General features: G+C 33.0%; 4 protein-coding genes across 4 annotated transcripts in view; 2 read left to right on the plus strand and 2 right to left on the minus strand.

The window, feature by feature from the left end:
* Positions 1-1,291: 1,291 nt before the first annotated feature.
* On the minus strand, positions 1,292-60,860 carry LOC145286252 (uncharacterized). Its single transcript, XM_080135074.1, has 14 exons — positions 60,539-60,860; positions 49,353-49,453; positions 44,891-45,101; positions 34,539-34,697; positions 34,291-34,422; positions 32,126-32,197; positions 25,140-25,266; positions 19,195-19,366; positions 17,549-17,653; positions 17,082-17,184; positions 11,507-11,680; positions 9,874-10,061; positions 6,018-6,125; positions 1,292-2,892 (listed from the first exon to the last, which is right to left on the minus strand). The coding sequence occupies exons 1-14, from the start codon at positions 60,783-60,785 to the stop codon at positions 1,456-1,458; spliced, it is 3,336 nt and encodes a 1,111-aa protein (XP_079991200.1). The 5' UTR covers positions 60,786-60,860; the 3' UTR covers positions 1,292-1,455.
* On the plus strand, positions 60,762-106,183 carry LOC145286253 (ZZ-type zinc finger-containing protein 3-like). Its single transcript, XM_080135075.1, has 9 exons — positions 60,762-60,897; positions 70,886-71,408; positions 91,680-91,812; positions 92,087-92,183; positions 95,713-95,808; positions 96,420-96,596; positions 98,392-98,523; positions 104,187-104,293; positions 105,787-106,183. Exons 2-9 carry the CDS (start codon positions 70,928-70,930, stop codon positions 105,923-105,925), a joined length of 1,362 nt encoding a protein of 453 aa, XP_079991201.1. The 5' UTR covers positions 60,762-60,897; positions 70,886-70,927; the 3' UTR covers positions 105,926-106,183.
* Positions 106,184-108,199: 2,016 nt separating this feature from the next.
* LOC145286256 (protein C10-like) lies at positions 108,200-121,028 on the minus strand. The gene is made up of 3 exons (XM_080135078.1): positions 120,899-121,028; positions 114,499-114,675; positions 108,200-109,700 (listed from the first exon to the last, which is right to left on the minus strand). The coding sequence occupies exons 1-3, from the start codon at positions 120,939-120,941 to the stop codon at positions 109,543-109,545; spliced, it is 378 nt and encodes a 125-aa protein (XP_079991204.1). The 5' UTR covers positions 120,942-121,028; the 3' UTR covers positions 108,200-109,542.
* Positions 121,029-135,045: 14,017 nt separating this feature from the next.
* Positions 135,046-144,179, plus strand: part of LOC145286249 (ATP synthase F(1) complex subunit epsilon, mitochondrial-like) — a 9,379-nt gene continuing 245 nt past the window's right edge. Inside the window, exons 1-2 of the mRNA XM_080135069.1 lie at positions 135,046-135,203; positions 141,100-141,230. Coding sequence (XP_079991195.1) covers positions 135,172-135,203; positions 141,100-141,230 — 163 coding nt within the window. The 5' untranslated portion in view covers positions 135,046-135,171. The remainder of the gene's footprint in view (positions 135,204-141,099; positions 141,231-144,179) is intronic.

Here is a 144,179-nt window from a genome sequence, read left to right on the forward strand (position 1 = left end):
TAAGAATACTTGTAAGATTTTCCCAAGATTAACAACAAATCACTTTGACCATACAAAATAAATAATTTGAAGCTAAATTTTTTTTGTTTTTTTTGCTCAGAATTAATTTTTTTTTTAATTATTCAGGGAAGTAGGCATCCTATATAAGTCTTCTAATATGTCATTGATGATTTTTAAGTATATTTTTAAAACTCATTTGAATACTGGTCAGGAAAATTCCAACATTTAAAAAAAAAATTGCATTTTCCATGAAGAATTAACAAAATTCTCTTGTTTATAATAATTCTGTAGATTATTCATAATTTACCATCTTTTTTACTTATAACTTGTTTTTACTTATAATTTGCTGTTGAAACAGCGATTCATATAAAAAGAATGTATGACATTTACAATTAAACAAACAAAACAAAAAATAAGAATAGAAAGTGGACCTCATAACTCTTGCTTCCATTATTTTGTTTTTTAGTCCTCACATTCCAGGAGCAATGTTTCTGAAAAGATGAGGAGAATTGGTATTTTCTGGATTGGAAGCTAACCATCTAACACTTATTATTATTATTATTATTATTGATAATTCTTTTTAGATTTTCAAGTAGTATTTTATTAGCCCCTTACATCAAGTGGTTTTATGTCTTGTCTGGAGCAATTTCTATTAAAAAAAGGGTGCTTCTTCATTATTAGAACAAAAATCGAAATATTGAATTTCAACTAAACCAAATGGTTCCTACATAATTGTCATGTCGTAGTAGTAAACATATCCAAAAATTATGTACAACCGTAAGGTAGAAAATTAATTATTAATGAAAATAGTTTTTAAAGACAATTAGTGAAAATTGAATTTGGCTTAAAAAAAAAAAAAAAATTTCTAATTGTAATAAGGGAAGTAATTTTTTTTCTGACAACTTTGAAAATCTTAGTAAAACTCAATTTTTGCTAATTGTCTTCAAAAACGGTTTTCATAATTAATTAATTAAGACTTCCGATTCCACAAGGAAATGAAATCTCTTCAGTTTCGGTTCAAACTCCACAACCAGAAGTAGTTATCTTTTTTCATAATTTTGGGATATGTTTATTACTGTGACATGACAATTAAGTAGATAGCATTCTTTTTAGTTGAAATTCAATATTTTCATTTTCGAATTTTGCTTTAGTAATGAAGAAGCACCCCAAATAATAAATCATCTTATACTTAATTTGGATAATCATTTTGAAACATCGGATAGTGAGATGAACGTATCACTTTGATAAGTCAAGAACAGTTTTAGTTTCCAGTTACATTTTGCTGTTTTTATTTTTTCTTTATTTGAAAATTACCACTTATCAATCCTATATGCATCTTAAGAATAAAGGTTAATGAAATGGATAGATTAATAGTTGAATGATGATGAATATTATGAAAGGATTGAAAATAACAAATGGAATTAATAAAATTTTATGATTTAGGACTTATGTATATCATGAGAGATCCGCTGTAATACTTGGCGTGGTGATGGTGGTAGTTGATGTTGTTGTACTGGATTGATCAGCATTCATAAGGAGGCTCTTGTGAGATGTCGTCAGTGTAGTGATCGTTCCTGTCTGTCCAGATTTGTCATCTGACCTTGCCTGTGTTATGGGTAGTGGTACCAACTGCAGCAGTTCTATGTCCCCATTGGTTTGAAACATCACTGTGTTGCAGTCAATGTAGCGTGAAAGAGCATCACCAATCATGACATCAGTCACTTTTGCAGCCTCTTTTGAGGGGGTAGTCTCAACAGGAAGAAGGAATGATCCGTTTGAAGAAATCCCAGTGACGGATATTGTGTTTGGGTGAGATGAGTCAGCATCAGATGAAGATACAGCTAGCTTAATGTGAGGCGTGGAGAGGATATTATAATTTTCTGGAGTAAGGGAGGGCACTTGGATTGTCTGATCTTGGTTGACCTGAGTTTGTAAAATAGGGTTGCAGATGAAAGCACTGCTGACATTTGTGTGCTTTTTGTGCACATATTTGCCATTACTGGTTGGTACTGAAACTGTTATGGTCGTGTTGTTGGAGGTGTCGTTCGTAGCGATCATCCCATTAACATTCAGAACACGTTGGAACAAGTTAACGGGTAAGATATTCGGGGTGGTGTTTGTTCGTTTCTGAGTAGGGGGCAAGTGGGTCTGATTTTGTGGCACCTGGATAGAAAGATTGGCCCAATTCTCAATCAAGCCTGTAGAATTGGTTGTGATTACGGGCAAGTTAACACTGACTGTTTCAGGAGTCTTAGTGGCAGGAGTTTTGTGGAGGAGGGTGGTCATAACCTTTGTAGTTGCATTCACCTTTTCTGTTGTAGTTTGTGCCTTGGTTGTTGGAGGCACAGCTACTGAGATCAATCCTACTGATGTTTCTGTCTGTGTTAAGGGCATTACACTGGCACCAACTGGGAGGTTGGTAACTACTTCTGGTTGTGGAGTTTGAACCGAAACTGAAGAGATTTCATTTCCTTGTGGAATCGGAAGTCTTAATTGTGACGGGCTACTAACATTGTGCTGTACAGACGATGGACCTGAAGAAAGGAAAGATGACACAGTAACTATAGGTTGGTCGCTTGTTGTGTTTTGAACAAGATGACCTTGCTGACCTATTTGACCTTTATTTGGCTGTTGACTGATAATGTTTGCTTGTGTGGAGACAGATGGTTGCTTGGTGACCGCTGATTGATCTAATGACACCATCATTGCAGGAGCATCGGTATTAGTTGCAGATGTTAGAGTTTGGGAAACTGGCGGTGACACCAGGGATTGTGTCCGAAGAAAACGATTTGTGTACACCGGCATCGACTCTGAAGAGGGAAGAATCGTATTCTGCTGATTTACAGGACTATTTTCAAGCAACTTCAACAACAGCTGCTGAACTGCAGGATTCTAAAATTTAAAAAAAAATAGTTTTAATTTTAATTTAGAAAATTCAAAAGAAACATGAAATAAGCAATCAAATAGTTCATGTATCCGGGCCAACGATATCTGTCTAACTTAAAAAAAAAGACTTAGAGGCAAAATCTCACAGTGAACGCAAAATTTGTTATGGACTCTTGCGCCAACAAGTGGATAAGAATTAAAGTAATATTTCACCCACATTGGCTCTGTTGCAATATTTTTTTATATAATGAGAGGATGTGATTTAAGAAAATTGGAAAGGTTCTACTTATAGACACTGGCGATAGGAACTGACCAATCAAATGGAGCCACATTCTGCTAGGAATCAATTAGAAACCAGAATCGCTCCATAAAAATATTGGATCTTTTAGAATTCTCACACATAATTTTTTATGTTCACACAAGAAAGATTTTTGGTGTCTGTCTGCAAATTTTTAAGTTTAAGACTTATACAGATCAGCTACCCACCAAAAACTCTTTTTCATCTCCAGGACCTATACAGTTTATCTACCCACCACACATACAGATTAGCTACCCATTGGAAACTCTTCTGAAATTAAACATGACTTCCAATTCAAAAAGCTCTTTGGATGTTCAACTAAGAAGACATAGTTTAGACATGTCCCCACTATTAAAAACACATTATGATAAAGTCACCAGAGTCTAGACCATTATTGAGATGGCTTATTCCTTGTTAGCTGAGGCATGAGATATGTGTAGTTCTAGGAGGTCCACCCTCCCAGGCTTTACCTTCTCACCTTTTGAGTAGGGCGTTGTTTATTGCTAATTGTCTGAGGTACTCAAAGCAGGAAATGCAAATAGAGCTATGCAAGCATTTTTGCAGACCAAAGTGCTCTTCCTCCAGGGTGCTGGCTTTCTAAATCCAACTTTTCTGACCTTGTGTGCGATCTTTCCACCATGAGAAGTGAGATAAACATGGTAAAGTATGTCTTTGTTTTGCATGTATTTTCTTTTTACCCTTTAAGGCAAGCATTGGAAACCTATGGTCTGTAGACTAGATCCAGCCTGTGAGGGCATTTTGACCAACCATCAAGCCTGATTACCAATGACTTTATTTTTAACATGAGAGACAAGGCTTTCAAATTCAACAAAATTGCCTGTTGTTATCTTCCTCTGATTGACCCAGCAGAATCTGAATATCTACGACCATAAAAACACAATTAAAACTCAATCACCTCCATTTCTGTATAAGATATAAAACTAAAAAAACAAAACACAAATTAAGAGCCGATTTGATTGACCGACCGATGAGAGACATTAGGCAGAGATAGTTTCAAAGGAACAATGCTGTCTCAGTCAGCTTTCTATTTCATACTTCATAAATGTGTGAATGTTACTGCCTATGTATGTTTCGAACTTACACATCATGATTTCCTCTATTTCACTTTGATGTTTTTTCACTTTGAAATATTTTAACGTTCCTTGAAAAAAACAAATTTTTGTTGGGCGATTTTTAATTTTAGACTTTCTTTTCTTGCTTTTCTGATTTTTCAATATTTATTTTAATTATGGTTTTAAATATTTAGATTGACAGGGGTCTGCATATGTAACTGTTTTTTTTTTTTTGTCATTAATGACCCGTAATTATAATATAATCCAGCCTATGGAGTTGAATGAGTTGCTAATCCCTGCATTAAGGGAATAATTTATACATTCTTCTACTGTTATACAGCATAACCACATCAACACATTAGTCACTGGTTGGATCACTAAAGTTAAGTGACAATAAACCTGGTTGGTACTAGATGACCATTTGAAAATATCAGGTACCGTATATGGTGGGGGACGTTGATATCTCCCTGTAAAAACTTCAAAAACTAACATTATCATCTCCCCTGATCAGGAAATACATGCGGCTGGGAGCCATTTGTTAATGTAATATTTTATAGAAACTTCCTTCTTTGGAGGAAGCTGGTTTTACCCATTTAGGCGGAATGATGTTTCATTTTGTTTCTTATATTATTATGGGAACAAACATAATCTGTATGTCCAACATGTCTCATTTTTTTTTTAATAGTTTGTCATAGACAAACTATTAATAAATGAAATGTTAGTCACCTCATGATTTCTTGTCTTTTATTTTCCAAACATGCATGTGATATTTGTTTCTCAAATTGTAATAACAAATGCTTACAGAAATATAAATATAAATATATATATACACACACATTTATATTATATATCAAGTTAAAATACCATACTTTGGGGATAATTGCGCCAACTAGCTAAAAGTGCTCTTTTGGCAACCATGCATATTTTTTTTTAGTTAGTAAAATTACCCCCCGGATTTGGCGCAATTACCCCAAAGTATGGTATATATATATTTATATATATATACTGCTAGTTTTAATATCACACCAGATGACCAGTTAACAAACAAATGCCTTTATTTAATGCAGTTGGCAGTTTCAGTGACAAGAAAAGGATTGGTGAGTATGTGGGTTCGGTGGTGTGATGTTGTGTCAGGGGACTGTAGAAATGTCACATTTGATTTTCTAGATATTGGGATTTGGTGGTAAGCAGATTTCAAATGGAAAAATGAAAAATATCACCATTAATCTTTTCAAATTTTTGCTGATAATTTTTAAAAATTTGGCATATATACTTATGTATCATGCAACTTTCTGAGACCTCCATTTTAAACTTTTGAAATTTATTTTTGCAAGTATATCTGAGCCTTAACCTAACCTATTATAAATGGAACTTGCATGATGAACATAAAAAATTAGAATCTGTTTTTATTTTTTGTTTGTTTTTTTTATACAAAAGAGTCACCATTTATCAAAGCCAGGAGGCCATTTGAGGATAAGAGTTAATGAATCTATGGTAGTCAATGGGATAATATCGTAGTCATCATTAGTAGTGGAATTTAGTAAATTGGATTACTTAAGGGGACGGTTCAACAAAACTTGTTTACAACCATATTGTAGTCAGCTGGAAAGCAGGGAAACTGAAGAGAGTTCCACATGTGTACAGTTCTAAGAAAGATGGCACTGTTGGGATGCTTTTTCTTTGCTATAGAATTGATGCAAGTGAAGAGAGTGGAAAGATCTATTGAAGTTAATGGAAAGTTCTGGAAAAGTTTCACCTACTTGGCTTGTTTCTGGTTGGTAAAGTTGTTGTAGGAGAGTTTGTTGCAGTAGTTGTTGTTGAAGTAGTTGTCGTTCCAGCAAAAGTTGATTCAATGTTTCCACAGGAACCTGGAAACAAACAAATTTTCAAATATTGAATAGACGGGGTTGGTCTGAATAGCAAATCTTATGTAAATCAGAATCTGATTTTTCTGATTTTATAAATGGACAGCTGATTATTGAATGAGTAAATTATCGTGCCAGATAGAGTTAGATGGTGGAGACTGAATTTCGATTGTCCTGAATTTAACTTCTCAAGCTAGCATTAAAAGGGAACATGAATTGGAACAAATACATTGAGGACATTGTTAATTCTGCGGCAAAGAAGGTGGGTTCCTACCATGTTAGAAAATAACTCACAAGAGAGAGTATCCTATATTTCTACAAAGCCACCATTCACCAGTGCATGGAGTATTGTCACCACATCATGTCTGATGCATCTACCACTAGCCTCTTCCTCTTAGATAGGGTCCAAAAAAAAGAGTCTCAAATGTAATAGGCCTTGCACTATCAACCAATTTTCAACTTCTGTCCCATCACTGCAATGTTGCATCCGTATGTCTGTTTTACAAGTATTCTAATGGAATGTGCTCTGATGAACTCATAGCACTCAACGTACATACTCTCGACTAACTCGACAAGCAGCAAAATCCCACTCCTTCACTGTTAAAGTCTTTAGATGCCAGAAAGTCTTCTACTTCGTTAGCTTCTTTCCTTGAACTGATAAACTTTGGAATTTCCCATTTCCTGCTTCCTTCATGTAGAAATTTAAATGTAATGCAAACAGTTATCTTGCTGCTCAACAGCTCCCTGTAGATATGATTTCAAATAGTAGCCTCTTACATTCAGGTGGGAATATTTGTGAAAAAAAAAAAAAAAACAATAAAAAGAAAAGAATTAGAAATCTGATCTGTATTTATGTTCTTGTCAGTTGCAAAGTTTTTTCTCGTGAAGCAATTAAAGAAAGGCAACAATTTTTACAAAAATAATAACGTCATTTTTTTTCATTTCATACGCAAAAGAACTGAACAGTAATCCAAATTTTGCGTAACCTCTGACCCCATATGTCATTGCTTCGTCTATGAGACTTTTCCTGGAGCTACACCTCCTGTTATTGTTTATACACAAATTTATATAAAATTTATTTTACATTATTCCATGCCAGCTCCTCTGGCCCACTTTTCCCCAGATTCTAATTGTTACATTTTTCATACAAATAACCTATTTTTGTCAGAATTCTAAATCATATTCCTTTTAAAACATTTTTATTTATTTATTTATTTTTTTTTTTTACAAAGGGGTCGGATTTTGATGAATCCATATTTCTCAATGTTCAACTAATTGGCATTAAGGCCAAAGGAATGTTGCAGTTTTGAATCTTTCTTCAATAATTTTTTTAATTTTTATAAATATTTTTCTTATTATTATTTTTCATCACATGACTTCAAGTTGAGACAACTTCATTGTGTTTCTAATCAATGCTAAGAAATGGATAGAGTGTTAGAAGATGTTGTAACATTATTTACAGAGTTTTTACCTTTTCTTTATAATATTAAAAAAAAGTTTCAATTTTCATTTTAACCTTAAAAGATAAATTATTATTTTTTTTTTTTTAGAATTTTTAATTTTTAATTTAAATAAATATTATTATAACAAAAGTAAAGTTTGTAAATTGTACAAACAATCTAAACTAGGAAATTTCATAATATTTAACTGGTTACAATGTCTGTGTCCATTTTATAATAAATTATTCGATAGCAAGCTTAATCCTACTTTCAGAATTAAAAATTAATTAATAAACAGACTGGGACAATTGCAAGATTTTGTTCATTTTAGAAGCATCAATTAATTTGAAAAATATGAACGAATAGAATCTGTTACAATACCTGTAAATTTTCTTTTTCATTTTAAGATAAATTTTCATGAACCTATTTTCAGACATATTTTTTTTCAGTCTTTTTCTTATGATACAATCACTGCAGGCTGCAAAATGTTATATGGTTGTTGGTTTGAGTAAATCCATAAGTTTATGAACAGAGTGAAAAAAATGCATTGTAATAATTTCTCTGCTTCCATTATTTCATATTTTTCAAATTAACCAATGTTTTCAAAATGGACAAAATCTTATTGTCTTTGTGTGTTGAATGAACACTCTGCTCACAAACTTATGAATTTATTTAAACCAGCAACCACATAACATCTCGTGGCCTTCAGTGATAACCTCATTAAAAAAGACTGCAGAGAAAAAAATATCTTTGAAGATGGGATTCTACTCCTAAAAATTTAGATTAAAATAAAATAAAAATTGCATTGTAACAAATTTTATTCTACCATATTTTTTAAAAACAAATTATTAATCAATGAATTTTAATAAAAATATCTTTGAAGATGGGATTCTACTCCCATTAAAAAAGACCAGCAACCACATTACATCTTGTGGCCTTCAGTGATAACCTTATTAAAAAAGACTGCAGAGAAAAAAATATCTTTGAAGATGGTATTCTACTCCCATTAAAAAAAACCAGCAGCCACATAATATCTCGTGGCCTTCAGTGATAACCTCATTAAAAAAGACTGCAGAGAAAAAAATATCTTTGAAGATGGGATTCTACTCCTAAAAATTTAGATTAAAATAAAATAAAAATTGCATTGTAACAAATTTTATTCTTCCATATTTTTTTTAAAACAAATTATTAATCAATGAATTTTAATAAAAAAAAAATTAACCTAAATATTTGTAAGTAGAATCTCATCTTCAAAGGATTTTTTTCAGTCTTTTTCAGATTTAAGCACTGCAGGTTACAAGATGTTATATGGTTGTAGTTTGAGAAAATCCATAAATTTGTGAACAGAGTGAAAAAAAAGTGCATTGTATCAGCTTCTATGCTTCCATATTTTTCAAATTAATCAATGTTTTTAAAATCTTTATTATTGTCCCATTATGTTGAATGCTCTGCTCGCAAACTTATGGATTTAGTCAAACCAGCAAATGTATAATATCCCATAACCTTCAGCAATAACATCATAAAAAAGATTGTAGGGGAAAAAATATCTTTGAGGATGAGATTCTACTTTAAAAAAAATTTCGATTAAAATGGAAAAAAATGATTGCATTGTAGTAAATTCTATGCTTTCATATGTTTTTAAGTAAATCCAATTTATAAAATCTATTACACCTGCGTGTTTGTCTGTCTGCTTCCATTTATTTTTTTTTCAAAGTATTTCCTCTGAGATGCAAGATCGCAGAGCAGTGTAAGACAGGTTAAATGATTGCATTTTTGTGGACTGGTCTTTTCGTGGTTTTGGGCAGTAAAAATAGCTGCTAAGGGATCAAAATTGAAAAACATTGCAACTTGGAAGGTGTAAGCTGACTAAACATGTTTATACACATGTACAAGTACACATTTATACATTTAACTATTTCTTACCCCCCCCTGACAATAGCTCAAATGGTAACAACTAAGGGAGGAGCAATATTGTCTTGATTTCGATTCTAGCTGATAGCATGCAAGTCATTCTTTTACTTTTGAAATCATTACTATATATTGGGTACAATATAATATAATAATCGATAAAAAATTGTCTCTATAATAATACGAAATATGAAATCTGCATAAATAAAAATATCATATTTAAGCATATTTATGATCAGGCAATGCTGGGCGGCTAGCTAGTTATTAATATTTCTTTCTTATTTGAGATAATCAGATTTTAGAACACCTCATAGATAATAATTCCAACTTACATAAAAATAAATAAAAGACTTCTAATCTAAAATTCAACCAAATGAACAAATGATGTTAAATGTTTTTCTTACATTTGTGACTGTGGTTACTGTGGAGTTAGGAGGTGTATTGATCACTTTTATTTCAGTCCTCAGGGTGTGAGGTTGCTGTTGTTGTTGTGTTGTTGGAGGATGTTGTTGTTGATGCTGCTGCTGTTGTGGCTGGGGAGATTCAAGAGTTTCTTCAATTTCCTCCATTAATGAAGTATTGGGTGTGCTTCCTGGACACAAAAAAACAAAAACAAAACAAAAGAATATGATAAGTAAAATGTATACATATGTATAAAATTTTCTGGGGATGACAATGGAAGTGGTTCTGAATCTCTCAATTACAATATGTGCCAAATATTCATGTCCTTCTACCTCTAAGTGACTCATGAGAACAGAATCTCCTTAAAACATTCAATATGTAAACCTGATTTTAATTAACTTTAAACGATATGTATAGGACAATGATCCAGAGTTTTCAACCATTTCAAAGTCTTTCAATTATACTAGATGCAAAATGGGCAGAAGAGCGCAATAAAAATAAAGAAAGAAATATGGAGTTATGCGCACAGTGAAAAGGTATATAATAGTGATTCTGATTCAATCCCAAGCAATATCAGATCTTACTGCTAATTTTGGTACATGTGCAGTTTAATCAAGACATTAACAAATGAAAATATCGAAAAAAAGGTTATATTGTACGTATCCGTTTTGAACTGAAGATCTTCAAAAAAAAAATTTCACCTAATTTGATTGAGTATTTTTTTTACAGCAGAAAAACATGATTTTATGACAGCACGTTGAAGGTAGACATCTTTGAATTTAAAAAAATTTTTGTTTGGATTTTTAGAACATGCCACCGGAAGATAACTCAATTTAAAGCGCCGACACTCCCTCCCCATCTTTAATATTAGCTTTTCTTCCTAAAAATCAAACCTTTTGCTCGATATCATGATAAATTGTTTTTTTGTTGTAAAAAACAAACAAAAGAAAACTACTTGATGAAATTAAGTGAAATTTTTTTCGGAGAACTTCATTCCATAACGGATACGTACAATATAAACTTTTTTCGATATTTTAATTTTTTAAAGTCTTGATTAAACTGTACAAGTACCCTAATTTTAAATAAAATTTCTTAGTGTAAGTCCATAACTCCCTTCCTCATAAAAAAAACAAAAATAAAGAAAAATCTTTATGGTGTACATACACATGACATAAATAAAATATTGGACACCAAAAATCATGCACATTAATCAAATAGTTTTATTTAACAATTTAAAAAAAAAATCAAATTTTACGGCTAAACGATGATCAATTTCTCAAAAGCCATTTTTCAGGACAAGGGAGATAATTCCAACTAATTCATGTTTTTGCGAGATTTTAGAAAGATAATCTTAACATGGAGAGAGGGGAGGGTATTTGTAAAACTCAAATTCGCTTAAAAATGATTTTCTTTATAAAAATAAAATTACTTAATTAATTTACATGATTTTTGGTGTACAATATTTTTTTTCTGTCACGGATATGTACATGATTTTTCTTTGTTTTTTTTTGTTTTTTCTTGGTGGCAGTGTAGGGGCTATGAACTAACACTAGTTTATTTTCAACTCTCCAAAGTTTCCACAACAACAATTTAATTTTTTTTTGTACACATTTAAAAAAAATTTTTCTTACTCACCAGCCGGCTTTGTTTTCAACCGTGGATTTTCCTTCCAGTATTTTGTCAACCCATGAACTGGAGGTTCTCTGTCACCTCCAGTTTTTTGCATCTGTTCATTAACACGTCCAATCGTACTATGACTACAACCAGTCACCCATGAAATAAATTTGTAGCAGTTTCTATGGACGCCGCCTACAATAATCACAGGAAATCAAAGTCGGTGTTTATACAGTATGAGGCACAAAGGAAAATTGCATTCAAAGTAAAAATTCTTTGATATACTTGTGGTAAAAATCTTGGGAAAAATTATGGAGTGAAATTTTAATTAAAAATAAAAATCAGTTTCTGTATTTGGCTGATTCATCATACATTATTTCTAGGTTAAATGACAGATTCACTTATATATTTGTTTACAAATGTATGTATATATATATATATATATATATATATATATATATATATATATATATATATAGTAAATTTTGACAATATATATAAAGCAATAAGCTGTAACATAGCCGATATATGTCAACACTCATGACCCATGTATGCAGACACTTGCAAGGAAATAAAGACAAGGAAAGAATTCAACTTTTTTCCATTTATTTACATGTATTTCCAGAATAACACCTTGTCTCTTCAAAAGCCTTCTCAAACACATGGTACTGTCTTTGTCCGGCCATGTTTAGGACACATTATTCCCTGTCACTCTCGGCCATGTGTATAACATGTCTATCTGTCTTCTCTAATATCAAAGGTCCATGGTTTTCTTTTGTTTTTATAATATTTTTCTTTCCTTCTTCCTTGTTGTGACATCACCTTGCACATGGTTCAGTAATTTGCATACAGTTACCATATGCGCATCCACACTTTGTTACAAAGCTACAAAGAATTTTTCACATTTATAGGTAGATACTTCTCAGACTGATATGCAGATAGGTATCTCGCACACACACACAAATGTTACTCAATATGCACTGGTAATTGCCTTGTGGTTTCCAATTTATCCGAAAGGTGGCATATACTTCCTGTTGCACATTCTCTCTATCTACGTCCGTTCTCAGCCTGTCTCTGCCCCCTATTTCATCTGAACCATGCATGTAGACAAACGCACTTTTCCATACGTCCCGACAGACAAACTTTCATTTAACGTAAGACAACACAATGTATACACTAACAAACTCTTGTAAACACTAGACACACATACACAACGAACATACCAGAAACATTATAAATTAAAAGGCATGCTTACGTGTGTATACCCACACACATGCATGTGCACCTTATTGTTCTTACATATTTCAAGTTAAATAAAACATCTTATTTGTATATGTTGTAATTTGGTTTTAACGTTTTCCTTTTTGATGTTTCTCCTTTAAATGTACCTCGGTATTTTGGTTGCATTAATTCTGAGGTTGGAGTAGTCTTATTCGCTACACATTTCATTCTCATGAAGATTCGTTAGGCTATATGTATTTTAGATAATTGATAAGGAAAACATATCAAGGCATGATACATCAACATGTACATTAATCTTTAAATACATTTTTCTCAAATTTTATTGGAACCTAATTAGTGGTGGGACGATTAATCGGAATCGGAATCGTTAATCGTAAGAATCGTGTATTTTGGGAGGTATCGGAATCGGAATCGCATCGTTAAAAAATACCTTAATTTTCCGATTCCTTCATTACGATTCTTTTAGTCTGATGCTGAAAAAAAGAAAAAAAATTCCTGATATTTCTAACCGCAAGAGAGAAATAAAAAGAAACCAAAGAAATTCATTATTAACAGGGCAATGCTTAGTGCCCCTCCCTTACAAGGTTCATTCATTCAGATCTATTGTAATCAAAACTACAAAAGAGTTAACTTGAAAAGAAGTATGCAGGGCTCTATATTGCGAGTAAAAATAAACAAAACGCTTATCTTTTTGGCGATTGTTTTTTTTTACTGACAAATCTAATACTGAATGAAAATGCTTTTTCAACTTATATTAATAAAACGAGCAAAGTCAAATTATTTAAACAGTAAAAGGTTTAATAGAACAATATACTTTTTTTTTTCTTTTTTTAAAAGAAGGCTTTTGAAAGAAATATCTCTAAAATGAAATTGATCACGTTGTATTATTTCGCAAAGTTTTGACAGTAGTTGGTTTCTTTTGAAGTTTCAAAAAAATCGACCCCATACCTATCTCTACCAAACCTAAAGTTATTAAATAACCCCTTCGTTAATTTAAGGGTAATTAATCCAATTCAGTCAAGTTTTTTTTTTAATTTCATTGAAATAAAATCCATTATTTTTTTTTTCTCCAGAAAGATAAAACCCTGAATTTGATTATATTAAAAGCAGAATAATATAATCTTTTTTCTAGAATTTTAAATTGAAAATTAAAAGTGTTTTGCGCAGTTCTTTGCCGAACGAAAAAGAAATTAATATATATATATTTTTAAAAGGTTTTGTAATCAGTTAATTTTTATGTCTAAATAATATTTACGATTAATTAAATAATTTCATTTTAAAAAGTATTTATAAATAGAATTTTACTAAGGACTTATAGTTGGCTTTGTATTACTGTACACATAGATTCGAAAAAGTTGTCAAAAAACAAATATATAACAAATAAATGTTATCAAAGGCAAGATAAGTTATTTTTCTACCTAACTTGATATATTTTTCGAGTTTTTATTCAATGTAACATGTTTATTCAGCTCGAAAAGCATACAGTGTTTACCGATGTATTGGAAAATTCAAAATGGCGCCCGACACTCTCTTTAACACGGTAAGTTTGGGAAAAGATGTTATAAATAATAAACTATACAAAATACTGCTAGAAACTCGCTACCGTGACATATTTTGATATATATTCGGTGTTTTTTTTAATAGTATTTTGTCTAGTTTATTATTTGTAACACCTTTTCCCGAACTTACCATGTTAAAGAGAGTGTCGGGCGCCATTTTGAATTTTCCATTACATCGGTAAACACTGCATGTTTTTGAGCTGAATAAACATGTTACATTGAATAAAAACAAAAAAAATGTATCCAGTTTGGTAGAAAAGTAACTTATCTTGCCTTTGATAATATTTGTTTGTTATATATTTGTTTTTTGACAACTTTTTCGAATCTATGTGTACAGTAATACAAACCCGGTTATTTTGTATCTATGGCGCCATGTCACGTGGTATATTGTTTTTTTTTTTTCATTACGCACGTTCATTTATAAATTATTAAATTAAATATTTATCTTTTTTATATTTAATTAGTATATATTTTCTTTCTCTTCCGCTATATTTTTTTTATTTAATTCATTAAATCTGTTAATTATGAGGACCAAAATAATGAATCATATGTATTTATTCTCTAATTTTCTTGTTTTTGTTCTGTTATATAAATTCTATTTTATTTGTTTTTTCTCTGAAGGATAAATTCTATTTTCTTTGAGTTTTTTTTTTCTGTATTCCAATTAAGTAAAATAAATTTTCTCTAGAATAAATTTTGCTAATTTTTCCGTTTAGTATTCTATATAATAATTTTATTTAATCCAAAACACGACGGTGTAGACATAAAATATCTCTTCCAAAGTTAGGGAACATATTTGGGAACTACCGACCATAAGTATAAAACTACCTGGTATATTTCAAAACAATAAATTCCCTAGGAATCGGTATCGGAATCGTTAATCAATATTTTCCTGGAATCGGAATCGTATAAAAATTAGGAATCGTCCCAACACTAAACCTAATATCCTTTGGTATACATACACCACTCCAATTGGATTTTTTCAGCAACTCATGATATATTCGTATATTTACCAATACAAAAATTTTTTGCACATCAACAAATTAAATTTTTATTACAGTTAAAATTATATACACTAAAAAGTAAATAACAAAGGGAGGAAATACTAATCAAAATGAGAAAATGTCCAACGTGCACGAGCCTTTTCTAGTCTCACACAAAAACACGCGTTCACATTTCAAGCTATATTACTTGTCATATACATACGCGCACACAAACATACGCACCCACGTCCACACGCGTACATATATTCACGTTCGCGTACATACACTCACATTCACGTGTATATACACACACGCTAACGTACACATATGTACTCACATACACGCACGCATGGAAACGTCACTTCCCCTTTCAAAGGAAATCCACAAATGCACAAAAGACCACTATAAAAGAAAGAGCAATAAGCGGCTTCTTCCTTTTCCAACCTGCCTTCCGAGGTGGTTGGTCAGCGCACCAGCCACCGCCGGTTCAGCAGGCACACGCATACCTCACACCACTTGCTACTATGTGGGACAAAAAGCCAACAGACAGTACGTACACTTTATACGCTTTCTATTTCCATAACCTGGACTGACTTTCTCACTCTATCTCCCCTTTCGTTTTGGTCCATCAAAACAGTCATGTGCGCGACTCTCTACTGAGCTTAACCCTCTCTTTCTACAGGCCGGCTTGCCACTTCGCATTGCCACTATTGCATTCCACTTTCCTTCCACGCGTGTAGTCGTCAACGGCTGAATGAACACGTGTACACCCAAGACTTTCATTTCTCAACAGAAAATAAACGACAGGTTTATTTTATTCCAGCATTTCATTTTTTGTTCCTTTACTCCATTTCCTTTTCTTGCCACGCGCTACAGGAAAATGGTGACCTCGTTATTTAAAAATGGAATGGATGCGTTTGAACGAAACACTCATACACACAGAGACTCTCTCTCTTTACAACAATAAACTTTCCCTCTCACCAGCTAACAGCGAGAGACGCACACCAAACTAAACACGTGTTGTATCTTTTTCTTTTACTTGTTTCTTCACGAAATAAATCCTAGTTCGTTTAATTCAAAACGTACTTCGTCTCTTTCTCAATTCAATTCATTAGTCCTAATTTGCACCACCACCACAAACGTCAATAGCATTTCAGGAATGAAACAATAAACATTAAATAATAGTTAATTAAAAAAATAATGAGAAGAAAGTGGGGGAAGCAAATAATAATTAATAAAATGACCCTTCCCAAAACCAACATGCAAGTATCGGGAAGTTTCATTGGAATGTTCTGGTGGCTTGGCGTCTGAAAGAAGGCTCAAGGCATTTCCACAAATAAAGGCGATGGAATCATTAATTATTTTGGTATTAGTTATATTTGATTGTCCAGTGATGAAAAGTAAAAAGATGGTGGGAAAAGAGATAGAAAGAGAGAAAGAAACTTTAATTACTTACTTACAAGCTCTTACTGACAACCACTACTCTCTAACATATAAAGTATATAAAACTTTTCAATTTTTTTTTTTTTGCTGGGGGACAAGGGGGATGATGGTGATGTTAGCAGAAAAAAGAAAGAAGAGAATAATAGTTGGAAAGGAATGATTAAAAAAACTAGGACATATTATTGAGAGCATACGTACATGTCATTATAACTACTGGCGTAATATTATTAGACTAGTTTAATGTTCAGGACAGAGGGAGAAACGTACAAGATGTTCAGTCATTAGGACTAACCACAACTAAAAATAAGAGTTGTGAAATTTTCATAAATGCTACGAGGCGATTTTGTTGTTACTCTACTTCTGACTCACCTGATGGGGTCAACATTTCTGCCAAGACTCTGCGTGCTTCCTTTTGACCAGAAATAGCTTGTTCTCTCCATTTAGTCAACAATTTGAAATGAGTCAGCACCATCTGCAATGGATAAATGGAACAAAATGTTTTTAAAATTTTCTCATTTTTTTAAGGGAAATTTTCATTTTTCAGTGGAAATTTCATTTTTCAGTGGAAATTTTGGGGGGAGGGAAGGTGAATGTATTACAAGCTTGACTATTAATGTAAAATCCCATCTAATAATTAATTTTCTACCTTGTTTTCTGGAAGTTTTGGATGTTTTCATTACCACAACATGACAAATAAGTGGATACCATTGGTTTTGCTTAAATTTAATATTTCGATATTAGATGAATCGCCAAAATATGTTACACTTTTCCTCTAGGCAACGCCGGGTATCCCTTTACACCCTTTAAGAAGCAAAGCAAAAAAAAAACTTGCTTACCATGACACACATAGCGCCACAACATTTCATATTGCTGAGATTGTTCAGGTCTGGAAGTAATCCTAAAGCAGCTTTACCTTTCACATGGGTCACACGACACTCTCGCTAAAGGAATAGAAAAACGATTAAATATATATGAACAACAGGAAATGGAGAAAAGGCAAGATCGAAGATAAAGTGATTCCACTCTGTATTGGGGAAGTGACGGTATGTTTGTGCATTAAGCTTTGTATTTTTCTTTTTTTAGTTATTTCTTATCCAACTGACAATGGCTGATTCGATAATGTCTCAGGCTAAAACGCTTTTTGATTTTTTTTTGATTTTGGTTTCAATTCTAGCTGATGGCACCCAAATCATCATTTCTTTTTAAAAATTTTGAAAGCATGACTATGTATTAAGAACAATATAATATGAAATAACTGATAGAGAATTGACTCTATAATAATAAATATGAAATCTGCATGAATTAAAATATCACATTTAAGCATATTTTATGATCATGCAATGCCGGGCGCCTCCTCCTAGTCTATACCTAAAAAAATTCTGAAACAACTGTTACAATCACTCTGAACTTTTTAGACAACACAAGAAGTAAATAAATAAATATACACATAAGTAATTAAATAGATGAATGAATAAATAAATAGTATATACATACGTGTGTGTGTGTGTGTGTGTGTGTGTGTGTGTGTGTGTGTGTGTGTGTGTGTGTGTGTGTGTGTGAAGGAATGTTAGAGAATAGCCAGGCAGAAGCAGTAAATTATCTGTTATCTATCTATTTGTTTATCTAATTATCTGTGTATCTATCTGTTTATCTAGTTATCTGTCCATCTATCTATTGATCTATATAATTATCTATCTATCTAGTGATGAATGAACAATAGAGATCTGAATTGTCATGTTTTGACAAGTTGTCAAACTCTGTGACTCAGTCAGTTTGCACTGGAAAGTATGGGAACGAAGTCAGAAGTGACATGTCACATGTCACCTGTTATGGTTTGCACAAGCAGTTGGATTTAGGACACCAAGAGAGACAGATGGGCTAAAAATGTGTTTCTCCATGAGGGAGTAGAAGTTTCAGAATGAAGGCATAGAAGAAACCTCCCTCCAAGCCAAAGATTGTCGATCACTCCCTTCTGCTATGACGAATACCCGGGAGTGAATAAAATACATAAAATCTCACATCTTCTTGGGTCCTGTTTTAAAGTGTTCCTTTAAACAGATTCCAGCTTCCCCAACTCCCCAGAAGAAACAATAGCAGAAACAGGTATGTTGTCATGTATTTGTTACGTGTATTGTATGTTCTGACATGCACGCACCAACACCACTAGATGAGACGAATCACAGGCCATAAAATAGACATAAAGGATCTGAGAACAAGAGTCTGTTACACAACAAACGCAATGTATCTAAATACATATGGTGCATCTATGATAAGAAAACATCGGACATTTATTAAACCACATACACATTCAATAGTTATATAACATATGTTTAATTTGGTACCGTATATACATGGTCATATAGATATTCCCCCTGCAACACAAGAGGAAAACTCAGATGAAAATATCGGTCAAGAGAGAGAAGATTGCATAGTGTTGTGAAATGCAAAGTCGATGGATGTGGTTGTAAAATAATTTTCATACCTCTTCTGTTTTGAGTTTTTTGTGGAGAAAGTTATTTGAATAAATAAGAATTTTTTGAGTCGCTCGTTCGCAAAGTTGTAATTCTTTTCTTAATCGAGATCGGTTAACCATCACAAAGTCTTCAAATGCTTTGGAGCGCTTTTGGCCATTTCCCAATCCAATGTTACGAAATCTAAAGCACAAAAAAAAAGAATTAGAAAAAAAAAAAGAAAAAATAGAATTATACACAAGAAAAAATATGGATTTATCAAGCTTAGTTTGGCTTTTGCACAAAATCAATAATAAAGAGCGTCTAGCGAGTATTTTCTGTAGAATTAAAGATTGAACAGCGTTTAGAATTTCTGGTCCACCAGCAAAGGTTTACCTTGGTATTGGTTTAGCAGTTTAGACACTTTTTAGAATAAGGTATGCTTCTGGTCTGTCCTAGACATCACCTTCTCCTTTGGAAAGGGATTGGTCTATTGCTGATTGCTTAATGTGCCACTATTGGGTAATGCCTAAGTCAAATTCTAATTAAGAATCAATTATGTCTTTATTTACTGTTAGAATATTTATTATGTTTAGTAATTTTATGTAATCAGGGTTCTGTCATATTTTTTTTTCTTTTAATGATATAAGTACTGATAAAGAGTCTGTAAGAATTAGGTATTTCTGGATATTTTGGTACCTAATTGGAATGCTCTCTAAAGGGAACCGGTTTTACCCATCTTCTGATCTAACCACCAAACCTGTCAATTTCATTCCAATGGGAAAAAATGTGAAGATGCTTACAAAGAAAAATCTGGAGAATTAATTGAATTGAGGCTAGAAAACCAGATATTAATGATAATAATAGAATGTATGATTGAATTTTAAACAATTTTAACTGATATTATGGTCCTGAATTTTTTTTTTTTTTTTTTTACATGGTCGGTACCACTTATCAAGGCCCGGAAGTCACTCTGATAAAGAGTGGGGGAAATTTTTCACTGTGGACTCAGCTAGACGGGTGTTTTTCGTGAAAGATTGGCGAGGGGGGACCAGAGATTGGAGCTCAGACGAGCACCTGCCATGGAAATAACGATAAAACAAGGATAGGCTCACAACGTCTCTTCTGTGGGAGAGAGGTTGAAAGTTAGAGAAAAAGGCATCCTCCACTATGCCACAAAATCTATTTTGTACTCTGTCAAGGCAGGATAGGCTGTTTTTAGCTGTTTCTGCCCAGATGTGGCAGCAGTATTCCATCCTTGGACATACTTGGCTTTTATATAGATAGAGAATTGCATCAGTAGTGAGATATCTTCTGGAGCAGTAGAAGGATCCCACCATTTTCCCAGCAATCTGGGCAACAGACTTGATGTACGTGTTCCATTTCAGATCAGGATTAAAGGTCAAACCCAGAAGCTTGTTAAAACATGGAACCTCCCGAAAACGAGAACCATTCATTTCAATTGATGCCAGATGGGGATCAGAGCGTTCATGATGCAAAGATAGGAGCTTGGTTTTAGATGCCTTAAAAGTAACCAGACACCTCTACCCCCACTGTACCATGTGCTGAAGATCAGAGGAGAGAGAACTTGGTCATTTACAGCCTTTGATGTGTTGCCATAGATGGTCGTGTCATCAGCATAGATGTCAACGAACGTTTTAAGTATGTGTTTTGTGAGATCATTGATGTAGATCAGGAAGAGAGTTGGGTCCAGGTTGAACCTCTGAGGGACTCCAGCATTAATACTGTGGGCCTCTGATTTCTGCCCATCAACCACTATTTTTATGAGCTTATGAGAGAGAAATTATTTAATAATTGAGAAGACATTTCCAGTTATACCGTAGATGGAAATCTTGTGAAGTAGGCCCTTATCGAAAGCCTTTGATATGTCAAGAGCAATTGCCTTAGAAAGGAAGCCTTTCTTGAGAGATTCACTAATCCTATGAGATATAACCGTTAGCACATCTGCTGTAGATCTAGCAAAACAGAAACCATACTGCATGTCACTAAGAAGGTTATTTCTGCTGAGGTCATTGACTACTTCTCTATTTAATACGGATTCCAGCAGCTTACTCATGATACTCAGGTTCTTACTGGTCTGTACTGTGAGGGAGATTACTTATCACCTTAATTCTTAAATACAGGGCATACTGATGAGGTTTTCCAGGGTGTTGGGAAGCACTTCTCCTTAAGGCAATGTTTAAACAGTTTTGTAAGTATGAGGGCAAGTTCTGGTTGAAGCTTTTTCAACACTATAATTGGAATGCCGTCAGGGCCAGTTGCTTTACTGGAATCAAGGTTCTTGATTAGCTTGGCAACCTCACGCACAGATATTTGTGTGTTGCATAGCATGTTGTCTGTTATAGGAGGAAATACCGGGAGTTGATGGCCTTTGTCGCATAGGATAAAATTAGCTGCAAAGTTTTTGACAAATAGTTTGGCTTTGTCTGCTGCTGACGAGATGATGATTGATGATGGTTGGGATAGAACGCACGCCTCTGTTAGGATCCTGTTTGCTATTTGCCAAAACTGGTGGGAATCAAGCTGCTGCTCGGCTACTTTGGATTTAACAGAGTGAGCATATAGCTCTCTTGCATTTTTATTACTCTTTTACAGTGGTTGCTGGCAGTCCTGAAAGCAGCTTTAGTCTCAGTACATCTATTATGTTGGTAGCTATGGAAAAAGTTATTTCTATGTGAAATGGCAGCAGCACATTCTGGGGAGAACCATGGCTGGCTGTTAGGTTTTTGTTGGAATTTTTTGGGTGGTATTAATTGGTCTATGCCTACAATTAACCATTCGGTCAGGTCTGATACTATAGAGGACACATCCTTTTTAAACATATTCATAAACATATTTGCTATTATTATTCAAACTATTACTGATATATCTACTACAAAAGCTCAACCTGTTTTAACATATTAAGTTAAATATTAAAATTTTCTATTGACTTTTCAATTTTTAAAAAAATATTAGAAAAGCACTAAAATTTTAACTGCAAATGACTGTTCTCATCTAGAGTGTTATTTTCACAATGTTTTGGCCACAAGGACCATTACGCAGTAGAAAAAATAACTTCAGTTTAAAAAGTTACATTCTTATGGAGGTTGAAGGTTCAATCCTCAATGCAGGCAAAACTCACAATAAAACTATAAAAATTATATAGAACTTCTACCTAGTCATGGCTGGTAGAATAAATAGATAAATAAAGAGTTTTGTTCAAAATTCCGTGTAGATTTCAAAGTTCAACAGAAAGATTCTCTGAATTCAATTAGATGACAATTTTTGGAATATGATTTTTCATTCCCTAGAGGTACGTACATCATAAAGCTTTTTCTTTCTTTTTTTTTTTTAATATAGAACAAATTCTGGACAACCATCTTGTCATCTTCTCAATTGGTTTACCAGCCTTCCTGAGAACAAGAATTTTCAATATCATCACCTATCACCTACAAGAGGCAGATAATATCCATATAAAATTAGAATATTGAATATTCCATTTTATATATCTTCATGACAAAACACACAGTGAACACTGTTTCCATCTTAGGTGCTACCATCTTGAATAAATATTTTATTGAGTAAACACAAGAGGGTATAATTTAAAAGACCTAATTACCAAGACAAAAATCTACGTCAAAAGTCTCTAACACAATTAAGAATAGACATTAATTTCAGAGTAAACGTGAGCTCAAATTATCTCTTTCCTACAGCGGGATCATGTGATACAAGAGTCAGAAAGTGGGATTTGGAGGAAGAACACTTTGACTTGCAAAATGCCTAGGCAGCCGTATTGACATTCTTCAGTAGGGGTGTTTCAGGCAATTAGTAATAAACTAACTCTTTCTCAAAAAAAGAAGATAAAGACTTGAGAGGGTGGACAGAATAAAACATACCCCAGTCAACAGGAAACAAGCCAACTCAACAATGTTGACTTTGATGTGAGAGCTTGAGCATGTAACATAATATACAACTTACTTGTACAGAGAGGGTGCCATATTGCTTGGGTGTTCCATCTGAATACCACAGAAGCCAAGCGATATGTGTGACCATGTACAAAATGGAGCTCAAGTAATGGAGAGAGAGAGAGGTTGTTAACTTCCATTCTTGCACTATATATATATGAATCATTTTTGTACTTTAAAAACTGAAGATTCAATTTTCATTGTGGCCAGTATAAATCAAGGATGATAAATTGAATTTTATTCAAGGGATGTAACTCAGAAACTAACATACTTCCAGTATAGCACTATTGGAAGTGGTGACAAGGCAAATCAGTTCTTAGTGTTCTCCAGTATTTCTATTGTGAAGCGATTTATTCAAATAAAAATATAAGAAAAGGACGTTATTGAAAAGTATACAATAAAAATTAACAAAATTATACAGATAAAAATAATACAATTAGTTTTTATCTGCACTTTTAATAATAAAATTTTTTTTAAAATTAAAGTTTGTAATTTATTTAAAATTTTATAAGAAATATATTAATGAAATTTAAAAATAAAAGTTTTTTATTTTAAAAATGTGTTTTTTTTTTAATTTTAAGTTTATGAAAGTATAATAATAAAATGATTGAAATCAAAATAACAAAATTTCAAACATTATAAAAAAACATATCCAATACATAATATTCCCAAAATAGTTTTTAAATATTTTAAAGCATGTTCTCAATAATTCTTTTTAAAAAAGAGCGCAAAAATTGTCTTCAATAATTTTTCAAAAAAAAATAAAATAAAATAAATAATTTCAATAATTCTTAATTAAGATAAGACCGAAAAAACTTTTCAATGATTATTAAATAAGAAAGTTCAGAAAAACAATGATAAAAAAAAGTACTTGCACAGTTTAATCAAGACATTAAAAATTGAAAATATCGAAAAAAGGTTATATTCTAAGTATCCGTTTTGGACTGAAGGTCTCTGAAAAAAAAAATGTCACTTAATTTGATCGAGTAGTTTCTTTTTTGTTTTGTTTTTTTTATAGAGGAAAAACACGTTTTTATTAGAGTGCAATGAAGTTAGTCATCTTTGAATTTTTTGAACATGCCACGGGGAGATAATTAGGTTTAAAACGCCGACACTCCATCCCCATCTTTAATACTAGCTTTTCTTCCTAAGAATCGAAACATAACTAGCTTTTGCTCGGTATCATAACAAATTGTTTTTTCGCTGTAAAAAAAAAAAAAAATACTTGATCAAATTAAGTTAAATTTTTTTTCGAAGAATTTCATTCCATAACGGATACGTACAATATTACCTTAGTTGTGATATTTTTTAATGTCTTGATTAAACTGTACAGATACTATAAAAAAAGAGTACATGCACAGGAGAGATATAGGCATGAGAAAAAAAAGTGAAGAAACTGATTTTCTGTATCATTGCTTCTGGTAGCACTACGCCAGAAATTAGGAAGTATGTTAGCTGACTATAACCACTCTGAATATACTGAGCTAACATCTATAACATCTCTAATAAAGGCGATAACTCCAATCGTCCGTGGGCAATCATCCATTAAAATAACCATTATAAAAACATTTTAAAAAATTGGTTCTTGTCCAGAATTCTCCCTACATTAAAAGCAAAAATAAACAAAAATGTGTATGATGAAACGAAAATATCACTTTCCAAAAATCACATAAATTCATCAAGTAGTTTTATTTTTATAAAGAAAATCATTTTCAAGTGATTAATGGGAATTTGTAGACATTACAACATAAATCTCGCAAGTTTTGAATTATTGTTGAGTTATCACTCTTGTTTTTTGAAAATTTTCTCAAAATGACAGATAAGACAGACACTCCTTTGATACTTATAAAATTTGATTTTCTTTTTTTTATAAATATATCTGCTTGATTAATTTATGTGATTTTTGGAATATGATATTTTCATTTCGCTATGGATATGTACATCATACAGATTTTTCTTTATTTTTTAATATAAGGGTAATTCTGGACAAGAACTAAAAATAAAAATCCTACCGCTTAATCTTTTTCCCAGACTCAGGAAGTTCATTCACATTATAACATTTCTGGCTGCTGAGTTCTTTGGCCTTCTTCAGGATTTCTAAAAGATGCTGTGCTCTTTGTTTCATTTCTTCTTGGTCATCTGAAACCAAAATAGAAAGACATTACTTTTTGTTTTAAATCATTTACATTTAAGCAAATCTTATTCTAAAAAAAACATGCACACAAATAAGAAGCGTTTTATTATTCTAAACAGATTTGAATTCTTTAAAATGTTCAATGTTGGATTACTTATTCAATGCTGATGTCATCTAATTTGAATGGCAGCAATTGGCTCATAATGAAAAGTAGCTGTTTGATTGGCTAATATATTAAACCATGTTATAGTAGATTTTAAGATATAACATTTGATAGTCAGTCGCAGTTAGAATATAAAAGTGAAGGAATATAACTCAATCAGGTAAAACGATGGAAAATCTAGCAGTTATATTGGACATGGGTGTGTTCGAAATGCAATTTTTCATGTAGCAGAAAATTTCACTAAAAATCTATGAGTGGGAATTTGAGCTAATGTGTTCAGGAAATGACATTATGACAGGAAGTCTATATGGCAAACTCTAAAAATCTTACTCGGGTATTGAATGTTGAATTACACAGATGTCTTTTCAGGCTCTTCTACACATTCCTATAGGGATGGCAGGGAAAATATACAATTGTTTAGATAAACTTGCTATGTGATACAGATTAAATTTATTTGACCCCAAAAATATATAAATAAATTCACAAATGTAGCTGAAAAGCCAATTGATGTGTTCTCACTGGTTTTGTGCTCCATCACCCATAGTGGAGTTTGTTGGGAATATACCAAGGAAGGATTCCAACTAACTTGGTTGAGGTGTACAGTTTTGAGTCACTGCTAGTTTCAGATTTAGTACCTAAAAACTAATATTTAATAAAATGAAACCGTGATCAAGCTTTTTGTTTCCTTGGTATAACTGACCCTTAGTCATTATCCATTAGCATTTAAAAGTTAGGGTGTCTGATAGAAGGCAAATCAGGTTTAATAGTACAATCAAGATTATTTTTTTTTTTTGTTAGGGCATATTGTGACAACCTGCTTGGTGAGATCAGGCCTCCCTGACACCCCCATTTGCTTAATCCCAGAATAGGCCAAAGTAGAGTGTTACAAATCACATGACCATTTAAACAATAAGAATACAGACTGTTCAGCCACCAGGATCCCATCCTTAGTCATCACAAGTCACCATCTACAGTAAAAACATTTGTTTTTAATTGCTATGATGATGATTGTTAGCAATAATGTAAAAGAAAAGGAGAGAAAACAATTATTACGAAAAATAGATCAACTCCACTGTGATGACCATGACTACTACTAGTATGATGAAAATGAAATCAATTGTTTACATGGTGAGCCATCATTACAGATCATACATAATAGAAGCTGTGGTTTAAAGGTAAAAAGATCAGAGAGTGGTAACCCCCATCCCTGCTCATAAGCAAAACAAGGGAAGTACAGATGTAGTAGAATCAAAATAAAAAATGGTAAGATTATAAAATAAAAAATTACCGAAATGGTTGGATTATAAAATAAAAAATTACAGAAATGGTATGATTATAAAATAAAAAAATAGTACAATTATAAAATAAAAAATACAAAAATAGTAAAATTATAAAATAAAAGCATACAGAAATGGTAGAATTATTAAAAAAAATACAACAATGGTAGAATTATAGAATAAAAAAATACATCAATGGTAGAATTATAGAATAAAAAAATACATCAATGGTAGAATTATAGAATAAAAAAATACATCAATGATAGAATTATAGAATAAAAAAATACATCAATGGTAGAATTATAGAATAAAAAAATACATCAATGGTAGAATTATAGAATAAAAAATACATCAATGGTAGAATTATAGAATAAAAAAATACATCAATGGTAGAATTATAGAATAAAAAAATACATCAATGGTAGAATTATAGAATAAAAAAATACATCAATGGTAGAATTATAGAATAAAAAAATACATCAATGGTAGAATTATAGAATAAAAAATACATCAATGGTAGAATTATAGAATAAAAAAATACATCAATGGTAGAATTATAGAATAAAAAAATACATCAATGGTAGAATTATAGAATAAAAAATACATCAATGGTAGAATTATAGAATAAAAAATACATCAATGGTAGAATTATAGAATAAAAAATACATCAATGGTAGAATTATAGAATAAAAAAATACATCAATGGTAGAATTATAGAATAAAAAAATACATCAATGGTAGAATTATAGAATAAAAAAATACATCAATGGTAGAATTATAGAATAAAAAATACATCAATGGTAGAATTATAGAATAAAAAAATACATCAATGGTAGAATTATAGAATAAAAAAATACATCAATGGTAGAATTATAGAATAAAAAAATACATCAATGGTAGAATTATAGAATAAAAAATACATCAATGGTAGAATTATAGAATAAAAAAATACATCAATGGTAGAATTATAGAATAAAAAAATACATCAATGGTAGAATTATAGAATAAAAAAATACATCAATGGTAGAATTATAGAATAAAAAATACATCAATGGTAGAATTATAGAATAAAAAATACATCAATGGTAGAATTATAGAATAAAATACATCAATGGTAGAATTATAGAATAAAAAAATACATCAATGGTAGAATTATAGAATAAAAAATACATCAATGGTAGAATTATAGAATAAAAAAATACATCAATGGTAGAATTATAGAATAAAAAATACATCAATGGTAGAATTATAGAATAAAAAAATACATCAATGGTAGAATTATAGAATAAAAAATACATCAATGGTAGAATTATAGAATAAAAAATACATCAATGGTAGAATTATAGAATAAAAAAATACATCAATGGTAGAATTATAGAATAAAAAAATACATCAATGGTAGAATTATAGAATAAAAAAATACATCAATGGTAGAATTATAGAATAAAATACATCAATGGTAGAATTATAGAATAAAAAATACATCAATGGTAGAATTATAGAATAAAAAAATACATCAATGGTAGAATTATAGAATAAAAAAATACATCAATGGTAGAATTATAGAATAAAAAATACATCAATGGTAGAATTCTAGAATAAAAAAATACATCAATGGTAGAATTATAGAATAAAAAAATACATCAATGGTAGAATTATAGAATAAAAAATACATCAATGGTAGAATTATAGAATAAAAAAATACATCAATGGTAGAATTATAGAATAAAAAATACATCAATGGTAGAATTATAGAATAAAAAATACAACAATGATAGAATTATAGAATAAAAAATATCGAAATAGTAGAATTATAAAATAAAAAATACAGAAATGGTAGAATTATAAAAAAAAATACAGAAATGGTAGAATTATAAAAAAAAAATACATGAATGGTAGAATTATAAAATAAAAAATACAGAAATGGTAGAATTATAAAAAAAATACATGAATGGTAGAATTATAGAATAAAAAAATACAACAATGGTAGAATTATAGAATAAAAAATATCGAAATAGTAGAATTATAAAATACAGAAATGGTAGAATTATACATATAGAATGGTAAGATTATAAGTACAGCTATGGTCAAAGCAAAATATAAGTACAGAAACGTTAGAACGAAGGGTTTACACACACACACCCTTCTTGTTCTTGAATTCCATTACAACAACGATGACAAGAATGAGACGGGATATAAGGGATTTATACACTCACTAGCGAGGGTACCCGGCGTTGCCCGGGTGTTTGGAGGTGTGCGTGGTTTTGGGTAAATCAAAACTCCGGGGAGGGGTTAAAATAAAAAAAAATGTTTTGATAGGTAAGTATGAGGATCGAACTCGAACTCGAACCCTTGAGGCAAAGTTGTAAATTAAAGTGTGAAAAAAAAAAACGTGCGACGTTAACCATTGGGCCACCACGAGATGCTAACGGAAACACGTTTGAATTTATTTAATTACTTAAATTAGCAGGTGCATGTTTTAATGACTTAATGAGGTCAACTTTTGACTGCGGGGTAGCATTTCATTTAGTGCGGGAATGCTTTTTTTTTTCCCCCAAGACGTTGAGGGTAGGGGGAAACATTATAGGAAAAGGCCTAACCTACATGCGGCAAGCGAAAACTGTTGAATATTTATCTTCCCGAAGTCGAGCGAATTGAATAGACAGGTGAGCTCCGTTGTTAACTCTGAGATATTACGATTTACATGTGATATAAAAGGTTTTAAAAAGTTGTTAGGCAACCGACCGCTTCTTCTGAAAAAAGCCTTTTGTAGACATAGAGAAAAAGCGAACACACATACACACATACATTTTCGCTTTTATATTTATAGATTAGTAAACTATAATATAACACTTTCAGGTATTACCTACTAATGGCAGTGACATCATAGTAGATAATGCAAAACATGGAAAATTTTGCACTAATCCAGAGTGCCCTCATAGGGGAGGTGGAGGGGAAGATGAGTCACTATAAACTAACACTGTTTCTAATACTGTTGCAGTTGGTGACATACATACTTGTTATTTTCCAACCTTTCCACGAGATTGTCTTTTTAAATAAACCTTTATAAAATCACTGGCGTCCAAGTGATTGTATTCAACAGACACCCCAACAATGACGACAGAATTGACAAGAATGGCAACACAGGATATAAAGGATTTATACATTGATCTGTAAGGAGAATATATAAAACAGAAGCCTGTTGAGAATCGAGGAATTCCCCACATATAACGATAATGCAACTTTATTATAGTGTGTCTTTGAAAAAATGCATTTCAGAGAAAAATAACTATAAGTAAGAACAGAATTTTTTTAAGTTGCGATTTTTCACGGTAAATTAACACTTTAGAAGATCAGAAAACAGGGGGAAATAACTGCATTCTATCATTAAAGTTGCTCTGCGCAGAATCTAATGACACTACCTTTCAGGTCGGCCATTTTGCTTCTTCATATACTGCATGCCTTTTTTCTGCAAATCAGCTCTAGCACATCTACAGGACCACTTTTTGTAATTTTTGGCATTTATACTAATTTCAACATGACACTTAAGGATGTAATTATGTTTTTCCCTGAAATGTCTTTGTTCGAAAATATGTGATTTGGTCAGATGATACACTATGGTAAAGTAGCATTAATAAATTTCTGATGATAAGAAAATGGAAGCATAATTATTCAATCAATTATATTGTTAAAGATTAAATTCCCATTTCTTTTGTGCATAATTTGGTTCTGGCCATAGCCTGGCTGAGAAAACATCATTGCCAGGCAATAAGCTACTGAGAGAACCAAAATAAGTTGGGTGCATAAGACACAGTAGCTATTTGATTGGTTGATAGATTAGACCACTTGACCAATGAACAGAACAATTAGAGAAATTTCAGCTTTCTTTAACCGTTCAGGTTTTCAGTCAAGTAGGCAAAGACAATATCTCCATTTAGTGATCCTTTTTTTCGAAGGCACAGGTTCAAATCCTTTACATGTTTCATTTTCCACTTTAAGGTTTTCTTTGTTTATTTCTAGCCTTGTGGACTAAATTGTTTATTTAATGGTATAACCCATGTGAACATGAGTGGCAGAAAAAAACAACAGCTTAATGCATAATACATTTGCTGGCCAGTCCTAGATGGGTGATTATTTGGGAAATACTAGGTGCTGTATGTATGCAGGTATGTATATGTATAATACTTCAGGGAGCTGACGCTCCAGCATGGCATGATTCCAGGTCACTCTTGGGCAAGGTGTAGCACCTATTAACCTCCTTCTGATTACTCAGATGGGTAGATTAAGTTCTTCAGCTGTGGTGAATGTAATTCATTTAGAAGGAATCTCGAATGAAAAACCAAAAACCAGATAAAAAGAATCTATCATCCCTGTAAGTGATGGTGTCACAAGCAAAAGACTCACTTTCAATTTGTCATAAGTCAGCATAGAAGTAATAAGGCATAGAAAACTGTCATAAAAATACTCCTATTGTGCAATCTAACTAGAAATAGCAAAACAAACACATGCTTATATAGATGAAAATAAAATTTAATAAATTTTGATGATAGTAAAGTTTGCTAATTTTCAAGAGGTTAATATAGTTTGCTTGAAGCATTGTTTAGTGTGTATATAAATAAAAAGTTATAGAAAGTAATACAATGCGGAAGTGTAATGGATCAACACAACTAAGGCAAATTAAGATTTAAAACGGTTGAATAAACTATGCAAATTCACCTTTATTAATCTAATTTATAAAACTCACTATGTCTGTCTGTATGTCTGCCTTCATATTTTCAAACTTTATTTCTTCTGAAACTAAAAGATGCAGGGCGGCGCTAGGGGCCTAAAATGATTGGATTGGATCGTTCTTTTATGGGTCTTAACTGGTTAAAATGTTTTTTTAGGAATCAAAAAGGGGTCAAAATTGAAAAATATTGTTATACACTTTGTACATTCATCTTAGTTTATTTTTAATTAGTTCATTTGCATGTCATGTGGGTACAGTGGTAACATAACCAGCTTTGAATATTACAGTTTTGCTTAAGGTTTTGATTCTAGCTGATAGCAACCAAATACTTTTTATTTTACTTTGGAAATCACAACTATAATAATATATACGAAATCTGGACAAATTAAAATATCATATTTAAGGGTATTTTACTACTGCGCAAAGTTAGGCTAGTATATATATATATATATATATATATATATATATATACTAGCAGGGGAGTGCCTAACTATATATATATATATATATATATATATATATATATATATATATATATATATATATTTATTTGTTTAGTTTTATTATATTTTATACTTGGATTGTTATTTTGGGAAAATTCCTTTCTAAAGATAATGGTAATTAATTAAAAAATGAACTTAAGTCTTTGGTGCAAAAAAATTAGAAGAAATCCGTGATTCCATGGAAACACTTACCATTTGCAGACAAATATTCTTGTAGGCAACCACACGGTCGAGATTTAAACTTTGGACACCAAAGTCTTTCGGCTTCAAGAAAACAAAGAGAAAACATAAGATTAAAGTAGAAGTTGTTCATGTTTGACATTAAACATTTAATTCAAAACTGAAATAAATATTTCAAAATTTTGGAGATGAGGACTGACTTTTTCTTTTTTATAGAAATGGTTCCAGACAATGAAATCCGACCATCTTAAGATCTTAATATAGAGTATGTAACCCATTTTGCAATAGTTATACAGTATATTTTAATATCAGCATAGATAATTTTCCCTTATTTCGTCTGAGATTGGTGTAATATCATAATGGTAGCAAATATAGACATTTTGGACATGCTTGAGTAAGTTTAACACAATTATATTCATTCTGCTTTCCTCGTTGATAACCAGCACTTGGAGTGGTACTAAGCAGTAGGTCCTGCCACAGTTTGGTAGATCTTGAACTTGATTAGATCACTGATCTATTCTTGAACTCCTTCAACAAATTAATAGAAATTAATAGAAATAGAAAAGTTGGTCATCAGTCAACATTTAGAAAAAAAATGAGTCAAATCCACTCTAAGAATTATGCATAACAGGAGAAAATGATTTGGTTCCATTGTTTTATGGCATATCAACCCTTTTGGGGATTATTTCATGCCAAATCCAGTAATTTGTGAAAAAAGGTTTTATGCTTCAAGTGTTTTTTATATCGCCAAATATTTATTCATGATGTTTGGTTTACACAAGTAAGAGAAAATAAAAAATGGTTATACAGGAAGAAGTAGAGAAATAATGATTGAACTGGGAAGTGGGTTACAGTAATCCTAACTGGTTGATAGCATTAATTATTTTTAGTTATTATCACCTGGAGTAAGAATTGAACCAGAAACATCCAGAAGATTATTACTTAGAACTGATTGTAATCAACACCCTTATCCATTGCACCAAATGTATACATAATAACTAAGACTAATATAATAATTACTTAACACATCTAATAATATATTTACTTAACACATCTTTTTATGAAAATCATTCCTGACAAGGCATGGAGCCACTTGATGTAAGGAGCTAAAAAAAAAAAAATCAAAACCTAACGATAAGTATTAAATGAATCTATTCTGACCCAGAAAACAGCAATTCTTCCTCCTTTATCAGAAACATAGTTCATGAAATGTGGAGACTAAAGGACAAAATAAGGGAAACAAGAGTTACAAGGCTGCTGAAGGAAACCCGGTCATGGCTGATAGAACAAGAAAAATCTACTTCTGTGGATCAAACAAATGGTTCAGTTTCTCATGAAGATTTTTAATTTATATTTGAATTATTCGAACTGCTGTTCTCATTTTATGTGTTATTTTCACGTTTCAGACTCAGAAATCTTTCTGTCAAACTTGGAAATCTGCATGGAGCCCTTTATTTAATCTATAAGGGTGGCATGTTCTCGTTCCATCAGCCATGACTGGGTAGAAATAAATCCTAAGTAATTCACAAGTGTATTTTGAGCATCGCCCTTACTGAGGATTGAACCTTCAACCTCCAGAAAAGTGTAGCTTACAACTGAATTTTATCAAGTATTTTATCCACTACGCCACAGATCTTCATAACACTCAAAAGACAATTGCAAATTCCTTAGGACTTTTATCCATGGTTGATGGAATGAGAGCAGGTTATCCCCTTGGATTAAATAAAGTGTTCTGTTTGAAATTCCATACAGATTCCCGAGTTCGACAGAAAGATTCCCAAATTTGGCAACTTACACCTAAAAAAGGTCAGAAATTACATCGACCGAAACGTGAAAATAGCACTCAAGATGATAACAGTAGTCCAAATAATTCAAATAATATGAATTATCAATCCTCATCTCAAAAATTCAGAAACAAAGATTTCTATGTTTGAAAAGATGCACCTAAAGAAAAGCCAGAGATTACATCAGCCCAAATGTTATGAAAATCTCCTCACTAACGTGATGTACTTGCAATAACCCTTATCCCTGAGTGGCTTCCGGGCCTTGATAAGTGGTGATCACTGTGTAAAAAAAAAAAAAAAAAAAAAAAAAAAAAAATAGCAACCAAAATAAAACCAGTATCAATTCTAATATCAAACTTTCCAAAATCAGTGAAGTTGTTATGAAGGGCTTACCATTTGGATCTTCCATTTGAACAGCTAAATTGGAAGCAAATGTCTGCGATTCCTGAAAGTATTTACTCTTTTCTTCGGCACTTGGCACCACGGTTACCTTTTTCGTCTTACGTGGTCGATCAAACGACAAACCTGGAAGAAATTGTAAGAAGAATATTTTCACCCTTTTTTTCCAAGAACATTTGGCATTTGAATACAATTAGTTACATTGAAAAATATTTTTTGGTTTCAAATCATGGTTCACTTACCACAAGCATTGCATAATGTGAGTTTTTTCTCTGTGACTGGGTCGATCTTGTGCCGAGGACTTGCTCCAACAGATTTTGATTTCTTCAATTTGGAAACTTTTTTAAGGAGAGGGTTGCAAATATAAGAGCATTTGCAAAGATCACACTGAAATTGTTTACCTGAAGAAGAAAAATAAGTTAAAATTAGGTAATTTGAATTATTAAAAATAATAAGCCATTAAAATGCCATACAATGCAATCAAGTTTAATTTAATTTTTGAAGATATATTTCATTGCAAGCCTGTCGCTGCTCTATGGTCATTTTCATGGCAAGTGCTCAACTGAACTTCAATCTATGGTACCCCCTTGCCAAACTTTCACAAAAAAATACTCGTCTACCTATAACCACTATATACAATTTCCCCCACTCTCTTACTGCGCCTAAATCTAAACGCAGATTCCATAATCAAGGCTTCTTTCTCAGAACTGCCCACCTGGGGAACACTGTTCTACTGGCCTGCTTACTGATTGAATACAACATAGCAGCTTTCAAATCCAATGTAAATTGTTGAACCGTCCCCATAAATAAACAAATTCTACCCAATTAACACAATTAACGATTACTACACTACCACCTTACATTCATTAACACTTATCCTCGAGTGGCCTTTGGGCCTTGACAAATGATGACTCCCAAGCAAATATAAAAACAAATCTCTTTTTTTGGGTGGGGATTCAATTTGCCTTATATTGAAGCAAATACTGAATGAAAGTTTCGATAGTCAAGAACGTAGCATATGGCAGTGTGAATCGAATAAGAAATAGTATTCTTGACTTAGAAAGTGTTGGGTTATATTTATCAATATAAGTTGAGGTCAGTAATTCTTAAATTAAAATAATTAAAAAATAAAATAAATAAAATAATAAATAAAATCCATTTTATCAATGCTTAACAATTCAATCAATACTGTATGATTTTATTCTTGGAGTTCATATGTAAGATCCATTGCTCTTTTTGTTTCTCATAAAGTCGATTCTCTCTATCTCTATAAACATTTTTAAATAACGAGCGAGTCTGTCTTGAAATGTATATATAAAATGTTTTGTGTGTGTTTTTATGCATGCGAGTGTATATTCATTTTTTTATCAATCTGTTTTCTCTGTACTTTGATGACACCAACGTTCGTCAGATATATGTTATGTTTATCAATAAATAACAAGTCAGTTTTATGAAAACAATGTCGTTTATTTGACACTTGGAGCGTGTGGTTGTGGTAGAGAGAGAGAGAGAAATACAGAGAGAGAGAGAGAGAGAGAAAGACAGAGAGAGATATGGGTGGCAGGTGACAGGCCAACTGGCGATCATCTCTTGTCTAGTAACTCCTGCTCTGACCCCAAACCATTCATTTTTATTATCATTGCATAATCTACTATCAGACTACGTATAGAGTACTGCTGTCATATTAGGGGTAGGCTATAGAAACAAAATTTTTCAAATAAATGCCAAAAGTGGCTTATTACCTTCATTTATATGTAAATAGATGGGAACAAGTGATTTTTTTTCAAAACGGGTCAAAATTGGAGGGTCGCTGGCCCCAAACGTGATTTGACCGCGTCAACGCGTGAAAATGGCCCAAATTTCGCCCCCGAACACACTTAATCATTTATTGAAAGCCACAGGGTGCATTTTTTGACTATAAATGCATTTGTATCATTAAATCTAACATTCCCATTGGCTATCCCACAAGTATAGGGCTTTTTAGGGTATCTCAGAGTCCAAAATGGGTCAAAATTACCCCAAAATTAGCCCAAAATGGTCGGAAATCACGGATTTTCCAAAATGCACCTCCCAAGCCACACAGGGTGCAATTTTTGACCATAAATGGCTCTATATCATTAAATCTAACATTCTCACTGGCTATCCCACCTATATAGGGCTTTTCAAGGTATCTTAAGGGTCCAAAATGGGTCAAATTTACCCAAAAATTAGCCAAAAATGAACGAAAATCATGGATAATCCCCAAAATGCAGGTATTATATCTCCTATATATATCCCAGGTATAATATACTCCTGTATATAAGTGACATGTGTTTGGGTGCCGATCTCGGTACATGGGACAGTGCTACGGATTGTACCCGATCTGTTTAATGAGTAGTTCAAATTGTTTGAGGTATCATGCTCTGGCAATTGGTCACTTATATCCTCCACTTCAAATTGATCATCGTCCAAATCCAAACGATTGTGCAGTTCTTGCTCTGCCAGAAACCGTTCATGTTCCATATCGACGTGGAAAGTGTCAATGAGCCATTTGCGAGAGAGAGACTTTTGATCGACAAAGAATCTTCGTTCATGTACATCAAATTCATCAGGATTCACATCTTTTGAAAGTATATTGAGAAGGACATGGTGCTCTCGTTTCCATTTAATCATATTCACACGTCTGGAACCCTTTGCTTTGTAGACATCTTTGTCGTAAATTTTTAGCGATCGATCAAGTTTGTTTTATCCCAGATATTGTAACATAATGAACATCACTTCCAAAGGCTTTCTGCCACAATTGTAGTAATCGCAAGGAGAACTGGTGAATATGATTTTTCTGTGTCATGGTACCATATTTGGCAGCATGATGTTGCACAGCTTGAACACATTCAGCCTCAGTTGGAAGAGAATCAAGCAGAAGATAAGTCCAATCGTCATAATTATAATCTTTGTCAATCTGCCCTGCTATACCAGCCATGTTCATTGCATTTTACTAACTGAAAAAGAAAGCAATCAAATTCACAATTAATGCAATGCAATGTTATCGTGTCTATTTAAAGATGCCATTGCATTGTTACAGAAAGAAAACATTTCCTTATTTGGTAATTTTCCATCTATAACTCAAATTAAGCCCCTTTTTGACAACCTATTTTGATTCTTAGAGACTTTTTGACTCTCTTTGGCTAAATCGGCCATATTTAGCCCCTTTTAAAGGTACTTATACCCCTCATTAACAGTGCAAAAGTTAGGAGAGTGCCTGCTTCAAACATTTCCCAACAGTTTCTGCCATGTAGAGGTGTCTTTGGGCCCATGGGAGGTGCATTTTGGAAAATCCGTGATTTCCGACCATTTTTGGCTAATTTTGGGGTAATTTTGACCCATTTTGGACTCTGAGATACCCTAAAAAACCCTATACTTGTGGGATAGCTAATGGGAATGTTAGATTTAATGATACAAATGCATTTATAGTCAAAAAATGCACCCTGTGGCTTTCAATAAGTGATTAAGTGTGTTCGGGGGCGAAATTTGGGCCATTTTCACGCGTCGACGCGGTCAAATCACGTTTGGGGCCAGCGACCCACCAATTTTGACCCGTTTTGAACAAAATCACTTGTTCCCATCTATTTACATATAAATGAAGGTAATAAGCCACTTTTGGCATTTATTTGAAAAATTTTGTTTCTATAGCCTACCCCTAGTCATATTTAGGCTGGCAAATTTCTGTCTCATTTGGGGGTTCTTAATAAGGTGCAGGCACGTTTCTATGATTTGATTTGCCCCAACTTTTCTTTTGTCAGAGTGACAATATTTATAAACTAGCGAAATCCCTTAACATCTCACCCCCTGGTAGACCCATAATATCAGGTGTTGGCACCCTAACAGAATATATCTCTGGATATATAGATAAAATTCTAACCCCCTTATTACCCAACATCCCTTGCTATATTAAGGACATCACACATTTCCTCAACACTATTGGACAAATCGACAATCTTTCACAAGAAATTATTTTAGTCACATTAGACGTATCAGCTCTATACACTAACATCCCTCATGACGAGGGAATAGAAGCCTGTAGAACATTTCTCCTTCACAATAATTTCCCCAACGACAAAATAAAAGACATTTGTAAGCTTATATACTTCATCCTCACACATAACAATTTTAAATTTAACAATCAAAATTATCTTCAAATAAAAAGAACCGCCATGGGCACTAAAATGGCCCATAGCTATGCCAACATTTTTATGCATATGCTAGAAACCAAACTCCTTGAAAACTTCCCCCTCAAACCGTCCCATTATTGCCGATACATTGATGATATTTTTTTCATATGGCCACATGGACTAACCAACCTAAAGAATTTCCATGAATACATCAATAATTCACATAACAATATAACATTTACCATGGAATACTCATACAGCTCCATCCCATTCTTAGACGTAACTATCATATCCCATAACGTCCTTCTATATTAAACTCACTGACAATCAGACATTCCTCAATTTCTATAGCAACCATCCATTAAACCTAAAAAAATCTATCATTTACAGTTCATGCATACGAATAAAACGCATTTGCTCCAACCCCCTAAACTGCATACACCATATCACAAAGCTTACGAAAAAATTCATCAATAATAAGTATCCCATTAAGTATATTAAACAAGCCATAAAAAAAACTAATAAAATTGACAGATCACATCTTCTCCAGTACAAACAAAAAACATTAACAAACGCATTCCAATGGTTTTCAACCATGGCCAACACATGCATAAAATTACAACGCACCTAAAAAAATTTACAACAACCTAAAAAATAACTTCACTATTAAGACTATATTTCACCTTCCACCAATTAATGCGATCAAACAACCACCCAATCTCTCAGCCATATTCACCTGCAAACGCACACAGGACACACAATAAAATGGCAATTATAGATGCAATAAACCACGATGTCTTATATGCATACACCTAAATACCACACCACTATTCAATATACCTGAATGTAACACTCACATAAAACTGACGCGTCTAACATGTGACAGTTCTCATGTGATATATTACATATACTGCTCCATTTGCAACAATGGAAGATATATTGGCGAAACTCTGACACGTTTTCGAATCCGCCTTAACAATCATAAGGCGACAATCATACAAAAATCCCCCACCCCACTAGCAAATCACTTCAATTTACCTGGACACACTATAGACAATATTAGATGCCTCCTAATAGACTCAAATTTCCCATCAACAAAAATACGAAAACAAAAAGAAATACAATGGATCATCCGACTAAACACTCATAAGACAGGTCTTAACACAGACCTTGGCCAGCTTAAATTCTACAAATACTTCAAAAAATAATTAAGTAACACAATTACCTACTCATACATATATATTTTTACGTATGTATTAACCTGTTCTTGTTCTATATTGATTTCAATATGTATATTACATCTTTTCGTTTTATAGCTAACACATGCATTATTCTCTTGTTATTATTATCTTGTTATTATTAATTTATCATTATTATCTTGTTATTATTACTTTATTTATCTCCATTATTATTTTTATTATTATTATTATTATTATTTTTATTATTATTACTGATATTATTATTATCATCATTAATACTACTATTATTTTCGTTATACCTAACCTTCTATCTGCACCATTTTCCTATATATACATATATATATGTATATATGTTTACATCTATGTTTACATCGTTAACTTCATATCCCTACTTATTCACTCACTTTATACATGTCTTTAAATAGTAATTGATATTTGTGTTTGATTATATAAGTATGTGCATATGCGCCTATATATGTATGTATGTGTTTATATGAGGATGTACAAATAATTGAAAAATTTAAAAGTAATGGATATAATAGTCTAGGTAATGTAGATAACGATATCCTAAGGATGCGTCAGGATAAGGAAGACGATATAATTAAAAAAATGCGAGTAATTTACCCATATGGGTTGAATAGTAAAGTTAAAAAAAATAACCTACAAGATTCTGAAATTATAGGTAGATTTTATCCAGCTTTGCCTCGCTACGGTATTAGAGATAGAACTCATGTTAATAGAAATAATAGAAAATCAGTTATTTCATGCGAGGATTTTTTTAGTAAAATTAAAGATATCATTATTAATAAAATTTATGAGTCGTTCAATTATATAGGAAAATTGCTTAATCAAACAAAAAAGAAAGTTTTGAAGGAAATAGCATCTAAAATATTATTACAACCGGATATGATATATAAGAAGGACTATTTCATTCAATGGTATGAATATATTCTAGATATAATTGACACTAAATTATATAAGCCACCAGTGAACGATATAAAAAAGAAACCTAAAAATGTTTGTGTAGTTTTGTATGAAAATAAAGGTTTTGATGATGTAAATTTACCTAAAATATTTAATAAACAAAAAAATATACAATTACTACCAAATGAGTTCCAGAAAAAAGATCAAAAACCAATAGTTACATATAAACTAGGGCCAACAATACGCAATAAGATTTTTAATTATAAGAAAACGGTAGAACATATAAATATAAAAGATAATAATATAAAGATTCCAGAATGTGAATGTAATTCCTCTCCCTTCTGTAATAATGAGATAAAACATGTAATTACAGGAGATTTAAGTATAGTAAATAATCCTAAATTAAGAAAACTACTTAGTAAGGGTCCAAATTATAGAGAACCTAAATGCCTAAATTACACTAAATGCGTTAAAGAAGTAACTAAAGCACTAGAAGGTTTTATTATGTCTATGGTAAAGAAATATAAATTAGCACAGTCTACGTTTGATGCATGGGAAAATAGTATACTTGAATGCGTAAATAAAAAGGTTAAACATATAAAACAATTTAAACACCCTAGAAAAACCAATCCTCTTTTAAAAAATTCAAAAATACGGGAGGAACTTAAAATACTTCAAGAAAAGTTTGTAATAGTTCCGATTGATAAAGCGGCAAACAATATAGCTTTTATATGTAAAAAATATTATATACAACGTTTATTGATAGAAGTAGGACTTATAGTAAACGATTCGGATACTTATAAAGTAAGTAATAGTAATTTAGATAGCATTATTTTGAATAATAGTATTATTAATGAAAAAGTAGGATTAAAGTTAGAAGATAAACACAAAAATCTTCCATGTATGTATTGGATACCTAAAATGTATAAAAATCCAGTTGGTGCTAGATTTATTGTAGGTTCAAAGACGTGCATCACTAAACCTCTAAGTAAAGCGATATCTAAAATATTTAAATTAATTATAAATCAAATAAATAATTTTCATCTGAAAAGTAAATTCTATAGTAATATAAATCTATTTTGGGTAGTAAATAATTCCAAACCAGTGAAAGAAAAATTAGATAAAATAAATTCCAGAATAAAAGCAAAATCTATAGCTACTTATGATTTTAGTACACTATATACTAAAATTCCGCACGAAAAACTTATAAAAGAATTAAATGATACTGTAGATTTGGCTTTTGAAGGTGGAAAAGGTAAATATATAGACTTTTCAAACTCTAAAGCTTTCTGGTGTAAAAATAAAAATAGCAAAACTAGTGTTTCTAAAGGTATTTTAAAAATGCTTGTAAGTCATCTTATTAAAGAATGCTATTTTCAAATAGGAAATAAAATATTACTCCAAACGATAGGTATCCCAATGGGATTGGATCCTGCACCATTTTGGGCAAATTTGTATTTACATAGACTCGAGTATATATATATGTCATCATTATTAAAAACAGATATATCTAAAACATTTAACTTTCATGGGTGTAGGAGATTTATAGATGACCTTATATGCATAAACGATAATGATGAATTCGAAAAAAATAAACATCTTATATATCCAAACGAACTAAAATTGAATTGTGAACATAGAGGACAACAGGCTACATTTCTGGATTTAGATATAAAAATTGAGGATGGGATTTTTCTTTATAAAATATTTGATAAAAGAAACGCATTCCCCTTTAAAATAGTACGTATGCCCCATAAGGATAGCACCTGCCCTGTTTTTGTGTTTTATGGAACCATTATGCCAGAGTTTTTGAGAATAGCTCGCGTTACTCTAAAATTAACAGATTTTATACCACCATTTTCTAGCTTAGTAATAAGGATGATAAAACAAGGTGGAGATAAAAATAAAATATTTAAACAGTTAAATAAAGCATTTGTTCGTTATCCTGATGCTTTTGAATCGTTTAAGATAAACCAGACTATATTAATAAAGGAAATCCAAAACTATATTAGCAATGTATAAAATGTATTTATAATTACATATAATAAATTTTATAGATAAAAAAAAAAAAAAAAAAAAAAAAAAATGTATATATGTAAAAATAAAATATTTTTAACCTTTATATATCTAATTTTAAATAAATAAGAATGTAAATATACAAACTACTAATTATAGTGGGGGTGATAAGTAGTTAAATGGATTAATCCAAATCATATAAATACAAGACTGATAAATTAAAAAATGTATCCATTTTAAATGTGGAAATTGATGAATCGCACAGGTAAGAAATTCATTTTTATACTATGATAAGGTTAGTAATTGCAATTAAGAATAGGAAATTGGATTACAAAATTTTTGTAACATGTCTTCTTCCTAAGATTTAAGGGTGGTGGTGTTTGATCAACACTGCTGGGGAGCCATGATGTAATATACTGTTTTGTTTTTAAATCCCCGAAACAGTGTTTCATGGTAAACAACTGATGATCCCTTAAAAAATAAAAAAATGGTATAATAGTAAATTCGAGAGAGTTGATGCAGTGATTGCAGGTGATTAAATGACTTACTGACTAGATGTTTTTTTTTTTTTTTTTTAACGAATGATAAAAAGTAAATTTTTGTATGGTTTCAAATGTTAAAAACTTCAAAGACTATATATATATATATATATATATATATATATATATATATATATATGTGTGCGTGTGTGTGTGTGTGTGTACATTCCTGTCCATGTAATGCATAATTATGTTGATGTGCACATCATTGTGCTGCCTTACATGCTCTTGTATTTTGTTTTATGCTTATATATTTGTATATGCATGTATATGTATATATGTGTATTCATGTGTATTTGTATATTTTATATATATGTATATGTATATATATATATATATATTTATGTCTATGTGCTTATGTGTATATATGGTATGTGTGTACATGTACGTATATCGGTATGTATGCGTATGGGTGCACATGTGCATGCCTGGACCTTTACTTTTCATTGTATGCATATACATGTGTATGGATATATATGCATGTATGTGTGTGCATGCATGCATATCTGTTTATGCATATGATTATTTATATATGCATTATATGTATAGGGGGGTGCATATATTATATACATATGGTCATTGAATATGACTGTGTATTGGTATGTATGCGTATATATGGGTGTTAATTGTGCATGCATATATATATATATATATATATATATATATATATATATCTGTACCCTTATGCACATGTTTTTTATGTAAAAACCACTATTAGTCTATGGTTTAAATATAAATATTATTATTTATATTATTATTATTATTATTATTTTATAAATATTGTCATTATTATCAATACACACAGAGTGACTTTCGAGCCAAAAGCACATACATTCAAGTACCTGCTCTGATATTATCCTCGGCCTATGTATGAGAATTCCTTCGGGACTGAGACAATTTTCCTTTAGGACCGAGACTATTTGTATTCTCATTTAATTATTAACTAATATTAATTTTATTGATTTTATTATTATTATTATTATTATTATTTGAGGGAGAGACAGAATTTACTCACCATTAAAAAAGCCGACATTGTCTCTAACTCTGCCCTCTTCAGTAGTTTTATTATTATTATTATTATTATTATTATTATTATTATTCATAACTAATAATTACATTATTTTTACCGTTTAACAATTTCATTTCAATTCCATTATACATATTGAAATCAATTGCGTCTCATTTTTGCCGTTTGAATTAAACGCTTTTACATTGCAACATTAAAAACACATTAAAAAGCACAATCTTCTTCCACTAACGGCTAAAATAATTCACGTGAACTTTTTCGTACATGATTGCTAGGAATGAACGCTGTCCACACTACAAATTTCCAGTTCTTTCAATGGTTTTCTTTTTCTTTTTCATTTCGATACTTTTTTGTGACCAAGAGCGGAGGTCCGCTTGAAATATAAAAAATAATAATAAAAATATTAAATACAAAAAGTAACATCGTTTTTCATGCTTCAAAAAACCCTCATAACCTTTAAATCACTATATATATATATATATATATATATATATATATATATATATATATATATATATAAGAACTTGAAGCATAAAACATTTTTCATAATTTATTGGATTTGGCATTTAATGATCCCCAAATTTATAAACTTTTCCTTGAAGTTGAATTTTTTAAGTGCCAAACAACCTTTTTATTGATGCAAATTATGAGAAGAGAAAAAAGCAAAGTGCATTCATTTTGAACCCTGACAATAAATATTAGAAAAAGGAAAGAAATAAAGGAAAAGAAGAATTTGCCAACCATTTGATAGATTGTTGTGCGGACGGTTTGGAGTAACAGCAGGTGCAGTTGTCTTTGGGCATTTCTTTTTCCGACGGATTTTCTTATATGTTGATGTCTGTTTACTTGGCTTACTGGCACCAGATTCAGGGGAATAAGATCTTTTCTTGAAACGCTTACGTAGACTTTTCCTTTCATGAACGTCTTCATTTTGGCTAGTTTCAGGAGTGACCTGAAAGCATAAAAATAAAACAAGTTTTGAATAATGAATTTACAAGAAATACTTATGGCGAGTACAGACATGAAGATTATGGAGTTAGTAATCCAAGTGCTAAACTAAGTATTCAAAAATTACATATCGCCCAATTCCATCTCTTTAAATTTTAAACGGTTCACCTAAGACAGCTGAATTTTTAATAGGTCTAATTCCAACCTAACAAATAAAAATGGAACAAAAGAATGAATGCCTTTCATAAGAATGCAGATACCAATGATTTTTGTGTGATTTTAATAACAGATGTTAGCCATATTATTTAGATTCTTCAGACTACTGTTCTTATCCCGAGTGTTATTTTCACAATGTTTCAGCCGATGTAATGTCTGACCTTCTTCAGGTGTATCTCATTCAACTTTGGAATCATTCTGTTGAACTGGGTAATTTGCATGGAATTTCAAACAGAACCTTTTATTTAATCCATGGGAGTAGCACGCTCTGATTCCATCAACCATGACTGGATAGAAGTCCTAAGTAATTTGCAATTGTATTTTTAAGTGTTGCCTACATTGAGGATTGAACCTTCAACCTCCAGAAGAGTAACTTTACAACTGAATTTTACCAAATACTTTATCCACTATGCCGCAGGTCTGCAAGGATTTTCCAGATTCCCAAGTTTGACGGAAAAATTCTTGAGTTTGATAAGATACATCTGAAGAAGGTTGGAGGTTATATTGATCGAAACATTGTAAAAATAGCTCTCAAGGGGAGAACAGTAGTCTGAAGAATCCAAATGACATGAATAATCCATCCTCATCTCAAAATTTAAGAAAACTAATAAGTATTAGATATCAATTAATAAATATTTCTCAAATTTCAGGGTTTTTTTTAAAATGTTTTAAAGGATTTTTAGTGGGGGGTGGTGGGCAAGAGATGGACAGAGCCCACCATTTTAAAATTCAAATTTTTCAGATTTACACTAAATTTAATCCATAATCATTAAATACCAATTCAGTAAGATTCCTTGAATTTCAATTTTTTCTTAAGATCCCAGCTCGTTTGACTTGTTGGTCTTGGAGTCTCAGCAGGAGAAGATATACTTACAGTTTAAGATTTTGAATTAGTTTGCTTTATAATATCATTGTTGATTGGTTGTAGCAGTCAACTTCCTTTCTAACTTGTCCAATCAAATATTATCACTCAGTGAAGTTGACCACATGACTGAGTTTATAAATGGTTAAACAACAATTCTCTCTTTTTTCTTGACTCTCAGATGAAGACATCTCTATATGGAACGAACCAATCCCCAACTACTTTCTTGGGAGTCCACACAACCCACTTGGGCCTTCAGATCCAGGGTTTGACTAAAATGAGAAAACAAAAAACCCATCGGCTACTCAAAATTCTCTCAACTTTCCTATACAAAAAACTTAATCCTTCTATTAGGTTGGTGCAAAAATAATGTTTTTTTGACATTCAACTTCAAAAGATCATAACTCCTTTCATAATAAACTTTATTAATCAAAATAAGAACCATTAGAATCGACATATTTTTGCCAATGAGGAACAAGTAAATTTATCCCATTAGCATAGAAATCCAGAGTTCTGGAAGCGATGAAGTTATTGAAGGCTGATTCGGCATCATCTCGGCTTTTGAAGCATTTTTGGTGCAGGAAGTTGTTGAGATACTTGAAAAAGTGATAATCAGTGGGCGAGAGGTCCGGTGAATATGGCGGATGAGGTAGAGTCTCGCAGCCCAATTCGTTCAGCTTCTGCAGGATCAGTTGAGCAATATGCGGGAAAGCATTGTGATGGAGGAGAATTGGTCTCTTTATATGGACCAATTTCAGGCACATATGTTGGAGTTTCTGGTGCATTTCGTCAATTTGTCAGCAGTACTTTTCTGCCATAATTGTTTTGCCTGGATTCAAGAAGCTGTGATGGATGAAACTGGCTGCAGGCCACCAAACAGTCACTATAATTTTATTTTGGTGCAATTTCGGCTTCGAGAAGTGTTATGGAGCTTTTTCGGCATCCAATCACTGTGCCGAACGTCGCCGGTTGTTATAGAAGATTCACTTCTCATGATACATCACAATCCGCTTAAAAAACAAGTTGTTTTTGTTGCACAGAAGGAGCATAGAAGACACCTCAAAACGATGATTTTTTTGATTACCGTTCAATTCATGCGGAACCCATTTATCCAACTTGTTGGACTTCCTTATTTGCTTTAAATGGCAAACAACTGTTGAGTGATCGACCTCGAGTTCAACAATAACTTCTCGTGTGGTTTTGCAAAGATCGGCTTCAATTAAGGCTTTCAAATGTTCATTATCAACCTCAGTCAGCCGACCGCGACCATCATCTTCGAGGATCTCGTCACCATTGTGAAATTTCTTGAACCATCATTGTGCCACACATTCGTTAGTGGTTCCTGAGTCAAATGCATCATTAATATCACAAGCTGTCTCGACCTAGTTTGAACTGGAACAAGAAAACCGTGCGGATTTGAATTTTTTCCATGCTGTTGAAAAGCCTGCAAAAAAAATAAATGAAAAGATTGAGAACAATAGCAAAAAATGCGCTTCAAAATGATATATAACATGGCTATATATATCAATGAATAAGTTCAGAAATCATATACAAAAGTAACATATGAGAAAACGATATTATTTCTGCATCAACCTAATAATTGAATACATGCAAAGGTTGGCCCCATTTCTTGCCCTCATGGTAAAGTTAAAATATCCTATTATACTTTTATATACTGCTTATATATATATGCAATATGAGTTGCAAGGTTAACTAATTTGCATATTGATTTTGCAAAATAAATTTTATTAATTAACTATTATTCTTGTTTTTTAATTTAATAATGATTTTATTTTAATATCACAAATAGTTGTTTCATAATGATGTTTTATTTTCTCAAAAAAAAAAAAATGAAGCATATGTGTTTAAATGTTCCTTTATTTAGAGGGACAGACTTTATTTTCAACAAGTAGCAAACTATTTCAAATTCACAAGTGAAAATGCAAATTGATTTGATTTTTTTTGCTTGATTGCCTCCCCTGTGGCCTTGCAAGGCCATTAATATATATATATATATATATATATATATATATATATACACACAGATACTTGAAGATATAAGAAACTTGAAGCATAAAACCTTTTTCCAAAATTAATAGTCTACTGTATTCTAAATGTTCTATGTTATTCTTATTCTTATTAGTAGCAATGTACTGATGAATGGAGGAGGTGTGGAGGCAGAAATTAGCCACCACTTACCCCCACTCTACACACAAATATTGCCACAGTCTCTCCTGTAGGTAAAAAAGTACTCAGTTTCTGATAACAGGAAATACCCATGCAGTTATCTCCTCTGAGACAGGAAGTAACCAGGGAGTAATCTCCCCTGATACCTATATATAGAAGGTAACTGGGGACGGCCATTTGCTTTCTGTGTAAACTTTAGCAATAAGCTGGATGGATGCATGTTCCCACTTTACATATCCAAGCTTCATTTTCCCCTGAGCCATAGATTCCAAAGTTCGAAGCATCACTTAGTAACATATTATTTGTTTGTATAGCAAGTCACTTTCATGGTGGAGCATGTTTCTTATCAATGCAAATCAGGGTTACTGATAGAGTTAGTATAATGTTGAAAATCCCTAAACAAATGATAAAGAATGCACCTTACTGATGACTCACCTTGAATCAATTGCTTAATGTATTTCTCAATAAAAGGATTGTATAGATTGTAATGATGGGACAATTCCAATATTTTCCTGATTCTGATACAATTACTGTTTCTGTTTTAAATGCCTCATTCCGGTAAAATTACCAATTTTGATTGTTTTAAAATCTCTAAATATTTAAGTGAAGAGTTATTTTCTTTAACTATTTTTCTTATTACCGTGAAAAAAACATGTAATATATTTTTGAAAATCTAAAAGAAAACACTGAAGAAGTAATATATAGATTTAATTTTTATTGGCAGTTTAAAATCGATAAATATTTATTAATTTTTTCATTAGTACCAATAATGGAAGATTAAATTTTAAGCAAAAAATAAGCAAACAAACAAGAAAAAACATTTAAAAGAATCATTTTTAGCATTGGAAAATAAGCGTAAAATTTTCTGATTCCGATACTGATTCCAATACCCTAGAAAATTCTGATTTTTACAATTCCTGATTCCACTTAATCATCCCAACATTAGTAGATTATAAAATAAAATTGAAATGTTAATGAATATCTACATACCTTTTCTTTGGGTTTGGTCTGTTGCCGAATCGATTGGATTTGTTTCATGTCAGAAGAGAAGCCAATCTGCTGAGATGCATCCACAGAGGATTGGAGAACATCTGGGCAAAGAAAAAAAAAGAAATGTTTTAATCAAAAATATAACTATTTTTTTTATTCTAACAAGTAAACTCTTAAGTGGAGCAGAAAAATAAACCAACAAAATGGCTGACAAAAGAAATAACTATCATAGAGAAAAAAAATTATCCAATTGTAAATATTAAAACTAGTTGTCCCAAGTAAAAATTGGAAACATCAATTCAGCCAGAGAAGTTTTTCTAGGTAAAGAATGGTAGTATTAATCTAGTCAGGGCCAACACAGTGTAGTTTTTTTCTTGTCCCAAAAAATTTAAAGAGATTCAATATATTTTATACAGCAATTCTGGTAAGTAATTGATTTGTTTTTATCACCCCTGGCTATAAATAGATATAATTGTCCAAATCTTTGTTATCATACTTTGGTATTATACCAAAAATATTCTTGTAGGGGATGTTATCTCTCTTTCATTGGATCCAAGTTATCATACTCTGGTATTATACCAAAAATATTCTTGTAGGGGATGTTATCTCTCTTTCATTAGATCCAAGTTACTGCCTCTGAATAATTACTTGCCAATGAGAAAATGCACTCTTCTATAGGATGTTCAGCACAAATTTTACACCTTTTAGAAAGAAAAGAAAAAAATGGTACATCTTGGTCAATAATTGAGGAATTTTCAAAATTCAAAGCAGGTCTGTTAGATAATCTTTTGCTAAATACAATTTGAAGATTTTTTTACAAGGTGGTCACCACTTATCAAGGTCTGGAAGCCACTCTGGGATAAAGGCTATTGTGTGTACAGTAAGTTAGTGTTGAGATTTGATAAAGTGTCTTCCTTAAGGGGGCGGTTCATCAGGAATTTGTTTATGTTGAACTTGAAGACATCCAGGTTGTAGTCAGGTGGGAAACAGGCAAACGGAACAGAGTTCAACAGGCGTGCACTTCTAAGAAAGAAGCTTTGTTCATAGAATCTACATTTTGGTTTTGGCACAGATAAGGAGTGGGGAAAATTTTTGACAGTGGTTTCAGCTAGACGGGTGTTTTTCATGAAAGATTGGCGAGGGGGGGACTAGAGATTGGAGCTCATATGAGCACTTGTCATGGAAGTAACAATAGAACAAAGACAGAGAGAGAGAGAGAGAGAGAGGTTGCAGGGAAGAGAAAAGGGCATCCCACACGTAGCCATGAAGCCTATTTTGTACTCCATCAAGGCAGGATAGGCTGTTTTTAGCAGCTCCTGCCCAGATGTGGCAGCAGTACTCCATCCTTGGACGTACTTAGCTTTTATATAGATAGAGAATTGCATCAGTAGTGAGATATCTTCTGGAGTGGTAGAAGGATCCTACCATTTTTCCAGCGACTTAGGCAACAGACTTGATGTATGTGTTCCATTTCAGGTCAGGAGTAAAGATCAAGCCCAGAAGTTTATCAAAACATGGGGCTTCCCCTAGACGAGAGCCATCCATTTCAATTGATGCCAGATGGAGATCAGAGTGTTGATGATGTAAAGATAGAAGCTTGGTTTTAGATGCATTAAAAGTAACCAGCTACTTCTTCCCACACTGTATCACGCACTCGAGATCAGAGGAGAGAGAATCAGAGAGAACTTTGTCATTTACAGCCTTTGATGTGTTGCCGTAGATGGTCGTGTCATCAGCATAGATGTCAACGAATGATTTAAGTATGTGTTTAGGGAGATCATTGATGTAGCTCAGGAAGAGAGTTGGGCCCAGGATGGACCCCTGAGGGACTCTAGCATTAATACTGAGGGCCTCTGATTTCTGCCCATCAACCACTACTCTTATGAGCCTATCGGAGAGAAATGATTTAATGATTGAGAAAACATTTCCAGTTATATCGTAGCTGGAAATCTTGTGAAGTAGGCCTTTATGCCATACCTTATCGAAGGCTTTTGATATGTCAAGAGAAATTGCCCTAGAGAGGAAGCCTTTGTCAAGAGATTCACTAATCCTATGAGATAACTGTTAGCACATCTGCTGTAGATCTAACAGAACAGAAACCATATTGCATGTCACTAAGAAGGTTATTTCTGCTAAGGTGGTTGACTACTTCTCTATTTAATATGGATTCCAGCAGTTTACTCATGACACACAGAAGACTTATTAGAGGGAGACGACTTATCACCTGAATTCTTAAATACAGGGCATACTGATGAGGTTTAAACAGTTTTGTAAGTATTGGGGCAAGTTCTGGTTGAAGCTTTTTCAGCACTATAATTGGAATGCCGTCAGGGCCAGTTGCTTTACTGGAATCAAGGTTCTTGATTAGCTTGGCGACCTCATGCACAGATATTTACATGTTATACGAGGAGTTGATGGCCTACGTCGCATACGGTAGAATTAGCTGCAAAGTTCTTGGCAAATAGTTTGGCCTTGTCTGATGCTGACGAGATGACCTCAGGTCCATTGATGATGGCAGGGATAGAACGCACGCTTCTATTCAGGATCCTGTTTGCTATTTGCCAGAACTGGTGGGAACCAAGCTGCTGCTCAACTACTTTGGATTCAACAGACTGAGCATATAGCTCTCTTGCATTTTTTATTACTCTTTTACAGTGGTTGCTGGCAGTCCTGAAAGCAGCTTTAGTCTCAGTACATCTATTATGTTGGTAGCTATAGAAAAAGTGATTCCTATGCGTGATGGCAGCAGCACATTCTGAGCAGAACCATGGCTGACTGTTAGGATTTAGTTGGAATGTTTGATTGCGGAAATCAGTTTGTTCATGGTGTTGCATGGTGTTGCAGTTGATGTCAACTGCATGTTACACATAATAGCTCATAGGGCAGTTGAAGGAGAGGGGGGGTCAGATATTGGGACTGATGAAGTCATAAATGTTTTCAAACAGCCACTTTTGGATTTTCCCAAATATGTGTATAGTTTTCTTGGCGCTTGTTAACATATAGTCAAGGGATCAATATTTTTAAATCCATCATTATAAGTAAAAACAATATTACATACTTAATTGTCATGTCAAAAATAGTAATATATCCAAAGATTAGGAAAATTCATTGAGTAGAAAGTTATTTATAGTTAAAAGTAATATTTATGGAAAATTGGGTAAAATTGCATTTCTTTTAGACATTATAAAGTAGACAGTGCAGAGTTCACACACAGGGGACATAACTCGGAACACATTTTAAATTAATTGTTCATGGCATGCAATATTTGTTGTCTATAGTGATAGACTTTTTTTTACTAAAAACACAATAGCGGTTGTTATACTTGAATTTTCATAATTTTTAATATATTACTATTTTTTACATGCCAATTAAGTATGTAATATTGTTTTTGCTTAAAATGACATTTAAAAAATCGATTTGTCAACTGTATCTTAACAGGTACTTTTTTTTAACCATGAGCAACTGCAGTTTTCTTGTTTGTCTCTTTTGGCTTTTTGTGTTGACTCCAGTAAATAATCCACCACACCTCAATGCGGTACAACAATGCACAGCTTGTCCTTTCCAAATTAACTCCCCTGTTCTTCAAACAGCTTCCTTTTATACAGTCGAAGATCATCTAATTTATGAACTGCGAGAATTCATGTTAATTTTGTGTGACTGTTGAGAATAAAATCAACTATGCATCACCATTTTGGTTTTTCTCTTGTAAAGCAACTAGACTTTACAAAACACAAAGACATGTGGGTGTTTCTGAAGTTACTACAATTTCCCCCTACCTGTAGCAGAGTCCTTCTGCCACATGTATGGTCTTCTTGGAGGTACCTTCTCTACCCAGCATTTGACAACAGTTGATAGCAACTTAATATTAGGCATCTGAATTGGGTATGAGTCTCTTTTCGAAGATGTAGGGGCAGCATTGGCTTCACTCAAAACACACCTAAAGATCATGAAAATTTTAGGAAACCTTTTTCTTCATGATACGTGGAACTTTGTAGACTGCATACTAGCCACCTGTTTTGCGCAGTTGACCTGAGTAGAACCAGAGCATCTTGGTTTCACTGTGATGTCATACCTTGCTTCTGATCAGAGTTGGTCAAGACTCTTGGACAACTAGCCATCTTAACATAGCCTATATTTACTGATCACAATTATCATTTTGAGTTGTATTTACTTCTACAAGTATGCACATATCTTTCTCTGTGTTTGTCTTGGCTATACATGTCATTTTTAATTGTGTTTGGGACTATAAACAAACATTGTTTTACAAGTAAATACATGTGTGATTTTCACCCACATTTCATGTATAACTAGCGGGGGTGCCTGGCGTTGACCGAGTGTTTAGCTGATGTAGTAAGAACCCCCGGGGGAGGAGGGCAGTAAAAAAAAAACAGTAGTGGAGGTGCTTGAATGTGTGCAGGTGTTGTAGTAAGGAACCGGAAAAAAAAAAAGTGGTAGTAGCGGTGGTGGCAGTGGCAGTGGCAGTGGGGAATCAAAACAACAGTAGGCAGACGTGTTAAAAAAATTTTTTTTTAAAAGTGGTAGTAGGCAGGCAGGCTCAAACCTGTAACATGAATGAGAAAAAAAATGTTTAAAAAGATGTGAAGTCTTAGCCGATGTCTCCATGGTCCAACCGGAAGTCAAAAGCAATTAAATTAAGTGAAGTCAATCCAACGGAGACGATGACTTGGTAAAATGTTGGTGAAAAAAAAACGACCCCCTACTTGTACAAAATCGGCAAGTTTAAGGTGAAGAAATTAATGTTTTTGGTCAATTTTTTGATATTTGTGGTCCGAGACGTTAAGCTTCGAAACAATACCAATCTCATGAAAATCCATTGCCTCTATGAAAAGTTTTAGCGAGACATACAAACATACATACATTTAAACAGACAGGTGAGATTTATATTATAGATAAGCGAAACTGGAATAGGGCCAACCACTTCCCTAGATGACTTCATAATTAACGGATACTCTAACTTAACATCTAAATCTGACCCCCAAGACTGCCATAGGCATGGAATATGTGCCTACATTAAAGATGGCTTCCCATGTGGCAAGGATATCTCTAGAGAAGATCCTAATTTAATGTGCTTCCGGGTTGCAATTACTTACACCACTGCACTTATATTTGCCCTCTATCAACCCCATAACAGCGGAGTTACTATCTTTAAGAGTATATCTGAGAAAATAGACCACATCCTGTCTGCACATCCCTCAGCTAACATTCACATCTGTGGTGACTTCAACGTCCATAATGTGGAATGGCTGATCCACTCAAATAAGACAGACAATGAGGGGAGGTTCTGTCATGATTTTGCCATTGCTTATGACCTCACTAAGATTGTTCGCGAGCCCACCTGTGTGCTCGATACTACAGGTCAGTATGCAAGCCTTCTAGACCTTTTTCTCTCAACTTCCCCTGAGCTATGTTCATGTTCTGTTCTTTCTCCTCTAGGATCCTCCAACCACTCCATCGTATCAGTTAAGATAAAAATGAAATGTAATAAGCCCCCAGACATACCCCTCCACCGTACTGTATACCGATACTCCATGGCTGACTGAGATAGCTTCCGTACATTCATATCTGATTTACCTCTGCATTCCATGTTTAAAAAAGATGTGTGCTCTATAGTATCAGACCTGACCGAATGGCTAATTGTAGGCATAGACCGATTCATACCATCTAAAAAATTCCAACAAAAACCCAACAGCCAGCCATGGTTCTCCCCAGAATGTGCTGCTGTCATCGCGCACAGAAATCACTTTTTCCATAGCTACCAACATAATAGATGCACTGAGACTAAAGCCGCTTTCAGGAACGCCAGCAACCACTGTAAAAGAGTAATAAAAATGCAAGAGAGCTATATGCTCAGTCCGTTAAATCCAAAGTAGCTGATCAGCGGCTTGGCTCCCACCAGTTTTGGCAAATAACAAATAGGATCCTGAATAAAAGTGTGCATTCTATCCCAACCATTATCAATGGACCTGAGGTCATCTCGTCAGCATCAGATAAGGCCAAACTATTTGCCAAGAACTTTGCAGCTAATTCTACCCTGTGCGACTAAGGCCATCAACTCCCCATATTTCCTTCTATAAGACAGAACACGCTAGGTAACATACAAATATCTGTGCATGAGGTCGCCAAGCTAATCAAGAACCTTGATTCCAGTAAAGCAACTGGCCCTGACGGCATTCCAATTATAGTGCTAAAAAAGCTTCAACCTGAACTTGCTCCCATACTTACGAAACTGTTTAAGCATTGCCTTAAGGAGAAGTGCTTTCCAACACCCTGGAAAACCTCATCAGTATGCCCTGTATTTAAGAATTCAGGTGATAAGTCATCTCCCTCTCAGTACAGACCAATAAGTATCCTGTGTGTCATGTGTAAGCTGCTAGAATCCATATTAAATAGAGAGTTTCTGTTCTGCAAGATCTACCGCAGATGTGCTAACGGTTATATCCCATAGGATTAGTGAATCTCTTGACAAAGGCTTCCTCTCTAGGGCAAGTGCTCTTGACATATCAAAGGCCTTCGACAAGGTATGGCATAAAGGCTTACTTCACAAGATTTCCAGCTACGGTATCACTGGAAATGTTTTCTCAATTATTAAATCATTTCTCTCCGATAGGCTCATAAGAGTAGTGGTTGATGGGCAGAAATCAGAGGCCCACAGTATTAATGCTAGAGTCCCTCAGGGGTCAGTCCTGGGCCCAACTCTTTTCCTAATCTACATCAATGATCTCCCTAAACACATACTTAAATCATTCGTTGACATCTATGCTGATGACACGACCATCTATGGCAACACATCAAAGGCTGTAAATGACAAAGTTCTCTCTGATTCTCTCTCCTCTGATCTCGAGCACGTGGTTCAGTGGGGGAAGAAGTGGCTGGTTACTTTTAATGCATCTAAAACCAAGCTTCTATCTTTACATCATCAACGCTCTGATCCCCATCTGGCATCAATTGAAATGGATGGCTCTCATCTAGGAGAAACCCCATGTTTTGACAAGCTTCTGTGTTTGACCTTTACTCCTGACCTGAAATGGAACACATACATCAAGTCTGTTGCCAAGGTCACTGGAAAAATGGTGGGATCCTTCTACCACTCAAGAAGATATCTCACTACTGATGCAATTCTCTATCTATATAAAAGCCAAGTACGCCCAAGAATGGAATACTGCTGCCATATTTGGACAGGAGCTGCTAAAATCAGCCTATCATGCCTTGACAGAGTACAAAATAGACTTCGTGGCTAAGTGGGGATGCCCTTTTCTCTTCCCTGCAACCTCTCTCCCATAGAAGAGATGTTGCGAGCCTATCTTTGTTTTATCGTTATTTCCATGACAGGTGCTCGTCTGAGCTCCAATCTCTAGTCCCCCCCCCCGCAAATCTTTTACCAAAAGCACCCGTCTAGCTTAAACCACTGTCAAAAATTTTCCCCACTCTTTATCTGTGCCTAAATCAAAACATAGATTCCATGAACAAAGCTTCTTTCTTAGAACTGCATGCCTGTGGAACTCTGTTCCGTCTGCTTGCTTCCCAGCTGACTACAACCTGGATGCCTTCAAGTCCAACGTAAACAAATTCCTGATGAACCGCCCCCTTAAGTAGACATTTTTATTAACCCGCACACTAACGTACTGTACATGCAATAACCCTTATCCCTGAGTGGCTTCCTGGCCTTTATAAGTGGTGATCACCTTGAAAAAAAAAAAAAAGATATTTTATGTTTCTGTTACTCTTGTCTTTGACAAACCTTTGTGAGAATAAATATATGTAGTTCAGTAGATTACAAAATTGATGACATCTATAATATAACTCTGTCTGTTTTAATGTGTGTATGTTTGTATGCCTGCCTAAAACTTTCGACAGAGGCAAAGGATGTTCACGAGATTGGTATCATTTTGAAGCTCGACGTTTTGAATGACAAATATCGAAAAATTAGTTTGTCAATATTTTCAAAAGTCATCCCCCTCTTTTCGATTGACTAGCCTTAATTTAAATCTTCGCCACCTCCTGTTTGGCGATGGATGCAACAGCAAAGATGTCACGATTTTTTTCACATCCATTTCCTCCTTCGCAGTACAGGTTCAAGCCTGCCTGCCTACTACCCCCCCTTTTTTTTTTGCTCAACACCCACCTCCAAACACTCGGGCTAGTCTAATTTATAAAACTCACTATGTCTGTCTCCATATTTTCAAACTATCTCTCCGAAACCAAAGTCGCAGAGCAGTGCTAGGGGCCTCAAATGATTGAATTTTTCATGGACCGTTCTTTTATGGGTCTTTAGCTGATTAAAATAGTTTTTAAGGGATGAAAAAGGGGTCCAAATTGTAAAATTCCTTACGTATACTGTACCTCTATAAGGGCACCATTCGCCCATGTATGGAGTATTGTTGTCATATTTGGGCTGGTGCATCTGCTACTAGTCTCTCAGCCTCTGTCCCATCGACGAAATGTAGCATTCCTCTGCCTGTTCTACAAGTACTTTAACGGTGAATGCTCTGACGAACTCTACCCCCTCGACATAAATACCCCCACCGACAAACCCGACAAGCAGCTAAATCCCACCCCTTCACAGTAGAGATCCCTAGATGTAAGAGAGCCTTCTACTCCAGTAGTTTCTTCCCCAGAACCACTAGACTTTGGAATTCCCTTCCGGATTCCTGCTTCCCCAACTGTATTGACATGCAGAAATTCAAGGTTAACGTGAACCGACATCTTGCTGCCCAACTCTCCACATAGTACCCCTGTAGGTTATGTCCCTGATAGTAGCCCCCTACATCAAAGTGGCAATGTGCCTTGTTTGGGGTGAAAATGTAATAAAAAAATAAAATAAAAAATATGCGTGCCAGTTGGTACAGTGGTAACATCATCAGCTTTGAATGCTAGTTTTGCTTTCGATTCTAGGTGATGGCACCCAAATACTTTTTTTTTTTTGGTACTTGTACAGTTTAGTCAAGACATTAAAAAATGAAAATATCTAAAAAAGTTTAAATTGTATGTATCCGTTATGGAACGAAGTTCTCCGAAAAAAAAAAAAAATCGCTTAATTTCATCAAGTAGTTTTTTGTTTTTGTTTTTTTTACAGCGGAAAAACACGTTTTTATGAGATCACGTTGAAGGCAGCCATCTTGGATTTCAAAAAAATTTTGTTTGAATTTTAGAAATGCCAAAGGGAGATAACTCCAGTTAAAGCGCTAACACCTCTCCCCATCTTTAATACTAGCTTTTCTTCCTAAAAATCGAACATTTTGCTCGGTATCATAACAAATTGTTTTTCGCTGTAAAAAAAAACAAACAACAAAAAAAACTACTTGATGAAATTAAGTGAATTTTTTTTTTTTCGGAGACCTTCGTTTCATGACGGATACATACAATTTAAACTTTTTTCGATATTTTCATTTTTTTAATGTCTTGACTAAACTGTACAAGTACCTTTTTTTTTAGTTTTGAAATCATGACTATAATATAAAATACGAAATCTGGACAAATTAAAATATCATATGAAAGCATATTTTACAACTAGGCGCACCCCACCCCGCACCTGCACCCGTTAGTAATTAATATTTACCATATTATTATGATAATGATCTGAAATATAATGTTTAAATGTTATTATAATTTAAAAACATGTCTCCATATCTTGGAAACTACTCGTTTGCCAGAATTTTAAACGTTTTGATTCAGATTTCATTTTTCAGCGCCCCGAAAATCTATAAAACTCGTAATTTTAAAGGATTTTCCTCGGGGTTTGAAAATTGATTGATTGATTGAGTCAATCAATCAATGATTGTGACTGCCCTTATTGATCTTATATTCCCGAAGGGTGTCGCCAGCAGCCTATCATTTGAAATTTAGATTGCGCACACTAATCCTTCGGTAAAATGTGTCATAAAATTTGATTTTCTTAAAAAAAAAAAACTATTGATAGATTTACGTGATTTTTGGAATATGACATGTTCGCACGGTAACAGGTATATGTACAGCATAATGATTTTTAAATATTTTTCTTGAAAATTTTTTTTATAGGTCCAAACTCCAAAGACAAGGAAAAAGATGATTTTATATGTTTAAAAATAATTAATTTATAATATTTCCTACACAAGTTTATTTGAAGTGTTAGGTAATTATTTAAAAAAAAAAACTATTTCTTTCTTTTCGTGAGCGCGCAAAAAAACAATGTGCACGCAAAAACAGACAATAGGAATACATTGAATATCGTAAAAATAACTTCTTTAAAATGTGATATTCGTTCAAAACGGATCCGTATACCCTTTTTATAGGTAAAGCCCTCCCTTAGTACTCTAGCACACATTGACCCAAAGTTTTATAACATTAAAAGGTAAAATCCATTGAAAGCGGTCGGTGGTTCCATGAGAAAATAAAGCTGTGTACGCATTATAAATGTTTCTTTTCTGTGTCTTATATATACGACGAATATTGTAACTTTCCTTAAACAAACTATTGGAGTAATTACAATAAAAAAGTGATTTTTTTTCAACTACTTTAAAATAATTACCTCTCTTAGAACAATGGGTTCAGCTTCCGAATTGCCAAAATTTTATGGTTTATAATTTGATTTTAGTATGACAAAAAAATGGTTAAATCCAAAAATTCAGTACACAAAGTTAAGACGCCGGAACCTAAAATTAGATTTCACAATTTAACGTAAGTTTTTATTTCTCATGAGCTAAGTAATCTGAAAGAAATAAGTCATAAATCAAAAACATTGGAAAAACAAAGGTTTATTTATTTCTTTTCTTTAAATTTCGGCGCGAATTCATAAAATAACTTCATACGTGTGATACTTAAAAAAAAAAAAAAAAAAAACAACTAAATTTTAGGTTTAGTCCGGTTCAAATTGTGTAGAAGCAATAATAATTTTAGGGTTAGTCCGGTTTAAATTGTGTAGAAGCAATAATGTTGACTTAGTATAAAAATTACATTTTTATTTTGCTTTGATGTTTTTACTTCTAACTATATTTTTATAAGTTTCGTTTTACTAATTTCGTAAATTAAAAACGAGTAAAGTGAGAAAAACACATACACAAGAGGGCTGTATGACATATTTAATATAGACATAAACAAAAACAGCAAAAAAAAAAAAACGATGAAAGGAGAATTGCAATCTGAAGTGCTTAACAGGAAGGACACGTAAGGAGAAAACCATTACGACCTACCCGACATAGACGGGTTTTCATTTCGTGATTTCTCCTCCCTAAGAGATTGGTTTTTGGTGTATTTTTGCGAATGACACGATTCAGATTCTAAGTTAGTCTGTCTGCAATTTAAAAGGCTGTCAATGTCGACGGGCACTGATGAAGAATCGGTCTTGTCCGCATCTCGCGAACTCGACGCCATGTTCATTTTCTCCGTATTACAAAAAAATAAATAAATAAAAATAAAATAAGCCACGCCCACAAGCATTTAAAGATGGCGGCGCCCTGATATAATCTAATGAACCATGTGGTCATGTATTCGTTCACTGTCTAATCCATACCTTTAAATACGTAATTAAAAATTATATTTATACTTTTATGTAAGTATAATTATCTGTTATTCAGACTTGAAATTTGAATGCTAAAACTTAGATTTGACTTTTAGAAAAGTAACCAGAAATCGGTGAATTTTTGTTCAATGTACTAACAAGTAGTCACTGTTTTGTGTTTTCTTTAGAATAAAAAATGCTACCAGAATTAATTTAAAAATATTATTTAAATGACTTCGAGTTGGAAGAATTCGCCTTTTTGTATGATTCTTAAAAGTTTCTGTGATGCATAATTCTCGTTTATAATTATGAAATTCAAGTTTTCTCTGCTCGGATATTTTTGTTTTTGTTTTGCGAAATGAATTTTGTTGTGCACGTTTCTCAGCATCCCAAATTCTGTTCTTCAAAATACGATTTAATAATCAAGTAATAATGTTCACGGCCTTTTGGCTAGGAATGGAGTGTAGTATCTGTTACTGCTTACACTACGTATATTCAGTATTTTGATATTAACTTTTAGAGTAAGGAATAACTTTACGATTTAAACCAGCGTAGTACAAACAGTCCCAACCTTCCTATGCTTCGGCTTTCGGAATAAACACCACCTCAATCTCGAAAGCCGTTCTTAACACGGGAGGTTGGGGGTATTTTTTCCAAAAGCCGTTCTTTACATGAAGTGGTTAGGGTGTTTATATATTACTCTGGGGGTTGGGCTAGATCGTAAAAAAATACCGGTAAATTTTTACGATGTGCCCCAGCGTATTATAAACACCCCAACTTCCCCATGTTAAGAACAGCTTTCGGAATAAACATCCTCCAACCTCGAAAGCCGTTCTTAACATGGGGAGGTTGGAAGTGTTTATTCCGAAAGCCGTTCTTAAAATGGGGTGGTTGAGGGTGTTTATACTATGCTGGGGCAGGTCGTAAAAAATACCAAAATATCAATAACTTTCTTATATAAATTTAACGGCAGTTCTTGCAGTTAAGCCCGGCAAACTCGAAAGTAAGTTCGACAACTCTAGAAGGGTCACATCAGTATTTACACCGGCAAATCATGTGCTATTTTGTTAAGAAAATAATATTGAACGAATTAGAAGTAACGACTTCATTAAATAAAGTAAACGAACAAAATATACATTTTTATATATTTATAACTATTTAATTCACAAAAAAGAAACAATTTTTAGAAAGTATATTGGGTTTGTATTACACATAGATTCGAAAAAGTTGTCAAAAAACAAATATATAACAAATAAATGTTATCAAAGGCAAGATAAGTTACTTTTCTACCAAACTGGGTATAATTTTCCGTGTTTTTATTCAATGTAACATGCTTATTCAGCTCGAAAAGCATACAGTGTTTACCGATGTATTGGAAAATTCAAAATGGCGCCCGACACTCTCTTAAATATGATAAGTTCAGGAAAAGATGTTATAAATAATAAACTAGACAAAATACTGTTAGAAATTCGCTCATTATATGTTACTGTGACATAAGTTGACATATATTCGGTGTTTTTTTAATAGTATTTTGTCTAGTTTATTATTTATAATACCTTTTCCCAAGCTTACCATGTTAAAGAGAGTGTCGGGCGCCATTTTTAATTTTCCAATACATCGGTAAACACTGCATGTTTCTCGAGCTGAATAAACATGTTACATTGAATTAAAAAAAAAAAAAAATGTATCCAGTTAGGTAGAAAAGTAACTTATCTTGCTTTTGATAATATTTATTTGTTATATATTTGTTTTTTGGCAACTTTTTCGAATCTGTGTACAGTAATACAAACCCAATAAGATATTAAGAATATCTAAATATTTAAAAAATATATTTGAAAATATTAATAATTCGTAATATCGTGATTTGACGGTTTTGCCCTTAAATTAAATAATATCAATATAATTTTTAAAAACCGTGAAACTTTGCTGTGCGTAATAAAAGAAAATAAAAATATTCAAATAATTTTTTATTAAATTATTATTAAATATTTTTTATTGGGTTTGTATTAATAAAAAACTAGACAACATACTATTAAAAACCCGCCGAATATATGTCAACCTATGTCACGGTAACATATATTGAGCGAGTTTTAACAGTATTTTATCGAGTTTTTTTATTTATAACAACTTTTCCCAAACTTACCGTGTTAAAGAGAGAGTCAGACGCCATCTTGAATTTTCCAATACATCCGTAAACACTGTATGGTTTTCGAGCTGAATGTTACATTGAATAAAAACACGAAAAATATATTTTTTTAAATTTTATTTTATTTATTTATTTATTTTTATTACATTTTCACCCCAAACAAGGCACAGTGCCACTCAGGTGTAGGGCGCTACTATCAGGGTCAGCAACTACTGGGGCACTATGTAGGGATTTGGGCAGCAAGATGTCGGTTCACGTTGCACTTGAACTTCTGCATGTCATTACAGTTAGGGAAGCAGGATCCTGGAATGGAATTCCAGAGTCTAGCGGTTCTGGGGAAGAAACTACTGGAGTAGAAAGATCTTTTTTCATCTAGGGATCTCTACTGTGTGGGGGTGGAATTTAGCTGCCTGTCGGGTTTGTCGAGGGTGTCTGCGTTGTGGGGGCAGTCTGCAGTTCGTCAGAGCATTCACCATTAAAATACTTGTAGAACAAGCAGAGGGATGCAACGTTTCGTCGATGGGACAGAAGCTGAAGCTTAGATGCCAGTTTAGGGCCTATCAGATTGGCGACTCTTTTTAACCTTGTCTAGGAGCGAGAGACTAGTAGTAGACGCACCAGCCCAGATGTGACAACAATACTCCATACATGGGCGAATGATGGCCTTATAGAGATACAGGATACTTTCAAGTGTCAGTAGTTTTCTAGCACGGTAGAGAGAGCCTACCTTTTTTGCAGCGGCCCTTGCAATATTTTCAATATAATTGTTCCAGCTCATGTTTCCTGTGAACGTTAGGCCAAGCAGTTTGAAAGATGTACTCTCAGACAGGGAGTCACTGGCCATTGCTATTGGTGGCAGAAAAGGTTTCTTGTAGTTATTGAAGGAAACCAGTTTAGTCTTGACAGCATTGAATGTGACCTTCCATTTATGTCCCCCATTCCACTACAGGTCGGAGGTCATCCTCTAGTGTTTTTGCCATTTCTTTAGATATGTGTTCATTTGTTTTCCTGTCATGCCTGTTATAGAGTGTAGTGTCATCAGCATATATACCCATCTCAGAGGCAGTTTTGTCGGGGAAGTCATTAATAAATATCAGGAACAATAGAGGTCCAAGAATAGACCCCTGAGGCACTCCCGCATTTATATCACACTGTTTAGATGTTCGACCGTCGAGGACAACCTGGATTTTTCTATTATCTAAGAAGGATTTAATTATGCTAAGTATTCTACCAGTGATACCGTATGATTTAATTTTCCTGAGGAGACCCTTGTGCCATACCCTGTCAAAAGCCTTAGATATATATTAGAGATATAGAAATATATCCAGTTTGGTAGAAAAGTAACTTATTTTGTCCTTGATAACATTTGTTATATATTTGTTTTTTGACAACTTTTTCGAATCTATATGTACAGTAATACAAACCCTTTTTATTTTATGTTTTAAAACTTTAATAATTCGTAATATCGTGATTTGACGGTGTAAATACTGATGCGACCCTTCTAGAGTTGTCGAACTTGCTTTCGAGGTTGCCGGGCTTAACTACAGTCGACCGATCAATTAAAAAAATATATGTCGTTTTAAGTAAAAACAATATTAGGTACTTAATTGTCATGTTGAAAATAGTGGTATATCCAAAAATTACGAATATTCATCGAGTAGATGCTAAAGTCTATCGTTAGAGAATACTAATGTCAAAAAATATTACGGTGTAATCTAAAACTTGCGTTCCGAGTGATGTCCCTTGTGTCTTTATCATTTTCTTTATAACAACTAAGAAAAATGCAATTTAACCAGTTTTCTGTTAAAATTACTTTTAATTATAAATAACTTGGCATTCCGGCATATTCCACGAGACATTTCATTGTTGAATTTTTTAGACGGTGATAGATGATTCGGCGTCCCAACGAAACATCTTTCAACAGATATTATGTATTATAATATATAATATATTTTTTATTATTAACATTTTATATGAAAAAAAAGTGAAACCATCTGAACAATTCTTATCTATCTCTCTCTCTCTCTATATGGCAAAATGCGCGCGAAAGTTTTTGTATGTCTGCAAAAGGCTTTGGGGGGGGTTACTATCGCTTAGAAGTGTTTATATACCCCCTAGATAATATCTACAGTTTGCGAACGCACGTCGCGGCTAGATTTATTTACCTCGACTTTTACAAAATTATTGCTATTTCGGCATCTTATGTGTTGGTTGGGCTTTTTTGTATAAAAGCGAAATTGATCTGAGACTAAGTAGCGGTTCCCAACCTTTGTACCGGGAACGCCAAGAAAGCAATGGACATTTGGTCAATGGTGGTTTTCACCGTCATATCAGACAATTGTTTTTTTTGGACACTCCTCTAATAAAGGGGGAGCTGGTTTTTCCCAACAACAAAACCAGACAAAGTTGGGTAAAAAACAAACCCAAAATAACTACCCGGCAGTTAAAATTCAGTGCAGAATTAAATTTGCCACCATGCACCTGCCACTTGTGTGTTTATAAATGTTAAGTGTGTTTCATTCCCTGAGGCGTGATGTTTGACCACATTAAACACGCACCTGTCACATCACTTTTTAATGATTTTATTTCACACGTTCTCAGTTCTCTGCCATCGTAGTGTGGCAGTAAGTCCTCAGCCTATTAACCTCAAGGGTTCGGGTTCCAGCCTACCTACCTACCAAAACCTTTTTTTTTCTTTTACACCTCCAAACAACCGGGCAAATTGGGTATCCCCACTAGTTAATTAATGTGTAATATTTATTTCTTGTAACTGTTAAATTTCTTTTTTACGTGAAACATTGTTAAAAGCAAATAAACATTTTTTTAATATTATTTTACTTCAAGGCCTGTCTCACATTCGTGTAGAAAAATATTTTTTTTTTGTTAATTTTTACGACATGCTTCAGTGCATTATAAACACCCCAACCTCCCCATGTTAAGAGCGGAATAAACATCCCCCAACCTCAAAAGGTGTTCTTAACATGGAGAGGTTGGGGGAGGTGTTTATTCCAAAAGCTGTTCTTAACATGGGTGGTTGGAGTGTTTATAATACTCTGGGACATGTCGTAAAAATTAACCCCCTTTTTTTTTTTTACTTTTAAGATTTCGGTGTGCTTCAAAAGAGTATGATAACCGTTTCCATGATATTTACTCCTGACAATATTTTCCACCATTTCACAGCCTTCGTTTACATGATGCGCGAGTGAATAAACGAACACCATGAAATGTCCACTCGCGTACCAAACTGCCTTCTCACATAGCGTAGTAATCTTTGACCAACATTTTAAAATTAGATGAAAAACAAGTAGTTTCCCAAATATTAAGCCATGTAATTCTATATGTTATCAGTGGTGGTCATTTCTGTGCATATTTTTGCCACGTGCGCAGCAAATATGCGCATACAGAAATGGCTACCACTGATAACTAGATAATAGAATTACAAGGCTTAATGTCTGGAAAACTACTTGTTTGCGGCAAAAATATGTGCACGCTTGTATGTATAGAATAGTCACCACTGATAACTAGAGCTATGACAACAGCATATTCTTTTGTTTTGACTCTCAAGTATATATCCGACACAGTTAAACACAATCAACCGAGAACCACATCACTGTATCTAAAAACATAAAATATCAATGGATATATACTGTGAAATATTCTCTCACAGCGGTTTTGTCCTTGGCAGAATGAAAGAAAACCAATCAGAAATTACAACAAGCTCACCTTTTAAACTTCAATGTAAATTTTATTAAAATAAAAAGATCCAAGTTGCAAAAGATGTGTCATCTTTAGCTATCTGCCGAACTGTAACACCCGGAAAGGGTAATAGTTCATCTTTGCGTTATACTGGATACAAACTCTGCTGATGAAGAAAAACTGCAACAGGTTGAAGAGTTAAGTCATGCCTTCCAAGATGAATACTGCTAGTCCGGTAGCCTCATGGAGTTTACTATGGATAACCATCCTTATGGCGGACACATGACAGGTCAAACTGTAGACCTTAATTTCGTCTCTGCGCGACATATTATAATGATGAAAGTCAGTTAATAACGATGTGCAATTAAAAATATTTCTCCCCACATTAGGACATTAAAAATAAAAATTGATTTTGAGGCTACAAACCTCAGGTGAGTTTCGTATGTCAATCTCAACCTGTTGTCGGTGTCAAAACTGGCTGTCTGCAAAGATAGATTTAGTTCCAAGAATATCCTCAGCAGTTAGTAAGAACAAACAATCTGATAGGTTCAAACAAAATTGTGGGTGGTCAAACCGACCAATGAGAAGCCTGCTTATTTCTGCAGAATTTCAAACAAAATTGTAGGTGTTCAAACCGACCAATGAGAAGCCTGCTTATTTCTGCAGAATTTCTTACAATACCTGAGAATCAAAACAAAGAAAAGAATATGCTGTTGTCATAGCCCTACTGATAACATAAGGAATTATGGTGCTTAATATCCATTTGTTTGCAGCAAAAATATGTATGCACTTATGCGTACAGAAATGGTCACCACTGATAACATAAGGAATTACACATATCTTTATACAGATTTTTCTTTATTTTTCAATTTCCTTGTGTCTTTATTGAAAGACTAGCAGGGGTGCCCGGATGTTTGATTAGAAAAAAAAAAGTTTTAGTAGGGAGGCAGGCTCGAACCTATGAAGCGAAGGTGGAAAAGAAAGTGAAAGAAAACGTGACATCTTACTGCTACGCTATGATGCCACAGGAAGTGTAAAGCGTTCAAATGTCACGATGTCAATCAGAAAGTGACTTGAAGTGAATAAGTTAAGAATCACGCAGGGGCAGAAATGAACGTTGGCTGAAGGCCAGTTAAGCTTTTCGCTGTTTCATTCATTTGTTTCCCCACGATTTGGGGGAAACCAAGTTCCTCCAAAAAAAGGGGGAACTCTCAAATAAATAGCAATTGTTTGATATGAAGGGCTTCCCACAAATTGATCAACGCTAATTACCTTTCTGGATGTCCCGGCACGAAAGGCCGCTGCCGGCTTTGTTTTGATGAGTTTTGCTTTATTTATATGAAAAAGACGAACAAGTATACAAAAGGACGAAATAGAGAAAATATTTTAAGTCGATCAAAATAAATGTAGATATTATAATCTAGGAAGTATGAGGAAAGTTCTAAATAAATGTAACCTTGTCAAGAACCCCAGCGAAAAAAGCTTTTCTCGGACATACAAAAATTCACACGCCCATTTTGCCTTTTATATAAATAGATCAAAGCAGAAAAAACCCAACCTTTTAGCCAATAAACCAACAAAAACATACCCCCCTCATTAGGTGGCCAGAAAGTGGGTGCTCATTTTAAGTTAAATTTACATAGAAAAGTGATCACCCACTTTTTGAAAAAGTAATTTCTACATATCATGAAAACTATTTCTCTACGACGGAAACGGTTTGCAGATTCGTTTTTAGCACACCAAAATCTACAAAAAAAATTATTTTTTTGATATGAACGTGAGATGGGCCTTAAAGTAAAATTTTACCCATATTTTTTTTTTTTTTTTTTTTTTCATAAAAGTATCATTCTTACACCAAACTCCTTATAATAATACAACTACTACTAATAATACAACTACTACTACTACTAATAATAATAATAATCATACAAATACTACTAATAATTTGTCTAAGAATGTGATAAATTCCTTCAGTTAAAATATCTGTTGGGAGATGTTTCGTCAAGGACGCCAAATCATCTATCACCGTCTAGAAAACAAAGGAAGTAATTCAACAATGAAATGTCTTGAGGAATATGCTGGAATACCAATAACTTTCTACTCAATAAATTTTCATAATTTTTTAATATATTACTATTTTCGACATGACAGTGAAGTACGTAATGTTTTTGGTTAAAACGAGATATTAAAAAAAATCGATTTGACTCTATCTTAACAAGCACCTGTTTTTTTAGTTTTTCTTATAATTTAAAAATTAATAACTTTTTTTATTTCTTTCTAAGAAAATAATCAAACGAATTTGGCTGCTTTTCAGAATGTTTTTTAAAACATAAAATAAGTTTCTTTAATAAAAATAATAAAATTTGTTCACATTTTATTTTCAATTGCTTTTGTTTTTTTCTTAAAACAGTAGGCATTTATTAGAATATCCAACAAAACAAAAAAGGCAGACAAAAATTAAATATACAACAAACAATTATTACCAAATGCAAGCTAAGTTACTCTTCTACCTACCAGAATAAGTTTATTTTTGTCTTTAAACTTATTTTAAAGCATTTTTTTTACTTTAAAACAAAAGTAGTGTCAAGTCTGAGTTAGAATGAAAAAATACCTGTTTCGTTCCAGCTATGTCAATCTGGACAATCACTCTAGATCGAAAATTAAACAAAATATTGGTGGAACATTACATTTTCATACAATAGTTTGTTTAATTTTCGATTTTTATTTTTTAACAATTATCAAGTGTTGACATTGCTGTGAAGAAACCGCCATTTTTTGTTTGAATAAAAAATTAAACATAATCATTTGCAGTCAACTATCCATTATTACATTCTATCTTGAGAATTTATTCAAATTGCTTTCTGGGATATTAAAAGTGCTTCCTTTGTTTCGGTTAACATTGCCAATTTGCTTTTTACATTACATTTTGCAATATAGATAACAGAACAAAAATGTGGTTAAAAAACAAATATATAACGAATAAATGTTACCAAATGAAAGATAAGTTACTTTTCTTCCTATCTGGATAATTGTGTTTTAACTTATTTTAAGGCGTTTATTTACTTTTAAACCCAGATTGTGTCGAGTGTTAAGTTGGAACAAGAAAAAAAATGACTGACATTAGATGATCATCTGGGGGGAGTCTCGATAATCGCTCAAAGATCGAAAATTAAGCAAAATACTGATAGAAACCCACTCAATAAAAGTTATAGTGACATTTTTAAATGTTTAAATTAATTATTTCAAAGGTAAATACAACTGGGAAATTCACCAAAAACTATTTGGGGGATTTAGTAGAGAAGCTAACAAATGAAAAACAGGTCAGAAATTAAAATATACAACAAATAAATGTTGCCATAGCCAATAAAAGTTACTTTGCAACTACCTGGCTCATTATTTTGTGTTTAAAAAAATAGTTTTAAATACTCTTAATCTCAAATATTCATTTTTACGAGTTGTTTAATGAACAATGTGGCGGCACATTTGTTTTCTATAAAGAAGACTCTAGGCCACCATCTTGTTTGCAAAGCAACTTGTAAAAAAACAAATATTTGAGATTAATAAAGAGCATTTAAAACTATTTTTAAACACAAAATAATGAGCCAGGTAGGTGCAAAAGTAACTTTTATTAGCTGTGGCATCATTTATTTGTTGTATATTTGATTTTTTCCCTTAGTCGTTTGTTGACTTCTCTGCTAAACCCCCACTAGTTTTGGTTACATACTTTTAAACTAGTACTATTTGTGACCTTCTTAATAACACTTTAATAGATATGAGTGTTAAATTGCCGTAAATATCAGTTCTGAGCAAAGTAACACTAAGACAGCCAGGTGAGTACCTTATTTCCTGAGATTTAGCAGGATGACCTGTTATTATTTTAAGCTAAAACAATATTTTGGTGTCTTAGCAACCAGTGTTCTTTGTTATTCCCCTACAACACCTTAACAAAATATGAGCGAATAAAAAAAAACAACAAAATAAAATGCAACAAAAAGTGACTGCTATAACTCCCTCCATTTTTTTTGTACCTCAGATGTTTGCAATCTAGATGAACCATAAGTGGATAGAGTAATTCTGATTATACAAACTGTTTAACAACACAGCTGTCAAAATTACTCCGGTATTTTCCCGCCACTATTTGTGATCATAAACATCACCATTTATATATCTTTTCTTTCTTTTTCTTTTTTTAAACAGAAATTAAAGAAAAAGGATTTCTTCTCTGATTGTTAAACCTTCATGAAACAAGACAAAAAGATGGCCTCTATTTCGTCAAACCTGAAAGCCAATGAGATTAAAGATGAAGATGAAACTATCGTCAAGAAAGAGTTGACGGTCAATGAGCAATCTAAGCTGGATCCGATGGATAGTCCTTATTATTTTGAATCTGACCACGCTGCTCTGAAATGCAATGCAGACTATCACAGCCTGTTGAAGACTGTCTGCTTACTTGAAGCTCAGCGTATCCAGGCTATCAAGGACATCGACCTGCTTTATGTATGGCAAAAAGAGGCCTTGGAGAATCCATTAGCATTTGTTGAAAAATTACAACAAGGCAAAGGTATAAATTTCCCACGACAACAAACAGTTGCAAAGTTACCCTCTATCAACTGGGAAGCGTACACGTCCCGGAAGGATATAAGCTCATACTATGCTCCGAAGCATATGACACGCAAAAAGAAAACTCTTTTAGATGGTTGTTCTGCAAGCACGACAAATGGTAAGTTCAAATTCATCCATGTGAGAGCAGGTGGGAAGAGTGGTGGCTGATTCTTTATAACGGATGAAAAGAAAAACGGTTTAATTCATGGTAATATAGCATGTCTATTGTAACTAGTAGATGTCACATCCAAAAGTTTATGAATTTTTTAAATGGTAATACGTGACATTGATTCTTATGTTTATATGTCACAGAGACAATATCTTTGCTGAGGATATAACAACAATAATAAAAAAAGATTATTATTATTATTAGTCTTAATATTAATTATTACTATTATATATTAATATTACTATGAAGAATGATATTATTAATACTAATATTAATAACTATTAATAATAATAATAATTTTACCAATAATATCATTACTATTAATATTGATATTAATAATGTTATTAATAATTAGTTTAATGCTTGTTTTATGTGCTGGCATGTGTTGGATGGCTTTAAGAAATTGATTTCCAGACTAACCTAACTCTGGCCAGGTATTCATATTATTTGGATTAATACTGTTCTTATTTTGTGTGTTACTTATATTTTGGTCAATTTAATCTCTGACCTTCTTCAGGAGTATTTTGTTGAATTCGGGGAATCTTTCTGTCAGACTCGAGAATATTATTTATTTAATCCGTGAGGGTAACATGTTCTTGTTCCATCAGTTTTGATAAGGTAGAAGTCCTGAGTAATCGTTGCCCGAAACATTATGCAAATAACACCCAAGATGAGAATAGTAACCCGAATGATACAAATAATCAATCCTCATCTCCAAAATTAAGAAACAGGTCTTTAATTACTCCTCTTTTCATCAAGTCCATATTTGTCACATCTTCCCATGTTTTCCTTGACTTTCCCTTCTGAACTGAACCTGCTACCACAAAATTTCTACATCTTTTGATCCAAGAACTTTCGTCCATTCTTTCAATGTGACCATACCATCAAAGTCTCCTGTACTGCATACATCTCCCTGTACTGCACAGCTTAAATTGTCCTCTGGGGTCATCTGATCTATACCTGTCATTAAGACTTGCATTACATATTAATTCATATCATTCTCATACCATTTCTCCATGCAACAACATGTCCTCAACCTTCACTGTCCAGGTTTCATTTAAATACATTATTACACTGCATACACATGCACATAATGAACTGCTATTCTTTAAATTTTAGAAGTATCATAAATTTAGTCTTCTTTTATCAACAGGTAACAAAATATTAAAATGGTTGAGTTATTGACAAAGAAACGGAAAATCATTGGTTTTAGATTTTTATGCTATTGTATTTTTAATATATATAGATAATAGATTATGTCAGAAAGCATATACATTGACCTGTGATTAAAACAAAGACCTTTAGATCTTCAATCTGACGCTTTCTCAACAGAGGTATTTTGACTGGCTATATCTCTTGTAATGCTAAACATAGTTTTGCTGCTACTGCTGCTGTTATTATTGAAAGACTAGACATCTTGTGTATTAAATCTCTATTAATCCCTAGTTATTCTTAACTGTGTATCGAACGAATACCATAATACTTAATTTGCTCCACTTTATGATAACATAGGTCCATAAAAAATTTCATTCAGATCAGCTCAGTAGTTTCCAAGAAAATGTAGAATGAGCAGACACACAGAGACCCTGTCTAAAACATATCCTGTTTACAACATGTTATCAAATCTATTCGAACTAATTTTTATACTATTAGATATACCATCAATTTTTAGAACAATAAACTAAATTTCTTCTTCATTTAAATTTGTTTTTTTATCATTTATAATTTTTTAATGTGATTTTTTTTTTCTTTTTTTTAAATATAAATGAATTGCCACTTAACAAAGACTTTTTATATGTCAAGAGTTATCGCTCTAGAGACTACATTATTTATAATTTAACATGATCTGGAACTGTTAATTATAAGTAATAGATAATATATATATATACATATACCAATCTATGGTTCCTTCCTTGCCAAACATTTGCAAAAACACTCAACTACCTACAACCACTATCAACAATTTTCCTTACTCTCTATCTATGCCTAAATTCAAATGCAGATTCTATGAACAAAGCTTCTTCCCTAAAAATGCCAGCATATGGAATACTGTTCCATTAGCCTGTTTCCTGGCTAATTACAATATGGTAGCCTTCAAGTCCAATGTAAACAAGTTCTTGTTGAGCTGACCCTTTAAATAATCTAAATTCTACCCAAACTACATTATTAATGATTACTAAAAACTACCATCCCACATTCATTAACTCTTATCCTTGAGTGGCATTCGAGCCTTGATAAGTGATGACTCTCTTGTAAAATATATATGTGGAAATGTTTTTTTTTTTTTTCAATTATATTTCACCTTTTGTTTATACCAATCCTTTAATTTATGAAGCTCGATGTAACTACAGAGTATATAACAAATGACAAAAGTCTATATTCCAAATTTCATGATGTTGACCATCTTACAATTTATTCTTTAAGTATGTTGACATGCATAAATCTTGACAGCACCTGTTTTGTAGCAGAAAATCATTCATTTAATTATATCAATCCATGAATATGTTCTGCCCATAACTCATTAGAAGAAAAAGCACCTTATATAATATCTGTGAAAGTGTCTGTGTGTCTGTCTGTGTACATTTCCCCACACAATAACTGTCAATTTTCAGTCTATAGACTCGAAATTTGATATACAGGGTACTGAGATTTGGGAAAATCTTTGTAATCCGTTTTCAGCCAGAAATTTGGCTGTTAAGGGGTCAAAGTTCAACGATTTGACCTTTGAGAACTCTACCAAACTCCTACACCAATTTTGGGTATACACAATTGAAATTTTAGATATAGGTTCCTTGGACATGGATCTAATTTAATAACTTGATTTGAGCTTAAAACAAATGTTAAGAGGTCATAATAGGGGTCAAAGTTAAAAAAAATTTGACCTCTGCGGTCTCTACCAAATTACTCAGACAATTTTTGGTCTAAATATTTGAAATTTTACATAAAGGGTATTCAGAAATAGGACAAGCTTTTTAACTGGTTTGAATCGAAAATTTGAGCTACCAATATATAAATGTATGTATGTATGTTTGCATGTCTGCCTAAAACTTTCCACAGAGGTGATGGATTTTCACATGATCAGTATCGTTTTGAAGCTCAACCTTTCAGACGACAAATATCGGAAAATTAGCTAAAAACATTAATTTCTTCACCTGGGCACTTTTCTACAGGAAGCGGTGGCTTTTTTTGACGATATTTTCGAAAGTCATCCCCTCTTTTCGATTATCTAGCCTTAATTTAAACCTACGTCACTTCTGGTTTGGTGGTGATCATAACAGCAAAGACGTCACGTTTTTTTTCGTTCTTTTCCTTCTTCGCGGAACGGGTTCAAGCTGTCTTCCTACTACCACTTTTTTTTGCTCAGCACACACCTCCAAACACCCGGTCAATGCCGGGCACCCATGCTAGTATATATATATATATATATATATATATACTCGGGGTTTTTTTATATTCAAAAGTAATGGACTAATGAATTCAACGAGGTTGTTAGATAGTGCTCAATAAAAAGAGCTGATAATACTTGTTTATTGTTATATAAACATGCTCACATCCCGCTGCTACAAACAGCCATTTGTTTCAATCAAACAACAGATATCATCAGGCAGCGACTTGACTATTCAAAAGTTCAATGAATAATGGATTTTTATTTTAGGTAGGAACTCTTTAGAAGTTGGAGTTAAAAAACTTAAAACACAGGACTTTAATTAAATAAAAAAGTAAAAAGGGAGAGGCAATTTAAATAAAGTTAAAAGATTACAATGGGGAGAGAGTGATTGAGAAGAAAAAAAGGAATAGAAACAGAAATAGAGAAAGAAAATATAGAGAAAACAAAATAGAGAGAAAAAGAAGAGAGAAAATATATATATATATATATATATACACATACACACACACATACACACATATACATACATACATATACATATATATATATATATATATATATATATACATACACACATATATACATACTTTACTCCTATATATATATATATACATACATATATATATACATACTTCATTTCTCCTCTCCCCCCCTCTCCATATCATATATATATATATATATATATATATGATATGGAGAAGAAAAGAAAAAAGAAACAAAGGGTTATAATAAAGAGAATAAGAACTAGAAGGAAAAGGAAAGAATAATGAGATCTAGTTAAATAGAGAAAGAGAGAAAGTAAGAATTTGACAGTATATAGAAAAAGAAAAAGAAAAAGAAAAAATCTGCGTGTCAACCAATTTATGAACAATTATACAATTCAGTAATGAAGCATATTATTACAAATACAAACAGAAGATACAATCCAAGCGTCAGAGATGAACGTGTCAAAAAAGGCAGGGAATGTATTCTGCTAGCATAATTATCCTCTTACATACGTCCACGAGTAAAATCAACGCAATTCAAACATACGTCTACCATTAATTAGGCCCTTTATGCTAAATGATAAGTTTAAAGTTTTCGCGTTTTTATTAGATAAATATATGAATAAAAGAAAAAAATAATGATAAAACAATATTAAAATTATTATTAATAACAATAAACATAATAGTAATGATAATAATAATAATAATAATAATAATAATAATAATAATAATAATAATAAAAACAGAATAAAATTAATATTTATTATCTTTTTAATATAACATATTTAGCCATAAGAGGGGATTAAATAAATTAAATAGGTCCAATAATTATAAATAAAAAACTACTAATATTTATGTATATAAAAAGAATATAATACAAATATATATATATATATATAGATATATAACCACACACACACATATATATACCCAAATATACACACACATACACACACATATATATATACATATATATATATATATACATATACATGCACATAAGTAAAGGTGTAACTATACTATTAAGTTGGAAGTTTAAGCTATTTAAGTATAGATATAAAGTCATATTAAATCACAAAATAATACATTCAATACCAGATTACTAATAACACAGATACAAGTACACTTACCTATAAATATATTCAGGCAAAAGAAGTAATTAAATCAACGAAATACTCAAAAATAGCGACGCACAGGTAGATAGTACCCTAATTAAAAATAATAAGATACATATGTATATACTCACAGAGAACCAACCGACATACTAATAAGCATATATATATATATATATATATATATATATATATATATATATATATATACATATATATAATCTTATGTATACACATACATACAAAAAATACACAAATATATGCACACAATCATATACTAATACACAACAACGCACACACACATATATATACTCACACATAAATATGTATAATTTACATAAATTATATATATAGAAATACATAAGAATACAAATAATTTGGCAAGGGTACAGATAGATGCATACACACATAGAAACATACAAATGGATTGAATAAACATGGGAGGGTATACCAAATAATATAGAAATATATAGATCTAAGTACACACGGTCATAAAATAAATACATAGACACATACATATACACATAGACACACATGTATATAAGATAGGAGAAGTAAAGAATGAAATCAGGAGAGGAGAAAGTATATTAATAGAATATTAATAAATTATAGAAATCAGTGACAATTTTTAATTTATTTAAATTTTATATCTAAACTAAATTACTTAAAAGATGGGTTTTATAATGTTTGCAATTAATTGAATTTTCGTGCTTCTTATTTAATAATTTATCTCTTTCTCTAAAAGTAAGTATAAATAATTTCTCATAAAGACATAGGTAGCAAGGCGAGTTTAAAGATGAACAGGTTTTCGCTTTCTTTAAAATTTTCCAATTTACTATTGGGGAGTAACCTTGCTCTACTAGTTCATTGTAATATTTAGACAAGGAAGTTCTATTTTTGTATTCATTATTTTCAAAAGAGCACTTGTGACCGGTAAATCTTTCTTTAAAATTGTTATTTGTCATTCCTATGTAATATTTTTTTTCATTCGGATTTTCCTTAGTAGAAATAGTTGCTTGGTACACTACAGAAGTAATTTGACAATTTCCTTTAAGAGGGCATTTTGATTTAATTCTACAGTTACAACTTTCGGTAGCAATGGGTGTGCTATTTTTGTTTAATATTTTGTTATTATGTTTTTTAATTATTTTTTCAAGGTTTTCATTACAACTATAACTAAGTTTTATTGTATTTTTATTGAAAATTTTATGTAGTATGTTATTAATAGGGAAGTGCTTTTTAATTAAGTTTAAGAATTTCATTCCTAGATTTGTTTTAAGTTTCAGATTAAAAGGGGGATTGTACCACAGGATTTTTCTCTTACGGTTTCTATTTGTATTTGTGTTTGGGTGTGTTGGTTCTATGAACTCAATTTGGGTGTTTTTGTATCCACTATCCTTAAGGGCCCTGTTATAGAAATATTTATGTTTATTAAATGTTTCAAGATTGGAAGAATTGTCACTGATTCTTTTACTAATGGATTTGGGGATATGCCTAATGATAGATTTTGGGTGATTTGATAGGGGGTGTACATAAATTGGGTTTGAGTTTTCCTTCCTATATGGTTGGTAGATGCCTTTCCTTAAATCAAAGTTCACATCCAAAAAATTTACAGTTTTAACATCTGATATAATATCCACTTTTAATTTAATTCTACGGAATTCATTTAAGATAATCTTTTTGGTTCTTTCACATTTAGGGCCGTTGGATTCCTTGATGATCATCAGTCCATCATCACGATACAAGCCTATATCCATGACATTGATGTCTTTGGTTAAGTTGTATAGTATGAATAGACCTACTAAGTCTGTCATTTCAGCCGAATCCAAAGACCCCATGGAAATGTCAAACAGGTCATTTTGATCTTTTTTCAACCACTGATCATTTCCACTAATTAATGTAGTATTTCTACATGTCCGTATAATTTCAATTTCAGTGTCTTTTATATCAGACAGGAGTTTAGCAAACTCCATCACCTCTTCGAATAGTTCCTTAGATATGGAGGGATAGTAATTCACAATATCGAATTGTAAGAAAGTACAATTCTTTTTATTATGTATATTGGAAAACCATTTAATGGTATCCGCTGTGTTAATCCATAGATTTAGCTTATATGTTGATTTAATTTGATAGTTAACTCTTTCTAGTATATTTTTACTTAATTTACCTATTTCGGGTTTCGTAGGATTAATTAACCTAGTTGTAGGTTTATTTTCAAAATTTATCTTATGGTCTTTAAGCAAAATATATGACTGTTTTTTTTGTAAAATTCCCACTCTATTACTAATTTTAAGTTTGTCAGTTATTTCTTTACTATCCTTGTCAATTTTTTTGCAAATATCTATATTTGATTTTTTGTAATTTTTTGTAATATTTTCTTTAATAAGCTTGTTATATTCATGTGTAGTTAGTTTGTAGAAATTTTGCGTCTTATCTGCTTTAACGTAAAGGTAATCCGAGGTGTTGATTTTCTTAATGGTAAAATCCAACTGTTTTTGAAAATGATTCTTTTTCCCATGGAAAGACAAGCCTCTAATAAGGTCCATAATGTCTGCTTCAAAAGCATCCAATTGGTCGATATGTGGTGCCGAATCTCGATTTTTGAAACCATGGTAATCCTTATTCTTGTTGTCATTTGAATTTCTCAGGAAGAAAAAAGCTTTCCACTTCATTCTCCTAAGTAGCTCCTCAGTTTTTAGAAGGAGGGTCATCTGGTAATTCCGATTGGTGGTGGTAGGAATATTTTTCAGGGATGTTTGGAAGTTAATTTTCTCCATGTTTAGGTAAAAACAAATCCAGCGTATAATAGTGCTCAACAGTAATGGAGCGACGATACTCGGGGTTTTTTTATATTCAAAAGTAATGGACTAATGAATTCAACGAGGTTGTTAGATAGTGCTCAATAAAAAGAGCTGATAATACTTGTTTATTGTTATATAAACATGCTCACATCCCGCTGCTACAAACAGCTATTTGTTTCAATCAAACAACAGATATCATCAGGCAGCGACTTGACTATTCAAAAGTTCAATGAATAATGGATTTTTATTTTAGGTAGGAACTCTTTAGAAGTTGGAGTTAAAAAACTTAAAACACAGGACTTTAATTAAATAAAAAAGTAAAAAGGGAGAGGCAATTTAAATAAAGTTAAAAGATTACAATGGGGAGAGAGTGATTGAGAAGAAAAAAAGGAATAGAAACAGAAATAGAGAAAGAAAATATAGAGAAAACAAAATAGAGAGAAAAAGAAGAGAGAAAATATATATATATATATATATATACACATACACACACACATACACACATATACATACATACATATACATATATATATATATATATATATATATATACATACACACATATATACATACTTTACTCCTATATATATATATATACATACATATATATATACATACTTCATTTCTCCTCTCCCCCCCTCTCCATATCATATATATATATATATATATATATATGATATGGAGAAGAAAAGAAAAAAGAAACAAAGGGTTATAATAAAGAGAATAAGAACTAGAAGGAAAAGGAAAGAATAATGAGATCTAGTTAAATAGAGAAAGAGAGAAAGTAAGAATTTGACAGTATATAGAAAAAGAAAAAGAAAAAGAAAAAGAAAAAATCTGCGTGTCAACCAATTTATGAACAATTATACAATTCAGTAATGAAGCATATTATTACAAATACAAACAGAAGATACAATCCAAGCGTCAGAGATGAACGTGTCAAAAAAGGCAGGGAATGTATTCTGCTAGCATAATTATCCTCTTACATACGTCCACGAGTAAAATCAACGCAATTCAAACATACGTCTACCATTAATTAGGCCCTTTATGCTAAATGATAAGTTTAAAGTTTTCGCGTTTTTATTAGATAAATATATGAATAAAAGAAAAAAATAATGATAAAACAATATTAAAATTATTATTAATAACAATAAACATAATAGTAATGATAATAATAATAATAATAATAATAATAATAATAATAATAATAATAATAAAAACAGAATAAAATTAATATTTATTATCTTTTTAATATAACATATTTAGCCATAAGAGGGGATTAAATAAATTAAATAGGTCCAATAATTATAAATAAAAAACTACTAATATTTATGTATATAAAAAGAATATAATACAAATATATATATATATATAGATATATAACCACACACACACATATATATACCCAAATATACACACACATACACACACATATATATATACATATATATATATATATACATATACATGCACATAAGTAAAGGTGTAACTATACTATTAAGTTGGAAGTTTAAGCTATTTAAGTATAGATATAAAGTCATATTAAATCACAAAATAATACATTCAATACCAGATTACTAATAACACAGATACAAGTACACTTACCTATAAATATATTCAGGCAAAAGAAGTAATTAAATCAACGAAATACTCAAAAATAGCGACGCACAGGTAGATAGTACCCTAATTAAAAATAATAAGATACATATGTATATACTCACAGAGAACCAACCGACATACTAATAAGCATATATATATATATATATATATATATATATATATATATATATATACATATATATAATCTTATGTATACACATACATACAAAAAATACACAAATATATGCACACAATCATATACTAATACACAACAACGCACACACACATATATATACTCACACATAAATATGTATAATTTACATAAATTATATATATAGAAATACATAAGAATACAAATAATTTGGCAAGGGTACAGATAGATGCATACACACATAGAAACATACAAATGGATTGAATAAACATGGGAGGGTATACCAAATAATATAGAAATATATAGATCTAAGTACACACGGTCATAAAATAAATACATAGACACATACATATACACATAGACACACATGTATATAAGATAGGAGAAGTAAAGAATGAAATCAGGAGAGGAGAAAGTATATTAATAGAATATTAATAAATTATAGAAATCAGTGACAATTTTTAATTTATTTAAATTTTATATCTAAACTAAATTACTTAAAAGATGGGTTTTATAATGTTTGCAATTAATTGAATTTTCGTGCTTCTTATTTAATAATTTATCTCTTTCTCTAAAAGTAAGTATAAATAATTTCTCATAAAGACATAGGTAGCAAGGCGAGTTTAAAGATGAACAGGTTTTCGCTTTCTTTAAAATTTTCCAATTTACTATTGGGGAGTAACCTTGCTCTACTAGTTCATTGTAATATTTAGACAAGGAAGTTCTATTTTTGTACTCATTATTTTCAAAAGAGCACTTGTGACCGGTAAATCTTTCTTTAAAATTGTTATTTGTCATTCCTATGTAATATTTTTTTTCATTCGGATTTTCCTTAGTAGAAATACTTATGTGCATGTATATGTATATATATATATATATATATGTATATATATATGTGTGTGTATGTGTGTGTATATTTGGGTATATATATGTGTGTGTGTGGTTATATATCTATATATATATATATATTTGTATTATATTCTTTTTATATACATAAATATTAGTAGTTTTTTATTTATAATTATTGGACCTATTTAATTTATTTAATCCCCTCTTATGGCTAAATATGTTATATTAAAAAGATAATAAATATTAATTTTATTCTGTTTTTATTATTATTATTATTATTATTATTATTATTATTATTATTATTATTATCATTACTATTATGTTTATTGTTATTAATAATAATTTTAATATTGTTTTATCATTATTTTTTTCTTTTATTCATATATTTATCTAATAAAAACGCGAAAACTTTAAACTTATCATTTAGCATAAAGGGCCTAATTAATGGTAGACGTATGTTTGAATTGCGTTGATTTTACTCGTGGACGTATGTAAGAGGATAATTATGCTAGCAGAATACATTCCCTGCCTTTTTTGACACGTTCATCTCTGACGCTTGGATTGTATCTTCTGTTTGTATTTGTAATAATATGCTTCATTACTGAATTGTATAATTGTTCATAAATTGGTTGACACGCAGATTTTTTCTTTTTCTTTTTCTTTTTCTTTTTCTATATACTGTCAAATTCTTACTTTCTCTCTTTCTCTATTTAACTAGATCTCATTATTCTTTCCTTTTCCTTCTAGTTCTTATTCTCTTTATTATAACCCTTTGTTTCTTTTTTCTTTTCTTCTCCATATCATATATATATATATATATATATATATGATATGGAGAGGGGGGGAGAGGAGAAATGAAGTATGTATATATATATGTATGTATATATATATATATAGGAGTAAAGTATGTATATATGTGTGTATGTATATATATATATATATATATATATATGTATATGTATGTATGTATATGTGTGTATGTGTGTGTGTATGTGTATATATATATATATATATATATATTTTCTCTCTTCTTTTTCTCTCTATTTTGTTTTCTCTATATTTTCTTTCTCTATTTCTGTTTCTATTCCTTTTTTTCTTCTCAATCACTCTCTCCCCATTGTAATCTTTTAACTTTATTTAAATTGCCTCTCCCTTTTTACTTTTTTATTTAATTAAAGTCCTGTGTTTTAAGTTTTTTAACTCCAACTTCTAAAGAGTTCCTACCTAAAATAAAAATCCATTATTCATTGAACTTTTGAATAGTCAAGTCGCTGCCTGATGATATCTGTTGTTTGATTGAAACAAATGGCTGTTTGTAGCAGCGGGATGTGAGCATGTTTATATAACAATAAACAAGTATATATATATATATATATATATATGGACAAATGATTAATAAAACATGTTAAAAGACATCTTGAAAAAGAGTTAAAAACATATTTAATTTTAAAAAAGGAGGCACAAGATAAGTGGATAGTCCTTAATCCACGGAGTTTCGAAGAAATATTCTCCTTCTCATCAGAGGGCAGGAATTAGCAAAATGCAGGATCGGATTTTGCATATAAAAGTATTTAATGAAACTACAAGTAAGTCACAGATCTTACTTGGTTAAAAAAAAGGGTGAGGTAAGGGGAATAGGAGGTCCAGCCTTGACAGACGTGTTTTAAATGTTCTCTCCAGTGCTTTTTCTTTTAATGATTTTGAATTCATTCCATTTGCGATTTTTTTCCAAGGAACTCTGCCTTTTGGATCATTTTGGACCATTTGGAATTTACCCATTGGATTGGAAATTTTAAATTCGACCGTTTTGGATTTTACCAGTCTTGGATTTTTTACCCTTCACCGGACTATCCATTCATGTGAATTCTTTTTATAATTTTTCTTTTACCTCCTATTCCCCTTACCTCACCCTTTTTTTTAACCAAGTAAGATCTGTGACTTACTTGTAGTTTCATTAAATACTTTTATATGCAAAATCCGATCCTACATTTTGCTAATTCCTGCCCGCTGATGAGAAGGAGAGTATTTCTTCGAAACTCCGCGGATTAAGGACTATCCACTTATCTTGTGCTTCCTTTTTTAAAATTAAATATGTTTTTTACTCTTTTTCAAGATGTCTTTTAACATGTTTTATTAATCATTTGTTCATATTATAAGCTCTATTTCATTTTCGGTTTTATTGAGCTTTTACATCTGGTTGAGATTACTTGTAAATATTAACTCTTTAATATTTATAATATATTTTAATAAGTTTACCATTTTGATTACCTTGGTAAACTTATTGTAATTTTTATTTTTTTTATATATATATATATATATATATATATATATACACACTAGCAGAGAGACCTAACGTTACCCGGGAATTGAATGACGATCAATAAATGTTTCACACTCCCATATTTTTTTATTCTAATTCAGTCCTCATTCAATGAGTGATTTTTCTGACAAAGGGGGAAGAAAAAGCTGCTTAAAGGTCGGTACTACTTGGTGACCAGTAGTCTGAGATGTCGGAAATTCTTCTTTCTCTGTCTGTCCTTGTGGCCATGTCACAGCAGGCGCAAAGTACTGGGACTGCTGTATTGCCATTTGGTGAGTGGATCTGGACCATGCAGTAGTCTCTGGTGTGGCCTCTCGATGCCATACTAGTGGGTAATTGTTACGGCTTTACCTTTTCGTGTGCTACAAATAAAAAATTTTTTTCCTGTCTTTTTCTCTCTTACTTTCCCTCTCTGTACTGCTCTAACCAAGTATGCCGACCTATTCCACAAATCCCAAAACCTCAACATGAAATATCTCCAGAATAAAAACTCGATTAAACCTAGAACCCCATCTTCCAGCGTAGACCCCTACTACCAGGTCTCCTTCTCCAATATCAGGGGTCTACGTTCCAACCTTCCAGAGGTTGAAACCCAATTACAGGAGACGAAACCGGACATATTATTTCTAAGTGAAACTGGAATAGGGCCGACCACTTCCCTAGATGAGTTCATAATTAATGGATACTCCAATTTAACAGCTAAATCTGACACCCAAGATCGCCATGGGCATGGAATATGTGCCTACATTAAGGATGGCTTCCCATGTGGCAGGGATATCTCTAGAGAAGATCCTAATTTACCCTATATGTGCTTCAGGGTTGCACTTGCTAACACCACTGCATTTATATTTGCCCTCTATAGGCCCCACAACAGCGGAGTTACTATCTTTAAGAGCATATCTGAGAAAATAGACCACATACTGTCTTCACATCCCTCGGCTAACATCCACATCTGTGGTGACTTCAACGTCCATAACGTGGAATGGCTGACCCATTCAAATAAGACAGATGATGAGGGGAGGTTTTGTCATGATTTTGCCATTGCTTATGACCTCACTCAGATAGTTCGCGAACCCACCCATGTGCCCGATACACCCAATCAATATGCAAGCCTCTTAGACCTTTTTCTCTCAACTTCCCCTGAGCTATGTTCATGTACCGTTCATTCTCCTCTAGGATCCTCCGACCACTCCGTCGTATCAGTTAAGATAAAAACGAAATGTAAGAAGCCCCCAGACGTACCCCTCCACCGTACTGTATACCGATACTCTATGGCTGACTGGGATAGCTTCCGTACATTCATATCTGATTTACCTCTACACTCCATGTTTAAAAAGGAAGTGTCCTCTATAGTATCAGATCTGACCGAATGGTTAATTGTAGGCATTGACCAATTCATACCATCTAAAAAATTCCAACAAAAACCTAAAAGCCAGCCATGGTTCTCCCCAGAATGTGCTGCTGCTATCGCGCACAGAAATCACTTTTTCCATAGCTACCAACGTAATAGATGCACTGAGACTAAAGCTGCTTTCAGGACTGCCAACAACCACTGTAAAAGAGTAATAAAAAATGCAAGAGAGCTATATGCCCAGTCTGTTAAATCCAAGGTAGCTGATCAGCGGCTTGGTTCTCACCAGTTTTGGCAAATAACAAATAGGATCCTGAACAGAAGTGTGCGTTCTATACCAACCATTATCAATGAACCAGAGGTCATCTCGTCAGCGTCAGACAAGGCCAAACTATTTGCAAAGAACTTTGCAGCTAATTCTACCCTATGAGACGAAGGCCATCAACTCCCCATATTTCCTCCTATAACACAGACAAGCTAGGTAACATATAAATATCCGTGCATGAGGTCGCCAAGCTAATAAAAAACCTAGATTCCAGTAAAGCAACTGGCCCTGATGGCATCCCAATTATAGTGTTAAAAAAGCTTCAACCAGAACTTGCTCCCATACTTACGAAACTATTTAAGCGCTGCCTTAAGGAGAAGTGCTTTCCGACCCCCTGGAAGACCTCATCAGTTTGCCCTGTATTTAAGAATTCAGGTGATAAGTCATCTCCCTCTCAGTACAGACCAATAAGTCTCCTCTGTGTTATGAGTAAGTTGCTGGAATCAATATTAAATAGAGAAATAGTCAACCACCTCAGCAGGAATAACCTTCTTAGTGACATCCGCTCTGCAAGATCTACCACAGATGTGCTGACGGTTATATCCCACAGGATTAGTGAATCTCTTGACAAAGGCTTCCTTTCTAGGGCAATTGCTCTTGACATATCAAAGGCCTTCGACAAGGTATGGCATAAGGGTCTACTTCACAAGATTTCCAGCTACGGTATAACTGGAAATGTTTTCTCAATCATTAAATCATTTCTCTCCGATAGGCTCATAAGAGTAGTGGTAGATGGACAAAAATCGGAGGCCTGCAATATAAATGCTGGGGTCCCTCAGGGGTCAATCCTGGGCCCAACTCTCTTCCTGATCTACATCAATGACCTCCCTAAACACATACTTAAATCATTCGTTGACATCTATGCTGATGACACGACCATCTACGGCAACACATCAAAGGCTGTAAATGACAAAGTTCTCTCTGATTCTCTCTCCTCTGATCTCGAGCGCGTGGTTCAGTGGGGGAAGATGTGGCTAGTTACCTTTAATGCATCCAAAACCAAACTCCTATCCTTACATCATCAACGCTCTGATCCCCATCTGGCATCAATTGTGATGGATGGCTCTCGTCTGGGTGAGGCCCTGTGTTTTGACAAGCTTCTGTGTTTGACCTTTACTCCTGATCTGAAATGGAACACGTACATCAAGTCTGTTGCCAAGGTCGCTGGAAAGATGGTGGGATCCATCTACCGCTCCAGAAGATATCTCACTACTGATGCAATTCTCTATCTATATAAAAGCCAAGTACGTCCAAGGATGGAATACTGTTGCCATATCTGGGCAGGAGCTGCCAAAAACAGCCTATCATGCCTTGACAGAGTACAAAATAGACTTCGTGGCTTAGTGGGGGATGCCCTTTTCTCTACCCTGCAACCCCTCTCTCACAGAAGAGACGTTGCGAGCCTATCCTTGTTTTATCGTTATTTTCATGGCAGGTGCTCGTCTGAACTCCAATCCCTGGTCTCCCCTCGCCAATCTTTCACGAAAAACACCCGTCTAGCTGAATCCACTGTGAAAAATTTCCCCCACTCTATATCTGTGCCTAAATCAAAACGCGGATTCCATGAACAAAGCTTCTTTCTTAGAACTGCACGCCTGTGGAACTCTGTTCCGTCTGCCTGCTTCCCTCCGGACTACAACTTGGATGTCTTCAAATTCCTAATGAACCGCCCCCTTAAGTAAACACTCCATCAAATCTCCACACTAACGTAATGTACTTGCAATAACCCTTATCCCTGAGTGGCTTCCGGGCCTTGATAAGTGGTGATCACTGTGTAAAAAAAAAAAAAAAAAAAAAAAAAAAATCGGTGAAATCACCCATTTTGCAATCAAATCAGTTGATTGCCTGATCTAATTGGGAACACATCGTGGTGCACCGGGAGGGAACTTCACATGCCTCCCCGAAGTGACTTAGTCCACAATACATTGTAATCTACATTGCACTGTACAGAACCTACTGTTGATGTTATAAAACTATTTTTTATATATAACGGCTTGAATTAAAGTTTAAAATGCAAAAGTCAAGTATCATGCTTCAATTGTGCTCTAAACAGAAACATTCATTTCGAACGCACCCCTGTCATATCAAAGAACTTACTGTTAATTTTATGTATCAGGCCTTTCAGATTATGTGGTAATAAAATTTCTCAAATACACTTGTGATGTTAGGCTGTGTAAGATATTAACTTTGATCAAAATCACCTGTTCCTTCTTTAATCAGATTATTTTGATTACAGATTATTGGTACTTATTGAAGACATTCCGATAGAAAACCTAAGTAAGAACACTGCCAGGCACATGAAGTATCTTTGTATGAAATTTCATAAGAATCTGCCTAGCCATTTTTGAGTCCATAGGGAATGAACTCACACACCCACACACACAGTTCCTTTTATATAATAGTAGATATATATATATATATATATATATATATATATATATATATATATATATATATATATATATATATAATAGAAATAAAAAAGAAAATAGTTTTAAGGCTCCTAAAATTTTTAATAGAATTGTCAAGTTCGTGGAAAAATCTAATTGTAAAGTGATAATCTCCTGAAGGTTAAAGGTTCAATCCTCAGTGTGGGCGATCGAAAAATACATTTTTGAATTACTTAATTCCTCTATCCAGTCATGCCTTATGGTACAAGATAAAACGTTTCCGTTTGAAATTCCGTGCAGATTCTTGAGTTCAACAGAAGTATTCTGGAGTTCAACAGGATACACCTGAGGAAGTTTGGAGGTTACATCAACCAAAACATTGTGAAAATAACACTCAAGATGAGAATAGTAGCCTGAAGAATCCAAATAATATGAATAAACTGCTTTTTTTGAAGTGATTGACAACTTCTTTATCACAAGTTCAAACATTTACTCATAACACGCTGGAAACTGATTGGTCTGTATTGAGATGCAGAAGACACTCTCCATTATTTTTAAGTATTAGGCAGACTGGCAAAGTTTTCGAGTAAAAACATTTTATAAATGTTAAGCAGTTTTGTAAGGACAGGAGCTAGTCCCGCTACAGATACTTAAGCGCAATGACTGGAATTTTGTCAGGACCAGTTGCCTTGCTGACATCAAAGTTCTTGATAAGTTTGACCCTTCCTAGAAACAAACTTAAAAAATCTTAAAATAACATAGTTTAATTAAGAAACTAAGAAACATCATGGCAAAACCCATAATCGTATCGTCTTATAAGTTAAATTTACAATTGAAAGAACGCAACTATTTGCTGTCAAAGATTGTTAGTTTGATTTGTTGGTTATTTTGTTTTATGGCATATCAACCCTTTTTGACTTATTTAATATTGAATCCAGTAATTTTGAAAAGTTTTTATGCTTCAAGTTTTTTATATCTTCAAATATTTATTCATGGTGTTTGGTTTGGTTGTTTTGTAGAGAGATTGAGTTTGCAAAAGGGAAGGAAAAAAAACAATAACATCAATGTTTGATACATTTTAGGTTAGGAAACCAGTATCTTCAGACAGCCTGATCTGGTAGCACCATGAAGATTCTAAGTATGTTTTACGGCATATCAGCCCTTTTCGGGTTATTTAATGTTGAATCTAATTATTTTGGAAATAGTATTCATGTTGCATCCAGTTATTTCGGAGAAGGTTTTTATTTTTCAAGCTCTTTGTATCTTCAATCGCTAGTTTGTAGTGTTTGGTTTGGTTGTTTAATACTGGATTTTATCGTTTTTGTTACCTGCCCTGCAGAACATGAATGAGTTTTGCAATGGGAGAGAGAAATGTTTGGTACATTTTAAGTTAAGAAACCAGTCAGGAAGTTGGAGGTAGAAAGAGGAAATGGGAAGAAAGAAAGGAGGGAAAAGGTTGTTGTTTTTATTTTTGGTTTTGCAGAACATAATTAAGTTTTGCAAAAGGAAGTAGAAAAACAAAAAGTATCAATATTAGATGCATTTTGTCTCAAGAAGTTAATATCTTCGGACAGCCTTGTCTGGTAACAGCAAGAAGATTCTAAGTGGTTATGACTACAGGAATATTGACTTAAAAACACATTGGCCTTTTGGGAATATAATGAAATGCCTTTTCTTTGGCAGTGTAATTTTAAACAACTACTTGGATTCAATCTGTGGTTTCTCCTAGTAAAACTATCAGAATAACTTGTCTTCCATTGCCAAAAAATTTTCCTTTCTTCTTCTAACATAAAACAGAATTTGCATAAAGGTTTCTTTACAAGAACTTCCCATCTGGGGTGCACCTTACATTGATTCCCTAAGAGCAACGACATGGTCTGCTTTTAATTTTATGCCAATAAACACGTGTCATAAATCATCCCCATGAGTCATCAAATTTATTCATTCCATTATTTTCAATTCTCTTATAATATTGATTATCATTCAACTGTCAATCTTTCGGTGCTAATATAGGATCGGGCACAAGTGAAAATCACATTCCAAGTAAAAATTCTTTGATATACTTATGTATCATACAGAAATAAGTATTTTATTATTAATATTAAAATTGTCAAGTAGAATTTTAAAGATAAAAATCGGTCTTCATATTTTGCCGACATGCAATCTACAATATAAATTTCACCTCTCTGTTTAAATGTATGTATGTTTGCCTAAAACTTTCAACAGAGGCAATGGATTTTCACGAGATCGGTATCATTTTGAAACTCGACCCCTCGGACGACATATCGAAAAATTGGCTAAAAATATTAATTCCTTCACCCTCAACTGGACACTTTTCTACAGGGAGGGATCACTTTTTTCGCCGATATTTTCGAAAGTCATCCCTTCTTTTCTTAATTTAAACCTACGTTGCTTCTGGTTTGGCGATGGACACAACAGCAAGCACATCACATTTTTTTTTTTTTTTTTTGCTCAACACACACCTCCAAACATCCAGGCAACGTCGGGCACCCAAGCTAGTAGATGTATAAATACCTGGTTAAATGACAGGGACTTATCTCTGCCTGATTTATGGGATTTGTCCATTTATCAATGGCGGATCGACAAATTATGATGAAACTGGTTTTTATTTTTCTGTATTTCTGAAACGAGGATTAGTTATTCATATTTGGATTCATCGAACTACTGTTCTCATCTTGAGTGTGATTTTCATAACGTTTTGGCCAATGTAACCTCCGACCTTCATGCGTATCTTGTCAAACTAGGGAATTTCGACAAAATTTCAAACGGAACCCTTTATTTACTTCATGGGGGTAGCATGCTCTCGTTCCATCAGCCATGATTGGATAGAGGTCCTAAATAATTTTTTAAAAAAGTGCAATTACGAATTACTTAGGACCTCTATCCAATCATGGCTGACGGAACAAGAGTACGCTGCCTCCATGAAGTAAATAAAAGATTCCGTTTGAAATTCTGTCCAAATTCTTGAGTTTGACAAGATACACCTGAAGATGGTCGGAGGTTACATTGACTGAAAAATTGTGAAAATAATATTCAAGATAAAAACAGTAGTCTGATGAATCCAAATTATATGAAAACTGTTTTTTATTTTTAATTTTAAATTCTGTTCAATAAATTTTCCATACTTTTTGGTGTAAATACCTATTTTTACTTTATATTTAAATGTTTTCCTGTTAATTCGTTTTGAACTGCAATCTGTATTTTTGTCCCATTCTATATAAGCACAGATCTTTCTTATTAACTCTTATCCTTGACTGGCTCTTAATTTTGCTAAGTAGTGATTTGTCAGTAAAAAAAAAAAAATGGTAAATTTAAAATTCCGCATTGAGCATAATTTTTAAGCTTGTTAGCACCTTATGTCAACAAATTACTTTCATATATTCCTAAATATTTTCAAAGAAAAATTTTTTTTTTCAACTTTATTGCAGGGGAGGAGATTTCAGAAGGGGGCTGGAAATCAGAATATCCTAATACTTCACGGATTGTTGTTCGCGGTCGACTAAAAAATGAAAACAAACCAATAAGTTTTAATCAACTTTGGAGCATCGAAGAGCAGAAACGGTAAATCTCAAATTTTTTTTTTTTTTTAAATCTTTTTTTCATAGCATAAATGCACCATTTTGAAATATCTGTTAGTCCCATTATATCTTGATTTTTAATTTTTGTAAGGTGACATTAAAGTAGGGTAAAAATGTTCTGTGTGGGAAATTAATTTTACCCATCATGGGAGAGATCTTCTGGTTTCTAAATGTGCATGAATTCAAAAATTAGAAAAAAAAACTACTTACTTAAATAACCTACACTTTACTCTTCTATGTTTTTTTTTTCTCTTTAGACTTGAAGAATTACTGGTGAAATTTCCCCCTGAAGAAGTTGAATCTCGACGTTGGCAGAAGATTGCTATTGCACTTGGAAACCGTACAACTCAGCAAGTATGTTTTGTTTTTTTTTCTTTTTAGAAAAAAATTATCAGTTATTGTTTATCATTATTATTCATTGATTTATTTTAATGAGCAAATAAATGTGTTGTGTCAATACATGTAAAAGGAGTTTTGATTTAAGATAAATGAATAGTCATGTTGTGACAAGTTACATCAAATCTCAGCTTAGATTTCTGTTGACATTTGTTGATAAGACAATTTTAATTTCCCTTAGTTTCCACATATGCATGTATGCACATACACACATATATACGAGGATTATCCCAAAAGTAAAGCCTCCTATTTTTTAACTAAAACATTAAAATGTTGAGGATCTATGAAGACAGGAGTAGTACCATTAAAATAAGCAACCTTTTTGTACTCCAAAATTTACTTTTTCTATACAGTTCACTACCATTTTCCATGCAGTTTTGTCTTGGTCGTAAAAATCTGCTGTGTGCTGTGTCCGTCACATCTCTGTTGCCACTCTAAAATCAATGGGCCCATCTCTTGACTAATATCAACTGAATCGGCTTTGTAAACATTCAACAGGCTGTGGTGAATGTTGATGGATTCAATTTTTTTCCATATGAAGCAATTCAATGACATCTCTTCTACTGATGCATGTCCATGACAGGGTTACTTTCTTAGTCTCACACTGTCAATATCTACAACTGGAGAGATGAAACGTTCAGGTCATGAATGCATAAGTTCAGTCATCAGAATAATGCAACTTGCAATCCCCTCTGATCTATTTGGGCAGAATAAAAATAGGAGCCATTACCTTTGGAACATTTCTTGTGTGTGTGTGTGTGTGTGTGTGTGTGTGTAAATAAATAAATGACAAAAAGTCTATATTCCAAATTCCAAGATGTTGTTGCCTGCTTATATATATACATAATAAACAAAAAGATAAATATATAAAATAATCTTAATACAATAACCTATCAAGATACAGAAAACTCTACATGAATGAGTGGAGCAAATATAAGAATCAATTGATGACAATTCAAAGTTATCTAAACTTTATTTGATCATCAGATAAATAGGGAAAAAAACCTGAAATATAAAGAAAATTCTTTAGTCAATGGTATTTCGAAGCTTAATGCTTGTCATCAGAAGAAACATGAAGAGCAAATTTACAATATAGAAAAAAGCCTGGCATAAGAACATTAGGATAGAAATAAAAAATATACTATAGTTATATAGAGGCTAAATAGATAATAAGGTTTAGAGATAGATGAAATATGCAAAAGTATAGAAAAAAAAAAAAAATATATATATATATATATATATATATATATATATACTAGATATATATATATACTAGATTCAGAGATCAATCTTGAGCAACGGCAATGAGACTATTTTAAAATGTTAACTCAAAGAATATCACTGAAACTAAAAAATGGAAGGGGTTTAGCCCAAAATTCAATGACAATTCTTGAGTCCAACACAAAGCACTTGGAGAGGGTCAAAAGATAAAATGACCAAAAATGTTTTGATAACAGCAATCAAGACGTGGAAAACTGTCCAAAAATCCTCCTCACTATAATAAAGGAAAATGTGAATTATTGTTATATATATATATATATATATATACACACACACATACATGAATTAAAATCTGTCAGACAAATTTATTCTTTAATGTAAAATTGTTTATTATTTAGAGGACATGAAAGCAAATAACAAGTCAAACACTCTCACCTGATATTAAATGTAACATTAAACGTTAAATTAAATGTAACTCTTGCCTGATATTAAATGTAACATTAAACGCCTTAAAAAAAAAATAAGTAAAAATAATGGAAAGAAAGTGAGATGTGCTTGCGAGTATTGTTTTTCTAAACAGTTCACTTCTTGTAAGTAAGAAAAAACTCGAACTGAGATCAAAACCTAAAGACGATAACCATTAGGCCAGCTAGATATGATCTTTAAAAAGTGTTTTCAAACCTACTTATTCTTAACATAACATGAATGATTTGTGCATGTGCATTCATGAAACAGTTGATAAACATAAATATCCAACAACACTCATATACCAATGTTTCAATTTTTACCCCTTAGCAGCACTTTTTTCCGGATAAAAACTAATTAAAAAGTTTTCCACAAGTCTGAATACTCTATATACCAAATTTCAAATATGTAGAACAAAAATTTGTTGAGTATATAGGTTGAGCAGTATCCTCATACACACATTCATTCTCACTTTTATAGATATATATGGTCTAAAGATTTTTGTTATATTTGACATGTTTTTCTATGTTGATTTGATGATCAAATTGTTTGCTTATGTATAATGATGACTGAAACTCTGGCCTTATATAGTCCTCGTGTTCAGTTTTGTAGCCCCATCTGGTCATAGCAACTTTTAATTAACCCATTCCTGTTTTCAAGTGATTAAGTGATTTCTACTGGAGCCAGGGTGCTTTTTAGTCCCAGTACAAATATGGAAAACATGGAAAAGTTTTATTGTTCTAGTGGACCCTCATATGACATTTGAGATTCCTAATACGTTTTACAAATCAATTAAGGTTTATAAACCTCAGCAGATCGTCGAAACAAGAGTAACAACTTTTGGTTGACACCAGTTGACCTTCACTTTCACACGCATGCATGATTTCCTGTAAACAAACCAAGTTATTTGGTGCTTCTATATTATAATAACGAAAAAATATTGAATTTCAAGTAAAACAAATGGTACCTATGTAATTGTCATATCGCAAACAGTAACATATCCAAAAAATAACAAAAAACGATAAGGTAGAAAAGTAATTATTAATGAAAACAGTTTCTGATAAAGTTTAGATTGGGAATAAAATTTGTCTGACATTTTCGAGATAATAATTGCTTAAGCGACAGAACTTAATTATCTCCCTTGTCAACTTGTTTCTTTTTTTTAATAAGCAGTGATTTCACAAATTTCTTTTTTCACTAATAATTATTTTTCTACCTTATCATTGCCCGTAATTTTTGGATATGTTACTAATTGCGGTATGAGAATTATGTAGGTACCATTTGTTTTACTGGAAATTCGATATTCTTTTGTTATTATGATATAGAAGCACCAAAAGTTTTGTGCAAATACTTTTATGAAAATGTTTTTAAATTAAAAAAAGACAACATTTTACATTGAAAATAAATCTTGCTAACAAAAAAAAATGAACAACTCATTTTTTATGTTTGTTTACAAAATACCATATGCATATGCAAAGGTTAAGGTCAACTGGTAGCCAAAAGCTGTTGCTCTTGTTTTTCTTAAATACTAACTGATCTCATTTTACATCTGTGTATAGAAACACCACTCGAACCATAATAGAAATTTTCTATGCATGACTTTGGTAAATTCTAAGATCATCATTATAGGGACAAACCATTCCATTTTCATTACGAGTAAAACTACTTTGATATCTTACAGATTCTGATAGAACGATTCTAAATTTTTTGTATGTGTCTCTCTTGAAATTATTATTATAATGGAAGTGATTTCTTTTGAATGTAAAATTTTTTAATAATTCTTTTCCTCTTTTATTAATAGGTTGCCAGTCGTGTCCAGAAATACTTTATAAAGTTAGCGAGAGCTGGACTCCCTGTTCCGGGCCGGACCCCAACCCTCACATCATTAACCCGAAGAGTAAGTTTCATTTTGACTCTTTTATTCTTTCTTTAAAAAAAAAAAAAATGGAATAAAAAATCAATTTGTCTTCAATTAAGTTTATTCCAATCAGTAATTTAATAGCATTCTGCTTTCTCCTGTCTTTAACCGTGCGATTTCTTTAATTATATTTTTATTTGATTCTGTTTAAAACAAAATCTTCCACTGCTAGCAGTAATAATGAAATAATAAATATTTATTGATTTTAAATAACTAGTGAAACTAATTTCTACAGATCACCCCCCCCCCACAAACATACAAATGTGTTTTACAACTAAGAAAATATCTGCACATTTAACATGTCTTTTTATGGTAATCCGAAGAAAAAAATAACAACTTTATAATTAAATATTTAGTGATTTAAAAAGACTCAGAATTGGTAATTTTATACGGAATCAGGGGGAACATTATTGGAATCATCCCATCACTAGTTGAAACACATTGAAATTATTTCAGAAAAGGTTTTTTGCCATCTCCTGTCTCTACACACACACACACAGTCATACCCTCCAGTTTAGGAAATCATCTCGGTTTTAGCCTTTTTTTTCCCCATTTATAAAAATAAAATTATATTTCTATTCCTTCAACAGGCAGGCCATCGGCATCACCGTTTTAATCGTTTCTATCACCAATCAACTTTCCTGCATGCTCACGAGCCTCCCGTTTACATGTCGGATGATGATGATGATGATAGTAGCATGAGTATCGGCGGGAGCAGCTCGATGGATGCTGACACAGGATATGGGGAAGAGAGTAATCATGTTTCAGTGAGTATTTGTTTTCTTAAAAACCTTGATTTTTTTTTTTTTCTCTCTCTCTCTCCATTGTTTAAAATTCTAACTTTCTGCCATTGCATGGTGAAGTTACCGTGTACAATCTCATATTATCGTATACGTTAAAAAAAAAAAATGGATGAGTTGAGATAACAGGTTCAGTTCACAGGGAAAGGAATACATGGGAGGAACGGATGAATTTGAGAGGAAAATAAAGATTTGTGCAGAGATAGGTTAGTTTGTTGGAACTCCATTTCTAAAAGTCATTCAACATATGTCTGCATATAAAACGGACGTTAAATTGAATATTATGATGATGGATTTGTTTATCCCTGGTCCATTTTCGAATGAGGTATTCATAGAGAGATCGCATGAAGGTTGCCAACATCACAATTGAAAGTGTTGGAGACATATCTCAGTAAAATAAGAGAATTAAAGTTGCCTTTGCATTTCACTGTGGATATCTGGTGAATCCAGTTATATCAATATTGAAATGACACAACACATATATTATGAGTTCAAGTGAGACTAATGCAGCCAGGACATGCAAGAATATGAGGTTGGCTTCCCAGAACCTAAAAGGTCCAGTTTTTAGTTGTGAGTTGTTCCTCATGCTGACTAGATTGGTATTTGTGTAAATTGGCATTCCTACGTACTCCAAACTTCACTTTAGACTGGTGGAAGGTGCCATGTCCTCTGAGTTCTCAAGACATTTACTCTGTATTGAGTTTAGTTGAAAGAAAAAGGCCTTCCGACCTCCTACTTTCTAATTGTGACAAATGAAATTTAACAATCAAATGTGACATTCGCATATATGGGAGTCTCACAGATGTGCGTGTAAATCCATATACCCTTATAATTGCCAACTCTGTCATCATAAAATATTGTTATTGAAAAACAGTACTCTTGTTCAGATGAAAACGGGTTTTATTTTAGTGATTTTGATTAGATTATAGATGGAGATGTTTGCTCCAAATAAAATAACTTCTACCAGCATGATTGTTTTCTTGTCTCTTTTCTGTTCTCAGAAATCTCTTCTTTCTTTCCTATTCTTCCGGAAGTCCCCTCTTCTTTCTTTTCTATTCTTCCGGAAGTCCCCTCTTCTTTCTTTTCTATTTTCCCGGAAGTCCCCTCTTCTTTCTTTTCTATTCTTCCGGAAGTCCCCTCTTCTTTCTTTTCTATTTTCCCGGAAGTCCCCTCTTCTTTCTTTTCTATTTTCCCGGAAGTCCCCTTTTCTTTCTTTTCTATTCTCCCGGAAGCCCCCCCCCCCCCCCTTCTTTCTTTTCTATTCTCCCGGAAGCCCCCCCCCCCTCTTTCTTTTCTATTCTCCCGGAAGCCCCCCCCCCTTCTTTCTTTTCTATTCTCCCGGAAGTCCCCCCCCCCCTTCTTTCTTTTCTATTCTCCCGGAAGTCCCCTCTTCTTTCTTTTCTATTCTTCCGGAAGTCCCCTCTTCTTTCTTTTCTATTCTCCCGGAAGTCCCCCCCCCCTCTTTCTTTTCTATTCTCCCAGAAGTCCCCCCCCCTCTTTCTTTTCTATTCTCCCAGAAGCCCCCCCCCCCTCTTTCTTTTCTATTCTCCCGGAAGTCCCCTCTTTTTTTAATTGTATTCTTCAAATGTATTCATTCTGCATGTCTAGCTAGACTTAAAAATGTGATTTAAAACTGAAGTGCGAGATGGACCAACAGACAGAGCCTTTTATAGAGAAACAAAGATACATTTGTAACATAACCATCTGTGAATGTTTTTGATGGAATTTTAATTTTGAAATTGTGTTTATATTTTGTGTCTAGGATGAAGAAGGTATTTTGCCTGAATTAAGAGAGACAGATGAATACGAAGAATTGATGAATTTAAAGAAAATGAAAATGATACAACTTCAGTCTTCAAATTTATCTACAAACATGAAACTTACAAGTTTTAAGGTAAGCGCATTGGATATGTCAGTGATGAAAGTGTTCTGGGTTTTTTTTGGAACTTCAGATTTTTTAGTATACAGGAGATATAATTGAAGTGTTTAAATTGAAAGAGAAGAGAAGCCAGAAAATAGCAGTGACGGCCACAGTCAATGAAAATAACAATTTACTAACTGTAACAAAAGATAAAAAAAGAAAATAAAGTAACAGCAAAAACAAAAACTGAAGTATACAAACTGAAAAAGTTATTTTTCTTTGTCTTTTGTTTTTTTACAAAAAAGTCATTGTAAATTAAAGCACTCGTTACTTGTCCTACTCTTGGTTCTGATGTCAATAAATTCAACACCACTATTTGACACTGTCTAAACTCTCAACTTCAAAATGCAACTCCCTGCTCACAAGACTTGCTTCTTCAATGTCCAAATCTAAACTTCCCATTATCTCTAATTTTTATTCCTAATCAGAGCATCTAATTTGCATGTCACAGGACACACTTGACAGACTCGTAGCCATATAAAGAGAATAGTGGCTATTATTTTTCTTCTTTATTCTTTCCGACTACCCCAAAACAGGTTTGTACTAATTTTTAACATCTTGTATTTAGTAACATTTCAGACCACATATTCCAAGACCAAATAAGATCGTTTCCGCATGGCCAACACACTGGCTCATACGATGAATGGTGTACCTATTCCAAACTAAATCATTTAATCACAGTCACTACTTATCATGGCCTGGAGTCCACTTGAGGATGAGGGTTAATAAGTGTATGGGGGTCACCTGGACAACAGCGTAGTAATTGTTAGTTGTGAAAATTGGGTATAATATGATTATCTAAGGGGATGGCTCGACAAGAACTTTTTACATTGGACTTTAAGATGACCATATTATAGCCAACTGGAAAGCAGGCCAGTGAAACGAGTTCCACAGGCGGGCAGTTTTAGGAAAGAAGCTTTGTTCATGAAAGTTGCATGTAAATTGAGGCACAGCTAAGGAGTGGGGGAAATTATTGATAGTGGTTGTAGCTAGATGAGTATTTTTTGAGAAGGTTTGACAAGACGGGGTAACCATAGATTGAAGCTCAGATGAGTACCTTCCATGAAAGTAACGATAGAGTAAAGACAGGCTCGCAACGTCTATTTTGTAGGAAAGCGGTTGCGTGGAAGAGAAAAGGGCATCACCTATTAGGTTTCCAAGGCAGCATAGGGTTCTCCAAACAGCTCCTGCTGAGATGTTGTAGTGGAACTCCATTTTATGATGTATCTGGTTCTTATACAGGTAGAGGATTGCATCGGGAGTGAGATCTCTTCTGGATCTGTAGAATGACGCAACCGTTTTTCCAGTGACTTTGTAAACAGATTTGAGGTAGTTCTTCCATTTCAGGTCAGAAGTGAAGGTCAGACCCAGAAGCTTGTAAAGCAGAGAGCTTCAAGACGAGAGCCATTCATATCAATTGGGACTACGTGGAAGCGGAGGATTTATGGTGAAAAGATAGAAGCTTGTTTTTTGATGCATTAAAATTAACCAGCTACCTTTTGCCCCATTGCACTATGTGCTCAAAATCGGAGAGGGAGACTCAGATCTTTGTCATTGTTGGCCTTTAAAGTGTTGCCATAAAGTTGTTTCGTCTGCATATTTGTTGATGAATGAACTTAGAATGTGATTTGGGAGATCATTAATGAAGATAAGGAATAGAGTTGGGCCCAGAATGGATCCTTGAAACATGCCAGCATTGATACTTTGAGTTTACGACTTCTGCTCATTGAATACTACTTGTAAAAACCTATTGGAAAGAAAAGATTCGATAGTTGAGAAAACTTTTCTAGATATTCCATAGCTGGAAATCTTATGAAGTAGACCTTTATGCCAAACCCTATCAAATGTCTTTAATATGTCAAAAGCTTCTTGCGAGGAAACCCCTGTCGATAGATTCACTGATCCTATGTGAAATTATATTCAGTATCTCGGTTGTAGATTTCGCAGGATGGAAATGATATTGCTTGTGACTGAGTAGATTGTTTTTATTTATAATTTATCTATTTAACATATTAAAACCGCTTACTCATGACTAGATCTATGACAACAGCATATTCTTATCTTTGTTTTGATTCTCAGGTATATATCCATTGATATCTTATATGTTTTTATGTAGTGATGTGATCCTCTGTTGATTAATTGTGTCTGTGTCGGATATATACTCGAGAGTAAAAACAATGAAAAGAATATGCTATTGTCATAGCCCTACTACAGAAGACTAATTGGTTTGTATTAAGATGCAGAAGACTGATCTCTAGTATTTTTAAATACTGGGTGTACTAATGAGATTTTCCAAAGTGTTGAGAAGCATTTCTCCTTTGGGTATCGATTGAACAGCTTTGTAAGAATATAGTAGTTTTGGTTGCAGCTTTTTTTTTTTTTTTTTTTTTTTTTTTTTTTTTTTTTTTTTTTTTTGTAGTACTATAACTGGAATATTGACAGGACTAGTTGTTTTGCTGGCATCAAGGTTCTTGATGAGTATAACGTCACAAACAAATATGTGTATGTCGACCAGATTATTTTTGGTCTTGCATAGGGTTAAGTTTGATGTAAAGTTCTTGGCAAAGACCTTGGTTTTGTCATATGCTGACAAAATCACCTCAAGTCTGTTGATGATGAGATAGAAGGCATGTATCTGTTCAGGACTTCATTTGCCAAAACTCATGGGAACCAAGCCTCTATTCTACTTTGAACATGATAGACTAAGCATATGATTTTTTCACATATTCTATAATCCTTTTGCAGGGATTGCTGACAGTTCTAAAGGTGACTTTAGTTTCAAAGCATTAATTAATTTTAAAGCAATTGAAGTAGTGCTTTCTGTATGCAATGGTGGCAGCACATTCAGGAGTGTACCATAGCTAGTTGATCAGTTTCTGCCGGAGGGTATGTAGCTGTCTATGCCAATGATTAACCAATCAGTTAAGTCGGATGCTGTATCAGACACATTCTTTATAAACATAGAGCGTAGGAGTAATTCCACAGAAACCATCCCAGTCAGCCATCGAGTACTGATTTACTGTTCGATGGAGAGGGATATTTGAGGTTTCATTATACTTTGTTTTTATTTTTATTAAAACAACTGAGTGATCAGAAGATGTTGGCGGAGACAAAACTGAGCTCAGTTCAGGGCATGTTGGATCTAGAAAACTTGCAAATTGTCCATCAGCATCGGCTACCCAAGTGGGGTTTGTTAACAATCTGTGTTAGGTTATAAGCAAGAGAGAAATCATGACAGAATCTTCTTTCATCATCTGTTTTGTTTGAGTGACTAACTATTCAACATTGAAATCCCCTGACTGAGGGATGATCAATTTGCTTAGCGATAATTTCAAAGATAGCCACTCCATCATTGTGGAGATGGTAGAGGGCAAATATAAATGCTGCACTATCAGTAAGTGTTGCTATTAAGCACATGTAGAGATGTTTGGTGTCTTTGGAGATTGTCCCTGCCACAGGCGAAAGTATCCTTAGTGTAAACATCTATTCCCTGTCTATGGTGATCTTGAGGGTCGGATTTGGATGTGAAGTTAGGATAGCCTTTGATAGAGAAATCCTTAAGTAGTTGAGTGAATGCCAGTTTCACACCAAAACAGGCCAAGTTTGGTTTCCAGTAATTGGATTTCAACCTCTGGATTGTTGGAATATAGTTTGAGGAAGAGGTCAGAAGAGTTATTAAGAGTAAAGCAGAATGGAAGCAAGAGAGAAAGAATGAGTAAAGATGGAAGACTTTTGTAGATCATTAAAAAAGAAGTCATTGCAGTTGTTTTTTCATGGGGGAGAAGTTCTGGACTAGCACCAAACAACCAATTAGTTTAACTAGTGGAAGGGGGCGCCTGACCTTGCCAGTTGTAAAATATGCTTATTTTAATTCTGGAAGATTTCATATTTATCATTACAGAGCCAATTCTCTATTGAAGATTATATTGTACCTAATATATAATACTGCTTTCAAAAGTATAAAAACAAAAAATGATTGGGTGTCATCAGCTGGAATCAAAGTAAAACATGTAGGGCTCCAACCGTATTCCTTATTGTTTGATCTAACCCAACCCTAACCCTAACCCAACAAAGTTTTAAAATTAAACCAGTTTTAGCTATGATTAGTTTTACGCATGTGCAAACTAATAAAAATGTTGGCAAGTTCAAAATGAACATTTTTCTATTTCAACTTGCTGACTTCTGTACGCGTTATTCATCCATCCAAAGATTTTACTCGTTATGAACAATTCTTGGTGTATGATTATTATTTCCTATTAATTTCAGTGTTATGTAACCAGTAGTTTAAAAGTTCAGCAGTTAAATATTTCTACACACACATCTACTTTCTTATTTATATTGATTTAACTGTAATTAAGGGATACGTACAAACAAGACCATTCCCTAAAACATTAGAAATAAATGATGTTTTTTGCAGAAATTGTGGAAGAAGGTGGTCCCTTTTTCTGTCCAACTTGTTCCGTTGGAAATGACAGATCTTCTCCGACAGTATGTTGCAATAATTGTGACAAATGGTATCATTTTAACTGCGTCATAGTTAATGAACAGGATACAATAGGAAATTGGTTTTGTCTGAATTGTTCGGAGAACACGTTATCTTAGGTTCCTCTGTTGTAACACTAAAAGTTCAATTGTTTATTGCCTTATGTTCTAATAATTATGGTTCTAAATTGTTATGTATTATTATTAATCTATGTGAAACTAGGTTTGTTCATTGAAACTTTTCTCTTATTGTAGCAGACAAATACATAATTTATTTTTTAAGTTTTTTTTTTTTTTTTTTTTTTTTTTTTTTTTTGGCCACATTATTTATAGGTTGGGTCTCTGTGACAACTAAAACAACTCAACAAGTCTTAATAGCATGGTGAAAGTTCAGCCACCAGAAATTAATTACCTGACTGACAAACTAAAACATATATTTCATTTATATTAATAAAAAAATAATTGATAACTATTACTTCTTCTTTGCCTCCTTGGGAGTGTATAAGAAATAACACAAATTTGAGACAAGACTGCTGTAAAAAAATAAAGATTAAAAAAAAATGTACAGGCACTTAAGTGAAAGTGAACCTTACTTTTGTCTATTATTTTGAGGTGTCTTCCATAACAAAAACAAACGTCCATATTTTTTTTGTTATATGGTAATTCATAAATGATAGAGAATCCATTCCTTATATAACACATTCAGAGTAGGATCAACATGTATCTGTTCTGTTGGAGGAAAAGATATCCTTCTTGACTGAGTCAATTTTTATTTGTGTACCATGTTTAGTGCTTTCCTCCTTTTTGGGGAGTTTGATATTCTCCACAGAAAAAACAAAATGACTTTATGTGATGCAAGTTAATAGGAATGCATTGATACAAATTATTTTCTTGTTTTCTATAAACACTGACTATACTTATGCACTTTTGTTACCATGTTGAAATAATCTTATTATTTAGAAAACCATTCTTAACATGGGGAGGTGTTTTTTTTTTTTTTTTAGGTATTTTCTACTTTCATTTAATTTAACATGAGATATCATAAAACTTGAAAATATTATTTAAAAAAAATAGTGCGGTAACAAAAGTGCATAAGTACCACACTAGCGTTATGATTACAAGCATTTTATCGCTTGCTGTTTTCTTTTTTCCAGTGTGACAATTGTCAATCTGCTCCAATCATGAACACGCGATGGCAATGCATGGATTGTCGGAAGGAGAATGGAACGTCCTTTGATCTTTGCAATGATTGTGTTGACAGGTAAACAAACATATTAAACTTTTTGATCTCTTTACAATTTAGAAATAACTTCTATTATTTGGATTGTTTGGACTACTGTTCTCAGCTTGAGTTTTATTTTCACAACGTTTCGGCTGACGTAATCTCCAACCTTCTTCAGGTGTATTTTGTCAAACTTCTCATTCTCTCAGCCATTATCAGGTAAAAGTCTTAAGTAATTTGCAATTGTATTCTTAGTATCACCCGCACTGAGGATTGAACCTTCAACTTTCAGAAAAGTGTCAATTAGAACTGAATTTTATCTTGTACTTTATCAATTATAACATTCAAGATGGGAAGAGTAGTCCGAATAATACAACTTAACAATTTTCATTTTAAAAAATTCAAACATTTATTATACAAAAGGCAAAATGTGTGTGTTTGTATGTCTGCCAGAAACTTTCGACAGACATGACAAACACTGACAAAATTGGTATTGTTAGAAAGATCGGACTCTTGGATGACAAATATCCAAAAATTGGCCCAAAACATTAATTCTGTGCTGCTCAACTAAACCATTCTTTGCCAGGAGGGATCAGTTTTTGTGTCAACATTTTTGCAAAGTCATCATATGCCTTTATACCTAAACTTATTTTGAACACCCATGACGTAAGTTGCAGTGGGCACGGCAACTAAAGCGTTTCCTTTTTTTTTTTTTTTAAACTTCCTTTTCCTCTTAGTGTTTTGGTCTATGTAACTTACGATCGTCTTCAGATGCATTTTGTCATACTTAGCAATCTGCATGGAATTTCTAACAGAATCCTTTAATCCACAGAGAGTAACATGCTCTTGTTCCGTCAGCCATGACCGAGTAGAAATCCAAAGTAATTCACAATTATATTCTGAATATCCTTCTCACTAAGGATTGAACCGCCGGAACAATGTAATTTACAACCAAATTTTACCAAGTAATTTATCCACTATACCATGAGTCGCTCATGTTTAACAGAAAGATTCCTGAGTTCAACAAGGTACACCTGAAGATCAGAGATTACATCGACCGAAACCTTGTGAGTAGCACACAAGAGAACAATAGTCTGAATCATCATCATAATTCATAATAATATGAATTATCAATCCTCATCTTAAAAATTCAGAAACAAGGACAACTCCATTCAATTGAATCATCATTTAACAAACTCCTCCTTTTCTGATGACATAATTCCTCATTTGTTCCTATGCTTTAATCTCTAACCCAGACAGTTCTGTCATTGATACTTCTCCGTTCAGTCTCAAGAGACAATGGATATACCCTGTAAGGGTAGCTTAACATGTAATTGTGAGGCAAGGGTTGCGCAAACCCAAACTACACCTCTCTTGAATTGGCACTGCTTGAGTCCAGTGGCAATACAAATAAACGAAAAATAACTTTTATCCCAAACTAACCCTCATTATTACCCATGTTCTAAAAGAATATAATTCACAGAAAAACAAATCAAAATTATAAAAAAAGTTTTCTATTTTATTTTAAATAGCAATTTTGAAAATTCAATACACAACAGCAGTCATCGGCTTCAACCTTTCAACCCTCAAGGTTTTGTGGACAACGATTATACAAAATTCTCAACGGGTGATTATAATTACCTCGACCCCAATTACATGCCAGCAAACTGATGACAACGACGACAATGATGATGATTGTACCTATTTACTATGCCTCCCCACAGGACAGAGTTTGACACCAGGGTCGTTTTTTAACGTGGAGAAAAGGTACAAAAATAAAAATTGTCTCAGTCGTGAAGAATTTCTCCTCCACCGAAAGAGAACAAGAAAATGAAGTGCAGCATCTGAAGAACAGATACTACACTTTGATCTTGACCAAAAGGCCAAGTTGATGATGATTGTAAATAAAAACTGTTGAACATTTCCAAATTATTGTTGTTATAATTTAATTTCTATTCTCAGCATACTGTTTTTGGTCAAATTTGTCACTGTTTGTGTACAGCCTAGCATTTGCATCACTTGATCGAGTGTCACAAACCTGGATCAAAATATTGATCGTACTATAACTTTGAGCTGAGTGAATTTGGGATATCTAGGTTACAAAAAAGGTGAAAGCCACACTTTTGGTGATAATTTTGGTTCTGTTTATTATAGAGACTTTTTTTCTTTTTTTCAAATTTGGATGTGATGCTCTTTGATAATGGTAATCATCATGCAAAATTTCAACCTGATCAGATAATTTTTTTTGTTATTTCTGGTAAAAAACTACAGTTTAGTGGCCTGAACATAATACTATGAAAAATTATGTACAGGCAATATTGTTTTATCTTGTTTCTTCTTTTTTCTTTTTGTTTTGTTAAATATTGAATGAGGAATCATCTTTGAGTTAAAATCTATTTAATATTATGCTTGTAATCTTAACATACTTGAAATGTGTGTGTGTGTATATATATATATATATATAATTGCTAAAAAAAATAAAAATGAAATTACCATACAAGCAGAAATGAGCGATACAGTGTGTGTGTATATATATATATATATATATATACATACATATACACATTCCAAGCATGTTCACCAAGATTACACACGCAATACTAAATAGATTTTAAATCAAAATAATTCCTCATTTAAAACTTATATTTAATAAAAACAACACAATAAAACAATAGTTATCGCCTATACACTGTTTTATTGAATTATGTTCAGGCCACTAAACTTGTTTTACCATATTTCTATGATGTAACTTTGGGAATATTTCATATAAAATGAAGACATAAGGTCCAGATAAGATTTTGGCCCATCCTTACGTTGTCAGGCAGAAGTATGCAGTCTTATGACTGACTTACTTTGCTATGTTCCAGTTAAGCATACAAAAAGTATTAGACATGTACGTCTCTCAGGAAAGTATATTCATAATGAAACCATCAAGGTCACTACAATACATTTTAGTAAACACCAATACTGTTTTCTGTGGTTTTTCTATCTGTATTCATGTTTTCTAGTTATTGTGTTTTGATGATTGCTGAGAGGGCAAGCATTGGCTTACAAGTAGAAAAAATAAAATGACGCAAACTCACAAGAAAGAAAACACGCACTCCGACCCATTGTATGTAGATCAGTTGTACTCTGTGTATGTATGTATGTTTGCGTGTGTGTGCGATACCATTGTGGAAAACAACCTTCCAAACGCTAATGTTCATATCTTGGTAAAGTTTTAGTGTATCAGGTGTATAAATCTTAAGACCCAATTGAGAAAATTTATCTTCCTGATCAAACTGTCATCAACTATCCCAAATTGTAAACTGTCCATAAACTAACTCTGACTCATAAATTTATTGATTCTGAATTGAAGGCGGGGAGGTGCAGCGCACACTGGTGATTGATGAAGTGTGATAAACTATCCAGCTCTGTATTTCTCTCTCTCTCTTCCTCCCTCTCTTTCTGTCTTTCTCCTTCACACATACAAATTTTCTGGTTTTGTATTTAATAAATTCTATTAAAAAAACTGAAAATTGGCATCAACATGGTTTTGTGTCATCAAATGAAATGGTCCAAGTTCACAACGATGACGGTGGTGACACAATATAAAGGATTTATACACCTATCCGTAAGGCATAATATAATAGCTGAAACTCGCTTCTAGAACACGAATGAAAAGCATCGGACTCAGTACAGATCCCTGGCGTATTACCATTTTAACATTAAAGCTGTCACTATGCATTCTAACAAAACTGAGTATTTCTGATTATTACTTGAATAATCTTCACTAATGACTTTAATTTACACAAAGCCAATCTGACCAAATGTCTTGGTACTTTGTCATAAGCTTTCTCCAAATTCCATAAAAACAAAATACAAATTCTTCTTACCAAGATGTTTGTTGCATTTGTAAGAGTTTCTCTCAAACCTTCATTTTCCATAACGAAACACAAGAAAAAGTAATGGATAATAATTTATTGAACAGAAAAATATAAATAGACATAAATGTAGCAGCAGTAGAAGCATGCAAGACAATTTGAAAATGTTTTGAATGGGAAAATGGTACACAAGAATAACAATGATACAAACCACTGGAGGAGGGGGTGCATAGTAAACTTTTTTTTTTTTTTTTTTTTTGCTTCTATTGAACTTTTGAGCTTGACTGGAGCGATTTAGTTTTGATTATCCTTAGTTTTGTATTTTTCCTTATCCGTATCAAGTTAATTTTATATCCAATATTAACTGTAGAACACATTAAACCCTCTTTAATAAATTGTTTTTCAAAAACTTTCCTTTCTTCAATAAATTGCTTTTTGCCAATAATTTTTTCAAAGCAGTCTAGTCTAACCCTAATTGGCAACCAATCAGAGTTAGTGGCGAAAATTTTTTAAAATAGCCCAGAAATAGAGGGATTATTTTATGTTAAATTTATAGACAAAATTAATCCCCCACTAAATTCTAAATATTTTTTTTTCTTCATCTGCCAAGTTTTTTAGAGTGTTCATATGTAATCGCCTAAAAAGAAAAAAAAAAAAGTAGAGGTGAGTGATTCAGCATTAATCTACAAATTTACTAAAAATAAAAACATCTTTCTTGTTCTGGTTCTATTTTTTAAGGACCCTAACAAGAAAAATGTTTTTATTTTTGATAAATTTGTAGATAAATACCGTATGCTGAATAACCCTCCCACCCCAAAGTAAACTAAGGTAACATTGTAGAGGAAAAACAATTAACCAAAACAAAATGGCTCCAGTCAAGAAAAGTGAAAAGTTTTTTTTTTTGACAGTTTAAATAATGCAATTTTTTTTTTTTTTTTTTTTTTTTTTTTTACATTTGAATGTTAACCAAGCATTTCAAGAAAGTAATATTTTTTTTTTTTTTTAAACACTTAACCAAGTATTTTTCTGGTGATTCTCTATTATCACCCCATGACAAAATATATGTATATATTTATATATTTTTGTTAAGGCTAATTTTTCGAAAGAATGCATCAATAGTTTAACAAATTTGGGTGCATTTTACTGAAAAAAAATGAGTTGTTTTAATATTACTTATTTCATAATAACATTCAGTCTTTCCATGTTGCCTGATGTTGTCTGTCAAATTATGGCAGCATAAAACGCTCACTATATTTGGCACTTCAGTGTACAAAACATTGAAAATAACATCAAAATAGTGAGCATTACATGCTGCCATAGTTTATACAACATAACACCTGTAATGCTATCATGTAATAAATAATAATTATTTGTTATTGAAATGCACCAATAGCTTTTCTGAAAAGAAAACAAAACATTTCCTTCTCATGTGGCAGAAACCGTTTCCTCCACTGGGAGAGCATTTACTGGTGGTTGCAGATGAAGTAGTGGAATCATAATTGCTCGTAACTTCTCATTCAACTGTGCGATTTCGGGATCATGTTTCTCGTATGATCGTACAGATTGAGCAAATCGTATCAGGCCTGCAACAAAGGAATAAAGTAATTTTAAAGATTTTTCTTTCTTTTTCTTCAATAGCTAAAAAATTTAATAAATTATATATATATATATTGGTCATAATCTAATATATAAATGGCTCTTTGTCTGTTTCTAAATGATTGGATTTTTATGGACCGTTCTTTTATGGGTCAAAAATGGATCAAAATTTTTTTTAAATCGCTATAGATTTTGTACATTCATCTTAGTTCATTTTTAATCAGTTAATATGCGTGTCACATGGATATAGTGGTCAAAAGAGAAAAAGATGAAATTATACAAAAGTAAAGATAAAAAGACAGCACTAACTTTGAAAAAATTCAGATTGGAATTGTAAAAAAAACAAAAAAATAGGATGTGTGTGGGTGGGGGAGGTAATATGATTGGGATAAAAGAGAAGAGAAAAACAAAAGTTATATAAGATAATAAAAATTTATAAAAGAATTTTAATTCCAAAATATGTAAAAATTTACAATAAAATTCTGATAAATAAAATTAAATTATAAAGTATAAATAAAGCAGGACAAAATGAGTACAGAAGAGGAAAAAGAAAACAAATAAGAAAGTTAAAATGTAAATTAACTCAAATTCTTGGAAGATAATTCATTAGGTGTACTCTGGGATAAAATGAAAGTTAATATCCAGTACACTGTTATGCAGTTCTGGATTATTCTGCATGCGAGTGTATTAGATATTAACTAGCAACCCATATCAGGAAGTGAATATATTTGTTAAAAGCCACTGGATCTGTTTATCCATTTGGGTAGTGTTTGAAGGATGGTTAGTTAGATGCTGAAGATAACAAGATGTATTAAACAACCTGGCGTGTCTTTTGAGGATTTAAAAAAAATGGGTGTGAGCACGTGATATCAGGCTGGAAACAAAGATCATTGGGTATGATGCTTGTGTTGCATCAACCTTGTTATATGCTTGTGAGACATGGACCACTTACTTTGCTAGAGTATTTCCATCAGAATTACCTTAGGCACTTGCTTGAAGTGAGCTGCTATTCCAAGCATTGAATCTTGTATAAGTAAATACAAACTTTGTTGGGTTGGTCATCTTGTCAATCTTACTGATGACAGGCTTCACAAACAGGTAATTTATAGGGAACTAACTCAGAATACCCACTCACAGCACAAATTGCATAAGCAATTTAGAGATTGTTTTAAAGACAATTTAAACTACTTTGGAACTGATGTCAGAAGATTGGATGGGGTGGCTGTCAACCCAGTAGGTTTCCAGTGTCCTATAAATAGGACATCAAATAATTTAGTTTTAAAATCTATAAGATAATATATAATAGTACTGCTTACTGCATAATTACTCTGAAGAAAGGATAAAATTCATCTATATTTATCAACTTCTCTCCAAGAGTTGTTGGAACCCTCTTAAAAATTCTTGCGAAATTTGCTAAAATTCTATTTGTTAGATGATGTATGAACTTATATAAATGAGTGTTATAACGGTAAGCCACTAACTTATTGCAAAAAGTGCAATGTAATTCTTTACAGTATTAACTTCTTTGCCCCTTACCATAATATATGATTTTATCTTGACTGTACAGCCTCTTGATTTGTAAAATATATCACATGTACCCAGTATCCTATTTATATTTATAAAATTATATTTATAAAAATTTAATCTTTAAGAGTCAATATTCCACTTTTTTAATTATATATATGCAAACCTGCTTTCTTGATTTTATATATATATTGCGGAGTGCCTCAGGGGTCGATTCTTAGACCACTATTATTCCTAATATTAATTAATCGTGTGTCTGAGATGGGTATATTTGCTGATAATACAATGCTTTATAACATGCACAAAGGAACAACGGATGTACATAAATGTAAGACAATAGCAGAATCGTTAGAAAATGACCTCCAGACCATAGTGGAATGGGGCCGCAAATGGATGGTAACATTTAATGCTAGTACGGCTAAGCTGCTCTCCTTTAACAATTATAAGATGCCTCTCCAACTAAAACAATTGAATTCTTCCTTCAAACTCCTCAGTCTAATATTCACGGGTAATATGAACGGAACAAGTACATTGAGGATATTGCGGAGGGTACTGCAGAAAACTACTCACACCCGAGAGTATCCTGTACTTCTACAAGGCCACCATCTGCCCATGTATGGAGTATTGTTGCCACATCTGGGCTGGTGCATCTACCACTAACTTCTTCCTCTTGGATAGGGTCCAAAAAAGAGTTCCCAATCTAACAGGTCCCGCTTTGTTAACTAAACTCCAACCCCTGTCCCATCACCAAAATATTGCATCTCTGTGCCTGCTTTACAAATATTTTAATGGAATGTGCTCTGATGAACTTGTTGCACTTGCACCCGCTCAATGTAGATATCCCCGACAAACTTGCTTATCAACAAAATCTCACCCCTTCACTATTGAGGTCCCTAAATGCCAGAAAGCTTTCTATTTAGATAGTTTTTTTCCTCTACCAGCGAGACTTTGGAATTCCCTTCCTGCTACCTGCTTCCCTGACTGTACTGATATGCAGAAGTTTAAATGTAATGTAAACTAATATCTTGTTAATCTTTTCTAGGCATGGTCTCAAATAGTAGCCCCTTATGTCCAACTGGTGATATGGCTTGTTAAGGGTGAAAAAAAAAGTAAAAGAAAAAAATATAAATGTATATATATCATACCTGACCGACATGGCACTAGCCCTAAGTGGGTTGAACCAACCTCCTCCGAAAGAGGAAGTTTCATAGGAGTATAACATTCACATTTATATCCCCATTAGGAGAGATAACATCCTTAGGTTTTTGCAGCTCTTGTAGGAAGGTGTTGACATCCTTCTACATACAGCATCTGGTGTTTCCAAATAGTCACCCATCTGGTAATAGTCAGACTCAACAGTGCTTAACTTTGGTGAGCTAGCAAGAGCCGGTGTGTCAACATGATTATGCTATATATATATATATATATATATATATATATATATATATATAAGTTTGAAATTGTGAGAAGTAAGAGAAATACCTCGTTCTAGAGTAAGGGTGGGTTATCTACCCTTGGCAGGATGTAAGGTCGAGTTTTAATATGGCAAGAATCAATTGTTTGGTTTCTCCTTCTGGACGAAGAGAGATGGTCGAAGAAAATAGTATTCTCATGTCAGTAGGAGAGGGGGGATCATTCTCTTGCCCTCTGATCCACAGCCATAGTCTAATTTCTTCCTGAGATGTCAGAGGCTGCACATGACTGAGGAAGCTTCTCTTAGATACCAATCATTTGTCTGAAGATTCATATAAGTGAAAGAGATGTTTTTCATCACTGGTAGCCTTCGCGATTTCATCTTGGTAATGCCAGTGAGGAGATGGCAGGCTTCAAGCAACAAGCGATCATGCAACAACTGTCACTTAACGCTGGGTCTAGTTTATAGGAATGAGCCTTTTTTTTTAATCTTTGTCTTTATGGAAATTTCTCCAGCCAAAGCATGAAGCCACTTGATATAAGGACCCCAAAAATACCACTTCAAGGTCAAAAACTAGTCAGTGATAAGTGTTATATGAAAGATTTTGATCAAGAAAACAGCAATTTTTCCTCCTTTGTCAGAAACATCACTCATGTAATGTGAGGACTAGAGGATAAAATATGATAATCTCTCCCAAATAAAATAGAAAAATAGCACAGAACCAAGGTAGTACATCTTGGTGTATGTGACGTGGTTCTTAACTTAGGATGTTGTTCCAGGAGGTGATTTTCAATTTGGTGTTTTTTATCTGTTTCTTAAATAAGAAAATACGATCCAGGTTTACACTAAGGTAGACAAAATTGGCTTCAACAATATTCAGTTCTTGTATTATTTGGATTATTCACAACGTTTCAGTTGATGCAACCTTCTTCAGATATATCTTGTCAAACTCGGGAATCTTTCTGTTGAACTCGAGAATCTGTGCGGAATTTCAAATGGAACCCTTTATTTAATTCATGGGGGAAGAAGGATCTCATTCTGTCAGCTGTGACCAGATAGATGTCTTAAGTAATTCCGAATTGTATTCTTAGTATTGGCCACACTGAAGATTGAACCTTCAACCTTTAGAAGATTGTAACTTAAAACAATGTTGTATAGTACTTTATCCGTTATGCCACAAGTTCTTACAGAGAATTCTAATATGATTTTGGGATCTTTAAACCTATTCTTGTTTTTAGATGTACAATCTAACTATTTATCACCATAAATCACTGCATGTTACTATATATATATATATATATATATATATATATATATGTATGTATGTATGTATATATATTCAGACAAGTATTGTTGAATAGTACGGAGTGTACTTGCTATTCAACAATACTTGTCTGAATGAAAACATGCTGCCTAAATACATAGTATATATATACATATATATATATATATATATATATATATATATTTCTGTGGAAATATCTTTTTCCTTATAATATATACCAATCCTTATTTAAGAAGTTCAATGTAATTACAAAGCAATATAATGAACGAATAACAAAAGTCTATATTCCAAAGTTCATGATGTTGACCATCTTATAATTCATTGCTTTAATTCAGTTGTCAAAAATTGTAAATGTAAAAAGGAATAAATTTTAAGATGGTCAAAATCATGAATTTTGGGATATAAACCTTTGTCATTCATTCACTATATATATATATATATATATATATATATATATATATAAATAAATCCAAGACCTTTCATCCATTTCTTTTCAACTTGGCCATACTATCAAAATATCTTGCTATATAAGATTAGAAAAAAAATAAATAAAGGAACTTGCCTTCTCCGTTTCCAACGAAACCATATTTATCAATCACACCCATTTCAATTTGGGTTGCCAATGGAAAAACAAGTTGCATTGCCTTCAGCATGTCATTGCCAGCACTTTCTCTTGCTTCATCAAGACGACTCGCATTTTCTTCTTTATTTAATGCATCCAAGATGTCATTGAGGGCATCTAGAGATAGACAAAACAAAAATAAAATAAAGAAAAGAAATGATCGTCTTTATAGTCAAATATAAAGTGGACAACAATAACAATTTAAAAAAAAAAATCTTTACTTCTCAATTCATATCTCATATTCTAAGTTTATACCGATATTGACCGTGTTAGTTTAGTCTCATAAGACCCATAAGATAGTATTATAATCAAGAGAAAACGATGCTATTTTGATCTTTCATATAAAATTCTAGTTTTCATATGTTGAATAATGGAATTATCGGCTTTAACTAAACATTTTGACATCACAAATCCTACTGCAATTTAAGGGTGAAGCAAGTTATTTGCCTTTCCCTGGTTGCTGTGTGTGATCAAGTTATGATAATATGACACGAGAATCAGAAGAGTGCCAAGGTTCGCTTCGTTGTATAATCAGGTGGATGATATTTTGTTCTTGTAATGGGATCAGATAAAAACGTATAAATTGTATGTATTATTGTTTAACCAGAGAATATAATATTGACGTATAAACTGAGTCATGTTGTATCAGAGAGTTATCACACGGGTATATATTACAGTTCATATTTATGTAAGGTATCATTTTTTATAAGAAGAATAATATATGCTTCATACCTTTCTTTCTTCAAGAGTTCTTCTATCTTAACTGCTGAGCTCCATGACGAAACATGAAATGGGCAACATCACAACCAATTGAGACCTCTGTTCTTTATTCTTTTGTGAAACCACAGAACAACACTTTGTATTTTTAAAATATAAATTTATTTCAGTTGTCTCAAATGGTCTTCACAGAGTGTACATTTCATCTCCACATGCTTGTCCTTCACAGCTTCGTTTCCTGGCTTGAAGTACATCTGTTCACTCTCGTGACTAAACTCCAACTCCCTCGACTGACTAAACTTCCTGACCTCAGTTCCATTATGTCATCATTCAAAAAGCACACGTATCTCTAACGTGTGACCATTCCATGCTGCCTGCCCAAGGTCATTTTGTTTATTTAACCCAGCTAATTTATGTAAACATCTTCAGCTAAAACCCATTGCTACACTTTATTCTATAAACAATAACTCCCAATATAACCTATTTAAAAAATATCATTGAATAGATAGATAAATAGATAGCTAGACAGATAGATCGATAATAACTAATTAATGTTTAACAATGTTATCATCTTACAGCTTTTGCTATCCTGTCTCAATTGCTCTCTCTTCTCTATATCTTGATTGGGTTGGTGTCTTGACTGTTGGTGAGGGCACCCACCAAATTCCTGGTGTACTTGGGACAGCTACAGTTCACTGCTTTCATTTTCAAAAATAAGAATAAACATGTGATCTGACAGAAGATGCTGTAGTTTCTTTGAAAGCTTTTATTTCGGGTAGATAAGTGTGTACAGACTAATACAAGATGGAAAACTGAAAGAAGCAACATGATTGGCGATCATGATAAAATAGGAGTCCAGTCAAGGGAAGGGACCACCTTTTACTGCCTTCTCGTCACCTCTGCTACATATATGCAAACAAGCCTGGGTGGCTAGTGTTGCCCGGGTGTTTGAAGGTGTGTGTTGAGCAAAAAAAAAAAAAAAAAAAAAAAAAGTGGTAGTAGGCAGGCAGGCTCGAACCCGTGCCACAAAAGAGGAAAAGAATGTGAAAAAAAACCCCCAAAAACTTGACGTCTTCATCTGCCTCCATCACCAAACCAGAAGTGACAAAGGTTTAAATTAAGGCTAGTCAATCAAAAAGAGGGGATTAGGGTTTCAAAAATATTGGCGAAAGAAGCGCCCCCTCCTTGTAGAAAAGTGCCCAGTTTTTAGCCAATTTTTCGATATTTGTTGTCGGAAGGGAAAACTTCAAAACAATACTGATCTTGTGAAAATCCGTTGCCTCTGTCAAAAGTTTTAGGCAGACATACATACATACATTTAAACAGACAGAGGAAGTTTATATTATAGATGTTTATAGGGATTATTATTAAACAGGGATAGAGTTCAGGAGAGATATAGAGATAAACTGTTTTTAGAGACTTCCATAACTATAGAAGTCTGATTTTCATAAAAGTAAGTAAATATCTTAATTTTAAACTAACTGTTCCTATACAATGCATTAATATTATGCAATGCATTCCCCCCTCCCTCCGCCACAAAAAATGACAAAAAGAAAGTAAAAGTGGATGAAAAGAGCTGAGATTGAAAAGATGATCATTAATCGTCTATCATATATAATAGGTTGATTGCATGATAACGCTAAACCTTAATACTTGTAATCTGCTGTTGTTTCTATTGTCTTGCAAGTCATTACTGAAAAATGTTACCATTTTAAAATAATTTTAACCCTTATCCTTGAGTGGTCTCTGGGCCTATGTAAAAAAAATAAAATAATTCTGAGTTGGATACAATTTTATTTGACAGAAATTAAAAAGAAATGTATTCTTTGTTGTTAAGAAAATAGGTCAAGTTTCCATCGAGGAAACTGAAGAATAGGAATATAATATTGAGTGTGGGCTGTAAACTATGGATAATAATATATGTGAATTAGATATATATAGTTAAGCAATATATGGCATAATCACATTTGACACACCAGTTCATATTAGATCACCGAAGTTAAGTAACAGTGAGCCTGGCTAGTACCAGATAGTCTCATATGCATAACACTGTGTCTCCAGTGTGTTATGCGTATGATTATCAAACTATCTTAATGGATTCCAATAAAAAAAATAATATATAATACCATTCAGTATGGACTCGACAATGGAAGACCAGATGAAAATGAAAACTTAGATTTATAAGACCCAAAAATCCAACCTTGATTGCCCTTCGGGGCCCATGACACAGTGGATAGAAGTGTTGAGTTTCTACGGTTTCAAGTGAGCATTGTCTGAAGATAGCGGTTTCAATCCTACCTAAATAGACCAGAGGATTAGTTGGGCAAAACGTGGTGAAACAACAACGACGTGGTGAAGACAAAAATAGGACTGAGGATACAGTTAAGAAACTCGGCATTCCTATCCCATCGTGGTTAACCACCGGAAGAAGACCAGAGGATGAATTGGCCGAAATGTGGTGAAACAACAATAGATAATTTTTAAGACAAAGATATTATTGTAGCTTTCTGGCCCTGTAATCCTATACTATTAAATATCTCCAAAATGTCAACTAGGTATTGCAATCTGCACAACGTAAATTCATCCATAATGATTCATATTCATTTGCAAGCAAGAAATATTTGCAGCTCTCCTTTCAATTCAAATAATCTTTACAATATCTTTCCTTTTGAGAACCACCTAACCTCTGCATGAAACAGTAGCGTGTTGAATCCAAATCTTCACATAAAACTTTGAAGAGCTATGTTGCAAAGTGGCCTTGATTTAACAACATTTACTGCTTCAATAACTTGTTTAAACATTTCTTTGAATGGTTCAGGTAACGTCTCGGCAGCTAATACTTGTTGATGAATCATGAAGTGATTCCGAATAACTTCTGGAGTCATTTTTTTAACATGATTGGAAGCCAGATTTACAGCCGAGCATTGCAGGTACCCCGTCAGTACAAACTCAGTACAATTACTCCCATTCGATCAAATGTTCTTTAAAGAAATAATCAATTAAATAAAAAATATTAACATCAGTAATTGAAATTTGCAAATGTTTTTCATTTTTATAATAACGGATACACACAAGAAGTTGTGAAAAGTCTGTCACATCAGTAGTTTCATCAATTGCATTACTTCCCCTGTTTTCTAGATGGTGATAGATTATTTGGCGTCCCCAATGAAAATCTTCCACCAGATATTATGCATTATAATATGTAATATTATGTTTGCTATTTACTATTAACATTTGATATGAAAATAAGTGAGACAATGTGAACAATTCTTACTTTTATTTAATAAATATGTAACATTCATTTTTTGTAATTGTTAAGTTTCTTTTTAATGTGAAACATTCTTAAAAGTAAATAAACATCTTTTTTTACAGAAACGTATGTAGCAACTGTTACAAAAGGTCAGAACAAATCCGCAGCAAGAACCTTTCATAGCAATCACCATTTTCAATGCCCACACATATGAAGAACGCACAAAAACATGTCGTGGTGTGACCACCGCACACACAAAACAAAGGAATATTATGTTTCCTCACGTAGAGATACAGCAAACTAACTGGAACATTCGAGAACATCTCTATATAAAGATTTGTCACGAAAAATCAAATCAATTTTTCAGTTTTTCTCTTCAAACTCGCAAGCACAACAAGTGTTGAAGAACTCCATCTTGTGGGACATTAAATCACCCCCCCCACATGATTTTGCATGCACCAGGCAGGTGAACGCTAATTCTCATCATGGAAAGTTATCACATCGAATGAGAATTTAATTTTCCTTTTTAAACAATTTTATTTCGAACTACTGTTCTTACATGATGAAAACAAACATACGCTTTCATTTTCACGCTTACAGACTGTTTTCCTCAGAAAATAATGATTAATTCCAAGCCACACGTGACTGGCCATAAAAATCAGTAATTTCAAACCTCGTGCTAATATTCTCATGAAATCCTCACTTTGCTAATCCTTCATTATGAACACTCTACACAAGAAAAAAAAAACACTTATGTTGGAACAATTGAAACTTATGTTGGAACAATTTAAACTAATATTCTTAACATGTAAATATTGTTTATTTCATGCTAATACAGTGATTTCGAGTTTTTTGACGAGCGTCGTTATTTTCCAGTGTTATTTCTATTTTTTTTAATTTTTGGGTTTGTATTACTGTACACGTAGATTCGAAAAAGTTGTCAAAAAACAAATATATAACAAATAAATGTTATCAAAGGCAAGATAAGTTACTTTTCTACCAAACTGGATATATTTTTTGTGTTTTTATTTAATGTAACATATTTATTCAGCTCGAAAAACATGCAGTGTTTACCGATGTATTGGACAATTCAAAATGGCGGCCGACTCTCTTTTAAACACGGTAAGTTCGAGAAAAGGTGTTATAAATAATAAACTAGACAAAATATTATTAAAAAAACACCGAATATATGTCAACCTATGTCACGGTAATATATATTGAGCTAATTTCTAACAGTATTTTGTCTAGTTTATTATTTATAACACCTTTTCCCGAACTTACCGTGTTTAAGAGAGAGTCGGCCGCCATTTTGAATTTTCCAATACATCGGTAAACACTGCATGTTTTTCGAGCTGAATAAACATGTTACATTGAATAAAAACACGAAAATTATATCCAGTTTGGTAGAAAAGTAACTTATCTTGCCTTTGATAACATTTATTTGTTATATATTTGTTTTTTGACAACTTTTTCGAATCTATGTGTACAGTAATACAAACCCAAATTTTTATTTATGTGAGGATGTGCTTTGGTGAAAACCTCCTATTAATTGGCGATCTCGTTAAATTTACTTTTAATGGTCCCGCGGATAACCCTCCTGCTTTCGACTTCAAAAGATTTCAGCACCTGCAACCTTGGTCCTAAAAACTGATGGATCTCGATTATGAATCGGACGGTGAACACCGACTCACACCCATACAAATAGGACAGTATCATTCTTACGCCAAATTACTACTACTACTACTAATAATAATAATAATTCGTCTAAGAATGTGATAATTTTCTTCAGTTAAAATATCTTTTGAAAGATGTTTCGTCGGGGATACCAAATAATCTATCACCGTCTAAAAAACACGGGAAAAAATTCAACACTAAGATGTCTTGAGAAATATACCGAAATCGTTCTGAAGGAACTCGAAAAACCTCTAAAATCATAAAAACGGCATTAAAAAAAAAAAAAAAAAAAAAAAATCAACACACCAAATTTGTAAACGGGAGTGATTCTATAAAACAATCCAAAACAACATGGCCGCCTGCGATTAAAATATTGAACTAATGTTCAATTTTCAAGACTTTAATAAGTAAAATTTTATTTCAGGACAAGGAATACAATTTAAGGCCAAGAATCGATTTCATCAGAAATATTAGAGAAACGCAAAAGAAATAAGAGAGATATTTCAACGATGCCTCTCATAAGGAATTGCAGTACATTTTGTACAACGGAAACTTCATTTTTCAAGCTATCCTGTTATATAAAAAAACAGACAACAATATTATCTTGAAAATCAATTATATGAATTCGTAGATTTCTTGTTTTTTCTTTCTTTCTTTTTTTTTATATTTTTAAATAGTGTGTAAATTCAATCGATTTACCTTTACAATCATCACTTGTAAATTGATGAAGAGCAGTAGCCATTTTGACAATTGAGGATTACCGGTGTCAATCGGGAAAAGTCCCCGTTTTTTTTTTTGTTGTTTTTTTTTAACCTATAATTTCTTAAAAGAAATTTGTGGAACATACCTCTACAGTCGGGGTGCATATTGACCCGAATGCTTTCGATTCGCAGGAAAAATCGGAAATAGCCAAAGCAGTTTACGATTTATTATGTTAATAATTAAAAAAAAATAAAACGATTCCTAAAAGAAAATTAATAATAATAACCGTATAAAGACGTTCTTGGCCTTTTGACCAGGATCAAAGCTAAGTAGGACGTCCCCAGTACGGAAAGGTGAATGCGGTATTATGGTAGAAGAAGATACTAGCTAAGAGAAAGTTTTGTTTAGTTCTAGAGTGACAAGGATGACCAACGACCCCCCCCTTTTGAGTTCGTCTTGTGCCTAAGTTTTTTGTTTATGTTGAACTTTGTAGCCTTAATAAAAGATTTAATATCTCAAAGTGTAGTATCTGTTCTTTAGATGTTGCACTTCAATTTTTGTTCTCTCTCAGTGGATGAGCAATCCTTCTCGACTGAGACAATTTTTATTTTTGTTCCTTTTCTTCGTGTTAAAAAACGACTCAGTGTTTAACTCTGTCCCGTGGGGAGGCATTGTGTAAATAGGAACTGAATCAAATTTCTTCAACTCATGTTTCCTGTGAACGTTAGGTCGAGGAGTTTAAAAGATGTGCTTTCAGATAAAGAGTCTTTGGCCATTGCTATTGGTTGAAGAGAAGGTTTCTTGTAGTTATTGAAGGAAACAAGTTTTGTCTTGGCAGCATTGAATGTGACCATCCATTTTTGTCCCCATTCCACTATAGATTGGAGGTCATTCTCTAGTGTTTCTGCCATTTCTTTAGATATGTGTTCATTTGTTTTCCTGTCGTGTCTGTTATAGAGCGTGGTGTCATCAGCATATATACCCATCTCACAGACAATTTTGTCAGAGAGGTCATTTATGAATATTAGGAATAATAGAGGTCCAAGGATAGATCCCTGAGGCACTCCCGCATTTATATCATATTGTTTAGATGTACGGCCATCGAGGATAACCTGGATTTTTCTCTTATCTAAGGATTTAATTATGCTAAGTATTCTTCCAGTAATACCGTATGATCTTATTTTCCTGAGAAGACCTTCGTGCCATACCCTGTCAAAAGCTTTAGATATATCTAGAGCTACCGCTCTACCCTACTCTGCTTTGTCAAGTGAATGGTATATACGCTCAGAGATTACAGTTAGAATGTCTGCTGTGGAACGGGCTTGCCTAAATCCATATTGTTGGTCGGTAAGAAGTTTAGCATCTATAAGGTGATGGACTAGAGCTTTGTTAATTATGGACTCAAATATTTTGGCAAAAAGTGGGAGGAGGTTAATGGGGCGGTAATTTGCTGGGTCAGTTCTTTCGCCATAATTCTTGAAAGCTGGTACCACAAAAGCAGTTTTCCAGAAGGCAGGAAAGCAAGATTCGTTAAGGCATTTGTTGTAAAGTTTGGAGAGGATTGGAGCTACTTCAGCAGAGCACTTTTTTAATAGCACAGCTAGGATGAGATTAGGTCTACATGCTTTTGAAGTGTCAAGATTTTTTATAATGGTATGCACCTGAGAAGGGGTGATTTTCAGATCGTCAAGTGTGGCATCTGTCCACAAAGGAAAGTCTGGGAGAGGGTGGTTAGCAGGGTCTACTGTGGAGTTGGAGGCAAACCGACTGGCAAGCATGTTAGCCTTCTCGGTTGCTGAGCATGATTGTTGGATAGTGGGGGAATTGTTGATTGCCCATTATTTACTACACTGTTGTAGATTTTCCAGAAGTCACGGGTTCCTAATTTCTGAGCTTCGATGCGTTTTTGGGTGGTTTCAGTAAATTCTCTCTTAGCTGTCGCTGTTTCTTTCTTACAGTTACTTCTGGCTTCTATATACTTCTGTCTGTTTGAACTGGATTTATGTCAGTTAAATCTGCGGTATGCATGCTGCCTTTGCGTGATGGCAGCTGCACATGTGGAAGTAAACCATTGGAGAGAGTGGGGCTTGCTATAAAATTTCCATGTGGGAACATGTGCTTCACTTGCTGTTTTGAACCCTTCAGTGGTCTCATTTGCGCACTGTTCAGCAGGAAGTGAAAAGATATTTCGCCATGGGTCGTCTCTAATGAGTTCCCTGATGACTTCCCAGTTGGCCTTTTTATAATATCTCATTGTTTTGAGCAATGGCTCTTCCATTTTGGCTCTGGAGTTTAGGGTGATTTTAACTATTATCAGTACATGATAAGCATTCCCAAGTGGGCTGTGGGCGTTCGTAATACAATCATCAGGAACTGTGGTCAGAAACAGATCTAAAAGTGATGCGTGTTGCTCTTGCTGGTTAGGGAAACGGGTTGGAAATGTAACCGTCTGTGATAGGGAATGAGATATAGAGAAGCTATGTGTTATGGTACCAGCTGCGTCTGTGTAATTAGAGAATCCAAGCCAGTTACTGTGGTGGACATTAAAGTCACCAAATACATGAACTTGTGTGCTAGTGTCGAGGGAAAGTGCTGTATCTATGCTGTCAGTGGCTTTGTTTATTAGGGTACAGTCCTGGGTCGAGGGAGAGTGGTAGAGAAAATAAAAGTAACTAATATTATGTTGCATGTTAAGTCTAAAGCACATAAAGGCTTGATCGTCCGATTCTAGTTTTCTTTCTCTAGTCAGGGGGAAGGTGTTTTGAATATAGACTCCAAGCCCGTGCATATATCTGTCAGAGTCCTTACAGCAGAGTGGGAGATATCCGGGCATGTTAAAGTAATTAGAGGAGATGGAGAAGTGTAGGTTAGTCTCACTTAGTGCTAAGATATCCGGGGTGTTTGTTAGGAGAAATGCTTCAACATCATTTAAATTAGTTCTAAACCCACGGATGTTAGTAAATGCAAGCCTCAAGGGAGAAGGCAGGTTGGTTTTGTTTGAGTTTGAGCCTGGTTTAAGCGTAATTTTAGATTGTACTATCATTTTTTTTTTAAGTTTCAGTAAGGTAAGGAGTGCTGAACAATTGGTTATGCAGAACACCAGGCATGCAATACAAGTAGACCATCAGCTGACCTTCCATCTGCTAGGACTGTGGCCTCAGGAAAGCTCACCGGGAATCAATGCAGGGTTCCTTTCCATGCGCGACATGACACTACAAACATCCCGATATTATTCAACTGTTGATGGAGCAGCTGCTCTAAGCACTACCAAAGAATTAGGGCTTCTGTACTACCAGTCGGGAACAGCAGCCAGGAACTGTCAATCCGATACCCTCAACTCATCAGACGATGGTCAACCCAATCTACTTGTACTGGCATTATGATGTTCAAGCAGTCCCAACTGCCCAGTTTAGAGGGGGATGGGATGTGTTGGGAGAGAGGAAATTGGCGTTCATTGCCCTAGTCAGGAAACAAGATCGACCTCTGAGTGTTTCTGTCGAATCCCTGTGCTTCGACCTCTACGCCTGGCTAATAGGCAAATAGGGAATGGACTTATCACATCGCTGAAGAATCTTTTTAGCGGACATTTGAAATAATGAATTAAGAAAAAAAACAATGTGGTTCATTTTTTTTTGTTACATCGTTTTTAATGATTTTTAATTGCTCTAAAAAAAGTTTTCCCATGTTTACAAAAACATATTTAACAGGTGATGTTTTTCATTCTTTTTTTTTGGGGGGGGGTTATTCAATTATAAACTGTTAAACTACATAAATTCTATAATTGAATACCCCCCCCCCAAAAAAAGGATGAAAAACATAATATGTTTTTGTAAACCACTCATCAAAACTTAATTTTTTAAACCAATTAAAAAGCATTAAAAACTACATAACACGCAAAAAAATGAACCAGTTTTTAAAATTTTTTTAGAAAACTTTGTTATTTCAAATGTCTACTAAAGATTCCTCCGCGATCTGATAAGTCACTTCACTATGCGCGATGTGATAAGTCATTTCATATAAGAAAAAAACTACTGAAGGTGGTGAAATGGCGCAAATAGTCCCAGGTTCTAGGGGTTTATACTATGCAAATGGTAAATTTGCAATGGGTTTGATTATCAGATTCGTTGCCAACGACCTCGAATACCTCTAAAAAGGTAACATTTACTATTTACTCTAATTCAGGAAAAAAATGAAAATGTTGTTTCATTTTAATGTCGGTACAAATTGACTGTTCAGCGACGGCTCAGTAATTTCTGTTTTTTTCTATAAATTACGATCAGAAACACTCTGAAGGCCGCTGTAGAAAGATGAACAGACATAGTAAATTATGAGAAAAATATGTAACCATTGTGTCATCTATTGAGCAAGAATTCAATTGTTTAAACATGAAATACATATAAAAAAAAGACAAAATCCAAAAGTAATCTACTTCTGCGTGCTCTCTCTCTCTCTCTCTCTCTAAGCATTAATTAAATAGTAGTACTATTTGTGAAGATATTCCCTTTTAAGCACTACTGCAAAAGAACTACCCTTTTTGGTTTTCAGTTTGGAGATTTGGAGAGTTCAGAACAGGGGCAGACAAATGCAGTTTCAGGACCGAATCGAAAATCTCAACAGATACCAACAACAATAAATGCGTATTTTTTTAATTTTTAATTTTTTTTTTTTGTTGATAAAGTTTTTGTTATACATTTATTGAATTAAAATAAATTTAAGAAAATTATAATAACACCAAATAGTTTTTCTAACTCAAAATAGACATTTTATATATATTTTTTTCATAACAAAGTCAAAATTAAATTTTCGAAACTGATAAAATATAAATAATCATTAAACTTTATTGCTTGTAAAAGTTGTCAAAATGTATGACTTTTATAAATATTTCTGAACATGTGTTATTGAAATGCGTGTGAATTTTGAGGAAACTATTTTTTTCCCAAATTTTCAATTTTCGTAACAAAGTCAAAACTATTAATTATAATGAATCAATGAAAGTTGTCTGCCCCTGCTGTGCACTCTCGAAATCTCTAAACTGAAAACCAAAGAAGTGATTTTGTCACAGTAGTGCACAGATGTTCCCTTTTATTTATAATGTATTATTCCAATTGTTTTATTCTTTCCTATTCTTATCATCTTTGGCTATTAATAAACACAGAGAGAGAGAGAGAGAGAGAGAGAGAGAGAGAGAGAGAGAGAGAGAGAGAGAGACAGACAGACAGACAGACAGACAGACAGACAGACAGACAGAGACAGAGAGCTAAGGGGCAAGGATCAAACAACTTACAATGAGACAAGGTGGGAATGATAAAAACTTAGTAAGAGACAGGTCACTTGATAAGTTCTCCCATGTATGGAGTATTGTTGTCATATTTGCGCTGGTGCGTCTGCTACTAGTCTCTCCCTCCGGGATAGGGTTCAAAAAAGAGTCGCCAACCTAATAGGTCCTGAACTGACATATAAGCTTCAGCCTCTGTCCCATTGATGAAATGTTGCATCCCTCTGCCTATTCTACAAGTATTTTAATAGTGAATGCTCTGATGAACTACAAGCACTTGTACCCCCTTGACGTAAATACCCCTGACAAACCCGACAAACAGCTAAATCCCACCCCCACACAGTAGAGATCCCTAAATGTAAGAAAGCCTTCTACTCCAATAGTTTCTTCCCCAGAACTACTAGACTTTGGAACTCCCTTCCGGGATTCTGCTTCCCCAGCTGTACTGACATGCAGAAGTTCAAGTGTAATGTGAACAGACATCTTGCTGCTCATCTCCCTTCATAATATCCCTGCAACTTATGTCTCCGATAGTAGCTCCTACTTCAAAGTGGCACTGTGCCTTGTTTGGGGTGAAAAAAAATTTATGGCTAATTAGAACAATTAAAATGTATGTTTTTCAAACATAACTCAATCCCAGAAATGGGGAATATATTTTAACATGTATAATTAAAATTTAAGGAATGTACAAAATGTATGTTGGGTTTACTTTAAGTAGCCTTGTAACTCTCATTTCTCTTATTTTGTCCTTTAGTCCTCACATTCCACTAGCAATGTTTCTGATACGGAGGTAAAATTTGCTGTTTTCTGGATCAGAGTCTATCCATCTAACACTTATTGTTAAATAGTTTTTGACCTTGAAATATTGTTTGTTTTAGCTGCTTATGGCGTAACCGCCTAGGGAAGAGATATCACTCCCCATTATTAAGATGGCCTAAAACCCTGAGTCAGGCCGGGTAAATATGCTGAGATTGTCTGTTAAACATTGATTGAATCCCGGACAGCGGCAGGTAACCTGCCAGAAGGGATGAATTTATTGTGCTTTGTAAACACAGACATATATTTTATTGTCTACAAAAAATGACAGGAAATGTCAGATTAATGTGGAATGAAATCACACATTTGTGTGGCCTGACGAACACCTGCACAGGCTGTCTGGCTTCTGAGTGTGGAAAAGTGACAATGTTGACCTTTTGGGGCGTGTGAATGGAAATTGAGTTTTGGTCCCAGATTCGCAGGTGATGGAAGCTCTGCTAGGGTTGCACACATGCAAAATTCAGGAATCCCCCAGGGGCATGTTGAATTCTGATTGGTCAGGGAGATTACCCCAACCTACCCTTTCCCTTGGTATATAAGCAAATGCCCGAGCCAAAATTAGCAGATCAGATTGAAACCAACTCTTGAGAGAAACATATGCTCCCAGGGAACTGCCAAACCCCTTTATCCATCCCGACCGCCATTGTGGAGAACGAAGAATAAAATTTTGGAAGATCTTGATGTTTCTGGTGTAATCGAACTGAACAATGTACATATGTAAAAACCTGTAATTTTCGTGACTTAACTTTTTAGTAGTCTAGAACCCTCCGAGTTTGTCTTCCTTTTTGGCTTGCATGCAAAGCTAATTGATTTTCAGCAGAAATCGACACGAAGCCTGCGACGCTGAGAATTGATGTAGAGTGCTTTCAGCAAAAGATGATCAATGGCCAGTGCAGTTCATCAGGGTCAAAAGTCATCTGTTGACCCAAGGCGGGAGCGTCACAGCTTACATCAAGGGGCTTCATGTTTTGTCTATAGTGATTTCCATTAAAAAAACATATGAAAAAAATCTTTATGGAAACAAGCATTGATTAACTCAGCTTTTGTAAAATAACAGATTTTCTAGAAAATTATTTGTTGGAAATTAGTTGTAAAAGTGTTCATAAAAACATTAAATAAAAAAACGTTTAAGGTGTGTCAGTTTTTGAATTTTAGAAAATGTTACACCGGCTATAAAGTCAGGATCATTTTACAATGAACATATAATAAAAAACTGATGTTTGCCCCCCTTTTGTTTTTAAATGATTTTTGTTTTTTGTTACTTTTCTTACCAATATATCATTATAGATTCTATTTTATTTTGTTAATGGACTCCACAACATGGACGCACGAACATAGGATGACATAGATCCAGCAAATTGCACATGATGCCAACTGTGATCCTCAAGATCTGAGGTAGACAGGGAAATCTGGAGAAAGCGAGAGAGAGAGAGAGAGAGAGAGAGAGAGAGAGAGAGAGAGAGAGAGGGAGAGTCACATTGGTTTGGGCAAGGAGCTCGACTAGATAGATAGATAGATAGATAGATAGTTGATTTATGAATATGTCCTTGTGTATTCATTATAGAGGCAGTGATCGTCCTATTCGTTGTGCTGGTACAAAGCTGTTGTCAACTCCAATAAGTACTGCAACAAGGAAATTCTCACTCCAAACAAAAATCACAAGTCCAGTTTATAAACAAACCATAGATGTTTATTTCTTTGGATATTACAAGTGGTACTCGTTTTTCTGAGTCAGTAGATATGCAAAATTAGGGTTTAAATTTCTGCACCCTGCTACAGGGAAGGAGAAGGGAATTTCAAAGGCAAGTGGTTCAAGAAAAAAAAATCTATCAGAGCAAGAATTCTTTTGGCATCTACAGCGAATAATTAATTTTTGGGTTGTTACCAAAATTCATTTTATTGAGAAATAAATAAAATGAGGAAAAGCAAAATAAATAAAAACAAAAACAAAAACAAATAAAAACTCGATCACTAAAGTTAATTATTTGTTGGTTGGTTGTTTTTGTTTTACGGCATATCAACCCTTTCCGGGTTATTTAATGCCGAATCCAAAGATTTTGAAGAAAATTTTTTTTAATAGAATATATTTGTTGTTTTCACGTTGGTTTCTATTTAACCCATAGTTGGGACCCTAACAGGTACTACCACTCCGGGTCAGAGTGGACCTGGGAGCAATGGTAATTAAAGGGTGACTCCACACTCCCCAAAGCCCACAAGCTGGGGCCTCACCACTGGATATAGTTTAAGGTCATATCCAGGACCCCCATTGAGGGACTTTTACCTTCTGCAGGGGGGCAGTCGGCGTATTCTAATGCCCCACCAACAGGGCCACTAAAGTTGATTAATTTTGTCCAAATTTTATTAAAATGAAATAAAATTTTAATTGCTTTTATTTTCTAAAACAAAGGTTAAATTAACCTTAAGTACCAATTAAGAAAATGAAAACATACGTCAAAAAGGGATCTGTAATTGGGAGACTATTCCAGAATTAGTGCGGCAAAGTCAAATTTATCCTCCAGACGATAGCAACAACATACAGGAAAAAACAGGAAAGTTTTTACTTATTTGAAATAAAAACCTGAACGATAAGAAACATGCAAACATATAACATGTCTTTAAAATGTCCCTTCCTTTCAGCCTTTCTCTTTGAGAGATGCTCTCTCAATCTTCTGAGACCTTCTAATTCTAATAGTCTTTTTCTTTTTTTTTTGAAATAAAGAGTCCTTCTTTGAAGGGGAGTTTCTCTGAAACAAGTTCCATTGGTAGAGCCTTTTTTTGCTTTAATTAATGAGGAATGTATTGGAGACTCCCCCTGAAACAAATAAATAAAAAGAAATACACTCTCAAATAATTTAAAATAAACTTTTGTTTATTTTCATTAAAAGAAAAAAAAAATTACTTTTTAGTGTGGCAGTTGGTATGGAAGAAGGAAGGGAGGAAGGGAGAAGAAGGTGAAGACTTGAGAGTGTGACAGAAAAAGTTCGACTACATGATGAAGTGAGAGAAAGAGAGAATCAAGCAATGTTTTTTGACGTGCTAGAAAAACTGTCATTTCAGCTACTGAATTTCACTCGACGAGCGTTGCTGTTGGTGTCAGTTATCCTTTTCTCTGACAAGAAAAGTTCTTCGTGCCTTTTTATATTTCTTTAGCAGCTCCCAGAGGCTTGCAAAAATAAGTTTTTTAAATCAAGCCCTTATTGGTCAAAAAGTCATATTTTTGACAAAAAAGTGCTTTCAGCTATGCTGGCCATTTCTCAAGCGTCTTGCTTTTTTGACCCAAGAGGTTTTGTGGGGGTGAATGCTGTAATTCTTGCGCAAATGAATTTATAGATTTTAATGTGTGTGTGCATGTCTTAGAAAAATAAAATAAGAAACAGCACAAATAAAGCAAAATATGAACTCGTCATTATTTATAGAAGAACACTTGTAGGAATTTTCAAGGTAATGGCCGAAATGCAAATTTTCTTCTTTTAAGGCTGGTTAACAAATGTAACTTCAATAGCTCTTACTGAAGAAGACCCAAAAAGAACACAACCCATTCTTACAGTTGTCTTTTTGAAACAGATAATTTCGCTGTTGGTAAGGCCTTTTTGTCCTGTAATCAACAGGGAATGAAAATTACGTTGAAAGTTTAGCAAAAGTCAACGCAGCACTTTAAAACTGTCTCTCTCTAAAGAACAAGATTTGGAACTGAAGAAAATGATCAAGGGAGCCTTCTTCCTCAAACAACTCCTTACTCACCCCGGCCTCTCTTTCTCTTTTTCACTTCTGTCAGGATTGCCATCGGGGCAAGGATGGTGACAGTCAGATTATGGCAGATAACTTTTCCTACACAAGCCATAGGCAAAAGTGGCCGAACCTCCATCACTTGCCCTACCTTGCTTGATGGCTAAGAGAGTTAAAAAATAAAATTCTCAAACAAAGCAGGTAAAAGTTTACTGCTAGTCAGGTAAGTCAGGGGTATTTTCATTGAAGGTAGAAATGCAATAAGTTCATCAGTGCATTTCATGGAAGTACTTATAAAACAAACACAGGGATGCAAGACTGTGGCGATGCGACAGGATCTGGAGCTTGACAGACAGTGCTGGATCTATTAGGAAAGAAATTCTTTTTTGCACCCTTTCTAAGAGAGAGAGAGGCTTTAAGTTGGTGCACTAACTCAGATGTGCATGGATGGATGGTGGCTTATGAATTTATTTTAAAAGCAAAAAAATTGTTTGGAAGTCATAATTTACAAGTTAAAATTAATTTCTTTTTCCTGAAAATAATTTATGCCGTTGAAAGTAAACATAGTTTACTTCACCCTTATGGTTCTACCACATTGCTATCACTTCATAAAGTTCATTATTTGAAATGCTTGAAACTAGTGTTGGGACGATTAATCGGAATCGGAAATCAGAAAAATCAGAACTTTTGGGGTTTTGAAATCGGTATCAGAATCGAAAAAATGAATACCTTATTTTCCGGTGTCAAAAAGGTTCACTTTTTGGTTTTATTTTGTTTAAAACTTAATTTTCCATCGCTGGTACTAAAGATAAAATGATAAATATTTATTGATTTTAAACTGGCAGTACAATTAAAATCCATAAATCACTTCAAAAGTGTGTTTTACGTTTGAGATCAAAATGTGTAAATAATACATTGGTTTTTATGGTAATGTGAAAGGAAAATGACAAAAAAAAATCTACAGCTACGTACATTTTAAGAGATTTTAAAAGAATCTGAATCAGTAATTGTATTGGAATCGGGAATTAAAACAGAATTGGTAACTGCATCGGAATTGGGGAAAATATTAGAATCGTCTTATCACTATTTGAAACCAACTATTTAAATTTTAAAATTTCATCTATAAATTCCTTACAAACACAAGACTAAAACTTTCATATTTATTTGAATAAATATAACAACTTACAATTAATAACATTACGTATGAAACGAGTAACAACATTTTAAAATGTTTAACATAATACAATTTTATCCTGTCATGCTAATTCTAACATCCTGGCATTTAAATTGTTAACATCTTTCCTGGAACAATATGAAAACGTGCTCTTCATGTGCTCGTTTCCCAACTATCTTTTGAAATTCTCTTCTTTTCTCCATTTTCTTTTCTTTTTTTTGTTCATTTGCCTTTTTACCTGATGATGATTCAAGGAAGTATCGAAAACGTTTGTGATACATATGGAACATGCATTTTATTTTATATTTTAACGAAACAATATCATTAGAAAAAGCGAAAAAATAAAAAAGTTAATTAAACAGAAGAATTCTGTTATTTATAAAACCTTTGCTTGAATGAGAAAAAAAAAAGCTGCCTAAATTCACACAAATTTGCATAAATAGATGCATATTAAAATGCTTGCAATTTTGATACAAATTCATTTATCTTTTAAATAAAACCGTAATCAAGTCAAAAGAAAGAAGAAATTCGCCTGGGCAATGGTGATTGGTGTGTGTGTGTGTGTGTGTGTGTGTGTGTGTGTGTGTGTGTGTGTGTGTTTACTTCATTCTGACGCGCGAAAATGAGTATGTAATGCTTGTGTCCATTTCTACTTTTTAGACGTGTGTGTGGGTGTGTTTTGGGGAGAGGAAGGAGCTCTTTTTTTGTTTTTAATAAACTATACACCACTGTATGAAAATGTAATATTGTACTAGTATTTTGTTTAATTTTCGATTTTTGAGCGATTATCAAGACTCCTCAGATGACCGTCTCATGTGAACCATTTTATGTGGATGGGCATGCACGGAAACACCAAGAATTGTGCATTAGTGTCTTAGTCAGACTCATTTACGGTGAATATGAGATCGTCCAAGGGCTAAAAAAAGATGATGCCACAATTGTTCAGGGAGGAACCGCTGAGGTTGCTCTGGTAGCGTATTGAGTTGCATCATTTTAACGGAGTTATTTGGGGTCGTGTTGAGTAATGTTGACAAAATTGTTCAGGACCGTATCGGATCGTATCGATGAGATTGCTCACATTATGTCGAAAGAGTTGTTCAGGATGATGTCGAGGCATGTCACAGAAGTGTTTGGTCATGTTGATGGAATGGCTCGGGACAATATATATATATATATATATATATATATATATATATTGGTTCCATCTATTTTCCCTTGTGAAGCTGCATTTTTTTCTTCTTCTAACTTAGGACTTGATAGTACATTTCTTTCAAAGTAAATAAACACTTTAAAATATGTTAAAACTAGGCACCGCCAAAAATGGCCGTAAGATCAAGTTGTTGTTGTTTTTTAAAACGAAATTACATTTATTAAAATCCATTATTTCTGAGTAACTTTTTTTTTTCCAGAAAGATAAAACCCTGAATTTTATCATATAGAAAACAGAATAATGTAAAACTTTTTCTACTATTTTTAATTAAATTTTAAATGTTAAATTTTCCCAAAAAGTTAACAATTGACATTTTTTGTCTTGCACAAAAAACGTACTTAAATATTTAAAAAAAAAAGGTTTTTGAAATAATTAATTTATTTATTTATTGTCTAACTAAGATTTAGGGTGATTTTCTAAGAGAATATGCAAAAATATTATAATATAAGTACCTGAATTTCAAATAATTCCACTTATTCATATAGGTAACCAGATATTTCGCGTCGATGTAGAGTCTAGATCGACTCTGTTTACGTTTGCGTTTGATAAGAAGAAAACTATGGAAGACCAAACAGGCCAAAAAAACTTATTTTTTAGTGACGAAAATTTCAATGTATTATTAAGCTGAGGCTGGCCAGTACCAGATGGGTGACCATTTGTATGAGTTTGGTTTTTAATGTGTATGTGTGTGGGGGCCAGGCTCCCCAAAATGGGGGGGGGGGGAATTTAAAGCAGAATAAAAAAAAATTATTTCAGCGCGTTTGGTCCACCGTAGTCGAAAGGCGGCAAACGTTTTCAAACGGGATCGAAAAAAATGATGCTATTTTTAACACAAAGGGCACAATATTTATCGAATTTTTTTTTGTATCGATTATTCAAAGCATGCCCTGTTTAATAATGGTCATGCATGCATTATTCGGCTCGCTAAAAAAAAATTGTTAATTTATTTATCAAAAATTTTAAAATGGCTTTTTTCGTATAAATATTAAAAAATTTTTTTTTTGTTTTGCTTAACTTAAATTAATTATTTTACTTAACATATTCACCGAATTTCACACTTACAAAACTCAAAAGCGGGATAATTAAACACAATCGAAGTTCTGATATTCAGACGTCAAAATAAGGTATGCAAACAATTTTTTTTTTTTAATCTATAATTCTGTCCCTTACAACAACACAATATGTTTTGTTCGGTTTCAGATGATTATTTTAAGCATATTTGTTCCCACTTCAAAACAAGGGGGGGTTTGTAAGCAAATATATATATATATATATATATATATATATATATATATATATATATATATATATAAATATCGTTTATGAAAAATAAGTACACTGTTATAAAGTTCATTCTTCTCCTAATAATCGTTGAAAATTTCGTATTGATCGGATAATTACCTGATTTTTATTAGATTTTTAAAAAGACGGTCCGTCAAAAAGTACTGACCTGCCCCCCCCCCCAGTTTTGGCGGTGCCTAGTTAAAACTAAAAAAAAAACCAAAAAAACAAATCCAGTTAAGTAGAAGAATAACTTATTTTGCTTTTGGTAACATTTATCTGTTATATATATATATATTGAGAGAGAGAGAGAGAGAGAGAGAGAGAGAGAGAGAGATGTTCTTTGTTTTGGTTTTAGCGATATGTTTTGAATGAATTCAATTATTTACGAAAATGCATTTTTACCTAAATGCGAGTTGGGAATAATTTTCCCTTTAACCAATTTGGTACCCCCACATGGGGAGCGGGAGCGGTATATATATTATTTTTAAAATATAATTATCCACTGACACGTGTTTCGTCGTCTACGACTCATCAGAGTGGCTGAATATATTAAAAAAAAAAAAAATAAATAAATAAAAAAAAATGTTGAAGTTGCATAATGGTGATAAACACAGAGAGAGGACACAATAAGTAGTCGATGATTTTATTAATATAGATCCTGCCGATAGAAGGGCCATAATTGGAGCGGGACATTTTCTCCTGTTACACCGTCTAAGCAGCACGAGTCGTCCATCGTCGAAGGTCGAAGTATTTTCTGCTGGTTTTTTTCCTTCCATTAAATCAAAATGTCTGCATTTTGGCGTCAGGCTGGACTCAGGTAAATAATTTTGAATTTTTTTCCTTCATGAAAAATAAAAATGTGTTCACTTGTCTTAAAAAGAAAGGGAAATATTTCATTGTTTGAATCTTCCTCGATATTTTAACCTTGGTTCACTATGAGAAAGGAGACATTTTGAACCTCTCGCTTTTTTTTCCTTCCAAAAATCTTATTTTAAAAAAATTGAATTTAATCTAAATTTTAAAACTGGTTTTAGTAGTATTTTTATTTCTAAATTCTTTTTAAATATAAAAAGAAAATTTTTAAAAGTAATTACAAAATGTACGTCGGCCTTTTGGCCGACGTACATTTTTTTACAGAAACAAGTCAGCCATTTTAATCTTTTAATAGTAAAAAAAAATTGTGACCCTTAGAAATAAAAAAGAATTAACAATTTTGTTTAATAGTCCTTATAATAAAGGTCCTTATACACTTGTTACCGTGCTGAAATAACGAAATCCATTCTTAACATAGTGTTTTGTAACTTTTGTACTCCCTAATAGTTTAATGAAAAAAAAAAAAAACAAAAAAAAAAAAACTATATCGTCAAACTTTTATTTAACTTGAAAATACTTAAAAAAAATAAAATAAATAAAAATAGCACCGTGCGTAGCAATATTAGCAATAAGTGCATAAACAATTTAGACTGAAGTGGATTTTAAAGGATGTTTTCTTTTATTTTGACTAAAATGTTGATTAGTTAGCGCCCTTCCTTAGCTAATCGCATTTTGGACTGGTTTCTGAATACGACTAGTTTAAATTTCGGCGTTTTATGTATATTATGAGACTTACAACTTATTGTTTATATTTTTTAAAACCCCACGATCATTTTAATGCTTAATGGGGTAAAAATTAAGAAAATACCTATTATTAGCTGGATTTTAACTTTAGTTCATGATCTGAATCAATATTAGTGACCCCACCCCTAACGTATGCATCTGAACAAAACGCAACAAACTAAGGTGCTTAAAGCACTGTTGTTACCGCGCTTTTTTTAAATATTTTTTTTTTCAGGTTAAATTCAAGTTTTATGATATCTTTATTAAATTGTTAAGTGGAATCACAGTAGTTACAAAACACCCCCTCCCCATATTAAGAATGGCTTTCAAAATAGTTATTTCAGCATGGTAGCAAAAGTGCGCATACCCAATTAAACACTATGGAATTATTCAGAGGTTTGTACGAACGATTAACTAGCAGATATATTGTCTGAGTTCCGTGCTGTAAATACTCTGCCTGCACTTGAAAAAATATTTGAATGTCGAGATTTGTGTACTTCGCCTCAAGGGCAAGCGGGACTGTTTTAAAATAAAAATAACTTTTTGTTTCTGCTTGCACAGATGAGACGAGACACATTGACTCGATAAAAATCTAACAATGAGTTGCGACGTCAACTGAAAGGCACCGACACAAAAACAAAGTTTTCGAAAGCAGAAGAGAAAAACGGATTTCGTTCAATTTTATTGATGCTTCTACAGAATTTGAACCAGTGCAAGTTTAGATTGGCACTTATTGCGGCATGTCTGTATGATGTACGTACTAGGTACAGAACGGTGATTAACTATTCAAAAAATCACTTTTTTTTTTTTTTTTTCATATCTTGGAAACAACTAATTTCTTGGGATTTTAAACATTCTCGTTTTCAGCACCCCTGAATGGTAATTTGGTGCCAGTGCACTTACTGATCCGCGCTATTTTTTAATCGTATTTCCAAGTTTAATCAAAGTTTCTTTTTTATTATTATTCAATTATAAGGTTAAAATATAGAATAGTTACAAAACACCCTCCCCATGTTAAGAATGGCTTTTTAAATAACGTTAGTATTTCAGCACGGGTCAATAGGTGCACTAGTACCGGTAATTTTAAAGAAATTTTTGAGGGTAAAAAAATACTTTAAAATAAAATTTTACGACTAACCGAGTCGTATTTTTGTTAGCTATTTACTGAATCCGATAAAATAAATAAAGGGGAAACAACTCAAATCAAAGCGTCGAGGGTGAAAAATAAGCCTTGGGTTCAAGGCAGTTTAGTAGTAAAATCGTTAAAAATCACCACGACTTGCTTAGTCGTAAATTTTGATTTTCTTGGTTAAAAAAAAAAACAAAAAAAACTTGATCGGATGATTGACGTAATTTTTTTTTTTTTTTTTTTTTTTTAAATCTGACATCTTCATTTTCTAAAGAGTAGGTATACGGCAAGTTTTTTTTTTTGTTTGTTTGTTTATCGGCATAAGTGCCAATCTGAACTTGCACATTTGAACCAAAACGAACCGATTTTTGCCGAACTCAACCTAATTTAACGTTTAAAAATGCTGTTCAAATTTTGTGGAGGTATCATTTTATGTAATTTTTGTATTTCTCTTTTTAATGAGTTTCAACATTACTAGAGTAGACCTACCAAGCACTTTAAAAATAGTCACTTTTTGATACCCCCCCCCACAAAAAAACAAAACAGTAAATAAGTTGACTAGTTTGTGCAAAATGAAGTTTCACAAAGCAAGACAAATAAATATGAAATAACGGAAGTCCCCCTTTAGCAAGAGGAAAAAATAAAGTTACCTCCCTTTGTTACAATTATTTCATGTTTATCTCCCTTGCAATTTGTATTAAAAATTACGAACTGGATTTTTTTTTTTTTTTTTTTTTTTTTTTTTTTTTTTTTTTTTACAAGAGTCACCACTTATAAAGGCAGGAGGCCACTTGAGGATAAGGGTTAATGAGTGTACAGTAGTCAAGGGGAACATGTCAATTATCGTTAGTAATGGAAATTTGGTAAATTGGATTACTTAAGGGGGATGGCTCATCAAGAATTTGTTCACATTGGATTTGAAGACAACCATATTGTAGTCAGTTGGAAAACAGGAAAACAACAGTTCCATGGCGTGCAGTTCTAAGAAAACTTTGTTCATGGAATCTACATTTATGTTTAGGCACAGATAAAGAGTGGGGAAATTATTGATAGTGGTTTCAGTTAGATGAGTGTTTTTCATGAAAGTCAGGACGGGGGGGGGACCATAGATTGGAGCTCAGACGAGCACTTGCCATGAAAATAACGATAAAGCAGAAACAGGCTTGCAACGTCTCTTCTATTGGAAAGAGGTTGCAATGAAGAGAAAAGGGCATCTTCTACTAGTCTACAAAATCTATTTTGAACTCTCTCAAGGCAGGATAAACTGCTTCTAGCAGCTCCTGCCCAGATGTGGCAACAGTACTCCATTCTTGAACACACTTGGCTCTTATACATGTAGAGAATTGCATTAACAGTGAGATATCTAATGGAACGGTAGAATGATCCCACCATTTTCTCAACAGCTCTGGCAACGGATTTGATGTACGAGTTCGATCTCAGATCAGGAGTAAAAATCAAGCCCACAAGTTTGTCAAAACCTAGAGCCTCCTCAAGATGAGAGCCATTCATTTCAATTGATGCTAGATGAGGGATCAGATCATTGATGATGGAAAGATAGATGCATTAAGATTAACCAGCACCATTGCATCACGTGCTCAAGATCAGAGGAGAGAGAATCAGAACTTGGTCATTTACGGCCTTTGAAGTGTTGCCATAGATGGTAGTGTCGTCAGCATAAATTTCTACAAATGATCTTAGAATGTGATTTGGGAGATCATTGATGTAGATCAGAAAAAGTTGGCTCAGGATGGATCCCTAAGGGACTCCAACATTAATTCTGTGAGTTTCAGATTTTTGCCTATCAACCACTACTCTTACAGACCTATCAGAGAGAAATGATTTAATCATTGAAAAGACGTTTCCAGCTATACTGTAGCTGGAGATTCTGTGGAGTAGATGTTTATGCCACACTGTAAAATGTTTTTTATAGGGGTATGAGACGAATGGATTCGCCAGTCATTTTTATAACCAACGGCTGTGCTAAACAACCAATGAAAACATTTCAAAATTATTATAAAAATTGTCGAATTTTGGATTCAATCAGTTCGCCGTTTGCTACGTCACGGACCGCATTTAATTCTTCGCCGCCAACTTGATTACTGATCTGAACTACGCCGCCATTTTGGTTACTGATCTGAACTACGCTGCCATCTTTGTTCGACACAATGTCTCAAAACTTAACACACACCCTATCAAAAGCCTTTGACTGCACTGGCTTGCCTGGCACCTGACGTAAACTATCTGAACATGTTGAGCATCACCGAACAAATCTTAAAAATGCTAGGAAACCAAATAATCATCATTGAATACAAATTACAATAATAAAAAAAAAAATGGAAAAGCAATGAAATATTATAACCTACCATAAGTTTTATGAATAATTTGTATAAATAGAAACATTTTTTTACCTCGCGTGATTAAAAACAATTTTTCGAATGAGGAGTAGAGTTTATTTTCTTTGTTATTGCATTTTCACCCCAAACAAGGCACTGTGCCACTTTGATGTAGGGTGGCTACTATCTGGGACATAATTTGTAGGGGTACTACGTAGGGAGTTTAGCAGGAAAATGTCTGTTTACGTTACACTTAAACTTTTGCATGCCAATACAGTCAGGGAAGCAGGGACCCGGAAGGGAATTCCGAAGTCTAGCAGTCCTAGGGAAGAAACTATTAGAGTAGAAGGCTTTCTTACATCTAGGGATTTCTGTGTAGGGGGTGGGATTTTGCTGCTTGTCAGGTTTGTCGGGTGTATTTCTGTCGAGGAGGGCACAAGGACTTGTAGTTCATCAGAGCATCTACCATTAAAATATTTGTAAAACAGGCAGAGGGATGCAATATTTCACTGATGGGACAGTGGCTGAATCCTAGCTGATAGTGCGGGACCTTTTAGGTTGGCAACTCTCTTTTGAACTCTAAAAGTGAGAGACTAGTAGCAGATGCACCGGCCCAAATGTGACAACAATACTCCATACATGAGCGACTGGTGGCCTTGTAGAGGTACAGGATACTCTCAGGCGTAAGTAACTTTCCAGCACAGTAGAGAGAGCCAACTTTCTTTGCAGCAGCCTAAAGAGCAATACACATGGACGATAAAATGCTTTGGATAATTACAGATTTTAGGGGCGTTCTGCTAAAATCGTCATGCTTTAAAAACCAAAATACTACCGTTTTGTTTGGAAATGAATATACTTTCAAATGAATTAATAAATAATGTATATTATATATTTTAAGTTTTAAACAAATAGTGATAAAAATTAAGATCATAAAATAGCGTTTTTGGTAAGATTTTGTAATGACCTTCCATCTTCCGATTTGTAAATGGTCGTACCGTGTTTCTCTTAAAAATTTTGTCATGAAATTTGGAAATTAGCTAGAAGAGGTGTCACTTTTAATAGATTGGTGTCCAAAATTTTTTTTGACAACTCATGTTTTGTTAAAAATTGTTCGTTCGTCTGTACGCACTTTTCTCAATACCTATGCCTTGGAATTTTTTGAAATTTTGCATAAACATTAAATATGAGTAAAAAAAAAAAAAAAAAAAAAGTAACGGAAAGGATTTTCCGGGAAAACTCTGGTTGCATCCCCCCCCCCTCCATTTTTCGGGCTATTCTATCATATTTGTCCAAAATTTTCTGTGTATGCCTATTTAGCAGTTTTGTATGGTGCTGAACTCAAATGTAAATGTTAAGACCTTGGGGACTTTTGGGGCTAAATGATAGACTTGGTCTTTTTTTTTTTTTTTTTTTTTTTTTTTTTTTTTGCATGGAAGAAATCAAATTTACATATGTTAAGGCCTAAAACTGCACCGTTTGTTCCATTTTCAGCAAGATTTGATGTCCCCTGAGAACTTTTGGGGCTGAGTGGAGTGGGGCAAATGCTGAATTTAGTCATTTTTATGCGTCGTTCACTGTGCACTCACGGAGGACCATACATGCTTCATTTGTTTTCCTTAATTTTGCTCTTAATATGAAATTTTTTTTCTTTGCAGTTATGTGCAGTTCTCTGCAATTTGTGCTCAGGTTGTAAGAAATTCCTTACAGGCCGCTGCTCGAGCTGCATCTGAAAAGAATGCAGTTTCTCACATGAAATTTACAAAATGGGAAGGAGGCAAACCAGTCAGTAAGTAAAACACATTTTCAAACATCGTCAGCAAATGTTTCTTACATTGTTAATAATGGAAAACAAAGGACTGATCCTATGTACAAAAAAACAAAGAAACATGCAGTAGATCTTGCTTTTATTACGTATCACAAACTAGTTTAGTGCGTAAATATAAAATTCCTTTCAATTTAGACTTCTGATAATTTACTTTTTTTTTTTTTTTTTTTTTTTTTTTTTTTTTTTTTTTTTTTGATAAAATGAAGATGTAAACAAAATTTAATTTTTTCTTATAAATGTACAATTTTTTGGTGTCAGTATATTTTTTTTTTTTATCCAGGTTACTTTAAGTTAGGTCACTATTTTCAGTGATGGGCGATTTCTTTTAAGTTTTTCAACTTGATGTGAATGATGTCTGTCTATGCATATGAAAAGTCCTATCTTAAAAAAGAAAGGGCCACTCCTCAATATGGAGGTTTTTAAGATGTCTTTCATAAAATTTGAAAACTTTAGTGATTGAAATTTTTGCCCAATTATCAAATTATTTGTCTGTTTTTACGTGGTCCAATGTGAGTCCTTTAATTTTTTTATTTTATCTCTTAGATAGAAAAGGCAGTGTGTGTGTGTGTATATGTGACTTCATTTACTATGGACTCCAAAACGGCTGGGTCGATTGTTTTTAAGAATTTTACATAAATATACTTGATGTGTCTGGAAGTGTTTTTAGATAGGTTTTGTAATGGAATATATCTGATAAATATTAGAAATCAACAATCGAAAAAATCCAATTTAAGAAACAGTTTAACACTTTTATACAGTCTAGCATCACAAGTACGCTTGTTTTATCACCACACAAACAGAAAAACTCAACATATAAAAATCAACAGTAGGTTCTTGGATAAGATGGGTGCATACAAAATGAATGTTTCTGTTTAAAACACAATTGAACTATGATACTTTTGCATTTTAACTTTAATTCAAGTCAGAAAATAATTAATTTTATAAAATCAACCATAGATTCCCTCCAATGCATTGCAGATTACAAAGTCACTGCAGGGAAGCATGTAAAACTTCCTTCTGGTGCACTGTGATAGGTTCCCAATTAGAGCAGGCAATCAATTGATTTGATTGAAAAATGGGTGATTTTGCTGATTTCAATGATGATAAAAGTATGGGAGAGTGGTTGGGTCTCCCTGCTAGTTTACTATTAGTAGAAAAATCTTGTTTCTCTTTTGCTTTATATTACAAAGATTCAATGTGTTAGCTGTTGAAATGAATCTTATATGAACAAAGTTGAGCTTCCATATAATTTTTTGAAAGATAATGGTATTTTGCTTAATTTTTAGGCTGGCATTATTTAATAATTATATCTTTTATGATTAAATTTCATTTACAAAATGACATTACATTTGTAAGGATTTTTCATTGAATTTTGTTATACTTTGTAAAAATTTGCTTTTAGATCAATAGCGTAAAAATTGTCTTTTTTTTTTTTTTAATAAACTTGAAACGGTGATAACTGATATTTTGATTAAATTTGATTTGTCTAGCAATGTTGACTTTAGGCTGTGCATAATGACAAAATTTAACTGAAAACGTAACCTCCACCTTTGTGGAAGTAATAAAATTTTGGTTTGGGGTACCTACTTGTAGAAAATTTAGATTTTTTTTTTCTAAATTTATTTTTCCTAAATTAAAATCTTGTTTTACAAAGACTATAAGAAAAAAACTTTCTTGGATGCTTGTGTGATGCTCTGGTTTTGAAAATAACAAAAATAGTTCATTTGAATTCTATATAATCAATTTTTTTTTTTTTAAATTAAAAACATTTTTGTCAATTGAAAAATAAAAATAGTATAAAAGTACAACTTACAATAAAACTTTAGTTGGAACACTTTTGCATTTTTGTGGGACCAATTCAAATCACCTATTTGTCATGGAGTTTGAATACTAATGTAGTGTCTAGCTATGAAAAAAAAAAGTGACTGTCTTGCTTGAAGGCTTCCATGAAGAATTGCATCGTACAACATCTCAACTAATATGCACATGTTACCTGTTGTCTGAAGTGCTCCAAAGTCTATCCTATATCGATGTTAAAGACTTTGTTGTAAGCTGCTTAAGACATGGAGGAGTGGAGGTCATTTAATAACTACCTGATCTTCTCAGTTGGCACAAGTGAAATAGCTGCAGAAGGAAAGTAGAAAGTGAACCTTGGTTTTACTTTTGATAGCTTTGTAACTACCTCCAGCCCTAACTTCTAACTCATTCCATGAGCAACTTTTCTGACAAAGGGAGAAGAATTACTATTTTTGGGGGTCACAAAGTATTCATTTCACACTACTTGTTAGCTAGTTTTTGGCCTCCAAAGTACTTTTATGAATTTCTGGAGCGATTTCTGTTTAAAACAAGTCAAGCATGCGGGTTCCCATTCCATAAGTGAATATAAGTCTTGAAAAAGAACTTTGAGTGACCAAGATATAGGAGAGGACTACTGTGTCAAGGAAGGTGAATGCTGTCAAGGTGGAACATATCTTGTGTGATTCGTCTTATGCAAAGACTGTATTCCTTAGTGCCCATTGCCATAACACGCTGAAGGCTGCAAGAAGCATTTATGTTATGATTGTGATGAATCGACAAAAGGAAAATGTGCAGGTGGAATCCTTAGACCAAATGCTGAGAGTTTGTCATTGAAGGAAATGATGGCTTTGACATTGGGCATGTCGATCATGATGAATCCCGGAAAATCCATTCTGGCAAAAATTTACTTTCATCATGGCTAATGTTTGTGCAATTTTTTTTTAAATTCAAGGTGTGGTCATTGAGAAAAGTGAATGAATGAACGGGATTGAATTACCAGGTCTAATCTCTTTGTCAAGGGATCAAAAATCCTATTATAAATTTTCGTTGTGTGTGTGATGCGGTTTGTCTCAGCCTACAGGCAATCCATTCAGGCAAGTTAGGTACCGAAAT

The sequence above is a fragment of the Euprymna scolopes genome, chromosome 10 (assembly GCF_053919585.1).
Source record: "Euprymna scolopes isolate OS-2025 chromosome 10, ASM5391958v1, whole genome shotgun sequence".
Classification (NCBI taxonomy): Eukaryota; Metazoa; Mollusca; class Cephalopoda; order Sepiida; family Sepiolidae; genus Euprymna; species Euprymna scolopes.

Coding starts and splice junctions, on each gene's coding strand:
- LOC145286252 (XM_080135074.1), bottom strand. CDS start 60,785: ATGCTTGTGGGCGTGGCTTATTTTATTTTTATTTATTTATTTTTTTGT. Junction 45,102..49,352: donor AGACCAAACCCAAAGAAAAG/GTATGTAGATAT, acceptor TTATGCTTTCAG/GTCACTCCTGAAACTAGCCA. Junction 19,367..25,139: donor TCTGGGAAAAAGATTAAGCG/GTAGGATTTTTA, acceptor TTTGTGCTTTAG/ATTTCGTAACATTGGATTGG.
- LOC145286253 (XM_080135075.1), top strand. CDS start 70,928: ATGAAACAAGACAAAAAGATGGCCTCTATTTCGTCAAACCTGAAAGCC. Junction 71,409..91,679: donor TTCTGCAAGCACGACAAATG/GTAAGTTCAAAT, acceptor ACTTTATTGCAG/GGGAGGAGATTTCAGAAGGG. Junction 95,809..96,419: donor TCACATCATTAACCCGAAGA/GTAAGTTTCATT, acceptor TTCCTTCAACAG/GCAGGCCATCGGCATCACCG.
- LOC145286256 (XM_080135078.1), bottom strand. CDS start 120,941: ATGGCTACTGCTCTTCATCAATTTACAAGTGATGATTGTAAAG. Junction 114,676..120,898: donor TACAAGTGATGATTGTAAAG/GTAAATCGATTG, acceptor GTCTATCTCTAG/ATGCCCTCAATGACATCTTG. Junction 109,701..114,498: donor TTTCGTTGGAAACGGAGAAG/GCAAGTTCCTTT, acceptor CCTTTGTTGCAG/GCCTGATACGATTTGCTCAA.